At 39.3% G+C, this 100,986-nt stretch overlaps 2 protein-coding genes across 10 annotated transcripts; both read right to left on the reverse strand.

Annotated features, from left to right (window-relative positions):
* Positions 1–3,115: 3,115 nt before the first annotated feature.
* Positions 3,116–14,939, reverse strand: ISCA1 (iron-sulfur cluster assembly 1). The gene is made up of 4 exons (XM_060301104.2): positions 14,744–14,939; positions 7,898–7,951; positions 5,079–5,184; positions 3,116–3,411 (listed from the first exon to the last, which is right to left on the reverse strand). Exons 1-4 carry the CDS (start codon positions 14,822–14,824, stop codon positions 3,263–3,265), a joined length of 390 nt encoding a protein of 129 aa, XP_060157087.1. The 5' UTR covers positions 14,825–14,939; the 3' UTR covers positions 3,116–3,262.
* Positions 7,958–86,725, reverse strand: TUT7 (terminal uridylyl transferase 7). Of its 9 annotated transcripts, XM_070045765.1 has the most exons (30): positions 86,574–86,724; positions 85,915–86,018; positions 84,934–85,484; positions 80,506–80,687; positions 80,022–80,138; positions 79,344–79,521; positions 77,524–77,612; positions 75,711–75,762; positions 74,676–74,745; positions 73,816–73,942; positions 71,388–71,507; positions 57,778–57,930; positions 54,710–54,890; positions 52,191–53,290; positions 51,628–51,778; positions 50,440–50,526; positions 49,729–49,829; positions 47,985–48,042; positions 43,045–43,148; positions 42,292–42,381; positions 41,334–41,447; positions 41,082–41,159; positions 40,281–40,458; positions 36,631–36,678; positions 36,453–36,544; positions 35,001–35,116; positions 33,543–33,868; positions 31,295–31,371; positions 30,866–30,929; positions 19,501–20,527 (listed from the first exon to the last, which is right to left on the reverse strand). In XM_070045765.1, the coding sequence occupies exons 3-30, from the start codon at positions 85,451–85,453 to the stop codon at positions 20,460–20,462; spliced, it is 4,641 nt and encodes a 1,546-aa protein (XP_069901866.1). In that variant the 5' UTR covers positions 85,454–85,484; positions 85,915–86,018; positions 86,574–86,724; the 3' UTR covers positions 19,501–20,459. The 9 variants fall into 9 exon arrangements, with proteins under 9 accessions (XP_069901867.1, XP_069901872.1, XP_069901866.1 ...); XM_070045766.1 differs by lacking the exons at positions 19,501–20,527; positions 85,915–86,018 and adding an exon at positions 7,958–11,262; XM_030832849.3 differs by lacking the exon at positions 85,915–86,018.
* Between the last annotated feature and the right edge of the window lie 14,261 nt (positions 86,726–100,986).

Genomic DNA, 100,986 nt, shown 5'->3' on the forward strand with positions numbered 1-100,986 from the left:
GTAATACATAGTTATTATGAAAAAAACTAGAAAATGCAGGTTGGCAAAAATAAGAAAATTTAAGATACCATAATTCTATTCATTACCTGTTTGTATAACTGTTTGTATGCCTGTGCATATTCTTTCATAGTTTTCCATGCATTTGTGTATATGCATACATCATATAAAATTCATTTCAGTGGATGTACTGTTCAGCTGATTCTTATTATTCCCAGTAGTTATGTTCTACAAAGTAACCACCAACACTGAATTCTAGAATACTGAACCATTGCTCCTAGAGGAAATACAGGGTTGGGTTCCTGGGAGCCTTTGATCACCACATTTTCACCAACGGATCAACACATAATTTAGAAGTTACAAATCAATTTTAACAAGCAGGCAGACTCACAAGTAGGGAATCTTCAAATAATAAGGATTGACTGGATGTATGCCAAAATCAAGCACGCTGTTTTTTTTTGTTTTTTTGCGGTACGCGGACCTCTCACTGTTGTGGCCTCTCCCGTTGCGGAGCACAGGCTCCGGACGCGCAGGCTCAGCGGCCATGGCTCACGGGCCCAGCCGCTCCGCGGCATGTGGGATCTTTCCGGACCGGGGCACGAACCCGTGTTCCCTGCATCGGCAGGCGGACTCTCAACCACTGCGCCACCAGCGAAGCCCTCTTAGATACCTTTTTAGAAGGGCACCTGCAATCTCGGCTCTTATCGTGACGTGCAGTGCAGCCTAACTGCGAGGGGCACAGGGCTGGAGCCAGATGGTGTGGGGTGTCATCCTGACTTGGCCACTTATCACTTTGCCTTAGGTCAACTATTTTGTCCATGCCATATTTCAGTTTCTCATCTACGAAAACGACAGTCATCAGACCTACTTCACTGGGTTGTAGTGAAGACTATTAGAACAGTTCCTGGCATGTAGCAAGTATGGAATAAATGCTATTAGCAACACTTACCCTATTCTTTTCATTGGTGTCTGTCTCATTTGTCAACGCTAAGATCTTTCAGAGACGGTCTCTGGTTATCTGTGAAGCCTAAGGGATGGTGGAGAGCAGGTGCTCACAAATATGCCTGAAGGTAACTACCGCAGGGAGATGAACATAAAGCTCAGACAACAGAGTTGGAAAAAGCATTCCCTACCGTGAATAACAACATGTGAGAAAGTAAGGATGAAATTTGCGTGGGACGCTGTAGAAGCAGCTTGGATGAGGTGAATGACCCTTATAGTGAAAAAGGGAGAAAGGCGATACAGAAGGAGAAAGGGAATGAGGACTCTGGAGCCCAGAGCAATCTGAAATGGTCTGTCAGTGGGTTGCAAGGGGACCCCAACAACTAAAAGAGTGGATGCAACAGAATCAGGTGGGGAAAATCCTGGCAGCAGGGAGACTGGTTAGGAAAATAGAACATTACTTATTAGTAGCAACAATGGCTGCTATTCACAAACCCTGCTCTCTTAAAAGAAAAGGCAATTTTATGATCACAAAGAGGCTACATTTTCTTTTTATTGGCAACTCAATCTACATATATACAGTATTGCACAAATTATAAGTGGGTTGACAGTTATATTAATACAAATTCATGAGCATTTACATAAAGCTACTGCTCTAGGTTTTGGTGCATTTTGTGCCTGGTATTTTAGTAAATATGACAAACATAAAGGAACTCAGCTACTGCAATTCATAAGAATTGGCTTTCAAAAAAAGCAAATATGTCACCTCACAGAACACTTAATACGTCAAACCCAGGAAAATCAATAACTAAATGACAAAAGAAACACTGTTAAAGAAAAGTTGGTGATAAAATGTCAGGTTAAAGGGCGTCCCTGGTGGCACAGTGGTTGAGAGTCCCCCTGCCAATGCAGGGGACACTGGTTTGTGTCCCGGTCCGGGAAGATCCCACATGCCGCGGAGCGGCTGTGCCCGTGAGCCATGGCCGCTGAGCCTGCACGTCCGGAGCCTGTGCTCCGCAACGGGAGAGGCCACAGTAATGAGAGGCCCGCGTACCGCAAAAAAAAAAAAAAAAAAAAGTCAGGTTAAAATATTAGGCTTAAAAATTTTAGCAATTGGACTTAGGACCCAGAGTGTACACACCGTATTGGGAATTATAAGAAAAGATCCCCATGTTCTGCTTCAAAATTACTACTACCTTCCAAAAGAACAGTTCTGGGTGGCTACAATGTCTTCTTCCCTGCTAGTATAAACGACTGTTCCACAGTCCTGGTGAAACAAGATGGTAATTCACATAAATGGGATTTAAAATAAGATTCTTCTCACCCCAAATAAAATAAAACTAAATATACTCTCCAAATTACAGAGAAATCTCATCCAAATGTTCACCAGATGAAGAAGCCAGACCACCCGTTTACCTTCACTGACTGCCTCGGAGCGCAGGGCTGGCGTGTCACCTACAAGATGGGGAGATGTGGGTGGTCCCGGCTGTGCCCCTACCCAGCCTGCAGTGTGAGGGGGGACAAAGCCCTTCAGCTTCCCAGGGTATAGAACTGAGGGGATGGGCTAGATGGCTTTTAAGAGAACTTCTGATTAAAAGGATCTAAGTCCGCTTGAGATCCCATATCCGAGCAGACGCTTAGGGTGGGCAAAAGAACTGGACTTAAAAACAGGTGGGTGAAGTATTTACCTTTTGATCCCATCACTCAGAACTATTCTGCACTACAGTTAAGGAAATCTCTGTCCAATACTTTAATGGCTGGGGATGCTGCAGGGTAAGCAAATGAGGTATCAGACAATGAAGTTTTAGATAAAAATGTAGAAACGCTGTGCCCAGTTTGGGTAGAAAAACAATGCACCACCACACCACACCAGAAGTCAAGACTTCCTGCCTCTGAATTTTAAAATCCATCTTGTTGGGAGAAGTACGTTCAATCCTTTCAAAAGATCTACCAATCTACACCTATTAAGAATATGTTTTCTGAAATCCCCCCCAGGAAGGCAACTTCCATGAAACTAGCTCTAACAGAAAGGATGCAGGAAGGAGAATTTAATTGCAGGGTAAAACTTTTTTTCTTTACAGATCAGAAAAACGACACAAAGAGAGCAACAGATTCTCATTTTCTGTCCCCTATAAAGGACACAAGTATCAATTCTTCTGGAATCTAACACACTGGCTTCATTTTCAAATGCATCACTTTATTTTCCTTGTAAGGCAGCCATATGTTACAAACCTTAAGCATGCGACAGTCCTATGACTTCTGCAATAAGCCATAGAGCTTCCACAGCTCTCCTGGGGCCTACAGCCTGAGCAGTCCTGAGGAGTCAAATATTAAAGCTTTCTCCACAGCCACATGTTCCTTTGATGTTTGGGTTATTGAACACAAACTCACTGGATAATTTGTCTTCAACATAGTCCATTTCTGTTCCTAAAAGTGTTAGCTGTGCTTTCTTCTCGATGAACACTCTGACTCCTGGGGGAGAAGAAAACATGAGTCATATAAAGCCTGCCATCCCATGGAACCTGCTGATTCAAAGCACAACTGAACTTTAAATAGTAACCACTAACAAACGTCAAACAAGAGGCTTTTGAATCTGTCTCATTATTTCCTTTAAGGGATGTAGTGCTCAGTTTTCTGTCCCCTTTCCTACACAATAATCTATGTCAAAAACAATTGTATTAGGCTAGACAGTTGTGTACAGCAAATTCCATGACAATTCTGTGTAAAACTAGAATTTGCCTTTCTTCGCTATACTTCAATTTGCTACATGAAGAAAATGTGTATATTCTCAGTAAGAGTTCTGTAAAGATGGAGTCAATGAAAATCCTGAAATGACATTTGTATACACAACACACTGCCAAGCCTAGAGAAACACAAAGGACTATGATATAATGGGCTAGTTTAATAAGACTAAATCATGAATCAGTACAAGCAGTTCTGTTTTTCTGCTTATGGACCAGAAAACTGACAATAACATAACTCCCTAGTTATCTCTACCTAACTAGTTGGTAGAGGTGGGAACCTTCGTAAATACTAATGGATTAAGAAAGCTTTCTTCCTTATAAAAAACTGCATCATTACTTAAATATGAACTATCTTTATTAGATCTCTTCTTTAAGATGAAAACTTTCAGGTTTAAGATACTTTTACATATTGATTTTAAAAATAATATATTAACAAATGTCTTTATTGATCAGTAACTTAAGTGCAATAAAAAGAATACACATCAAGAACCCATGAAAACTGGCTAATGGCGCACACAAAGCCAGTGCTGCAGAACCCATGCACGCTGAAACTCCCCTGAGGTTGTAGCAGTATTTATTTTGTTTTAAATAGATTTTATCAGATTATTGGGTAGGGGCAGGGACTGGGGGGGAGGGGCAAAATATAATTAAAGCACTGCAATTTTTTTTTTTTTTTTTTGCTGTACGCGGGCCTGTCACTGTTGTGGCCTCTGCCGTTGTGGAGCACAGGCTCTGGATGCACAGGCTCAGTGGCCATGGCTCACGGGCCCAGTCGCTCCGCGGCATGTGGGATCTTCCCGGACCGGGGCACGAACCCGCGTCCCCTGCATCGGCAGGCGGACTCTCAACCACTGTGCCACCAGGGAAGCACAGCACTGAAATTTTTAATAAAAATTGGAAATAGACTCTTCTAAAGGAGGAAATGACATTACTTATTTGACATAGATGCTTCACACCAAAGTGGCTGGTTCATTCTGAAGTTTTATCATCTTAAAATCTTTCTGCACACAATGATAACCTTTCATAACTGAAACAAATAAACAAGTTTATCCAATAATCTATCACTTAGTTACTAAGAGCACAGCCTCTGGAGTGAACTTGATTGGGTTCAAATGTTCATAAGGCCACTTACTGGCTGTGTGACCTTAGGCAAACATATTTAATCTCTCAGTGCCTCAGTTTCTTCATCTGCAAAATGGGGACAATACAGTACCATTCTCATTTAGTTGCTGTGTATAAATTAGTTAATATATGAGAGCCCGTCGAACCATGCCTCCCTTACAGTGAGCACTAAATACACCATTCTTACTATTATCATCATTACTCTCCATGCTACACAAGGCCAAACATTTTAGGGAGAACAAAGTGTCCAGAAAAAGTTTGCATAAAACTCACCATCTTGAACAACTTCTTCATCAGAGTCTCCTTTTGTCTTTGTATATTCCAGAGTGTAGGAAAGGCCATTACAACCCCTGGTTCGGACACCAACTTTCACACCAACCTGAAAAGGCATTGTAAAAATAAACTTAGTTTTAATGTAGTACAGATTAAACATTTATAGTAATAAAAGCCCTATTTGATAATATTTTCTTCAAAAGCTAAAAGATAAATATTAGATTTCTGGCTATAAATAGTTCCTTTAGGAAGTATAAGCAGAATGGGAAACTAGCATTTAAAAAATTTAACTACTGTACAAATATCATTACAACATTGGCAGGGATCCAAAAAGAATAAAAACCAATTATATACGAAGAAAGAAATACAGAGAGAACACTGCACCCTAAAACTACAGTCACCAGTACCCTAAAAATGAGCTTGTGTGTTTTTTCCTATTTTCTTTCAGTCTTTGTCTCATATATAATCTAAACATGGTTTTTTTTTTTTTTTTGGCCGTGCCACGCGGCTTGTGGGATCTTAGTTCCCTAACCAGGGATTGAACCCATGCCCTTGGCCATGAAAGCTCAGAGTCCTAACCACTGGACTGCCAGGGAATTCCCTAAATATAGTTTTTATTAGAGCAGAAATAAAAAATTTATTCTCTGCTTTTTTTCCCACTTAAGACATCATTTTCCCATGCAATTAGCTTTTGTAATTATCATTTGCAACTAATGCCTACATAATATTCCACTACACCTAAAGCATGTTTATTACTTAACCATTACTATTAACCATTTTTTCTGGGAATAACATTTTTAAGGGAAGAGTTTTAATTCCAAAAATGAATAATCACCTTTTTTTAAAAAAAAAAAAAGGAAAAAAATATCTGATGGCAGAGATGACTACATAAGAAAACTGGACTTGCTCAAAAATGTTTTTGCTCCACCTCACCATGTGAGATGTTCCCAGGATATTTCCCTATGGTTAGGTTCACCAAGGTTCATAGGTCATTACCTGGCAATCACATTGCCTCTATGTGACATGGGGCCTTAATTCTGTAAACATTCTCAAGTACCAGAAAGCAAAAGACTGCAGCCAACACAGACGTTAAGAAGTTTAAAAAGTGACCAAACAGCACTTTTAAAATACCAATGTCTACCTCAATGTAGTTTTCTAACAATATCTACCCAATTTCTATCTATTCTTGAGTCCTATCTGCTTTTTCATGTGCGTATACAGCATTATCATAAGAAGTATCATTTTAGCAAGCAGATCCTGATTCCCTGAACAGCAGTAACATGTGCTTGCTCCAGGAAAGCAAACATAAAGTGGGAAGACACCTGATGAAGAGCATGAGTTAGATGTTAAGATATTTGGTGGTTTTGATGAGTTGAAGCATTCAGAGTATTCTCTTCTGTCTTCAAACAAGGAGACAGAACTATAGCTTTATTCACCTTCACAGTGACAGCTTAGAGAATGTGTGAGGGAATTTCACATATTCAGCATGATAAATAATAAAGTGCCTGGCTGAAATTCTGGAGCACACGTCATAAATACTTGTTTAACTTAGTTTTTATCTTTGCAAATAGGAAGACTCAAACAAGCAGGAAGTCCAACTATTAGGAATAGAGAGACACTTTATTAAAGAGTATGTGAAAATAAAGCTTTAGGTACCTGGAGTTTGGAAAAGGGATTGCTTATGCCACAAATGACACCTGAAGAAGTGTTTGCTCAACCCTTTTCATGTCAAAACGAACAAACATCCCTCAACTCTACAAAAGTGAAATTGTGTCAACTGGTCAATTTATACTCTAGTCATTAGTCTACCCAAATTTAGTTGGAATTGAGTTGGAACACTGATATACTTAGATTTAATAATTCTTAGGGGGAAGATGATCGAACTCCTGTTACACTGTAATACAGGTTGTACAATGGAACTTAGAAACTACTCTGTAGTCTAATTATTGAATATTAATAGTCTTGGAAGTCATTTACAGTATCCCTTAGGCAGTGAACAATGTGCTAAGATTAAGATGGTTCGCATACCCCTTGCCCAGCGATTCTACATCTAAGAATACAGCTTATGTAGATGAAATAAGCTATGCCTACAGGTCCAGAACAACGGGCCTGGCACACTACAGATGCTAAATATTTGTTGAATAATGTTTGTGGAAGCACTGAATGAGAACAACCCAAAAGACCTTTAATATGAGAGCGTGGCTAGATAAACTTGTTCAACGGAATACATTAGTATATGCAGCCATAAAGAGAATAAGGATCTTTATGTAAGGATATGGAAAGATCTTCAAGCTATACTATTAGGGGCAAAGCAAAGTGCAACCACAGTGTGTGTGGTATGTTCTCACCTAAGTAGGAAAAGAGACACACACGCAAATGTAACAAGCAAAGTCTAGGCCAGCGGTTCCCCTCAGGGAATTAGTTTTGGTTGTCACAACTCCGGCACAGGCCAGAGATTCTGCTAAACATCCTGCAATCCACTCCCAACAAGGACTATCCAGTCCAAAACATCAACAGTGCTGAGGCTGAGAAACCTTGGTCTAGGTAACAAAATGCACAGATGATCTGTGCAAGGACACGAAGAGGCAGCCTCCTGGAAGGGAGAATGAATAAAGAATGTGGGGCGAGAGAGTGACTTCCTTTTCATATTTTTCATAATACCCTGTTGTGTTACTTGCATTTAAAAATCATGAGCATTTTTTACTTTTTAAATAAAAACCCCTAATTAATGAAAGCACACTGTTTATCACAAGATAAATTCATTGTGAAAATACAACTTCAATTTTTTACTAAATATTTGTCTGATTGGTTTTACTTACGTGTTCAGGCTTATCTTTAAGAAGCTGTTTTATCTTGTTTACTGCTGAAGGTGTCTGAAAAAAGGGAAGGTTATTAAGTTGTTAGTTACAAACTTTGCCTTCTTCAGCCTTATATTTCCTAGTATTTAAGACAACTCAAGTCTATCTTTAGCAAATTCATGTGGTGAATTTATGTTCCATTCTCACCAGAGTACCTTGTGGATTTCATACACAAGCATATGAACTCTACTCAATTAAAAGCATTTTTAAAAATATCCACTAGCAACATCCTCTTCATCCCCTGCCCCCACCCCCTCAGTCAAGGTCAGCTCCCTGTCATAATCTCTGTGGTACTATCTACTCACATCACAAATATAATTTTTCTAGTCAGCATCTATTTCAAATTCCTACTTTATGCCCAGCAACAAGCACATTGCCTGACACACAGAAGGCACTCGACAGTCAATGAATGATATCAAGTACCACATTGGGAAAGCCAATCTTCAGGCATTTTTCCTATTGATCATTATTAACTCTATTGCTCATTCTGTTTACCCCAAATCTATTTCAGATCCATCAAAATGTACACCTAGAGGAAAAAATGTTACCAGCATCAAATAACCCAGTGTGCCTCTCGTGCCAGTCCCACCAAATGTCACAGAGATTGATTAATTGATTGATTTTGGCCGCGCGGCACGTGGGATCTTAGTTCCCCAACCAGGGATCGAACCTGCGCCCCTTGCATTGGAAGCACGAAGTCTTGACCACTGGGCCTCCAGGGAAGTCCCTATCCACAGAGATTATTACATCAGCATCTGAGCATCTAGATGATGCTCAGAACTAAGCTAGTCAATAATAGAAACAAGAACATGGAAGAGTTTTCAGGAGAAATGCTGTTTAACCAAGCCCAGTTGTCCTCAAAAATAAGAAAACGTCTCAATGTACTTCATGCGTAGATCAGCATTACAAACCCCAATTTCCTGAGGAGGCTGTTAGGGAGAAAGCCTGTCCCAGGGCATTCCTGGCCCACTTCCTAGCTGTGTCCCAGCCCATTACTTGGCTTAAACAGGGATAAAAGTCCCTCCTCCTCAGGATTCTTGTGAGTATTAAATGAACGAATTCATGAAAAGCATTTAGAATAGCGCCAGGAACAGAGAGCTCAACATAAGCCAGCTATTATTATAACAATGAGAATATATTATCATGAAGAGATCATGTCCTTCCTACGTTTCGTTTTACTAGCTCCTCTAGCTGGCAATGCTGAGCCGGTCCTCCAGTTTTCTATACAGGCATTTTCCTGGTTTGTGAAATCTCAGAGTGGACATTATGATCTACAACTAGGTAGTAATCGTAGCCAGAACTCAAGCCTGTGCTGGGGGTACAGACCTGATGGATGGCCCGAGTGTGCTCTTTCACCCTGTCTGGTTGGGGCTTGGCCAGATGAAGATGCTGAAGCAGAGTCTGGACAAATTTAGAAAAGTCATGAAACCAATGTAGAAGGTTGAGACTATCATTAAAAAAACAAAAACAAAAACAGGGACTTCCCTGATGGCGCAGTGGTTAAGAATCCACCTGCCAACACAGGGGACATGGGTTCGATCCCTCGTCTGGGAAGATCTCACATGCCACGGAGCAACTAAGCCCAGGTACCACAACTACTGAAGCCCGGGTGCCACAACTAATGAAGCCCGCACACCTAGAGCCTGTGCCCCGCAACGAGAAGCCACCACAATGAGAAGCCCGCGCACCGCAACGAAGAGTAGTCCCCGCTCGCCGCAACCAAAGAAAGTCCGTGCGTAGCAACGAAGACCCAACACAGCCAAAAAACAAAAACAAAAATCACAGAACAGTGCACTGCACTTGATAAACAGTGAAACTTTGATTCAGTTATTAACATACGGTGTGTATGTATTTCTTATTGTGTGTCACTTAAAAAAAAAAAGTTGAATAAATCACTACCAGTGGGTGGTTTATAAAGGCCGTTTCCCACAGTTCTTTCAGAACAGGAACCAAGCAGATCAACGACAGGGAATAGGATGGGGGGGTGGGGGGAAGGAGGAAATTCTGCAGAGAATTATTTTTTAAGATCACAGTATATTAACCTCAAATAGTTAGAGAGATATTAATGGAAAAAATTTTTAAAAAATGCTTAGTTACACTTCTAAATGATTGCCAGTAAAAACTAGCTTTCCTAATTTTCATGGTGATATTTCCCATGTGAGTCCTGAAGAAATTAATCTAATTACTGTCAAATTACAATCAAAAGATTTCCAGTAAATTAAAAAAAAAAAGGCACAGTCGTGGGAAAATACTCACTGGAAGTCCAACCTGATGCGGAGCCTTGGTTTATTGCCAGCAGATGGGAGGTGTAAGCTCAGGGCACACATACCATGCTGCCCCACGTGTTTCTTTTCATCCTGACCAGGGATTGAACCTGGGCCATGGCAGTGAAAGCGCCAAATCCTATCCACTGGACCACCAGGGAACTCCTGAGTCTCATGTGACTTTCTAAATTATCTAATTTGGTTTTTACAAAAGCAATATATTTCCTTCTTTTCTCAACTCTTAGTAGAAAACACTTAAACAGCAAACAAAAGCAATTCATGGAGAGTGGTCCACTTACCACAAAGTGGTTGATGTTCAACATTTCATACAGAAAGGGGCTTAAGAGAAAAATTACCTGCGTGCCTGGGAACCAAAACATGTCTTTACAGGAACCAAAACATGTCTTAATTTCCTAGTGTCAGGCAATAATCCAATATACCCCACTGGGAGGAGTGTTACTGATGATGTATAACCCTGCTGAGAGTCCACTTCAGGGTAAAGATATGGTTATTAGAACTTTCCAAGCAATGGATCTGAATTTCAGAACAAGTCAGAATGACTAAACAGGGGAACGTTTGGGACTTAAGGTCATTCTGGGAAATAGTATAAAAACTTCAGCAAAACAACATGCTGCAAGCCTAGCGGCCCTCCAGTTTCAACATACTCCCCCAAACAACTAAGTTACCCATACCCACCCAAGAAAGTTATGTATAATCAATGAGTCTAATTCACCTGAGATTTGGCCAGTGAAATAAAATTCAAGAAACTCAATGAAATATTATTTCTCTCATATGTATATCACAGAACAAGACATTCTTTCAAGTGAAAGAGTATCTTTGAGTGAGAAATTTTGGCCTTAAAAAAAAAAACGACTTCTAGTCTGTTTTTGTGGCTGAAATTATGGGAGAAGGCACTGCAGATAAACGAATCTTTTGACTACTTCATAGCAACATACTTTTACTTTATCCAATGCCATAGCGTTTCTATTCCTTGTAGCAGAAACTTTCCATCCTCAATACTGCATTTCCTTAGTCATTCCCCCAGGCAATTTTCATTTTTTGCTGTTTAAGGAAACAAGATTAAAACCCGAAGTTAACTCCACGATTATGTATACTAAACATGAGCCAACAACTACAACCTAGTTTCGTTTCATTGTAAATCTGGTATTTTAAGGTTTAAAAGATGGTAGATAAAGGGCAGCCAATGAATAAATTTCAGTATATTTTGTTTGAGTCATTCTTTAACAGCTATGGCATTATGATGCTGTTTCCCTTTTGTCTTTGCCTATTCCTGTACATGCAGGTAATCATAGTACATATTCACAATTTTGTAGCCTACTGCTGAAAGTTTAACATGCTACTCATTTGATACATAGTAACGTACATATATATTCACTGTTTCTTGAGTACTTTCTAGGTGCTTAATGGTTTATATGCATCATCTTTTTATTCTTTCAGTTCTGTGATTTAGGTATTAAAGATTAAATAATTTGCACAGGGCTAGTAAGTCAAAGAATTAAGAGTTATGACTCCCAAACCTTTAAAAAAAAATCATTACTTGCAATGACTACATATCTTGCCAACAGGATTTACTCTTACTTATTTAACTTGGCCTTTCATTCAGGCTACTTCCAATTGTTTCCTGTGTAATGCCCCTTAAATTGCCTCCATATACCAATCTTACAGCTTGGTCACTGTTCCAAAGGACTTCTGGGGCTACTCCTTCAATGAATAAACACCTCCTTGCGCCCCCATGTATTTAACATCATATTGTTTCCAGACCCTTCTCAACCAGGAGCTGCTAGAAATTAAGCCCTAAGCTACCCACTGTATGTAATGAATTAACTTCTCTCTTGTGCATCAAGAATGATGCTGGCTATGTACCATTAATCTTCACATCTTTGGTTGAGCTTTAGGACAGTTGTGGGTATATCCCTAACCCTAATTAGAGCTGCAATGATTCTGCTTTGTACAACAATGGAAATAAAGGCCTCTGCCTGCAGTGTAGTGTTAAATCTTCAAGTTCTTCAGTCATATTTTACTCTGGCTCCTATACATACAATTCATTCGCAATTCCTGGGCCTGCAGGGAAGTAGGGAAGGGGGATGTCATCCTCCTTGGATGAAGGGTACTGACTTTGATGTGGTGGGTTGAAACCTTATTCTATCAAGGACCCACCCCTGGTTGCATAAAAGTGCCTGTGACCAGTCTTTAAAGTCTTTCTCTCCAGCAAACCATCAATCCTCTCCTGGATTAACAACAGTTAACACAGGTAATTTGGCTCTGAAAACATGGAATCATGCTTTTATTTCATCAATACCTTTTCCTAACCTCTCACTGACTAGACTGCACAGGTACAGCACTTCTCAAAGGTTGCAACATGTTGAATTCCTGATGTCAAAATTTATATACTTAGCTAATATTCATCATCTCTTCTTACCCATTTCATTGAACTATCTCATTTCATTTGCTCTCATCTGTCTTCACTCATTAGTCCTTTGATGATTTCACTGCTTTTGCAGTTAAATGAATATGGTGTTAAACGTTTGCAAAAACACTTGAAAATTAAGCACAGATATCCATACATGCATGCCAGTGTGTTAAGACTAGGAACACATGCCAGGATTAAAATAACTGCAAGCCTGCTACCACAGACCTTTGGTGGAAAGAAACAGGGATGTGCGTTGGCACCAGCTAAGATCACAGGGAAAGGGACTAAAGTCCGCTAGACAGTTAAGGAGGATAAATTCAGACAATGGACTCCTGCATGCTAATTGGAAATGTTGATCAAAGGCAACACAGAGCCCTTGTGAACTGAGAACTGACATGACAAAGCAGTGCTGGTAGCAGAATTGGCCTGGTAAGCCGGGACAGGTAATGAAGCATAAAGGAGCAAGCACGGATTGAGAGCAGGTCTGAGAAAGTGGGCTGGGTTATTGTTCCTAGTAATTTCTAGAGGTGCCAAAGGCCTGGCCCATGACTGTGTCCCAAGAGGGTGGGAAACGTAGGTCTTAAATGTCTGATGACTAAGTAGGAATGGAGAGAAAGGGTATGACCCATGCCAAATGGTGGAGAAAGAAAAGGCAAAAAAGTGTCTCCACACTTTCTGACTCTTCCTGGCTCTATCAGTACCAGTGGTAGAATTCTTTTGATTTCTGAATAATTTTTACTGAGATTGAAAGGATACGCAAAGTATGAGTAGTGCTTTCTAGTTCTTATGATTTCAAATCTTGGAGAATTCTAAGATTTGACAGTGTATCTTTCAGACAGGAAAATGGGCTTGATGGTACAGAAAAAAGGAATGTAGAATACAGTATCACATAAAAACAGAATAACCTCCTTATGCACCTAAAACAGTGACTCATTATAAAAATATATTCTTCCACCTGATCATGACTTTCTCCTGTTTTGCTGAAACGAATTTTCCGGCAACAGGCCTTCTCATGGCATTAAATTGAACGGAATCCATGATTCAATTTAATCTGTTTTCCCCAGTCTTCAGGAATTGAATGTTTGCACAAAGGCTTCTTTACCAAGAGTGGGGTGTGTGTGAGAAGAATGCTGAACTGATCATAAGATTTCCTATGAAATTAATCTTTCAAAACTGCAAATAGTGACTGCTTAATGGACAGGGGGTTTTCTTTTGGGGCCAGGTGTTTTGGAGCTACACAGAAGTGACAGTTTTACAATACTGTGAATGTACTAAATGCCACCGAATCGAACGCTTACAAGTGGTTAATTTTATGTGAATTTAAAACACAAAACAAAACTGTGCAGTACGTCGGGGATCCAGCATGCACAGTAAGTTCTGTAAGTATCTGCAGCAAGTTTCCTTTGAGTGTGTTTGACCTTTCACCCAGAGAACGCTGTAAACTCACTCAGGGTGGTAATTTATCCTTCTTTGTCCTTTGTTAGAGCCACCACGGCCTAGGGCCCCTGGAGGCACAGAGTGCGTTTCAAAGCCTCTTCAACCCCAGACACCAGGAAGTAACCCTTTGTGCACTGCAGCCTTGATCTCTGCAAGCGGGTGGGCTTTGTTGTCTCCGCTCTCTCACCGGCGCTCCCGCATCACACCGTGGTCCTGCGGCCGGGCGAGGCTAGGCTCGGCTCTCCCCAAGCGCCACAAGGGTAGGAACCCTGGTTCACTCACCCAGCTGCGCCCGGCACCTGGCACTTCGACCTCTAAGTAACCCGCGACCTCAAGCACTGCCGCAGCAAGACCCTCCGCAACCCCAAGCTCCGGAAAAGCCGCGCCTGACCCCCAAGGGGCCGTGCTCGCGCCGCCCCTCCCCCCTCCGCACGCGGCGGCGCGCCGCCTGCTGGGAAACGTAGTTCCCGGGCGCCCGGCTCCCGAGGAGCAGCCCCGCCCGTGCTTGTTTATCTCCACAGCAGAGGCGAGTTGGGGGTGGGGACGATGCGGCGGCTGCGGAGCGGGTCCGGGGTGCTGCCGCCCGGCCGTGCTGTGCCCTGCCACCGTGCCCCCCCTCGCGGGGGCGAAGGTGAACCAATATAACGGGCCCGGTCGCGCGCCCCAGCCACTCACCAGGGTGAGGGCGGCCCGGGTGGGCTGCAACTTCCTCTTGCTCACAGCCCGGACAGTGGCCCGGACTAACGAAGCCGACATCCTCGCCCTCCCGGCGCCCCGATACCTCGGGCCGGAACTCGGCCACCTCAGCCTCTCTCCATGGACACGGCGGGCGCATTGACGCCACAAGCTCCGGCGCACGGCGCCCTAGGCCCCGCCCCTCGTGGGCCCGCCCACGCCGTCGCCATTGGGCGGGCCGTATGAGTGACGGGCGTGGGGCGGGCCGTATGAGTGACAGGCGGAGAGCGTGGCTTGGCGCCCGGGCCGTGGTCATGTGACGCGGGACACAGGGGTCGAGCGCAAGGTCGTAGCTCTGCGGCAGATCCACGCGCGCTGACTCAAGCCGGAGTGGGGCACATGGAATGAACTCGGACTTGTGGACTCTGGAGGCGCGCCGTTCCACGCCCTGACTTCTGGGCAAGGTGCTGCCCCGCCGCTTAAGAACTCAGAGGAGTCTACCGGCCGTAGGTGCGGTTCACAAGGGCAGAATGGATTCGAGGCCCGGACAGCTACATACGTTTCCGTCTTCCTTTTTGGTCCAGCTTGGCAGTTCTTAAGAGCGTAGAATTACCGCAGATTCTCAATAAACATCCTCCTTCTCTCCCCTGCCTTTCCCCAAGCTGCTTAGGATGTTGGGATGTTGAAATATGGTACTAACACAATGTTTGCTTTAGGTTGGAATCCAGCTTTACTGTAAGATGTGACTGGGCAGCTCGGGGAATACTTTTATAGCAAGTACCAGTCGATAGTTTGATGGAATACCTGTTGCTTGTCAGATCTTGTGGCTGCTCAGGAACTTCTGTCCTTTAATTCGGCAAACATTCCTGAGCCCCAGGCATTGTGCAGCCAGCACTATACCCAAGGCGTACACAGGAAGCCTGGTAAACGGAAGGTCCAAGGAAGAATTGGAGATCCTGGTAGGAGAGAAGTGCAGTAGGGGCAGCAGATGGGAGGAGAACATCAAGAAAGGCGGCATATCGGGCTTCCCTGGTGGCGCAGTGGTTGAGAGTCCGCCTGCCGATGCAGGGAACACGGGTTCGTGCCCCGGTCTGGGAAGATCCCACATGCCGTGGAGCGGCTGGGCCCGTGAGCCATGGCCGCTGAACCTGCGCGTCCGGACCCTGTGCTCCGCAACGGGAGAGGCCACAACAGTGAGAGGCCCGCGTACCAAAAAAAAAAAAAAAAAAAAAAGAAAGGCGGCATTTCTAAATGCTAAAGGGAGAAAGGAAGGAGGAGGTTGTGTGGAGTCTTGCTGGGGAGGATGGATTCTTGCTCAGTGTTTTGACGTGGAAAGAACTAATCAGTGAAGTGTTTTTTATTTTTATTTTAAAATGCTGGGCTGGGCTGGGCGAGGGCTTCCTCTCGCTCCCCGCCACGCGCGGAGTGTGAAGTGTTTATTAGAACCCAGTTTATCTTTCATCCTCTAGAGCCTACAGGATTGGATAGTTCAGAATTAGTTAAGTAATTTTCTCTCTGCTACTTAGACGCGATCGCATTGACAGAGAATAGTTGTTTTCCAAGCCCCGCTGTGCACAGAAGAAACTGTGGGATTAGGCGAGGTAGTGTGGAATCGTCTCTTGGTTTCATCTTTAACTAGGTGGGTGATTTGACTAGGTGGTGATCTGTGACTAGGTGGGTGATCACGTTCCTTCTCATGCCTTGTCTCCTAAAGATATGAAGATTAAATGAAAAGCTCTTGGAAGACTGCACAGCACACAGCAGCACTCCATAAACGGTGCTAATTGGTAATAGATATTCAAAGATGCCATGAATTTTGAAAATACTTCATATGATACAATGTCATTATACATTTGTCCAAAGCCACAGAATGTGCTACACCAAGAATGAATCTTAATGTAAACAGTGGACTCCAGGTGACAATGATGTGCCCATGTAGGTTCATGGATTGTAACAAATGTCCCACTCCGGTACAGGATGTGGACAGTGGTGGAGGTTGGTGTGCTGCAGGGGCCATAAGGGAACTCTCTACTTTCTGCTCAATTTTGCTGTGAACCTAAACCTGCTCTAAAAAATAAAGTTTATTAATAAAAATGTAAAAAAAAGATGCCATGTATTTTTATCAATTATTGAAAAAATGTTATACAGTTGCGTAGCACTGTTCAGGTTTCAGAAGAACCCTTGAGCACATTATCTCATTGGAGCCTCACTACTTTGAGCCACACAGAGGAGCGTTGGCATGGCTATTTTATAAATGATGCTTAAACTCAAGCCCTTTAGTATAGTGCCTTAGACACTATTTAAAAAATCCAGTCCTGAATTTTCTGATTGAGGATCCTGTGTATGACTAATAGCTTTCTTTCCTCTATTTAATACACACTACTCAGTTTTTAACTTGTTGGCTGTTTTGCATGTATGTGCTCAGCCACATAATCTGCTGGTCAGTGGATCAGGCATACCTAATGTTACTTGAAAATGGTGCAGATCCCTGAAAGAAACTGGCATGTTAGAAGAAAGTGTCTTCATGACTATATAAAAAATGTGTGCTCCTTTATCTCAGAGCAGCAGCTGTTGTGTGGTATTGAAGTTAGGCGGGTGTGGAGACTGTTGAAGTGGTCCCAAGCTGTAACCACTTCTAGATTTCCACTAATAGGTTAAAAACTTACAATAGGGAAATGTTCAACACTGCACTTCAGGATTTAATTTCAGGGTTCTAGACATTTAAAAAAGTGTTTTCTTAGTAAGACCGCACTTGATCCTCACTACTGTGCAAGGGCAGGTATGGTTTCCATTTTACAGGCAAGGAAAATGAACTGCTAAAAGGTCAGAGGGATTTGCCACACTCTCAGCTGGAATAATGGCAGAGCCAGAATCTAATTAAGCCTAGAATTCCACTCAGTGGAAAGTGTGCTAAATTCTTGACTGCTGCTGTCCAAACAAGCCTGCTTTCAAAGAAAAAGAAGTACCGAGCACATCTTTGCAATTTTAGGGAGGTTTGTTAAATTCTGTTTGCTTTTCAACATTTTTTTTTTTGCCGTAATACTGAACCCTACTGACTTATCTACCCAGGATTTTTTCCACTAGGGTAATATATATATGTATTTGAATAAACTGAAGTTATCTGAGAACATTTAATAACATCTCTAAGTGTGCACATTCCTGCTACTGTACACACTGAGCAAGAGATTAAAAAGTGTAGATTGGGGGTATAAAAAATGGATTTCATATTTTTGTTCTTGAGAGAAAGAGGAAGGGAGAACCCTGGTGGTGGGGCATTTTTGCAGCTTGTAAGAGACAGACCAGCTGCATCTGCAAGATAGCCACACCCTGGAAACTGGACTCAGCATGGAGCAGATGTTCCTGTCCCCCAGCTGGGGTGCTGAGAAGGGGCTGTGACCAGCATCCAAGTAAAGGGAGTGAAGAGAACCAAGGGCAATACATTATCCAGGTCTGCTGGCAAATACTAGTCACTGTCCCACTGATTCAGTGTGACGAACTGAAAATCAAAAAGCTATCAAATACATTAGGCAGAATCTACTTTAGAAATCAGAATAAAATGTAGGAAACTTTCAACATTCTTCAAAGGATATATGAAAATATGGTTTCTATGAAAAGGAAGATAGTAAGAACAAACTAAAAGAATGAGAGGAAAAGGAAGGTGGTGGGTTAGGTAAGTTCAAGAAAGTTACAAGTGCAATAACAAACCTCATGTTAGAAAGAGCAAACAGGAGGATGACACTAAAAATCAAGCCAGTCACGTGGAGGTTAAACTTGACAAGCTTTCCTAACCGGAAAGAAAAGAGATGATAGGGAGAGGCATTTGAGAATAGACAAAAGTAGTTTTGAGAACTAAAATTATGAATATAGATATTCTCTCAAATTAAAAAAAAAAAACCTTAGGTGGGGAGAGACATTGGATTCACTTTTGTTTCAGACAAATGTCACTGATACAAAAGTTACAGGGAGAAATAAACACAGAAGCATCCAAGCAGAAAAATAAAACCTATAAGGGAACAAAAATCAGGTTGGCCCCAATCTCGTTACTATGCCAGAAGACAACAGAATGCCATCAACAGTCTTTCCAAAGAAAGTGACAAGAATTACGTGTCCAGTCGACTTTTACGTGCGAAGGCAAGAGAAGAAAAGAGGAGCAGCGGAGGAAAGTCAGGTAGAGCAGTTTTAGCCCAGGGTGCTTAATTCACTTGTTAATTCATGAGTTTCTGTTCATTCAAAACTGAGTAAGGAATAATGCCTAATTCTTTCTACCACAACTTCCCTACTCTAAAGTTCATTTTTTTTTCTTTTTTTCGCTGCCCCGCGTGGCTTGCAGTATCTCAGTTCCCTGGCCAGGGACTGAACCTGGGCTACAGCAGTGAAAGCCCCGAATCCTAACCACTAAGCCAAAGGGAACTCCCCTCTAAAGTTAATTTTGATATGGTTCTTTTTTAGCTGGAAAATGTCTCCAAGTAATTTGTTTAAAAGAAGGGCACACAAGGTGTGCTACTTTCTGAGCCCTCTTCTATCTGGGAACGTTTGCCCAGCAAGCACCCCCTGCAGCCCTTCCTATGCATTCACCCCCCATAAATCTGTGCCTCTTACAGGCACACTCTCAGGACTTGGCAGGCGTCGGGTGTCAATAAACACCAGATCGAATGAGCACATGTAAAGGGAACACGGGATAAAGAGGAGCAGATCTGTACTGCCCTTAATCCTTGACCTAGTTTCCTCAGGAAATGTAGGACTCTCAGTGGAAAGTAATATGGATAAAGTTACAGGTTGAAAATGTGATTTTATTTCAAAATGATAAATAAACCGAGGCATAGTGTAGACCATGTACTACTTCTGAAGGGCTTGTGAATTAGAGAAACAGTTCCAGGAGGGCTCCAGTCAGACCAATCAAACTCATGATTGGCAGAGATAGCCTCTTTAATAATCAGGGATTTTAAAAGTCCTCCACCCTAATTTCTGAATATCATAAAAAGTAAAAATTACTTTTGTCATTTTTCCTTTGAAAATGTTTTTAGCAGCAAACAGGACTCTTGTTTTCCTTACTTCATTTTTATGACCATAGTAGTTATATGTCAACTTACTTAAAATTAGAGAGGGAAGAAAACTAAAAGCCCCTCAGTGGCACTGCTCATCCACGGAAGGCTCACATAAATAGGTACTCATGTTCACGTTATCACTTCTTCTACAAATATCAATAAAGTAAGGTTTGTAAATCGTAAATACAGTAGTGGCAGTTCACACATATTTGACACGCTTTCACACAAGGATTCAGTCAACAACAATAAATATAATTTCCCCTCTTCAAAACAAACAAACAAAAAGGATTTATAAGGGAAAAAAAGGATTAATTTACTTGGAGTTCATCAGCACACCAATTTTAGTGTGCTTTGAAAGAATTAAAAAGCATGAAATTGTATTCCTGAATACTGGCCCATAATTACATTTTTTTTTTAAACCTGTCTTCAATACATACATCATGGCTTTCTATTAAAATCCTTAAATCTACAGGGATTTGTAGTAGGTAAGACTATATAAAAATTTTTTTTCCTCATTAACAATTTCATTAAGTTAAAAAAAAAATCGGACATTTCCCTTAAATGTTAAGTTGAAGCCTGATCTATGCTGCTGTGTCCTGTGAAATGAACCTAATTTTCAAAGTGAATAGGAACGCCTGAGTGGCCATTTAGAGTGCGGCATTTTCCTTCCCTCATGATTCCTGCTGGGTCCTCTTCGCTGAGGCTTTTCCCTGAGTCATATATTTACTGGAAAGGCTACCTAGAGGAGGGGAAAAAACAAAACCCAACATAAATGAAACAAGCCTCACTTTATCGTAAACGCCATACAGTTACTTCTTATTGTTAATTATTCACAGAAACTTTTCATACTGGTCACTTGTTTTCAATCAAGTAATTTGGCTAGATATATTGTAAAAAGGTATATATAGAACATTATCTATTAAACATAAGCCTCGTCACATTCTTTCTAAATGCAGACGAGTTGCTAGAGTGACATCATTTTAATACATTTGCATGCTCACTATTTACATATTGGTACAGAAGGCCAGGTGAACTTTTAAAGGCTCTGCTCTGCATCTGCAACCAAACAGAATAGATTGCAAAGAATACTTTGGTCAGAAATATATATCTTGCGTCATTACTCTGACGACACGAAGCTGTGAATGGTGATATTGTAGCCATAAGTCATTGATTTAAAAGAAAAAAAGGAAATTTATTATATTTACAGGTGAAGGACAGAAATAAAGACTGCTAATTAAATGCATACCACAGAACAGTTAATAAGTTCTGTTCTGGAGTCTAAACAAATCGATCAACGAAGCAAGAAAACTGAGAAATTCTTAAGTGATTACTTGTAAGAAAGTAGTATATAACAAAGGTTATACACATTGATTATATACATTTCAAATCAACGGGGGAAAGTATGGATTGTTCAATAACTGGTATTGTGTCAAATAAGTAATTTTGGAAGAAAAGGGTTAGATAAGTTTCCTCCCTCACATCATACTTTTCCTCCCCACCTAATTCCAAATGAATTATAGAATTAAATATAAGAGAGTCAAAGTATAAGAAGTAGTGGCTATTTATACAATCTTGGGGTGGGGAAACAGTTTCCTAAGTACATCACATTATATTTTATTTATGAAAAAGGCTTTCTATGCTTAGTACTAAAGAAGTTACAAATCAATAGAGAAAAGATGAACACCAATAGATAGCTGGTGAAAGAAAAAGCAATATATGAAAGAGAAAAAGACAGCACAAAAAAATATTCAATATCAATGGGTAATCAAAGAAATGCAAACAAGATACCAATTCCTAACCACCAAATTGTTTGAAGGAAAAGCAGAAGGACAGGGAAGTGGGTAGAAATTTTGGTAAAGGAATATTCATACAAACCTTACAATAACTTAAGTATGCAAACAACTCAAATGTCCAGAACTTGTGATATGACTAAGTATATCATGAACAAAATAGGATTATTAGGTATGCAGAGGATAATTAATAACATGAAAAAAGCAGTTTATAAAACCACATGAATAATATTTCCATTAAAACTAAAAATTAAAAAAGGAAAAACCCTACCAATCAGCTATTTGGCGCTTCATTTTCCTTATCTGTAAAATAAGGGCAATAACACCTACCCCCTTGGAGTTATTGTGACGATTAAATTAATTAATACATGTAAAGCAACTGAAACTGGCACATAGAAAGTACTCAATAAATGCTAACTATTATCGTTACACTGATGTAAAAAGCTGGGAAGTTTTTACCTCCAAAACCTAAACAATAGTTATTGCTCTAGAACGGGACAAGTATAAATGGCTTTTATTTTCATTTTGCTTAAACTATACTTTCTAAAATGTCCAAAGCCAAAATATTAAGTATGCAAATATAAACTTATGCCCCCCAAAAGCAAACTTTTCGAAGCAGGACATCTAGATAGTCAACTCACAGTGAAAAATGAGTGCTATGTCAGGAAGATTCAAAGTACTCTGCTTGTGTATAAATACCATATTTATACCACCGAGTGTCTACTGGTCAAAAATACACATCTTTGATATTCTGAACTGCACAAAGTATTGAGGACAGGCTTTTCACTTGAAGGACAAAAATTTAGATCACTGCACCTCATATTCTACACACACTTCGGATGGATTAAAGATCTAAATAGGAAAAATAAGGTTTTAAAGCTAATAGAAAAAAATACAGTTGTATATCTTTATAACCTCAGGCTAGGGAAGAATTTCTGAAAGATAACCCTAAAATCATGAATCACATGTCCATGAAAACTAATCAGGGAAAACCAATCATCTGATTATCTCAAAATTAAAAACTGAAGTGGCAATAGATACAAGGTGAAAGACAAGACATACTGGAGGAAGATATTAAGGAAGTACATAATAATAAATGCTCAGTATTCAGAATGAAGAACGCTTGTAAATTATTAAGGAAATGATAATGCAACAGGAAAACGGGCAAATGATCTGAACAGACCATTTATAGAAGAGGAACTCCAACTGGCCAGTTAACATAGAAAAAGGTGCTTAGCATCACCAGAGTCAAAAAAATACCCATTAGAACAACACCAAAGTATTTCTCACTCATCAGATTTGTAAGAATAAAAACTGCTGATGGGAGTGATAATTGTTTCAACCAATGAGAGGGTATACGACAATATCTAACTAAACTGAAAAGGCACATATGCACATATGAAAATGTGCTATGACCCAACAATTTGACTTCTAGGTACTCAAACCCTATAGAATCTCTAAAACATGCTCAAGAAGACTCACACAAGAATGATCATTACAACACTGTTTATAATAGGAAAAAATCAGAGGTAATCTAAATGTTCAAGTACTAGGTAATGGCTACATAAAATATTCTGTATTTGTATGATGCAATACTGTAAAGAAAGAGGCTAAATCTATATACAACAACATATATAAATTTCAAAGTAATTTCGTTAAATAGATATAAAAAAGCAGGTTGTAGAACATTCTTATTATACAGTGTGATATGTCATTTAAATTTAAATATTCACCAAGGATACGTATATTAAAGGATACATAAGTAAGGGCTTAAAAAGAACTGGTACCTGAAGTCATAATAATGGATCCTCTGGGATGGAGGGGGACATGACAGACAGAATGGGCCTGGGGTAGTCACCATCTTAACCTTTTATTAACAAATGATTGAAAAGAAAATGTGAAAAAATAACGCCAATTCTCTAGTAGATGGGTAGTTGTTATATTATCTGTACCTTTAAAAAAATTTTTCCCCAAAATGTTAAGAAACCATTCTTTTCTAAGAATAGTACTTATAGTTTTATTACTGCATCACTTAAACATGTAGTCCTATCTATCTATCTATATATATATATATATATATACACACACAAAATCTCATCATACCTGAAGAAACTTCATATAAAAAATTCACATGTAAAAAGATAAAACTATGGGACTTCCCTGGCAGTCCAGTGGTTAAGTCTCCACACTTCCAGTGCAGGGGGCACATATTCGATCCCTGGTTGGGAACTAAGAACCCACATACCGCATGGTGCGGCCACAAAAAAAGATAAAACTGCTAGAAATAAAATATGAATTTTTATGTAATCTGGGGGAAGAACATGAAATTCTTAAAATTGTGTAAGCATGACTTGAAACTACCCTAAAGCTGGCTAGATCAAACTACTAAAACAAACAAACAAATGTTATGTATGGCAAAATAAATCATAAATGAGGCTGAAAGAATAATAAACTGGTGGTAGTGGCGAAGCCTACTGTAACTCATTTGACAAAGCATGAATGAATTTCTAAGTAGAAAGAACTAAAGACAAAAATGAATCCTCAACGAAAATACAAAGATATAACATGAAGAAATACAAATGAGAACATGGGAAATGTTAGTGTTTAATGGTAATAGTAGAACTTCAAGCAGACTGGCAAAAAAGGACTACCCTAATGGAGTGAGGGTATGGAAAGTTTGTGAATGACTCTCTGAGATTGTCAACAATCACAACACGGCATTAATTGTATCTCTGTCGAAACATGCATACCTTTAAACCTATTATCCTCCTAAATGGGTATTTATCCTGAGGAAATAACTAGACAAACATGCAAATATACATTATAATGTTTAAACAGTGGTCTTCAACCTTGGGTACTTGTATTCCTGAATAGCTTAACAGGACAAGTGCTTAACGTATTCGTTGGGCAATCAGAGAGCTGACCACAGTGCTTCAATTTCTGAGTTCTTTCTGAGAATGCCTTTGTGGCCCAGGCTTTGGGCTGGTTCTCAGCAATCACACCACTTTTTCTTTCCCCTTTCACAAGACAGAGAGGCATACCTTCTAACCATCCACCTCTTAATGTGGTACATTGCCCCAGGGTGAAAAAAAAACTTTGGGAGGCAGGGAGGCACACAGAATGCTGGTATCTGTGATAAAATGTGAATGCCTCTAATAAAAACCCAAATTTTTAGCTTTCACAAAATTACACTGATAGCTGATGACCATCAAAATAATTTCTGATGATGCGTTATTATGTGATTTTTGGTCAGTTAATTAAAAAGGAATGAAAATAACTGAGTGGCACTGTTGTAATACATCTTCCCTTCCCAGACTCCTAAAGGTATTTCTTATTACTTTTAATTTGCTATCATAAAGACTAATGAGTTTTCTCAATGTTTACCAAGTATAAAAACAAAAAGATTAGGAACAGAAATGATTCACTGTTTCAGTCCTGCAGTAAGTAGTACTGATCCAAAGTTGAATGAATGCATGGGGAAAAAAATCCCATCTAAATAAAGGACAGTCATTTTCAGTAAGTAAACATAAAAAGCAATTTTTAATCAAAATTTGTAACATTTGTTTTGGCTAATTATATTATTCTTATAACTATAAAAATAATTTAGAAGAAATGTTTACACTTTGAGATTTAATAAAAAGCTTAAAAATTCAATTTATATTAAAAAATTCAATCTATATAAACACTTCTGTTGCAGATAAGTATGATAGGCTGGTCAATAAAATGCTTGAAATATATATGATTAAAAGGTACCATCTTAAGATAAAATTCCATGGAAGTGAAACAAAAGAATTCAAGGCGGAAAAAAAAAAGATGTAAAATTTCTGCAATAATATTTACATTTCATTTGATACATTTAAGCTTGATTTAAAAGTTTTGTTTTTAAAATGCCAATATTTACAAAAAACCTCCAGAAATTACATGCTTTGCAATTATGATGAAAAATGGAGATATAAACTTAAACACATACAAGGAGATATATTGGTGGTTCAACATTTTGGGGGAGAGTATGCGAGCAAAAAAGTTTTGAAGACACTGACATAACAAATGTCTGAAAAGAGCTAGCTCATTAATAAGGAATGGTTAAATAAATAATGTATATTCATATACTGGAATATCAAGAAGGGTATGAAAAAGAATGATCTATATTCACTGATACTAAGATCTCCTCATATGGTTTCTAAAAAGTGCTTCTATTATTTTAAATTTACTATCATAAAGAGAACTGTGTTTTTGTTTTTAATAAGTAGGCTTTAACATTCTGGTTAAGGAAAAAAGTATACATCATCATGAAGGAGAAAAGATATCCACCAATCTCTTACAGTATCTCCAATTTTTAAGATTTCAAATCCTGGGATTAAAATGGAATAAACGAAGAGACAGAGGTAGTTTCTTTGGAAAAGTAATTTTCTTTGCAAAAACGGTAGAGGATTAAGAAATAGAAAAATGTTAGTTTTCTGAGATTCTCATACTGAACAGTTTATGACTATGGTTCTCCAATCTCCACATACTCCTGTTTTGTTAAAAATTTCCATTATATATTCGTCCTAGAAGTTAGAGAGAAGTACAGCATGGTTGGAGACTTTGCGTTAACCACAGTAATAAGAGTAGTAATAATTTATTGAGTGATGTGTGCCAGATGCTGTGTTAAGGGCTTTACATATATGAAATTAATCCTTACAATTGCCCTGTGAGATATCAGCCCCAATTTATCGACAAGGAAACTGAGGCACTGAGAGGTTCGATAACTCGACAGAGGTAATGCAGCTAGTAAATGACTGAGCTGGATTTCAGACTCAAGTAAGTCTGATTTTAACACTCGTATTCTTGATTATTCTTCCAAACTTACTGAATATCTAAGGCACTGTGTTGGCTGTGTGTATGTGCAGGAGGGAGGAAACAATGAAGATCAAGGAAATTCATGGAATTTTCTATCTACTACTATCACATTTGAGAGTTAAGAACTATACGTAGCTTAGTGGAAAGGAATGGAGGGAGGTATCAGGAGAGGAAAAGAGAACTTGGTTGAGTGCTTACTACTGAATGGGTGCTTTAATCTTCTCAGCACCCGATGACACAGATGGTGCTACTGCCAATTTTATAAATGTGACATCTGGAGCTCAGAGCAGCTAATTTCTTCTAAGGTCAATATAACTGATGTGTGAGAGCAGGGGCTGTCCACACCAGCAGGCTCTTGTTAGGAAACTACCCGTGCATCACAGATAAATAAGCCTGTGAAAAGGAAGAGCTTTTTGGAAACTTAATACTACTTACAGTTGAGACATATTTCACATCTATAACAACATAGATAACTTGTATAAATTTACCATGGGTAAATTTGACAGTATTAACAGTTGTCAATAAATTAAACTTGAAGTTTAATTTATTGGAAAGGATAAATTTTAACCACCTATGTTTTCTTTTCTGGTATAAAGTAAACCTATTTATTGTAATAAACTTACTACAGGAAAAAAATAAAGTTTTACAGTTATTCAAAAGATTTATAAATATGTAAGTCTTTTACTCAGAAGAAAATTTATTGAAATCCTAACTTACTGTCAATTGGTAATGCCATTTCTAGGCATATGTCTAATATCTGTATTTCTCCCCCACTTAAAAAATTATACAATTATAAAGTTTTACTCTCAAGATGTGTAAAGCCTTTAGCAGAAGCAATGCCGACAGATGCCCTGCGGGAATATCAACCCCATCAGCACCCCCTGTCAACCTCCGCCCTCGCTGCATGCAGCTACTGTTCTAAGTGCTTTTATGAGGGTTTCTCAACAGCCATACTAGTCAAGTGATAGTAGTGCTATTATCCCCTTGTAACAGATGAGGAAACTGAAGGAAGTGGAGGATAAGATCACAAAGCTAGAAATCACACCATGCGATCTGATGGCAAAGCCGATATTCAGAAACACCTTATCCTTGGCAAAACAAATATCTCAACTAAGCAAGGATCAGTATTTTCTTATGTAAAATGTTCTGGAAATGCCTGTTCAAGGCTGAAGCTTGTAAAAACAACGCTCTTTTGCCTTGCTTACATCTGGTAACCTTGTGATCCTCAAACTCTCAGAGGATCTACGGGAAACAATCCCACAAACTGCAGTGGAGTCTGTTTCCCAAACACTTTCATCTGTTGAAGTAGCTTTCAGAGGCAGCCTGTCAATCTCATCCATCTTTCATGGCTGCTGCCATTGTCAATCAAATCCTCTCACGATAGGCCCCATTCTCTTTTCACACAATTTCATTTTGAGTGTTTTCCCGTAGAACTTTTCTTATTTTTAAGTCCATGCATTCCACTGACAGCAATTACAAGACCTTCCCAGGAAAGAGCTGCTCTCGCCTGTTCTTACAGAGTCTCCTATGTCTTTACCTTTCATGGACACCATATTCCCCTATTGGGTAAGGGTGGCAATTCTCTGAAGATTTGTTTCTCTTTGAGTTGTTCTACCTCACTGTGCACACCAACCTCAATACTCAGGCCTTTTAAATTTTGATTGTAAAGAGATTTGATGCCATTTCAAATGTTTTTTCCAATCATTAAAAAAAAAACCCAACTGTAAAATTAGCATATCATAAAAATAAATGCCTACTTCTATGTAGATCATTTTATATACTGGAGATAAATCATCGTGGTACTGACAGAAACGGAAGTACTTAAATAATTTAATAATTCAATTAATTTTTCTCTTGTTAACATTCAAAGTAGAAACAACCAAATACTCTTTGCCTGGAGCTCTCAGCTTTCCCAGGGTGAGATCACTGTGCCCTGGCTTATTTCAGCCTGGTTTGGTGAAAGCTGGGAAGAGTTCTCTCTACGGTGGGACTCTGGAGGCTGCTGAGGCTCTGAGAGCGCTATCTCTCAGAAACCGACACCTGATGGTAGATACAGATTAGCCTCTTCACACTCTGTAAACTAACACAGGCACCTCTCCAATCTAAAAGCAAACATTCTTTGCACATTAGCAATAAGACACAATATGTAAAAGCTGAGCATAAAATATGTGGCTTGTTTTACATTATATATAAAAATGTCAGGTTATATCAATGAAGCTTTAAAATTTCAAAAACTTAACTTTTCTCATCAACTATACAATCAAGTTAAAAAGAGTACACATGCTCTATTTGCTTATAGAATGTTCCTCCTTTAACTCTACTTTATTGAAGATTAGAGAGAAAGAAAGAGAAAGAGAAGGCCTTCACAGCCTCCCATTTCCCCCTCCCTTTTAGCATCTTTCCTTAGGCCTGGGGCCTGGGTGGGGATGGGGCACTAACCCCACCTGGCACTAACCCACAGCTGAAGTTAAGCAGCCTACAGTTCTTCTAGCACTTCTCACCACAACTCTCTACAATCAGGTTTTTCTGCCCTCCACTCCAAAGAAATGGCTCTTTTCAAAGTCACAGTGAGTGACTTCTGTGTTGCCAAATAAAATGCTGAATTCTCAGTCTTCGGTGCACAGACCTATGAGCAGCAATTTGCATGAAGTCAATTCTCCCTCTTTGAGGCACTTTCTCCATTTGGACTCCGGGACCCAACTTGCTGCTTCTCCTTCCCCATGAACCATTTTTCCTGTGTCTCCTTGGTTTATTTTGCCTGAGCCTCTACATGCTTTTTCTCTTTTCTAAGTGATCGCAGTCAGACCCAGGACATAACTACCATCTATTATACATTGAGCATGCTCAAATTTGTATCTGCAGCCTGGATTTTGCTCTAAATGCCAGGCTCCTATATCTACTTGGCTACTCAACATCTCTACCCAATATCTAGCAGGTCTCTTAAAACTTACACGTCTAAAACCGAACTCTATTTCTCCCCATAATCTGTTCTCCCTGACGGTTCCCCGGCACAGGAAATTCAAACTCCATTCTTCTAGCTGCTCAGAGCAAAAATCACAATGTCTGCTCTGATTCTCAAAATCTCATGATTTTCTGTCATGCTTTATCATCTAACCCATCAACAGATCATGTTGGCGCTACCTTTAAAGTCTCCAGAACATTAGCAGTCCTCACTTCCTCCACCCCTTCTACCTACATCTAAGCCGTCCTCCACGCTCCCCTAAACTGTAGCAGGAGCCTCCCTGTTGGTTTGAATTTTCACCCTTGCCTCCTCACGGCATAATGAACCTTTTAAAACAATTCAGATAATACCACTCCTTTGCTCAAAACCTTCCAACAGTTGCCCATCTCATGCAGAGATAAAAATCCCATCCCTACCATTGCTGAAGGAGCTGCATGACCCACACTTGTATACCCTTGACCTCCCCTCCAACCAACCCTCCTCACCCTCATCCCACTTAGTGTCACCCACTCAGGACAAAACTGTTCTCAGCTCTGTTGTGAGAGTCTAACTCCAATTTCCTCTTGGCTTGCCTCTTTCTTTCACTTGATTCTCTGCTTAAATGTTACTCTATCAGAGAGGCCTCCTCCCTCCCAACATTCTCTTTCCCTTTTCCTGCTTTATATTTCTTAGCATCTGTCCCACGTGAAATATTTGTCTCTCTTCTGACAAGAATGCAGAGTAAATGAGAGAAGGGGCTTTGCTGATTCACTGCTGTATCTTCAGTGTTTAGGCCCACACCCTGAACTTAGAGGGGGCGGGTGGGTGGGAGGTGTGGCTTAATAAATATTTGTTGAAGGAATGAATAAATGACGCAGCTGAGAGAGAGAGTGTTCAGGTCAATGATTACTTTCTTTCCTTACTTTGGTGCATGGTAAATAATCTCCATGAGAATACACTGCTGACAAGACAGTGGCAATTTCAAAGCAGAAACAAAAAGTATAGAAGAGGAACAAATAACTAGACTATGGTTCCTACTCAAGGATGGTATAAGAATCACCTAGAACATTTAAAAAATACACAGGCCTAAGCCTAGCCCCTGAAGCATCTGATTTAAGAAATGAAGGTTGGGCTTCCCTGGTGGCGCAGTGGTTGAGAGTCCGCCTGCCGATGCAGGGGACACGGGTTCGTGCCCTGGTCCGGGAGGATCCCACATGCCGCGGAGCGGCTGGGCCCGTGAGCCATGGCTGCTGAGCCTGCGCGTCTGGAGCCTGTACTCCGCAACGGGAGAGGCCATAACAGTGAGAGGCCCACGTACCACAAAAAGGAAAAAAAAAAGAAATGAAGGTGGGGTCAGGGTAGCTGTATTTTTAAAAGTTCCCCAAGTGATTCTGATGTCCAATCCCTGTTAAAACCACTTATTCAAAGGAAGTGCCTCAAAAGGCATGTGGTACACTATGCAGTAAATAAAATAACACACATTTTTTTTTTTTTCAAACCCACATACCTGACTGGGGACTCAAAAATATAGATGTTTTTTGTTTCTTTTGGTCTTCATGTAAAAGCACTGCCTAAAAAACGAAATAGACTGGTTTACAAAGTCGAAAGGAACAGCATCCGAAACAGCCTGAAAACTGTAACTAAATCCAAGGAGAGCTGAAATTAGGCATGTGGGTGGCAGAACTTTGCAAGTTAATCAACAAGCAAGACACATCTGCAGGACCCCTTAAAGCACACCCGGTGAGCTGGTGCACAGCAAGCTCATCACAACCTGTGCCTCGGGCAGAGCAGAGGAGCCACGAGGATGGAGACAGGGAGGGCCTGGGGCAGCCCAGCACCTCCGAGCACCTGGCACAGAGCTGCTAGCACTCAGTAAGTGTTTGCAGGAGAGACAGAGGATGGGAGGGTTTCCTGCTCAGGCCTGAGCTAGGTTTACCTGAACAAATGTGCCAGTTGGTCTCAAAGGGCTAGGTGAAGAAGGGGATCCAAATACACAATCAGATTTAGACAGACCTGAGAAAGAAATCAGCACTTTTTGTTCCTACTTTAAATCCAAAGTAGTAGCCCTGTTTCAAACTTTCATAGAATGATTTTCTGTTGATATGACAGAAACTCTACTCAGTATACTGTGTGGACAAAATAATAACATATTGGAAGAAATGAGAGGGAGCAACATAATTTTTAGACAGAAAGAAGCTGATTATTTTTAATTGCTCTTGGAGGAAATTCACCATACTCTAGCCCCACTCCTCCCCTTTTTATTTTACTTTTATATTATGACTACTTGATTTAATGTGAAAACACTGCAGTCTGAAGAAACCAAGATTCTAGTGCTTTCCGTAGCTTTGATAATACCCCATCCCTGCCCCAGGATATCCCATCTCTCTTTGATTTGCTACTGCCCCCTAGGCAGCCAGAATCACCACTCTAACTACTTTTTTTTTTTTTTTAATTTTGGCCAGATCTTAGTTCCCCGACCACAGACTGGCCCACAGCAGTGAAAGTGCCCCGAGTCCTAACCACTGGACGGCCAGGGAATTCCCTGCTCTATTTTGAGAGATTCACTAGCAGGCAACTTAAAACTTGCTACTAGCTAGAAAGAAGAGATCATCCAAGCTGCGGGAGGACAGGGGCATTCCTTCACCACTCTTGTACCGAAGAGGAACGCAATGCTCCTGCTCTGAGTAAACACAACACCTGAGTTTTCTGAAGGGTAGCCTACAAAAGGAATTTTGGTGAGACTATATTACATCTTATCTATACCGTTTATAGTTTCCTCATCTGTAAACTGGAGATATCAATAATACCACATTTAATGGGGCTGTGGTGAAAATGAGATGAAATTATCCATCATAAGTGCTCAATGAATGTTAGCTATTGCTTTTAATTTCTTTTAAACATTTTACCTCTTATAATTATAAAAGAAGATCATTTTATTCTGGTATACATCCCTTGTTAGGGCAAAAAAGTTTGAATTTGAATTCCTTAGAAGTAGGACAAGCTGAAGCTGTAACTTTCATAAACATTTAAGTCCTATTTTAAAATCAATAATGAAAACAATTTAAAAATATATTTCTTTTCATATAAAGCTCATTTAAAAAAAATAAGGATAGCTGATCTAAAAAGTTTCTACCTTAAGAAAAAGAGATACTATATTGCTGATATCAATGATATCATAGAATGGAAGAGAGGTATTAGTGTTCCAGGAACAACAAGGACTAGAGTGAGTATTTTAAGGAAATTGTCAGTGCTGACATTTTTTATGCTGCACATAAACATCATTTACAATCGAGGACAAGAACAGGGTTACCACTTTAATCAAAAACATTATTTCTCAGGGTTTCATTTCCATGCTAATCAAATTTCATCCACTTTCACAGGTTTGTTCTGAGAAAAGAAAGTGAGAGCATATAAACTGCTTTGTAAACCATAACTTATCCCCCCACACACAAAGAACGCTTACTCTTAACAGTCTGTTAAAAAGATGCCCATAACGGACACTTCACCCATTTAATAGAAAAAGTGGATTAAGATCTGACAACTCAAAGGGGCAAGATCTGTGGATGATTTTCAACTATGGACTGATAGTATCAATATATTTTTCCTCATCATAAGAATAATCATGCTCACTGCAGAAAATTATTAAAATGATGAAATGCAAAGACAATCCGCTGCAGGTAGAGGCACCACTAACTGTGTAACCCTTCTACTTCTAGTCCCCTTTCTAGGCCTGTGCGCACATGTATTTAAACAACAATACAAGCGGCTCCTGCACGAACTGTATGGTGTCCTGAGATCACTCCCCCATGGCCCTGCAGCGCTTCCATTTCAAAAGTGCACACACTGAGTAGCAAAGCTCAAGTGGTAGCTTGTTTTCTGGTCACTTAGGTTACATTTTTTAGGTACTGGGGATTACCAGGTCTTCGATTCACTGATAATCTTATCAGAAAAGTCAACCAAATGACTCTGATAAGCCTCTCAAAAAACCAGCAATAAGTGTTCAAGACATAGAGAGGATCAGAAGTAAAGGCAGGAGAGGTGGGTTCACCTTCTTAAAAACAAAATCTTTTCCAGTAAATAGATCTGTTAAAGAAATAAATATAAATAAAATAGTTAAGAACTCTAAAAAAGAGATTTCCCTTGAGATGTGAGTGCGAACATCAAGGTGTGATGGGTGTGCATACCTGAAGAGCCTTTAAACTGTGGGCATTCCTTTTTAATATGCCCTTCTCTTCCACAAATAAAACAACGTTTTTCTCTTAAGTCTTTGTCGTCTTGTCTCTTCCATTTTTCCACTGGTGGCCTGAGAATTTTCTCTCTCCCCAGGTCAACAGCTGCTCTCACTGGCTTGGCTTTCTGAAGTGTGCACTGCATGGGCTTATCTTCTTTTGTTGATACCTCCCTCTCTGTGTACTTGTTTTGAATTTCTTTGTCTTCTTTGCTTCTTTTCTCTTTGTTCTCGGGGTATCTTTGGTTCAGTGTATCTTCCTGATCTCGCCGTCGCCTCACTCTGTAGAAGATATAATATTAGTAGGAAAAATCTGAACAAAAACCTAAATAAATTCCTAAGACCACTTCAGGTTTAGGAGACAACCAGATATAGGCGGCATCAGAGGGAAAAACAAGAATTTAACAATTTAAGTTCATCTTCTCTATTAAGAAGCAACCTCAGGGCTTAAGGGTGTAGTTTTTTTCATTTTCACAAGTACTCTAGTGCTGCAAAACCAGTTTTTGCAACTAGTGGAACTCCTTAATATAATACCTACTCTGATACTGATGCAATGATACTCAAATTATCCTTGGAGTGATTTCTTAAACCTTTCTGGCCCATGAGCATTCTTTACCAGCACTGGAAACTTGAGACATGAAACTTTAGGTTCACAAGGAAACAATGGTTATAAGGAGATTTATGTTCTTAAACTGTCAAAATTATTTCTTCCTTGACCTACATGATCAGTGACTATTATCTGAATAAAAATAAAGTACTAAATAAGAGCCTTGAATTCCAGATGGTGACTTATTCTAAGTGGCAAGTTTTTAAATGAGAATATTATCGTCCAGTTAAAAATACCACCACCACCCCAAAATAAGAATGTGTCCCAAGCAAGCAACCTAACCTAACCTAACCCGCTCTGCCCTCCTGCAATCATTATCATAAGAAAGCATGGGGCCCAAACTGAGTAGGTCACCATAGCAATTATTAAGTACACCCCAGTTATTGTACACAGAAGTGTAATTGAGATCCTAAAAAAAAAAAAAACCCATTTTACTTTTCATTGACTGAAATGATTCTGAACTCCTCACTGCTGTAAAAGGGAAGAATTTCAGTTTCCTCTTTTGTTCTTATATCCCTGTTGGAGAGTGTGATAACCAAATGATCAAGTGATGATTAGGGCTGTGCCCCAAATTAGGAAAGGTGACGGGGCCTGGAAGACTGTCTCCTGTACACCCTAGTTAATCCTAGTCATCTGCACTTAAAGCCATGTTTTAAATCACTTCATTTTCATGGTAAAAAAAAGCTCAAATTTATCTGAGAACTGCTGGATTTAATACAAGTTTATTTTGTTACAAGAGAACCTCATTTAAAAACTGGTACAGCAAGAAAACAAAAACAAAACCACCCCTTTTGAATATCTGCTTACCTTCTCCTCATAGGACAGTCCTTCATGAAGTGTCCAATTTTCCCACAAATTCGGCAACATCTATCATTTGGGGCCAGCTCGCCTTCAGTTAGCACATCTGGATCAAAAAAGTACTCCTAGCAGAATATAAATACATAAAAATCTGAACTATTAATATGAGATCCAAACACAAAAACTAACCAATATCAATCAGGAATCTCACTGACATACCAACATCGATATATTAATTTTAATAGTTATTATTATATTGCTTAATTCCAAAATCAAAACCATTAAGAGGTCTAATTCAGGATAGGCTTACCTAAATTCATTTTTGTTTATTACTATTCGTCATGCAGGACACTGTTTAACCATAAAGGTAGCTTGTTCCCTTCCACACTTCTGAACAAAAGCATTACACATCCCTGTGAGTCAGCTTCCTAGGACTTGGGAGAAGCTGAGGCCAGGTACAAAGACTTCATTTTCTCATAAAATGAAAAGGCTAAAACCTAAAAAGAAAGAAGCTACGTGCTGTTGCTTTGTTGTGGCTTCTGAAGGAAAATATCAGAGGAAAGGAAAGACAATGGTCTGGACTCTAGCCTCTTTGCCACCAAAATTAAGGTGGGTACCAGCAGAAGTGGCATCACCTGGGAGCTTGCAGGACATACAGTCTTGGGCCCCACTCCAGACCTCCTGAATCAGAACCTACATTTTAACAAAATCCCCAGGTGATTTGTTTGAACAAGTTTCAAAAGCACTGGTGTAGAAGACCACCACAGCAGTATCTAGCAAAAAATAGATGTAGAGATGTAATCAAATGCTGAACATGCTTATACACCCAATAACTTAAGGTTCATTTAAAAAGTCTTTATTAAGAAAATTAATGCAGGAAAAAAACCCCTTTGTTTTTAACATAAAACTCTCTAGTTCCTAACCCCTTCCCATTTTCTCTCACTGACATGAATTTTTATAATGCAGTTTTGTTTTGTTTTTAATGAGTGTGGTTCCATAAAAACCTGATTATTAGGTTATATGAGAACAGACAGATCTTTAGCACAGGCAGCACTGACTCTCTCTTGTCCCATTAAGGGATTTATTACTCTTTGCAAGCAGACTGGAAAAATCTAGACGTCATATGAGGGGGTGGGGGATGTCCTTAGATATGTGCAAACTGGGTTTGCAGAGGCTGGTATGGAGCTGAATGCTTGGTGGAACAGCAGTGCCACCAATGTGTGTTACCGACGAAAAGCAGCAGCAACAAAATTATTAATTTTCCCACCCAAACTCCACTTCCGGCTATCTCTTCCTGTTCTCCTGATAAATGGCTTCAAAACAGGGATGTTTATTAAAAGGTTTTTATCTTGGCTAGACTCACCAAACTTCCAGAGTATTTAGATTACTATTGAAGTAATGTATACAAATTAGGTGCTTAAATGGCTTTTAGAATTGGTTTTTTGTATTTCCAAAACTTACCATTTTTGAGGGGTAGTCCTTTGGAAATCCTTTGACTGGAATACCAAATACTCTTCTCCCATTTATAAATGCTTTCATTATAAAATTTGTCACTAAGGAGAAAAGAGTAAAGGCTCAATTGGAGGGATTAAAAGTAAAAGAGATGGCATTAATATTTATAAACGAAGTAATAACTTACTTTTCCTTGATAATCCAGCTCCAAGATTATGATTCAAATCAAATGGATCTAAGTAAAGAAAATTAATGAAAACATAAAAAGATAATCAAATAGGAAATACCAGTATTCATACATTAAGTGAGGTCTATATAACAAGAAGAAAGTGTTACATACTTTATCATTAATAAAAGTATTAAATGACTGCCTTTTTAATGAGTTTTAAGTCTATAATACAACTAAGTAATATATATATATATATTCCTAAATATAAGGCAAGTTTTCCCACAAAAGTATCCATCAGAAAAGAGGGTATTGCTTTATATTTGAATCCTTAAAGAGTCCTTCATATTATGAGAAGGTGCTTCATTTTGAACAACAAAATACTGTTTGGAGAAGACGTATTAGTCTGATATTACCTAATCATGCTAGTTTTAGAGGCATATAGAAGTCACAAATATATTTAAAACATTTTAGTACTGAATGCTCCTGCTAATTAACAGCCTTTAAAACATCATTTTAGAAAATAATTTATCATGAAGCTCATAAAACATAAGATAAATGAAAACACACACAGACACACACACCTGTCCCAGTAGCATACCAATGGCTATCTGGATCTCCATTTCCAGTAAAAGCTTTATATAAAGACTCCTGGGACTTCCCTGGTGGTGCAGTGGTTAGGAATCTGCCTGCCAATGCAGGGGACACGGGTTCAATCCCTGGTCCGGGAAGATCCCACATGCTGAGGAGCAACTAAGCCCGTGTACCACAACTACTAAGCCTGTGCTCTACAGCCCGAGAGCCACAACTACTGAAGCCCACGTGCCTATAGCCTATTCTCCGCAATAAGAGAAGCCACTGCAATGAAAAGCCCGTACACCTCAACGAAGAGTAGCCCCCGCTCGCCACAATTAAAGCCTGCATGCGCAACGAAGACCCAATGCAGCCAAAAAAAAGACTCCTGTATGATCTTTTTTTTTAATCAAATGGCTTGTGTTAGAATTTTATTTATTCATTTATTTATTTATTTATTGGCTGTGTTGGGTCTTTGTTGCTGTGCGCAGACTTTCTCTAGTTGTGGCGAGCGGAGGCTACTCTTCGTTTCAGTGCACGGACTTCTCTTTGCGGTGGCTTCTCTTTGTTGCGGAGCATGGGCTCTAGGTGTGTGGGCTTCAGTAGCTGTGGCGCATGGGCTTAGTTGTTCCGCGGCATGTGGGATCTTCCCTGACCAGGGCTCAAAACCGTGTCCCCTGCATTGGCAGGTGGATTCTTAACCACTGCGCCACCAGGGAAGTCCCTCCCACATGATCTGAAATGTCTGCATCTCAAATATCTTAGATAGGTATATAAACATGATGTATCTGAAATATTATTTGTTAGATGATCCAAAAAGTGGTAGAAATGATGAAAAAAATGCTGATGTCAAAGATGTATGTGAGATCTGAATAAACTGGTTCATGAAATAAATTCAGGTAAAGCACTATTTCTAAGTCAAAATACTATTTTATATTGGATTTAAAATAAAAATATACAGAATAATTCACAATTTAAACATTATGTATAGATATTTAATTATTTCCAATAAATGTCCAGAAACATATTCAAGAAAGCAAAGGAAAAAATAAACCCAAAACCTTTTTTGGGGATCATCTCATTAAGAAAATGGAGGATGTATATGGTACATACAAAAGGAGTAAAGGGGGCTTCCCTGGTGGCACAGTGGTTGAGAGTCCGCCTGCCGATGCAGGGGATACGGGTTTGTGCCCCGGTCAGGGAGGATCCCACATGCCACGGAGCGGCTGGGCCCGTGAGCCATGGCCGCTGAGCCTGCGCGTCCGGAGCCTGTGCTCCGCAACGGGAGAGGCCACAACAGTGAGAGGCCCGCGTACCGCAAAAAAAAAAGAAAAAAAAAGAGTAACGAAGTAAAAAGAGGCATTCCTTCTGGTTGTCTGTCATGCTTCTAATGTATAATAACTGGGGTATACCATTTGGGATTTAGACCCACTAAGAGTTTACTGGCGTATAGGACCCTTTACTCAGTATAACCCTGTACTAATAACTGCTATGAGAAGGTTACCTTTCTAGTAGGTTTGGTCATGCTTTCTTCTGGTGATTTTTATGTGTGTGCTATGTGGAAGTATTTTTGGTTGTTTGCTTGGTGTAGCAGAGATACTACGATATTAGCTATCATACAGACACTACAAACTACCACCACTGAAATTTCTCAGTTCTAGAATAACTAGTTAAAAGTCTTCCGTCTAATATAGCCTATTACTAATGGCTCGTTTGTAAATAATGTAAAGTTAAAAGCAAAAGATAATGAGGCTTCAAAAAATTAAGAAAAAAATATTAATAATTGGCAGACCATAAGAACCCACTCTGATAGCGGAAAGGTTTAAGACAAAGTTCTATGTTTTTGACATATCAGATACCAAAAAGTTAAAACTGTATCTATAACTCATTGTCATCTGAATTTAATTTTACAAATGTTCACAGTATTTTAATACTTTCAATAAGCAGAAGTAATGATAAAAGCATAACCTAAAGTAATACATTATTTAGGTGATATGATTATATTAAAAATAAATTTAAAAAGACCCAAATCAACAAAATATTTAAGCCATTTCTCAATTCATTTTTAAACATTTAAACTCCATTTTGTCTTTAAAATTAAAAATCCCACAAATTTATCATTTGTGGAATGTGTGGAATTCCACATTTATCATATGTGGAATCTAAAAAATAAAACAAACAAATGAATGTAATGAAACAGAAACAGACTCACAGATATAGAGAACAAACTAGTGGTTACCAGTAGGGAAAGGGAAATGGGGAGGGGCGAGATAGGGGTATGGGATTAAGAGACACAAACTACTATATATCAAATAGATAAGCAACAAGAATATACTGTACAGCACAGGGAATATAGCCAATATTTTATAATAACTTTAAATGGAGAATAATCTATAAAAATATCGAATCACTATTTTATACACAGGAAGCTAATATAATATTGTAAAACAAGTACACAACAATAAAAAAAAACCAGTACTGAGCAACCACTGAAAATAATTTGGTGAATATATAAATATATATATAGTTAATAAAAAATCTACAAAGATAGAAACAAAAATCTCCCAAAGTGGAAATAAACAATCAAATATCAATACAAACACAATGGCCCACGGATCTTAGCATTCAAGGAAGGCTTCAGCACAGGCAAAATAAATGGCAAATTTTATATCTAACTACTTATAGGTAAACTTCTCCATCAATAAACAGCAAATAAGGACCTTGAAAACTGACTTTCGGAGGTACTCTTCAAACCCTCACTTAGGAAGGTTTTAAAAGTCCCACTATTTTGAAGCTGGCTTACCTCTATAGCAACCTTATTCTCCAGTACCTGTTAAACACAGGTAAAGGGCTTGTCATGGTGAACAAAGACTTTTGGATTTGTGAGAGACCCCATGGGAGGGCATCAGCCATTTAAAAATAAATCTTTAAGTTGGAAACAGACAAGTCTGCCTGATGTGGACAGTAACGGGATGGCTGCAAGGCGCACCCCGATCAGTGGCTCATGGCTGCTCTGGGAGAGCTCTGCAAGGATGAAGAACACCCTCACAGTTCAATCTCTATATTCTATTCAGTTTTAAGTTTGATTTTATTTGTACCTTCAATAACAATGTATTTTGATGTCCACTGTTTCTTAAAAGTTGTAAGCAGACTTTTTCTCCTGATGCTAATAACATGTTCTTTAAAATCAAATTCCTCTGTGTAGAAACGAAGAAGTCCCAACCATAGCTGCCCAACAGATTCTGTATTTTTTCCATATTCTGGCCAATAGGTGGGCTAGAAATAGAAGGAACAAGAGATATCATGCTCTATAGTAAAGTGTTAATATCAATAGTCATTTGTATCTTAGGGAGTAAATCTGGGTTTATTTTAATTAACTAGAGTTTAAATACATAAAAATATAATTATATAACTTTTCTTTTATATTTTAAAATATCATTTACATGAGTTTATTAATCTCTACCCTATGACTTGGAGACAGAAAGAGCTCAGGGTTTTAAATGCCAAACCTCAGAATGCATGTTTGTGGAAGAATCTGGAAATAAATTTTAAGAGCCTTGGTGACACCTGGTTATTATATCTCTGTAACTGAGAGTCTTTCCAAATTCTCTGTAGGAAACCATAGAGCAAATATTTGTTCATTTGGAATAAAGTTACTTGACCATTTGGAATTACTGGGCATTAAAGAAATCCTGAATATAGTCCCTAGAAACTCACCTGGCTTAAAAAAAATGTTTTCAACTTCAAAGGAATCATCTGTATGTGCTATTTTTTTTTTACTGTCATAATATAAATAAATATTACAAGTGATAATATAGTTGTTGACCATCTACACTACAGCATAGGATAGGTAACTTTCAGTCAAGGATGTAAAAATTCTTTACTATTAAAATACGTACCAGTTCATCTATTTGATCAAAAAAATAAATATTCCAGCCATCAACAAATATTTCAGGTTTCTTTTCACCTTTGTATATCTGAAATTAATTTTTAAACTATTAGTATGGATTACAAACTTAATGCATTGATACAAAAACTTGTAGGAAAATAGTAAAAATTTTAACTACAGAACCACAGAATTTTAGAGAAGGAAGAGGGCTCAAAGATCACCCAGCTCTACAGATGAGAAATACAATTTCTTTTACTAATACCTCTTGAAGGACAGGAATGACTGGTGGGTTCCTCTGCTGGAGAAAATATAGCACCATAAGCGTGTATGCATATGACGATAAGCTGCCTCTAGAAGCATCGCCAATATCGCACATCTGGGGGGAAGGAAAAGGAGGAACAAAGGAAAGACCACCAATGTCTTCTGCTACACTTGCATCTATTCTATTGTCACTAAGAATAAGGTGCTTCTACAGGGCACTAATATAAAAATTACATTTTCAAATGCTAAAATATGCCAACAAAACCAAATAAGACCAACCAAATAAATAAATAAATAAATAAAAATCAAAGCAAAACAAACCCTAACAAAGATGTGGAACTATCAGCCAGAAGCAATATTAGGTTACCACGTAAAATTTAAGCAACAAAATTTTAGCTTGCTGAGTAGGGCTTCTCAAATAGTTAAAAGAAGCATTTGACATGGCTATGGTTCTTTAAAAATACACACTTATCTTTTCTTTTTCTTTTTTTAATTGAAGTATAGTTGATTTACAATATTATATTAGTTCCAGGTGTACAACATAGTGATACAATATTTTTATAGACTATAGTCCGTTTAAAGTTATAACAAAGTAGGGAATTCCTTGGAGGTCCAGTGGTCAGGACTCTGCACTCTCATTGACGAGGGCCCGGGTTCAATCCCTGGTCAGGGAACTAAAATCCCACAAGACGTGCGGTGAGGCCAAAAAAAGTTTTTGCAAAATAATGGCCATATTCTCTGTGCTGTACAATATATCCTTGTTGCTTATTTACTTTATACATAGTACTTTGTGTCTCTTAATCCCATAATACCCCTATCGCTCCACTTCCTCTTCCCACTGGTAACGACTAGTTTGTTTTCTATATCACTGAGTCTGTTTCTGTTATGGACTTATGTTTTCAACAAGGTTGAAGATGTAATGAAATTTCCTGATAAATCACAAGAGGAAGCATACTCACCTTTGTAAATACTTTCATGGTATAGCACAAATATTTCACTCTGGGATCAATGGCTGAATAAGCAGATAAGAGCCTTGTGTTATGAAGGGCCTGTTAAAAGGGAAATTACACTATAAGTCTACCAGTTAGAAGAAAAAGTTTTAAGACGGAATATTCTGAAAAGGTTTACACTGTAATTCATTTTAGGATGAAGACATTTAGGCTGAAACTAATATTTTTCCCCTGAAGACAAACTTCATTAACTTACTAGATAAGAATTATAAGTGACATCTGATCTCAGGCCTCCTTAGTCTAAACATTCCTAGAAAATATAGGCTATTAAAATAATCAGTTCCATTTAAGTCAATGTAAGATCTGCACCCCCCACTTCCTGCCCATTATTCAAATTAAATGTCCTTAGGGGCCAGAGAGGTCCCATAAAGCCCTGAAATAAACCAGGTATGAGACCAAAGACACACACACACACAAACACACACACACACATACACGCTCCAAAATTAAAACAAAGTTCAAGCCGAACAAAAAGCACTTGCCACTCTGACCTCATTTTAAATGAATACTAATATTAACTCAATTCTATGTTATATCCCCAGCCTCAGAACACTGCCAGGCACTTAGCAAGCACTCATAAATAACTACTGAAAGAATGAACTGGATGAAATGAATGGTTTAATTTTACTGAAAGATTGTGTAAATTAAGAGATACTTGCTCCCCTCCATCTCCATAAAGAAAAAGTCTAAAGAAAATCTTACCAATGTGTTATACAAACTGATGTCCACTTCCAGACCACTTCTCAAATGGAAGAACTTTACAATTGGCACCTTTGCTGTTGTAATAGGCAAGATGTTTCTCAGCCCTAGGTTGGGAAATAAGATAGTGTCATTAAATACAGCAGCAGGGGATATAAGTTGCTCTTATGTTAATGTGAGTCACTAAGACTAGTCAAAGAATTCTCTGTTATTAACAAACATCTGGGAAGACTCTTCTGGCAAAGTTTACATTTGTTAAACACATCAATATCTGAAGTACAAGAATGAACAAGGCAGCCACTGCTCTTCAGGAACTCAATGGATCATGTGCATGTGTATAGGGCTGTCAGTCTGATAAACATCACAAAAGAGGAAACTACTACAGAATCTGGACTATGTGGGCCCTACCTATTCTCTCCATATGACTACACATATAATATGGAGAAAAGCCCATAGGGGTAATCATCAGAATCCTCAAAACAAAAATTACTCATCCTGGAGCTAGAAGCTATGTCAGTAAAAGAAAGGAATCGACTTCAACAGAGAAGTAAATTGCTTGAGCTAGGCTTTGAAAAAGAACAGGCAAAAAAAGAGAAGGCTGACGGGATTTACCAGGCAAGGAAAACTGCACAGGGGAAGGGTAGATGCCTGAAGCAGAACGGCATGTTCAGGGAACTTCCATGGAATCGTTCAGGCTACAGAGTGGACTTGAGGGAAAGAAAGAATGAGTAATAGGAGATGTGGTAAAAACTGGGAGGAGTCCAAATAGGGAACATATACATCCTTAGAGGCAAAGAAATGCCAATGCACTGGTGTAAGTTGGGGAGAATCACTGACCACATCTATTTAAACAAGGTCCCTGGCAATGGATAGACTGGAGGCACCCAGAAGAGAGACTAAGTGACCATTATAAAAACTGACCCAGGGCTTCCCTGGTGGCGCAGTGGTTGAGAGTCCGCCTGCCTATGCAGGGGACACGGGTTCGTGCCCCAGTCCGGGAAGATCCCACATGCCGCGGAGCGGCTGGGCCCGTGAGCCATGGCCGCTGAGCCTGCACGTCCGGAGCCTGTGCTCCGCAACGGGAGAGGCCACAACAGTGAGAGGCCCGCGTACTGCAAAAAAAAAAACAAAAAACAAAAAAACTGACCTGGCAGAGAAGCAGTAAGACATGTGTGAGAGCATCCGTAACTGGATGGGTTGGGGAAGTAGAAGTAGGGGTGATAAGGAAGGAGGGCTGTAACAGTAAGACCATTTCCTGAGCACCTAGATTCCTTTACAAACATTACCTCCTAAGACCATTCACCCTTACCCAAAAGATGAGGAAACAGAGACCCCGAGAAATGAACATGCTTAGGAATGTGCAGTTGGTGAACTGTGGAGCTGGGATTCAAATCTAGGTATGACTGAATCTACTGAACCTAGTCTAGGACAGGCTAATTATCACTTCATTCATTTTGGTGATTCCAAGGAAGCCAATGTCAATAAGCAAGAAAGAGGATTCAGAAGGACGAGCCGGTAGTGGTGGCTGTAGCAGAAGGGAGGCAGTAAAGAGAAAGATGAGCTCAGCCTGAGATGTTGGGGTTTGAGCTCCTTCTGAGAGAGTTAAGTGGTGATGGCTAGAGGGCAGAAACCTAGCGGTCTGGAATATAGAAAAAAAAGTACACAGATGAAAGAAATTTCAGCAAAAAAGGTCTGTGTGGGAGATAGAAGTCTAACACACTGATAGGGAGGAGAGGCAAGGAAGCTCGTACTTACTGAACACTTTGTGTTATGTCAGGCCCTGTAGTTTAATGTATTGCCTTGCTTAATCTTAAATGCTATTTCTGTTGTTCCTGCTTTATAGATGAGAAACTGAGTGCTCATAATGAAGCTGAGTGACTTTTGGGGATCACACAGCCAGAAAGCAGGAACCCAAGATTTAAAACTAGAGAGTCTGATTCTAGAAGCCCCATTAATTACTTTGCTATACTGGCTCTAAATTAGATATCCTTTTTCTCAATCTCCTTCCCATTCTAGAATTTGACCCTGCTAACCACTTCTAAGCCTGTTCTCTAGGATTTATTCATAGCACATCATCCTGGTTCCTATTTTACCATTCCAATAGCTCTTTTTTCAGTGTCCTTCCCTAATTTCTACACTCAAGAATTAAAGCTTGGTCCTCAACTTCTCTCAAATGATCCCATGGAATTCTGTTTTATTCTTGGCTTCTGTCTCTCTTTCTTCCTTCAAGCATTTCAATACAAAACTGTTTCATTTTGTTCTTCAATCCTAACTGACAACTCCATATTTCTAACTGCTTGCTGTACTGTTAACTCTCGGAGATTATAGCTTCATGGCACGCTGGTGTTCTCTGCAAACATTCTCATTTCTCAAATACCCAGACATCAGCCTGAACCCTTATTTCCTACTTGTAGGTTCCAATTCTAGGAAATTTCCCTTTGGAATCTCTCGTATTCTTTTCCTTTTAGGATCACTGGCAACTGGTTAAGGTCCTTCTGCCCTGTCACTTAGATTATATCTTCCCTAAGAGTATATCAGCTCCCTAAAAAGTTTAAGTTTTGCTTTTATGGGGTTTCTCCCCTCTGAAGAAAGTTCAGTGGCTTCCAAATATCTACAGACTTTACCTTATCTCCTAATAGTTCCCACTTGAAATTCCTCTCAAAATGTACCAATCTTCTCACTGTCCTAAAAAATATATTACAGTGATTCTCGCACTCACATCCATGCATCTTAGAAATGACTTCTCTTCCTATCCTCTTCAAAGCATGTTCATCATCATCTGAGATCAGAAAAAGCCCATCTCTTCCATGAACCTCCCCTACCCAACTCTTTTCCCAGAATCTCTCTCTTCAGAAGTTATTTAATACTTGCTGTAGTTTCTACAACTCATTTTAATAAATGAATACTACCACACATTGTTACACAGCCTGTGAGATTATCTTACGTTTGAGATCTGAAAGCTGTCAAAGACCTATACAGACTTATTTTTCTACCATCCCTAAGTGCCCAACACAGTGCTGAGCACATAACAGGTACCCAATAAAATACATGGGGAGACTGCTTTCTTAATCATAGTCCTGTAGCTATTATTCCATTTTTGTTCCATGCAATCTGCATTACATTGTAATCTGTATGTAAAAGTCATTTCTAGTCTAAAAATGACCTATTTTTAACATGGTTCATTCTTAGGAAATACACACAGGTATCTAGGGGAAAGGGACGTGATGTTTGCAGCTTAATCTCATATGGTACAGAAAAAAATCGTGAGCAAGCAAGAGATAGAATGATCAATCAAATGTGGTAAAATGTTAACAACTGGTGGATCTGAATGAAGGATAGACAGAGTTCTTTCTACAATTTTTGCTGCTTTCCTTTAACTTTGAAATTATTTCAAAATCAAAAGTCAAAACCTAGCTCAGTACTAAATAACTAATAGTCACGGAAGCTTAGCAATTTAGTTTCTTTGCATAATCTTCAAAAATAAAAATAAAAAAGCATATGATCTTTAGAGGTAAAATTCCCAAAATGCTTGCTTCAATGACCAAAAAAATCATATCAAAACATATTAAAAAAATACTGATGTGCTAGGTTTTCATTAGGAGTAAATCAAAATTAAGTTTTTTCCCCCCATTACTTAAATAACACAGTATCCTCTTTAAACTCCTGTAAATAAAAAATGCAACAGGGACTTCCCTGGTGGCGCAGTGGTTAAGTATCTGCCTGCCAATGCAGGGTACACGGGTTCAAGCCCTGGTCTGGGAAGATCCCAAATGCCGCGGAGCAGCGAAGCCCATGAGCCACAACTACTGAGCCTGCGTGCCACAACTACTGAAGCCCACGCACCTACAGCCCGTGCTCTGCAATGAGAAGCCACCACAATGAGAAGCACGTGCACCGCAACAAAGAGTAGCCCCCGCGTGCAGCTACGAAGACCCAACGCAGCCAAAAATAAATAAAATATAAATAAATTTATTTAAAAAAAGAATGCAACAAAAAGGGGCATTCCAGGTGCATATTTATGTGTAGGTATGTATGTATGTATGTGTGCATGCCCATGCTGTGAATTTAGGTCTACTCTTTTTTTTTTTTTTTTTTTTTTGCGGTACGCGGGCCTCTCACAGTTGTGGCCTCTCCCGTTGCTGAGCACAGGTTCCGGACGCGCAGGCTCAGCGGCCATGGCTCACAGGCCCAGCCGCTCCGCGGCACGTGGGATCTTCCCAGACCGGGGCACAAACCCGTGTCCCCTGCATCGGCAGATGGACTCTCAACCACTGCGCCACCAGGGAAGCCCTAGGTCTACTCTTGACTAAGATATAAGAAAGCTTTCCATGGATGGTGCACGGATTTTAAGTTCCACAAAGGCAACGACAATATCTTGCTCACTTTCATTTTCAACTCTTAGCACAGAAGTTGGATGAACCACAGTTTAAAAGAAGACTCTCACTGTTAACAGCATCCATAGCTGCCTCTGACAAAGAGAGGCAGGAGAATATGCTAATGGCATTTCAGCTCTGTGCACAATTTACAGAATCTGTACATTTTACAGCTGTAAATACTTGTTCAGGGTCACACACAGCTAAACAGCTGTAAGTACAATCCATCACCCTAGTCCGTGGTGCTTCCCACTATACTTCACATCACTGCGAGCAGCCCCTACACTTTGATTTACACAATGCTGATAAGGCAAAGCGATTCCCAAAATTTCCTGCGTGGTATATACTTTGTCTTGAAATAAAACTGACTGAGGCAAAAACATGCACACACATATTATAACCAATTCCTCAGCTTTTCATACTTAATCACATAAGATTTTTTTAAAGACACCAATACCACAAATGTTATATGAACCACTACACTGTTTCGTTGGCATTCATAAATTCTAAGTATGCAAAACACTAATAAAAAAGACAAAAATATTTTTTAGAAAAAGCTTACAGAGGTACCTGAATGTTTTTTGAGGACTCTTGCCAATTCTTCAATAGTTCTTACACAGTCCAACCCCTGTAAGAAAAATGGCACAAACAAACAAACAAAAAGGCACAAACTACTGAATCAGAAATGGAAGACAGGTTCCTAACCTTGTTATAGTTTCCATTTCCTCCAGAAATAACAAAATTAACTTCAAATTATTCTACATACATTTTTCCCTTTTAGGTGAGCGTTAATCCTCATTCATAGGAATATCCTAAGGATGTGGAAACCCTCATTGGGTTGCTCTTGGAGGCACAAGAAAGGCTGAAATCAGTGTCTCCAGAAAAGTCTCTGAACCAGCGAGGATCTCCATTTTTCCCCGCTATGTAATTATGTCACTCAGAAGTACTCTCTATGTGACAGAATTAATAAGAGGGAGCTTCTGTGGCCCGTCTTATTCATTCTGGGTAGACCTTCATTATACTTTAATTAAGAGCTGATGAAATGCTGTGGAGAGTAATTAAGCTCAGATTATTTCTCCACAGAACTAGTAAAAAATATAATGCACAAAAAGAAAGTCATACAGGAAATATGAATAATATTTCAAATATTTAAAAACATTTGGGCTGAAACATTAAGTCCTTCTGATGGCTATATACTTCCCAGAATATATTTGGAATTTAATTTAAAAATGCCCTCAAGACTAGTTTATTAATCATGTAAAAATTCAATCTTGATGATGTATTGGGTTGGCCAAAAAGTTCGTTTGGGTTTTTCCACATTACAGGAAAACCCGAACGAACTTTTTGGCCACCCGATATAATCAGGTCATTCCATATATTGGACCCAATCTTGCTTAGCCACCTATTCACCATAGTCATGCTAGATAACTTTTGACTATTTTCCCAAGTCAGATACATCCTCAAAGGATAAAAACCTGAAACTCAAAAAAGGCATAAAAAGATCCTGAGCAACAGCAGCAATCACTCCTTTGGATATACAGCATTTGGACTGTTACAAATAAAAAATTCAGTACTTCTCAGACTTTACACCTTTTCAAAAGTATTTTACATTTTATAAATGCCTTCATATCCATGAGGGCTGGCAAACCTTTTCTGCTTTGTGGACCATGTGGCCTGTTGCAAGGACTCAACCGGTGAAGTTACAGAGTGAAAGCAGATGTAGACAATACATAAATGAAGGGGTGTGGCTGTATGCCAATAAAAATTGATATTTACAACACAGGCAGCGAGCCATAGTTCCCTGACTCCTGACATACATGATCCAAGCTGATGAGCACAACCATCTCCTGAGGCAAGAGGATCTCACTTCCATATTAGAGATTATCAACCAAAGACCACATGTTTAAGGACTGATGAACCAAGTCTGTCTTGAATTCAGTTTAGCACTCTCCTATCACTGCACCACATTGCCTGCCTACTAAAAAACTTCTCAGAAAACCTCACGTTGGTATATTTATGTACCTGAGTCAGCCTAGCGGCTACGCCACTGGGACACGGGAGAGGCTGGTTTAGCTTTCTAGAATTCCCAGATGTTGCTTTCAAATCTAGTTTGCACTACAAGTTGCAAGCAGAAGCCTTTCTACTCCTCACATTCACTTCTCAACTTCTAAGGTATCTGACCAGACAGATTGTGCCAAATGGCATACTCCATATGATACACCCTGATAAATCTGGAAAATACCATGCTGTATTGTCAGTCAAGATTGTCAAATCACACTCCACAGCAAATGGAAGTTTTACGTGGTCACTGTACCTCAGCAGTTTCAAGTCCATTAATTGTCATACAGACGTCAAGGTCACTCTGTTTGAACCCAAATCCATTTTTGGAGGAGCCAAACAAGCTCAGTTTAGTTCCTGTTAGGGATATATGAAAAGTCATACCTAATTACCTGAGTACATTTAATCTTCTGATCGAAACAACTCTCTCATGAATCAAAAATACCCAGTTGTTAACTGTCCTATAACAATCTCATTATAATTATGTTCTTTTATTAACTAGTCATTTATTATAAATTATTTTCTCTCAAAATTTACTATAAATAAATAAATACAAGTAATAGAAGACATGCAAGATTATCAAATGCCACTTTCTTCTTAAATGCAAGGACATTTCAAGGAAAATGTGGATCATCTCAGAACATTTAATAATGTAAGCTTACTACTTTATAAATAAATTCACTTTTTACAGGTCTGAATTTTGACTCTAAACCTAATACTAAATGAAGTTCACTTGTGGTATCTGCTAAGCAAAATACTACACTGCGTCTGTCTTTTCTATTGGCAAACTAGGATTGGGAAGACCAAAAGCCACCCTAGGTATATCACAGAACAACTGAAGCCCTGTCCCCCCCATCACTGTAACACTGCTTTCTTAGTCTCAAAATTAATGTTGTTGTAACACATGTACTCATTCTGAAGGAAAGTCACACTATCGTTCTTTACTTAAAGGTAAAAACTTATTTACCTGGAAACTCTTGTCTTATGAAACTTTCTAGGTTTTGCCGAATATGTTCACGTGCCTGATCTTCTAAAATTGTTGGAGAAAAATCCTCTGTTTAAAATAAACAGATACATTCAGAAACAAAGATTGCTCACATTCTCTGAAAACCTATATTTTTAAATAAAATCTAACTGGCTTAAAAAAAAATAAACAAAACTCTAAATTTTGTGTGTCTTCTCAGTAGACAGCATTAAGCAATGTAAAATAAAGACGCCTTTTGAAAGAGTCTATCACCAAGAACTGCTCCTGAGATGTAAAGCAGTCTGAACAAGGGTTCTGCTCCTGGGTTTCAGAGAGACCCAGAGCCCTATGAAGGCAGCCTTCAGGGAACTACACAAACTCCCGCCCCCCGCCCCCCCCCCCACCCCCCGCCAGGGTGAACACAATAGTTTGTGAGCATGTGCATATGTATGTATTTTTTCTAAAGAGAACCAATAGTTTTCTTTCCTCACTTATACTCTCTGAAGAGGTTTAAAAAAGAAATCCCTGATTCAGGATAAGTGTCTTCTGGCACAGACAGACATCTCAAGGTACAGCAATGTGATGGATCTTTCACTCTAAGCAGCTGCCATGCCTCTCCATGTAATGTTTTTCCTTGTAGAGCTTTATACCTCAGTATACCAACACTTCCCCAAACTGGTGTTCCTTAAAGGGCTGTTATAAAGGTTATTAATTAGCATTAATTAAAAAGTACTCTACGCTCAAATTTTGGAAAAGGGTTACATAAGACTAAAGAGTTAAATAAGTTCTTTACCATAGCATTTCTCAGAAGGCTTTATTATGCTAATGTGCCCTAAAAACCTCTACGGGAGGGGGCAGGATATAGAGTTATTCCCTACTTGACCTATGGAATACTCCTTGTGACGAAATACGATTAATGGCAGGCACCTAGAAAAACATTTCAAGGAATACCAGTTAGGAAATGATAGTACTCCAGTCTTAAGACTTAAAAATTCTCCCTCCGTGTCTTTCTTTAACAATTTTTTATTGCATGTCCCAAATGGAACAGGATGCACAGAGCACTGTGGATACAATGGAGAATGGAACAGACTTAGCCCCTATAATGAAGCTAACAGGTTAGTGATTCAGATAACTCTTGAGAAAATGCCAATTTAATATTGTGACAAATCAAAAGAAATGTTAATAACTTACTATAACACTGAATGCAAACTTGATCTAAGATATTTGAAAATTTGGGTGTTAATGGTGGCAAAGGTTCCAGCTGGATTCTTTTGAAGTCTTCGGGACAGTCCTTCTTTAGATGACCCTCGCGTTTGCATAAACTGCATACTACTGTAGGAGACTGCAGGAAGATGGCAAAGCAAATAATAAAAGACTTAAGATAAAACTTTATTTACCAAATAAAGGGGTCTTGAATCTTTTTTCCAAAGTACACATTCTACTTCTCACATTCCAAAGGAATGAAAATATAATGGTGTGGCCACTCCAAAGTATCTGAGATGGGGACACCCTTTTGGTACACGCAGGAGCAAAAGGCAGTTATTTTTACTACCAACAGCATTACTTTTCTCCTCTGCAAATTCCTAAGAGATTAAGGAGGGAAGTGGACCTAGTGGTTGCACTGGAGTGAAAGAGCAACTTGTTAACCACTACCGAGAGGGGAGAGCCCTGTTTTAGTACACAAAAATCGAAAGTACATGCATTAAAACTCTTTCAAGTCTCCTAGTGCCATGTCTAGGAGTGGCACTGATTACCTTGCCTTTGGTGAAGATGAGTTTACTAAATTCATAGAAGAAATCAGACTGATCCGCAGTTGAATTTTCCTCGCATACATTTTCTTCTTTAAGACTGATTTTATTAAGTTCCATTAGTAGATTTCCATCCACCTGGTGTTTTCCACATTCTTTCAAGTCTTCATACTTAGCAGATCCACCTAATTCCTCATCCTCTTCAGACAGGGCATCCTCATCCCCTGATCCAGTGTAGGTGTTGTCTAACTCATCTTCGTTAGCAACATCATCCTCATCTTCCCTTCGGGAAATGGAGAGCCTGGGTTCTTCCTCCTCCTCCTCTTCCTCCTCCTCTTCTTCATCAGAGTGAATGATTCCTGATGTCTGGCCCTGTCTTGAAGGGGTAAAATGGCTTAGAGCATCTCCAAGTTCATCTGTACCTTCAATGCTTTCTTCATCAACATCAGCCTTGTCATCTAAAGTAGCAAATTCGTCACACCCTTTAGCTGTAGGATTTTCGAAGCCTTTTAAATGCAAAGTGCCATGAGTCTCGTCACTTCCTGGGCTGCCACAGATGACAAGCTCTCCACGTTTGCTACTACTTAAAGCTTGATCATCAGCAGTCAAAGGATGCTTGCCCTCCATTCCACATTTTTCTTTCTCATCTTTACTTCCTGTTTCTTGATGATGTACTTTAACATCCTCAGAGTCATCGCAAGTGACCTCTGCCTTGATATAGTCTGAGTTTTCCAGGTGGACACTGATGTGTGTGTTTCCCATTTCCTCTGTTGATGGGCTTTCAAAGCTTTCAGCAGTCTCTTTAAGAGTAAGTGATGGTACCTTGCAGGTGCTCGCAGTTAAAGTGGCAGCACCAGGACCTTGAGCCAAAACTGAGGTTTTGAGTTTATCATCTTTCGCTTGTACATCTGGATCACGTTTTGCTACTTCTTTAGAATGTTTGGAAGTACAGGTATCAGTACTCAGAGGCTTTGGAAGGCTGGATTTTGTAATTTTGTGTGGAAGAGCAAAATATTTATACGTTGTCCTTAAACAATGAAGTATATATTCAAACACAGGTTGATTATTTAGGGTCCTTGCCACATTTCTTTTAACAGAGTAGGGATCTGTAATGAAAAAAAAAATCTGCTACTTCATACACTTCTATTTCATGTTTTAAAAATTAGCCTGCTATAGATAAAGACAACAAGTAAGCAACAGTAAAATTTATCATGTATCATATGCTTTTTAAAAAACTGGGGATGGGGAGTAAGAAGATACAGTTTAAAAACGAAAAGAAATGCTTTCTTAAACATCTGCTCTCTGAAGAGAACCCATTCTGTTCAGAACCAGTACCCCTTCCCTATTCTGTTCTGTGACTGCGGAGGTTAAAAAAAAAAAAAAAAAAAGATGTCATCAGTGTGGCTCTTGTGCCCTCGGGAAGCGAGGTCTTCCCGCCAGGCTCTGCTGAGTGCTCAGCCTCCCCACTCAGCCAGGCCCTGCGGTTTGTAGAGCTTACCTCCACTCTTCTGCCCTGGGAAGCCCCATCACTGAACTGGCTGGACTGAATTCAGGGGCGAGAGGGAGGCACCAGGAGGAGACACCACTTCTCTCAATCTTTTCTCCTCCCCTAGAACTCCAGCAGGTTAGGCAATTGGCCAGAAGAGCTGAGCCAGAGAAACTGCAGGGGAGGGTTTAAAAATGTGAGATCCCCATGACTGCACACAGAATTTATGCAAAATGCAAAAAACCCTCTTATGCAATATAAGGCTTGAAAAAAATCAAGCAAAAATAAGAAAATTCCATTTAGGAGGTTCTTTAAATTATCTGAAGGAGGAGAATTAAGATTTCTAGTGGGGTTTCCACCTCCTGACTTTGTAAAGCTGAGATCTCATACATTTAATGAAATCTACAGGGCACATCAGTATGTCTTTTATACAATGGTTTCAGTTAAATGAACCTTAACTCATTTAAGAGTTTAAGTGTTTTTTTTAAGAGAAAAGGTGTTTTCATGAATAAGTTCTAAATGTTATTGCAAATATTCCAAAAATAACTATCCTTTTTCTCTATGGAGAGGAATCCAATGAAGAATGTTATTTTTCATGAGAAAAGGTATTTTCCTCAACCTTTGTAAAACTAAACAACATCAACAACAATCCATGAAAGGAGTGAATCTAAAAATCCATAAATGAGAACAGCAAAGAGGAAAGTGGGATTTACACATCACTTGGAAAAGACTTTTTAAGCATTTCAAGTTGTTAAAGCAATTTACAAAGAAAATAAGGACACAGCCAGCCATTCTTTTAGTTGCTTAAGTGATTAAGATGTTTTATTGCAGCACTTAAAAAACCCAGGATGAACAATTTGTTCCCTTGGGATGACTCACTGTAACACATGCAAGATTCTAGCTATCTATTTCACTTTTGGGGTCAGGCCTACCTTACATGTAGGAGCTGAAAAAAGACTGAAATAAAAAGCATGCTGTTAGACTGACACCTTAAAAAAAAGGTGGGGTGGGGAAATTAAAGATAAACATTTTGAGGTACCTTCAATGGCAATGCGCTTTTTGGGCCAATCCTTTGATTCACGAGATACCGATTCTTTGACACGGATACTTATCACTAAATCAGCCAAATTAAATTCTAAAGCATAGAATCGAAGCAATTCCACCCAGAGCTGCCCAACCGGTACTGAAGGCTGGTGTTTTAAATCAAATATTAATGATACCTATTAACAGCAAAGAGAAAATATACAGGTTATTTCAGATGTCAGTACAATCTGAAAAATAAGAGATCATTCAAGCATCAAATAAAAAAAATCTGAAAAACCTTAGCAAAGATATGAATTTGACAGTCTATCTAGATAACCACATTCTAGGTTCTATTTCGATTGTGGGAAAACAGCATTCCTTCACTGAATTCCCAGGATTAAAGTATGTTAAAATCTAGTCATTATCATAGGAATAGACAGGCAGTTTTATGTAACCAGGCAGCACTCCTTATTTTGAAGTCTTAAGGGCAGGTGGAGAGAACTGTGCCCTGATTGCTACTACCCTCAGCACTGAGCTCTCCCTGTTCCTGCCTCTGGAGGGTGCCTTTACACAGTTACACACAGAAATGGGCTACAGCTAGAGGCACAGAGCAAAAGGAAAAACACTCCTCTCACTTGCTCTGAGAAGCTACATTAAGTTCATTGAATCTGCCGGTAGCAACTGATTTTAAAGTCAAATAAATAACTCTTGATATCAGAAATTAATACTAAGTTTTCCACTCACAGACTCATGACAAGTTGGGACATACTGTGATGGAATATAGTGGAAAGTACAAAGGACTTAGAAAAGAAAAAAATGGGTCCAAATACAATTTTGCCACTTCACAGATCTTAACTGCTCTGTGACTTAGCTTCTTCTTTCTTGGATTGGCAGTATAGCACAGAGGCTAAGAGAACTGGCTTTGGAGTGGGACATGCTTAGCTTTCAAATCCAGCTCTGCCATTTACTGGCTGTGTCTGATCCTGGTGAAGGTATACAAGCTGTCTAAGCCTCAGTTTCCTCATCTGAACAATGGGGATCACAGTACCCACCTCATAGGGTTGTTGGGAGGACTGAGTGAGAGAGTGTCTGTTAAGAGCTTAGCACAGTGCCTGGCACACATGTTCAAAAAATGGTCGCTACCATTATCTGCAGAGTAGGGATGATACCACCTATAACACAGGATAGTTATGAGGATTAAATCAGAAAACAAGGGAAAGCATCTGGCAGACTGGTTGCTCTCTGTATTTTTTCATTTAGGTATAGTCTTTTTAAATACAAGAAATCCATATACCATTGAAACAATGTCACAACTGTAAGATGCTCTTAAGAGGTAATCTAGTTCAACTCGCATATGCTACAAGAGAAGGAACTGAAGTCCAAAGAGTGACTTGTCAAAGGTCTCAATGCTTGTCAGGAGCAAAATGAGGACAATGTCTCCTGATCCCAGTCCAGTGTTCTTTCACCACACCATGCAATTTCGACACTGTTGAGGTCTCAATTTCAGAAGTGGCAGCATGATTTATCTCTCCAATTAGCATTCAAATGCAAAGATAAAGTATTTAATTGGACTTTCAGCAATAGCTTTTCCTTCTAGGGTATACAAATTTGTTTCCAATCACACTTTACTATATCAAGCTTCAAAACAAGTGGTATGGTATTTTATTAATGCCACATACTTATTCACTAAATCTTAACCACAAAGGTTCTGTGAAATAAGATAAAGTTATTAGGTGGGCTTACAAAGCAAAACTGATTAAAAATGGAAGTTGTCTAGGTCCCACACACTATAGTCGAGGACACAAAGGAAACCCCAGAAATGGAAAGCTTCATTAGATCTCACCTCTTTATCCATATATTCAGCATTACTAAGGATTTTTAAGCATCTCACTGAAATGACTTGATAATATCATAACATGGAACTTAAGAGACCTTTGACATATCTAGACTAGTGGTACTTACACTTTTTGTTGTTGTTGTTGTTATTGTTTCTGCTTTTTTAACGTAGAGAACACTTTCTTTCTCAAATAAAATAAGACTAGCAACTAGCATTTACAAAGTGCTTACCACATGCTCGGCACTGAGTGAAGCATTCTATAAATTAGTGACTATGAGAGGGTACCAATATCATCCCCATTCACAGGTGAGGAAACTGGGGCACAGAAAGATTAAGTCACCTGCCCAAAGACACACAGCTAGGAAGTGGGAGAGCTGCATTTGTGTTTGTAAATTCAAATATTCTGGCTCCACAGCCTGTGCTTTTAGCCACTCCTGGAACCCCAAATAGAAAACTGATACCAGCAGCGTGCTCCGGCGGCAGCAGGGGTAGAGTGCCACCCCCACCCTCTTCCCCTCAACTCTCAAGGATTCCAGAAAACACACCTGGAGAACATATGATTCACCATTATCTCCTCATTTTAGGCACGAGTAAATAAGGACTAAAAGAGTGACATGACCTGTTTGCGAAGAGCTAGGATAAGAATCCAGGTCTCAGAAGTATTTTGTGGGTATTACTGTCATTTTACCCCAAAGGGTTATGGGGAAGCTCATGGAGTCAAGGACCATTTACCAATTTGGGTCAGAATCCTACTGTTATTACTAGTATAATTACATTGTTCAGATTTTTGTTTGAAATTCTAATGGCAATTCTTTCCTTTTGCATAAATTCTCCTGCCCACCCCTAATAGTATGGATACGGACAAGTACACTAGACCACAGACTTATTCACTGTTATTTTAGTAATTTGAGGTTAGTTAACTTTTCATATATCTAAACCTCATAATACTGTCTAAGACCTAAGCTCTTAGAGGACAGATGGGAATTTATCTCTGAATTCTCAGCCTCTTTCACAGCACCTTGCACACAGAAGAAACCACGTAAGTAACTGTGGATTCAATGATTTGAATTTTACCTTTTCTCATTACTTGTCTATTCAAAGGACTGAATAGACTAGGAAACCAAACAGCCACGAAATAGTTAAGATAGTTGAGGAAAGAAGAGAGGAAGAACTGAGTAACTCATAAACTGCACAATTAGCAACAAATTAAAAATAGACAGTGAAACTAGAAACAAGGGAGAACAGACCTGTCCCCTTTTAACGGGCATTTCTTTTGGTGCCTCTTCTTTTGCTGAGTCTGCGTCCCCTGCAGCATTATCAGTGTACTCCCAGGCCACAGAGTCTTTCTGAATTTCTTTAAGGTTGAAATTCCCTAGTTTGTTTAATGAGAATCCTTCAATCTGGGAAAAATTAGACACATACTATTATAAGGCAGAAACGATTTTATATCAGTCAGAGCATATTAATCCTGGAAGAAATGAAAAGTAACATACTTTAGTTCACTGAAAATATAAAAGGTATTTTTTATAAAAGGAGTATCTTTGAGACATCTGTAAATTTAAAGGAAAAATCAAGGTTTTGATTTGCAAAAGAATTGGTGATTTTTGGAAATAATTCTTTAGTAAATACTCTAAGAGAAGGCAACATGGCCTAGGCCTAAGGTCATGGTTCTGGAATAAAACCACCTGGGCCCAAATCTCACTCCCTCATGTACTAGCTGTGAGACCTTCAGTAAGGTCCTCATTTTCTTTAGGTTTCAGGCTCCTGTAAAAAGGGATAACACCAGAATCTCCTTCATGGGATAGTTATGGAATAAAATAATGGACACAAAGCATTCAGATACAGGGTATGGCACATAGTAAGTGTTTAAAAAATATAAAGTGTTTCTTTTGACATTGTTAAGATGCTAAAGAAAAGTCTAGGCTCAAAAGGTCTAAGAAATGTGGTACAAATGTGAACAGGTTTCTTTACTGCAGGTACAAAGGGATGTATCACAGCCTTTTAGACAGGTTAATGTACATAGTGAATTGTGGGGTGGGGTGTGTCTGTGGTAGCCCCAGTTCCCCAATGTATTTCCACATCAAATGGACTACTTCTTTGGTTTAGCAGACAGAGCAATCCTAAAACAGAAGACATCATGTCACTCCCCTGCTCATGACAGTTTCCTTCTTACTCAGGATGAAATTCAGTCTTTTCTAGGGCCTAGGTAATCTGGTCCTTTGCTATTACTCTGACCCATTTTCTCGATCTGTCCTCCTGGCTTGGAGCTGACATCTGCTATTCCCTCTGCTTGGAAGGCTCTTTTCCCTAAATCAGCTAACCCATGCAGTGAGGAACACATTCAGGCTCTGCTCAAATATCTTTGACTCTAAATAACTCCTCCTCTTTCACTCTGTCCTTCCTACCCTGGTTTATTTTTCCTCAGAGAATGACCACCACTTGATATGTACTTATTTCCCTTTCTCACCTTATGTAAGGTGTTTCTCTGGCTGCTTTTGAGTTTTGCTCTTTAGTTTTGGTTTACAGCAGCCTGACTATGATGTGCTAAGCATGCTTCTCTTTGAATTTATCTTACTTGAGGTTTACTTGGCTTATTGAGACTGTAAGTTTGTCTTTTTGTCAAATTTGTGAAACTTTATGTTTTTCTATCCCCTTCTCTTGCTCCTCTCCTTCTGGGGCTCAAACTACCCATAGGTTAGATTTTTCTGAAATTGTTCCACAAGTCCCTGAGGTGTATTTATTTATTTCAAAACTTTTTTTCTTTTTCTTCTTTAGATTAGTTTCTACTTATCTATTTTCATATCTATTGACTCTTTCCTATGTCACCTCCACTCTGCTATGATGCTCATCCAGTAAATTTTTTTAATTTAAAATAATGTATTTTTCACTTCTAAAATTTCCATTTGCTTCTCTTTACACTTCCTAATTCTCTGGCTGATATTCTCTATCTCTTCAAATTATTCCAAGTGTACTTCCTTTGTCTCATGGAGCAGTTATAATAACTGCTTTTAAAGTCTTTGGTATCTTATCTTGGGCTTAGCATCTGTTGATTTCTTTTCCCTGAGAGTGTGCCCCATTTTCTTGGCTCTTTGTATTGTTGAGTATTTTTGGATTGCATTCTGGATATTGTGATACTATAATGTATTGTGAAAATTCTGGATTCTTTATGTTACTCCAATACGTGTAGCTACTTTTGTTTTATAGGTAATTAACTGCTTAGACAAAATGCAGATTGTCACCTCTCTGGTAGACAGCAGCTCCGACCTCAGCTCAGTTTAGTAAGCCTTGGCTCTTAACTGTTTTCAGTCTGCTTCAAATGTATGGTTTATAAGTCTGTAATTTATTTTAAAAATTCTCAGTCATTATTACTTCAACTTTTCTTCTGTTTCTCTTTCTTCTTTTCCAGGTATTCCCATTATACATACATTACAACCCTTAGTAATTGTCCTACAGTTCTTAGCTATTCTGTTCCATTTCTTTTTCATTCTTTTGTTCCTTTTTGCTTTGCAGTTTGAGACGTTTCCATTGAATAAAGCTCACTGATTTTTTCCGCAGCTTTGTCCAGTTTCCTGATGAATCCATCAAAGGCATTCTTCATTTTTGTTAGTTTTGATTTTTAGTATTTCCGTTTGATTCTTTCCTCGAGTTTTCATCTCTCAGCTTATATTATCTATTTGTTTTTGCATGTTGACCATTTTTTCCTTTAGAGCCCTTAGCATATTCTTGTTTTTTAAACTCCTGGTCTGATAATTCCAATGTTTGCTCTGTTTCTTCACACTATGTTATTTGCCTTTTAGTATACCTTATTATTTTTTTGTGGAAAGCTGGGTAAAGTATGGGCCTGGGGTGTGAGGTTTTCTTTTACCTGGCTAGGAGTCAGGCTATGTACTGTTTGTTGTAGCTGTACATGTCAAGGGGCTATAACTTATGCTGGTATCCTTGTTTTTGTCTCCTGTATTGCTTTTGGGTTTCCCAAGAGATTTCTTCTTATATGAGGTCTGTCTGTTGTAATCCCATTATTACACCGGAGGCCTAATGATGCTGTAGTAAGGTGTGAGGGGAGGGGAAGCATTCTATAGTCCTATGTTCAGATCTCAGTCTTTTAGTGAGACTGTGACCTTCACAAAGTGCTTCTCAGTCCTGCGCACCTGAGGTGAGACAGGAAACTACAGAGGGTTGGAGTTGGTATTTTTCCTTTACCCAGGTCAGTTAGGCCCTGATAAAACTCAAGGTGGTCAGGCTCTGGTAAAACAGTTTCCCTTGAGGGCAGGTTTCTGTTTCTAACAGCAGAATGCTCCAGGCAATTTCAAAATGGCTAGCTTTTCCCTCAAAGGGGATTTTTCTTAGATCTTTACCCTGACAACATGGTGGGCATTTTTGCAGATAAAACTCATGAAATCAGCCCCCTAAGACTGGCCTCCTTATTGTTTTTCACTTTCAAGCTTATCCAAACTGAGCCTCCAGAATCAGAGTCCATGTTTTCCTACCCTGGTGGCCGTTCCATGGGCAGGATTCTGGGCTTATGCTCTGACAACTTATATATTTGCCTGTCTCTCCAATTTTGGGGGCAGTGGTTTTCCTCATGACCTCAATTCTCTAATGGATCTAAAAAGAGTTGTTGATTTTCAGCATGTTCAGTCTTTTTCTTTTTGCGAGGATAGAGCATTGACTTCCAATCTCCTTATATGGCACGCTGGACTGGTTCAGAAGTCAGTCAGTGATGTACTGAGTTCCCACACAGAATTAAGGGTTCCACTTCTCTATATCTTCCCTTTCTGGTTTTTCTTCCCCTTATTATCTGGTGGCCTTAGTTCCTCTGGCCAGAAAGAGTACTGGTTTTTCTACCAGGGTTGCCTTCAGGGGTAAAGCCACTGAAAAACAGAAACTCACTCTGTGTTGGTCACTTGCTACAGGTTTTGACTTCTCTCCAAAGTCTGTTTGCATTTGTTCAGTCTCCAGAGCCTTCACGTTGTTGTTTTATGTATTTTGTTGAGAATTTATAGCTGTTATTTCCAGAAGGATCACTTGTTTTAGGAGTTCACACCTACATACCGTAAGTGGAACTTGCCTTTCTATTGAAGGGGGAAAGGACTACATCTGTTCTCCTACCTGTAGAGTTCCAGGAACTCTACATTCCTGATCTCATTTCAAAAATTTGCAGATGAGTCTTTCACCAAGGCTCAGAGATTAAATAACTTGTTCAAGGTCACAAGGATTTAAGTGGCAAATCCTGGGTGAATCTCAGGGCTGCCAAACTTTAACACTACTCTTCTTTCTACTATATTATCTGGCATTCTTAAAGTGTAAATAACTATTTCCTAAGGGTTACGTTTACATAATCTAAAATAAGGAAGATTCCAAATAATATCTACTAGGAGACTAGTAAAATATTGTTGTAGGGGATAAAAGATGCCAAGAACACAGGGTTAAGCCTATTCATCATTCACAACTCACATATCAATATCTAATGATAATAAATGGGAATTTTAATTGGGAGTAAAAGGTCAGAGAGATAATCTCCAACATGGAAGAAATCTGAGTAGGTTGGGAGAGAATGGCTGAAAGATTTTCGAAAACACAGATCTGAGCACAGAGATACAATACTCTAAACTTCTTGACAGAGAATTTAGCCTTACTCATCTGTGTATTACCTTCAGGGCCTAGTACAATGACTAACATACAGAGTGCTTTAAAAATTTTGAAGGAGTTAACAGTTTAGATACTTTCATGCACTGTAATTTTGAGGTTCTCAATAGATTTTCTGCAGAAAGAGTGATATAAAGTATCTGGCATGAACAAGGCACTGAATTTCTTTTCTCTCACTTGCTTCACATTTTTGACTAAAAGATCCTAGCAGAAGCCAGCACACTGATACTTGACTAGTTTAAAAATGCTGAAAGCTACAGATCACTTTGGTTCAGGCAGCAGAGTTTGCCGTAATTGACACACAGAATTCAATCTAGTATTTGGCCACCACATACTTATTTTTGTTATTAAATCTTGAATAGGCGGGAGGGGAAGATGGCGGAAGAGTAAGACGCAGAGATCACCTTCCTCCCCACAGATACACCAGAAATACATCTACACAACCGCTACAGAACACCTACTGAACGCTGGCAGAAGACCTCAGACCTCCCAAAAGGCAAGAAACCCCCCCCACGTAACTGGGTAGGGCAAAAGAAAAAAGAATAAACACAGACAAAAGGATAGGGACGGGACCTGCACCAGTGGGAGAGAGCTGTGAAGGAGGAAAAGTTTCCACACACTAGGAAGCCCCTTTGCGGGCGGAGACTGCGGGTGGTGGAGGGGGACGCTTCGGAGCCGCTGAGGAGAGCGCAGCCACAGGGGTGCGGAGGGCAAAGCGGAGAGATTCCCGCACAGAGGATCAGGGCCGACCGGCACTCACCAGCCAGAGAGGCTTGTCTGCTCACCCGCCGAGGCAGGCGGGGTTGCGAGCGGAGGCTCGGGCTTCGGTCGGAGCGCAGGGAGAGGACTGGGGTTGGCTGCGGGAACACAACCTGAAGGGGTTAGTGCACCACGGCTAGCCGGGAGGGAGTCCGGGAAAAGGTCTGGAGCTGGGAAGAGGCAAGAGACTTTTTCTTCCCTCTGTGTTTCCTGGTGCGCGAGGAGAAGGGATTAAGAGCGCTGCTTAAAGGAGCTCCAAAGACGGGCGCGAGCCGCGGCTAAAAGCGCGAACCCCAGAGACGGGCGCGAGCCGCGGCTAAAAGCGCGGACCCCAGAGACGGGCGGGAGACGCTAAGGCTGCTGCTGCCGCCACCAACGGGCCTGTGTGCGAGCACAGGTCACTATCCACACCCCTCTTCCGGGGAGCCTGTGCAGCCCGCCACTGCCAGGATCCCTGGATCCAGGGACAACTTCCCTGGGAGAATGCACGGCGTACCTCAGGCTGGTGCAATGTCACGCTGAACTCTGCCGCCGCAGGCTCGCCTCGCACTCCGCGCCCCTCCCTCCCCCCGGAACCGAGTGAGCCAGAGCCCCCAAATCAGCGGCTCCTTTAACTCTGTCCTGTCTGAGCGAAGAGCAGACGCCCTCCGGCGACCTACACGCAGAGGCGGGGCCAAATCCAAAGCTGAGCCCCTGGGAGCTGTGAGAAAAAAGAAGAGAAAGGGAAATCTCTCCCAGCAGCCTCAGAAGCAGCGGATTAAAGCTCCACAATCCACTTGATGTACCCTGCATCTGTGGAACACATGAATAGACAACGATTCATCCCAAATTGAGGAGGTGGATTTTGAGAGCAAGATTTATGATTTTTTCCCCTTTTCCTCTTTTTGTGAGTCTGTATGTGTATGCTTCTGTGTGAGATTTTGTCTGTATAGCTTTGCTTCCACCATTTGTCCTAGGGTTCTATCCGTCCGTTTTTTTGTTGTTGTTGTTTAAAAAATTTTTTTAATTTAATAACTTTATTATATTTTACTTTATTTTACTTTATCTTCTTTCTTTGTTCCTTCCTTCCCTCCTTCCTTCCTCCCACCGTCCCTCCCTCCCTCCTTTCTTTCTTTCCTTCTTTCCTTTTCTTCTTTCTTCCTTCCTTCCCTCCTTTCTTTATTTCTCTCTTTCTTTCTTCCTACTTCTATTAATTCTTTCTCTCTACTTTTTCTCCCTTTTATTCTGAGCCGTGTGGATGAAAGGCTCTTGGTGCAGCCAGGAGTCAGTGCTGTGCCTCTGAGGAAGGAGAGCCAACTTCAGGACACTGGTCAACAAGAGACCTCCCAGCTCCACATAATATCAAACAGCAAAAATCTCCCAGAGATCTCCATCTCAACACCAGCACCCAGCTTCACTCAACGACCAGCAAGCTACAGTGCTAACCCAAACAAATAGCAAGACAGGAACACAACCCCACCCATTAGCAGAGAGGCTGCCTAAAATCATAATAAGGCCACAGACACCCCAAAACACACCACCACACGTGAACCTGCCCACTAGAGAGACAAGATCCAGCCTCATCCACCACAACACAGGCACTAGTCCCCTCTACCAGGAAGCCTACACTACACAACCCACTGAACCAACCTTAGCCACTGGGGACAGACATCAAAAACAACGGGAACTACTAACCTGCAGCCTGCAAAAAGGAGACCCCAAACAGTAAGATAAGCAAAATGAGAAGACAGAAAAACACACAGCAGATGAAGGAGCAAGATAAAAACCCACCAGACCTAACAAATGAAGAGGAAATAAGCAGTCTACCTGAAAAAGAATTCAGAATAATGATAGTAAAGATGATCCAAAATCTCGGAAATAGAGTAGACAAAATGCAAGAAACATTTAACAAGGACCTAGAAGAACTAAAGATGAAACAAACAATGATGAACAACACAATAAATGAAATGAAAAATACTCTAGATGGGATCAATAGCAGAATAACTGAGGCAGAAGAACGGATAAGTGACCTGGAAGATAAAATAGTGGAAATAACTACTGCAGAGCAGAATAAAGAAAAAAGAATGAGAACAACTGAGGACAGTCTCAGAGACCTCTGGGACAACATTAAACACACCAACATTCGAATTATAGGGGTTCCAGAAGAAGAAGAGAAAAAGAAAGGGACTGAGAAAATATTTGAAGAGATTATAGTTGAAAACTTCCCTAATATGGGAAAGGAAATAGTTAATCAAGTCCAGGAAGGACAGAGAATCCCATAAAGGATAAATCCAAGGAGAAATACGCCAAGACACATATTAATCAAAATGTCAGAAATTAAATACAAAGAAAGCATATTAAAAGCAGCAAGGGAAAAACAACAAATAACACAAGGGAATCCCCATAAGGTTAACAGCTGCTCTTTCAGCAGAAACTCTGCAAGCCAGAAGGGAGTGGCAGGACATACTGAAAGTGATGAAGGAGAAAAACCTGCAACCAAGATTACTCTACCCAGCAAGGATCTCATTCAGATTTGATGGAGAAATGAAAACCTTTACAGACAAGCAAAAGCTGAGAGAGTTCAACACCACCAAAACAGCTCTACAACAACAGCTAAAGGAACTTCTCTAGGCAAGAAACACAAGAGAAGAAAAAGACCTACAATACTGAACCCAAAACAATTTAGAAAATGGGAATAGGAACATACATATTGATAATTACCTTAAATGTAAATGGACTAAATGCTCCCACCAAAAGACACAGATTGGCTGAATGGATACAAAAACAAGACCCATATATATGCTGGCTACAAGAGACCCACTTCAGACCTAGAGACACATACAGAATGAAAGTAAGGGGATGGAAAAAGATATTCCATGCAAACGGAAACCAAAAGAAAGCTGAAGTAGCAATTCTCATATCAGACAAAATAGACTTTAAAATAAAGACTATTAGAAGAGACAAAGAAGGACACTACATAGTGATCAAGGGATCGATCCAAGAAGAAGATATAACAATTGTAAATATTTATGCACCCAACACAGGAGCACCTCAATACATAAGGCAAATACTAACAGCCATAAAAGGGGAAATCGACAGTAACACATTCATAGTAGGGGACTTTAACACCCCACTTTCACCAATGGACAGATCATCCAAAATGAAAATAAATAAGGAAACACAAGCTTTAAATGATACATTAAACAAGATGGACTTAATTGATATTTATAGGACATTCCATCCAAAAACAACAGAATACACATTTTTCTCAAGTACTCATGGAACATTCTCCAGGATAGATCATATCTTGGGTCACAAATCAAGCCTTGGTAAATTTAAGAAAATTGAAATTGTAACAAGTATCTTTTCCGACCACAACGCCATGAGACTATATATCAATTACAGGAAAAGATCTGTAAAAAATACAAACACATGGAGGCTAAACAATACACTACTTAATAACAAAGTGATCACTGAAGAAATCAAAGAGGAAGTAAAAAAATACCTAGAAACAAATGACAACGGAGACACAACGACCCAAAACCTATGGGATGCAGCAAAAGCAGTTCTAAGAGGGAAGTTTATAGAAATACAAGCCCACCTTAAGAAAGAGGAACCATCTCAAATAAACAACCTAACCTTGCACCTGAAGCAATTAGAGAAAGAAGAACAAAAAAACCCCAAAGTTAGCAGAAGGAAAGAAATCATAAAAGTCAGATCAGAAATAAATGAAAAAGAAATGAAGGAAACAATAGCAAAGATGAATAAAACTAAAAGGTGGTTCTTTGAGAAGAAAAAGTAGATAAACCATTAGCCAGACTCATCAAGAAAAAAAGGGAGAAGACTCAAATCAATAGAATTAGAAATGAAAAAGGAGAAGTAACAACTGACACTGCAGAAATACAAAAGATCATGAGAGATTACTACAAGCAACTCTATGCCAATAAAATGGAAAACCTGGAAGAAATGGACAAATTCTTAGAAATGCACAACCTGCCAAGGCTGAATCAGGAAGAAATAGAAAATATGAACAGACCAATCACAAGCACTGAAATTGAAACTGTGATTAAAAATCTTCCAACAAACAAAAGCCCAGGACCAGATGGCTTCACAGGAGAATTCTATCAAACATTTAGAGAAGAGCTAACACCTATCCTTCTCAAACCATTCCAAAATATAGCAGAAGGAGGAACACTCCCAAATTCATTATACGAGGCCACCATCACCTTGATACCAAAACCAGACAAGGATGTCACAAAGAAAGAAAACTACAGGCCAATATCACTGATGAACATAGATGCAAAAATCCTCAACAAAATACTAGCAAACAGAATCCAACAGCACATTAAAAGGATCATACACCATGATCAAGTGGGGCTTATTCCAGGAATGCAAGGATTCTTCAATATACGCAAATCAATCAATGTGATAAACCATATTAACAAATTGAAGGAGAAAAACCATATGATCATCTCAACAGATGCAGAGAAAGCTTTTGACAAAATTCAACACCCATTTGTGATAAAAACCCTGCAGAAAGTAGGCATAGAGGGAACTTTCCTCAACATAATAAAGGCCATATATGACAAACCCACAACCAACATCATCCTCAAAAAACTGAAAGCATTTCCACTAAGATCAGGAACAAGACAAGATTGCCCACTCTTACCACTCTTGTTCAACATAGTTTTGGAAGTTTTAGCCACAGTAATCAGAGAAGAAAAAAAAAAAATAAAAGGAATCCAAATCGGAAAAGAAGAAGTAAAACTGTCACTGTTTGCAGATGACATGATACTCTACATAGAGAATCCTAAAGATGCTACCAGAAAACTACTAGAGCTAATCAATGAATTTGGTAAAGTTGCAGGATACAAAATTAATGCACAGAAATCTCTTGCATTCCTGTACACTAATGATGAAAAATCTGAAAGTGAAATCAAGAAAACACTCCCATTTACCATTGGAACAAAAAGAATAAAATATCTAGGAATAAACCTACCTAAGGAGACAAAAGACTTGTATGCAGAAAATTATAAGACACTGATGAAAGAAATTAATGATGATATAAATAGATGGAGAGATATACCACGTTCTTGGATTGGAAGAATCAACATTGTGAAAATGACTCTACTACCCAAAGCAATCTACAGATTCAATGCAATCCCTATGAAACTACCACTGGCATTTTTCACAGAACTAGAACAAAAAATTTCACAATTTGTATGGAAACACAAAAGACCCCGAATAGCCAAAGTAATCTTGAGAACTAAAAACGGAGCTGGAGGAATCAGGCTCCCTGACTTCAGACTGTACTACAAAGCTACAGTAATCAAGACAGTATGGTACTGGCACAAAAACAGAAAGATAGATCAATGGAACAGGATAGAAAGCCCAGAGATAAACCCAAGCACATATGGTCACCTTATCTTTGATAAAGGAGGCAGGAATGTACAGTGGAGAAAGGACTGCCTCTTCAATAAGTGGTGCTGGGAAAACTGTACAGGTACGTGTAAAAGTATGAGAGTAGATCACTCCCTAACACCATACACAAAAATAAGCTCAAAATGGATTAAAGCCCTAAATGTAAGGCCAGACACTATCAAACTCTTAGAGGAAAACATAGGCAGAACACTCTATGACATAAATCACAGCAAGATCCTTTTTGATCCACCTCCTAGAGAAATGGAAATAAAAACAAAAATAAACAAATGGGACCTAATGAAACTTAAAAGCTTTTGCACAGCAAAGGAAACCATAAACAAGACCAAAAGACAACCCTCAGAATGGGAGAAAATATTTGCAAATGAAACAACTGACAAAGGATTAATTTCCAAAATTTACAAGCAGCTCATGCAGCTCAATAACAAAAACACAAACAACCCAATCCAAAAATGGGCAGAAGACCTAAACAGACACTTCTCCAAAGAAGATATACAGACTGCCAACAAACACATGAAAGAATGCTCAACATCATTAATCATTAGAGAAATGGAAATCAAAACTACAATGAGATATCATCTCACACCAGTCAGAATGGCCATCATCAAAAAATCTAGAAACAATAAATGCTGGAGAGGGTGTGGAGAAAAGGGAACACTCCTGCATTGCTGGTAGGAATGTGAATTGGTACAGCCACTATGGAGAACAGTATGGAGGTTCCTTAAAAAACTACAAATAGAACTACCATATGACCCAGCAATCCCACTACTGGGCATATACCCTGAGAAAACCATAATTCAAAAAGAGTCATGTACCACAATGTTCATTGCAGCTCTATTTACGATAGCCTGGAGATGGAGACCACCTAAGTGCCCATCATCAGATGAATGTATAAAGAAGATGTGGCACATATATACAATGGAATATTACTCAGCCATAAAAAGAAACGAAATTGAGCTATTTGTAATGAGATGGATAGACCCAGAGTCTGTCATACAGAGTGAAGTAAGTCATAAAGAGAAAGACAAATACCGTATGCTAACACATATATATGGAATTTAAGGGAAAAAAAATGTCATGAAGAACCTAGAGGTAAGACAGGAATAAAGACACAGACCTACTGGAGAACGGACTTGAGGATATGGGGAGGGGGAAGGATGAGCTGTGACAAAGCGAGAGAGAGGCATGGACATATATACACTACCAAACGTAAGGTAGATAGCTAGTGGGAAGCAGCCGCATAGCACAGGGATATCAGCTCGGTGCTTTGTGACTGCCTGGAGGGGTGGAATAGGGAGGGTGGGAGGGAGGGAGACGCAAGAGGGAAGAGATATGGGAACATATGTATATGTATAACTGATTCACTTTGTTATAAAGCAGAAACTAACACATCATTGTAAAGCAATTATACCCCAATAAAGATGTTAAAATAAATAAATAAATAAATAAGACTAGAGAAGAAAAAAAATCTTAAATAAATAAATGGTATAATCAAAAGCAAATTCTGTGTCATCTTAGAGGACTTCCAGTACTACTCCTGAGGAAATAATACACTGGCCACAGGAAAGGGTATTCATGCTTCTCTTAAGCAAATCCTGAGGAGAATCCCAGCAGCAGAATAGAAGCACTTTTTTTTTTTTTTACTGCATCCTCACATCAGTGACAGATGCCTACTTTAGAGATGATGAGGACACAAGAAAAGGCAGATTTCACTAAGACATTAGTGAGCATGGCAATGCATCAACCTCTTCTAAGGCTTTTTGTTTGGCATAGGAGTCCAACTGGTTTGGTTCCATCTTAAACTCCTGTTTCTCTTGGATCAAAGTGAAAAGAAAACTTCAAAGACTTTCACAGAATCCTATTTGGGTCTGATGAAAAGGGTTATTTATCAACTAAGGGTTGATTTTGTTCTCTCACCCTTTTTTCTATCAGGAGAGCAGACTAGCAAGGATACCCTGAATTTTTTCATTTCAGTACCACAAGCACAAAGAGAGCTCCCTTTAGGCAACTGGGTCACAGCACAGCAGACTGCAATCCCTAATGCCAAGACAGAGTTTATATAGGACTTATTCTGCTTTAGTCTTTATTCTCAGGGCCTGGCAGACAAAGGTCCCTGCTTAATTCTCAACTTATTAAGTATAAAAAAATTCCTTAAAATCTTATTTTTTTTATAGACCCATAATTAAGGGCTACTGCTCTAGAACATCTCCTCCTTAAATGACAAGAATCCTGCATATGGTAAGAAGACTAGTTAAAATACTGATGTACCAAAGTAAGCTCTCACCCAGTGACGCTTTTTATAAAGTAAGTGTACACGTAAGATTTTTATCAAGATAAACACCTAGGGATTAACAGTGAGGTTTCCAAGAGAATGAGAATAACCTCATTTTGACTTTGAGGTGGCTTCTTCTTAAATCTTACTATTTGAATACATCAGCTCAACTTTAATTTATCCAGAAAGAAAGAACAGTCACATCACTGAAGTCTAATTCATCTTAAAGATTATAGCAATATATTATTCAAGAGGTGACTGACTGCTAAGTTCTGCATCTTGTGCTATAGGTAGCAATTTCAGCACTTATATTTTCTTTTGTTTCACAGGGAACGGGGCATAAAGAGAATCAAAAGACTAGAAATAGAAAGTAAGTGATAGCGAACCAAAAGCTTCCTACAGTCTGTCTGGAGGTGATATATAAATTCAAGTATCAAATTATAAAACTGTACCCAAAGAAAGTGTGTACCAAATGATAATATATTCACATTCTCTTGTCTGAAAACCTCAAGATCATGTGTTCCATAAGTCAAGAGTTTTTTCAGTTTAGAAAAGTAACAGTGTCACTAAGCAGAGTACAGGGCAGCATCCTGAGTCAAATACATTAATACTTCAGCAGTGAAAGGTATGAATATTCACAATAGTAGGATAAATAAATTCATGTCAGTTCTGGTTAGGTTTTTACACTCTGAAATTATACACAAGGGATTGTGGCCCTGTAATAAAATCAGTATCAGATACATAAGCAAAAAAGTTTTATACCCATGATCCTAGATAAACAGGCAGAAGGGGTTCTTTCCTCTGTTGAAGAAAGAAAATGGCCATCAGGGCAAACACATAAGGTGGCAAACCTCCTTCTTCAGGGCGATCTATACTGCAAAGCTACAAATGAGAGAAAAGACAATAAGCATTCTTTTGTACTTGTCAAAAAGAGGATAAGCATTCTTTTGTACATGTCAAAAAGTACATTCTTTTGTAAACTTCTCATTTATGCAATTTGGTCTAAAACCCGTTACTTCATTTCTGTGTGTCACGTGATTTACCCCTCCAAATAAAACTCCACAGTGACAAAATACTTCCTTGTACTTTTGGAGTAACCACAGATTGTGGTTTTGAGTGACAGTTTCAATTTCAAATTTTTCATTTTAACTAAACTCATTTGTGAAGGGCCCTAAAAATAATATTTGCTGTTTTATTTTTTTGATATCCATGGTAACTCCATTCACTTGGTTCAAAAACTTGTTAATGGAGTCAAAATGATGGTTCAATTCCAACTGTAAGACAATTGGCTTTGCTTTAATGGTCCCCTCACCCTTAGCTACTACCTTGAAAATGCATGCTTTGGTCAGAAAGGTGATTAGGCTAGAATGTAGGCAAACTCATTAGCACTAGCAGAAATAACAACTTAGAAAGCATGGCCTACTTAGTGATGAAGTAGGAGGCTGCTTTCAAAAGACAGCACATTGTGATTATCAATTCACCCAGTTAAGAGTGGGTCATCCTCTGTCCCTGTTGGGTCCTGGACCCAAGCAACAGGAACTACGTATTGTTACTGCCATGTCTTAATCGGTAAAGCTTTGGCTTTTCTCTACACAGAATCTCAATTTTATAATCATGATAAGACCTTACATTTTGGGGAAATGTTAGATGCTCTCATGATTATTTGAGCATTTCAATAGGATACCATATTTAAAACACCGCAGAAATGTAAAGCAATATCAGATAGTGGCTTTCATTTTTTGGGAGTCTCTGGGTATATTATTGGAAATGGTATGAGAAGCTTCATTTCAAACTTTCCTGTGCCTGAGAATCACTTCTGGAAACTAGTTAAAAAGTAAACAGTTGGTGGGTCACATACTATTGATGAGATTCATCTTATGAAGCTGCAGCTTCATTTATAAATGCTTTTAGACATTGTCTTTTCCTCAGCAAAGACCTGGTTTATTTACAGTGTATTTGATTCATATGGTACAAAGGTAGGAATATTGTGATGAGTATATTTTCTTGATCTGCAGAAAATGACTTCTTAACCCACTTGTGGGAGTCCTGCACTCTAAACTGACTTTTCACTGATGGCCATAATTCGCCTTAATCCACACACATGTTTTTATCAGGTTTTCCTGACAACCTACATCAAGAATCTTTAAGCAGTGTAATTTTGTCTCTCTTAATTGAGCAGGACAACGTGAACAAGATCCAGCCCCAAACTGATACTAAGGGATGGGGGGTTTAGCTAGTGAAGCTGATCAAGCACAGACAACCTTATAAATTGATGAAATAAAGTGAACTTGCTTCCAAGGATGTCAGCTGAGAAATCCATAAAAATCTCTGCTACACAATTAACATGGAAAGAATTATGGTGTGAGATAGACTTGTACAAAAAAATATGATTCTGGGAGAGTTGCATTTTTCTGAGGGTAATAGCTGTGCCATTCTACCACTAGAAAGGGGGAAATGGGAGAGGGACTGACAGAATTCTCTTCTGCTGTTATTCAAAATATGTGTTTTTGAATTTGCCTCCAGCTGATGAGAGTAATGTTAGATTTACGACACATCACTGAAATGCCAGCTGGTTGCTTCCACTAACAAATATATGGAAATAGCTTTCGAGGTCTTTTTTAAAGCATCAAAATTTTACTTTTGTTTGGTGAGGGATCAGAAATACAAAGAAAAGAAAAAAAATGTAAACACTTGGGCCATAACTCTGGGATTTGACTTACAAATCTAATTTTTTTTTTTTTTTTTTTTTGCGGTACGCGGGCCTCTCACTGTTGTGGCCTCTCCCGTTGTGGAGCACTGGCTCCGGACGCGCAGGCTCAGCAGCCCTGGCTCACGGGCCCAGCCGCTCCGTGGCATGTGGGACCTTCCCAGACCGGGGCACAAAGCCGTGTCCCCTGCATCTGCAGGCAGACTCTCAACCACTGTGCCACCAGGGAAGCCCCCACAAATCTAATTTTTAATAAGCATCATAAAGCATTTTGATCTTTTGAGCAATATGTCATAGTGAAATAGAAACTGAGTTTTCCTTTCTGTACACATTAAAATTTCTGTTCTAATACTCAGATGCCAACTCCCTTGATGTCTATAAATATGCATCCAAACATTTAAGATTAAATGAACCATGTAAAAATCAAAGCATACTGCTTATGCACACACAGAATGTGCATTCATTTAAAGAACTCAAACCTACCTTTGCCCAGTACCTAAATGCAATCACCAAAGGAACCAGCTTTGATTCTAGTTTTCCAAGGGCAGTTAAATGATTTGTTGTCAGACAAGCATTTTCATTTCCTGCACTCACTTTACAAAGAAGACCACTGGTGGGAGTAGAGGGTGAGAATGGGAAGGAAAAAGAGAAAGTATTATACAGGTATCAGGTGTCTTTTACACCACCAACAACTAATTTACACTGATAATAAATACTTCTAACTCACTAAACCTTTATGGGTCATCTCAATATTGTATTAAAAAAGATAGGGCAGCTGTCTTCTGAGTAAACTTTATTTTTCAAGAACTAAAACTTCATGTTTTCATATATTAAAATTATTTTGGGGGGAAAATGCAAGTAAGGAGAACACTGTAAAATCTTTCGAATGGGGGTATGAAGTGTTTTCCCTAGTTGGAGGAATCTGCCTAATGGCAAATCATTACAGCCTACAAACTACCCATTTACAGTGGTAATGGTAATGCTTCCAGATGGAGAGAGAGCCGGGTGAACTGTTACTCAGCACTGTTTAAAATGCTTCTAAAAAGGATGGCAAATAAAGGTGATTAGAGCAAGTAACTATTTGACAGAGGTGTTTTTTACTGAAATGGGTCAAAATGCTTCCTTCCTATATTTTTTCTTTTTCAGTAATTTTACTCTTTTAAAAATAAACCACTTTTTCCTCTTGTGTTAAACACCAACAGTAGAGGGAGAATGCTAACAGGAAGCTTGTGAAATTAACCACATAGGAGCTAACAATTCTAGAAACTGGACATTAAGATGGAGTAAAGTACAAGTGCTTTTGGCAAGTTGGTACTTAATAAACAGCTTAAAGAAGCAGAGACCTGTGCTTTTCTCTGCACACCACCACTGGCACCCTAGCGTGGAAATCTGCGTCAACATCAATAAAAGAGTCTGGAAAAAGAAAAGAATATCAGATAGGTTAGTTAACTAAGCCTTTGTTTAAAAGCACAACTAGATAAAGTACAAGTACCAGTTGTGAATTATCTGTTTGACCTTTTGAAAGACCATTACAAAATAAGGTTCTCAAGAGATGATCATTAAATAAAAGTGACTTGAAAAGGAAAAAAGTATTATATTCAAGAATCAAGTAATCACATTAATTTAAAATCCTTATTTTGAAAAACTAATGTCTGATTAGAAATGACTACATTATTGAATTAGAACATTTAAATGTTACGTGGGTAACATAATTAGAAATATGAACAGGACATTAAAAAAAAATTGCTGCAAAAGCTACTAAAATACATGGGGTCAAAATACATACTGACTGAAGTAAGAAGAAATGTTTAAATATTTCATTCAATCAAAACAAAAAGGATGGGAAAGACTAATTCAAGGGATGAAACAATTGAATGAGGCCTATGGAAAGCACATAAGCCGTCAAGCCCCAGTTGGACATTACTCTGGACAACTGATAAACCTAACTGGGAACAATGATTTGTTGATTCATTCATCTGGGCTGGGCCACACTATTTATTATTTGTAAAGTATTAATTTAAACCATAGAATTAAAAAGATTATCCTTTAGTTTTTTACCCTCAAGAGTAAATTTTACATATTTTGATTCCTTTTACTCTCAGCCTAGGGCTAATATAATCTTTCTAAATTATGACATTATCACCAAGCTAAAAGCTTTACTTACAAAATAATTATTCTGCATAGTAGGACAACTAACAAGACTCTAATTAACTTGCTAATAATTCGTGGGCATTTGCTTTAGTTTTCTGTTTGGATATTACCCATATAAGTAAATCAAAAAACATGACTTCTTATTTTCAAAGTTTGAGAAATAAGATATTCAAATTATAGACAAAAGAAAAATTTAAGAGCAAAATGTGGAAAGAATTTGGCCTTACCACTGTTCTTTAAACATTCTTGGACAAGTAAGAGAACATCTGGCTGAGACATCTAGGAAATAAATCAGTGAATGTATCAAATAATCTATAAGTACTTTTGCTTCACTGAGATAATACACAGTCGTTTGAAATTACCCAAATTCTTTTCCAAATTAGAAAGCACCTTGCTACCAGAGTAAAGGAATTAATCATTGTGCTGTGTGCACACATCAGTCAGACACAGAGAGATGAGCAAAAAGAGGATGAGTGTGGGCAAAAAGAGACCTACTACGCAGTTAACTCCTGATTCACTAATTCCCGAGGTAGTTAGCCTCTCAGCAAATCTCAAAGTTGTGGCTAGAGGTTGTCAAACTGTTAACAATATTACTTCTCACTCTGTGAGACTACTTCAACAGATTGCTTACCCGGGTCTCCACTTTAGTCTTGCCTTTCTCTATTAATCTTTGCTCCACACAGGAACCAAAACCACTTAAAATCATACATTAGATCTAGTTGTGACCCTCCTTAAAACTCTCAGTCTGGCTTCTTAATGCCCTTAGGTCAAAATGAAATTCTGGCTTCCTGTACGTTGGGCCCCAGACTACTCCTCTATCCTAATCTTAAACTATTCTTTCTCAAGGTGCCTTCACCACAGCCCTTACAATTTTCCCTTTAGCGTGCCTTGAATAGGCCAAACTCACTGTTTGCAAATGATGTGCCCTCAGGCTGAAACACTCTTTTACCCTTTCACTGTCCCCACCCATTTTCATCTTTTAGAGTTCAGTTTAAATGTAATCCCTTCAAAGGGGCCTTCAGGACAACTATATCTACACTCTTTTATTTTCTCTCACAGAACCTTGTTTCCCTGCATAGCTCTCATTATAATTAATTATACATACATAATTACTTATCTCCTTCCCTAGTATGAATTCCAGGAGGGAGGAATGGTATCTGTTTTGTCCTCTAGAACCTAGTATGGTGCTTGACATATACTCAAACTCACTGAATGTTTGCTAAATGAATGAATGACATGAAATCAAAATAACTGCTATGCTGGTAAATTATTAAGCAGAATTTAAGGTTAAAAGAACAGTAAAATCTATTGGTCAGCTGACCAGGTAGCTATAGCAGTCAGGGATGGCAAGGAATGAGAAGTTGTGAAACAGAACATCTGGGGGAGGAGACTAGGAATCATTTTTATTTTTAAGTAGCAACACAAGTAAATGGGCATAAACCATTTGCAAACTGGCCTGCAGGAACCACCAGTAAGTAAATGGATAATCTACCAAAGTGCCTTCCAGTTTTAAAGTTCTGACTTATCAACATCTTTTTGAACCATGTTTAAACCAGAAATCTAGGCTAGGTGTAGTTCTTCAAAAGCGTAATTATTTTTACAAGGTGGGTGTATATAAGGAAACTCAGGAACAAATTAAGCTTGCAGGTCATAAATGTTTATATAGATACACAATTTGAAATCTGAAACTCTTTCCTGCCATTGGAAAGTTGACTTATCAAGATAATTTAATCCTTTCAAGTTAACAGACCTAAATTACCCGATCAGATTCACATGGTTAAAAGACCAGTGTCTGAAGAAAGTATGAAAGATCTGTAGAATAAAAAGAAATGCTCTAAAATTGAAGGCATGCAGAAGAACATAAAAACAGCAATTTTAGGAAAAAAATTATACTTTTAAAAACAATGCAGTTTTAGGAAAAAAACATCACACTTAAACTGTCTTCAAGTATCTAAAATATATCCATATATCGCTCACTTTTGGGAAAAAAATGAATTTCTGTACCACTCTGAAAATTCTAACATTTCACTTTGTACTTACAATGGCTGGAAATTGAATGTCAATGTTTATATCCGAATTTTTGAAACCCAATCTGCTACAGGATGACCCATATAATCTCAGAGAACAATCTAAAACAAAAAAAATTGAATAAATACAAGTCATAAATAAAGTAAAATTTCTCAAAAGTTATTACAAGACACTGCTATTTCAGAAATGTAACCATCAATTAGAATTACACACAAAAGAAAAACAGTGTTCAAGTCTGGCATAAGCAAAGGACAAGAATGGGTGACTCTTTGCTCTTGTCTTCATTTTATTTTATTTAAAAGGGAAGACTGTATTCACTGCAGTTTAGTTTAACAGCCACTCTTTTCATATCAGTTGTAAAACATGTTAAAACTTACTTTACTATTTCATGTTTTGTGCAGAAAATACTATTTGAAATGATTTTTTAAATGTGGAAGTCGAAAAGGGATGCCTAACTTTGTCATACGTTTGTAAACCTGATAGTATGTATATACTGAAGAGTTAACACAAACACTTCACCTTTTTGAAAGCGTACATAGGTATAATTTACTATAAAGATCATGTTTCAGTAAAACAATAATCACAAAAATCAGCATAAAGTTACTTTTCAATATGAATACTCATTGTATTATGAACAAAAAGCTTAATTTAACATAATATAATCCCTTTAGGAAAAGTTTAGAAAATAATTATAGTATCACTGATATAACTTAAAATGTTAGGCAGCAAGAGATTCACAGTTCAGAGGAAGACGTGTGTATGTGTACCACCTGTATTTATTTTACAGCATTTTTCCCAATGTTTTACTATTGTTGTGCCAAAAAATTACCCCTTCTCGCCAGGGGACTTTGTATTTTTTTTTTTTCCAGGTTTGTTAAGTCAAACAACTTCTTTGGGTTTTAACACGTTTTCCATGACAAAGCACATTCAATTTTACAATGAAAATCTATGGCAAAAATCAAAATTACAAATGACTTCTCAGGAGCTTGTCTACAACATAAAGGATGAGACACCTATACAGGGGGATGAGCAGAATCTTGCCCTTTATTTTTTTTAACAGATATATATTAATATGAATCATATACTATATGAATGATCTTTCAGTAGAACAGTTTTATGGGTGGTATGGCGATAAATTCAAATAGTGATTTCAACCCTGGCTGTGGATCAGAATCACTTGTGGAGCTTTCAAAAAAAATAGTTTTCCATGGCTCCACAGACATAACTTGGAAAAATCAATTCAACGCTGCACAAAATCTCTTACAAATTAGTTTTGAAAGCTCATTTTAGATGGTGCAATTCTTTTAAGTGCGGTTAAATAGAACCTTTTATGGACACAGATAACCTGAAAATGACTCCAGGATACTTTTCTTTATTTTAACTCAAAATATTGTGTCAATGTAAATAGGTAGAAAGGTGTGATGATCATTTTGTAATGTATAAAAAATACTGTATCACTATGTTGTACACCTGAAACTAATATATTGTACGTCAATTATACTTCAATTAAAAAAAGAAACTGAACTTAGAGATAGAAAGTAAATAAATAAATAGAAAGGTAAACAGATATACAAGAGTCCCATGGTGCTCTAATAATACAGGGCATGTAAATGGACAGACACAATGAAACTCACAATGAAGACAGGTTAATGACAACATATGTAAAAGTCTTTGTTACCTTAGGGTAAGCCAGGAGAAACAAAAACATACAATAAAATTGAGAGCTTCAGGACATGGCAAATCAATTTCTATTAGGCAAAAATTACTACTGGTAGGAAAAATGAATGGGGTACTTTTAGGTAGCTAAAAAGAAAAACAAATCTAGAAAATACCTGGTAACTTGTGTTGGAACACATTTTCCATGATACGTTTAATTTCTAGTCTCTGTTCCAAGTTCTCATTGTGTAAGCCAAACTCCTGTACCACTCTGTCAATGGCAATACCAATCGCATTTATCTGGGAGGGTGTAGGCGGGGGTAACGTGGTGAGCAACTCTTCCTCCTGCTTCTCCTTTTAATATCAATGTTGAGATTAAAAATGATTCACACAGTTTTTACCTTCTACCATTCACAGAGACAACACCCTGTACAGTATTCTGGAATATTTTTCTTAGCCCTCCTTCTCACTTTAGCTGTTTTAGTCTTCATCTTATCAAACACGCACACACTTCTTTATGCACATAAAATGGTAATAGAGGGAAGACAGGAATAAGGAAAAAGTGTAAAGAAAGAACTTTAGAAATAGCAATGGCAAATTATTTACTTTATTATTACTGACCTAAGGACATATATCTAGGTCCTACCATTGTCTTCATTCATCCTGATACTGTCCTAAGGAAATTCACAAGACTGCCCAGCAAACATATCTGACCAGTATAAAATATTTTGGTCAAAATAAATTCAGCAATATAAGAAGCAAAATTACTAATACCATAATCTTAAGGAAAGTCATAAAGATGACAAGTAATAACTGACAAGTAAACATATTTGTTTGGGTTATAGTAAACTTACCTTAATGTTTTTCTTGTGTCTCTTCTCTTTGATATGCTTATGAGCAAATGCAATGGATTCAATTAAAACATCACAGAGTTTGCAGGTGTACTTTGCTGTAGGGTAGTTTCTCGGTCGCTACAATTTGAATAGATTTATAGAGACATACACATAAGCACATATTTATAGAGACATATAGAGAGAAAGATGTACAGAGACAAAATACAGGTAAACAAAAACTGGCCAGGAGATGATTTCTCATTCACTTTAAAAACTGTTAATATAGTACTATCACTCTTTATCACTATGCTAATAATCATTTTTTAAAAATAATTCTTAAACAAAAAGTAAGTCTATTAAATCAAACAGTATCACTTTTGACTTGTAGTGCTTAAATACCAAAGTAGGATATATAATTCATCAAAGCACATGTTCCCAATTACTAATAGATTAAACCAAAACAAGGATTTTAACTAACAAATTTTAACTAACAAAAGGCTGTTACCCTTTTCAGCCTGTCAATGCAGTCTCTTTTCAATCGCTCCTCAGCCTGCTGTAAGCCCAGTAGCTCCTTAGTTGAAAGCACAGACTCATCAATCACAGGGCCTTCCAAGTCTCCATCCTGTTCATTTTCCTCATTTCTAGTCCTCCGTGGCTTCCTAGGTCTGGACCTCTGCTTCTTGTTTTCTTAAGTTAGTGGGAAAATATTATTGGCAATACTGAATAACACCACTCTGAGTAAAAAGCAGAACTTACATATTTATTAATGAAATCATGTGATATCTGAATGACATCTGAACACAGAGCAAAAGGAAAGGTATACCTCTCCCGTGGATAAAATGCTTAAATACTCTTAAGCTCCTCACATTTGGACACACCAATCCACAGAAACCACCTTTTTGGAAAACTTAAAAGAATTCTACTTCAACCATAAAATTTGATTTTATCATCTCTTCCTGGTATACTGCTGAGCATACTCAAGCAATAGTAAAAATTATCCTTTGAAGTACACCTGTAATTCTAATGTAATTAATATATCATAACATATAATGTACATGTATCTAACGCTTCCTAGTACACCTGGTATTCTAATGAAAACTATCCACATCTGTTTTCATTTTTTATAAGTGAACAGTCTCAACGGAGCAAAGATGGACAGTCTATCTCCAAAGAACTCAGAAATCAACTACATTCTTATCTGGAGTGAAAATCCATCACTAAATTGTAAATTTAGCATTCATATTATTGGGCCCTCCCCCACATTAATATCAAGAAGTCCAAGCCAAAACTGTATTTACCGAGGATAACTATTACCCATTTTATCTTTACTTTCATTTTAGCTTCTTTGAACGGCCTGCACACTGAGCATATTTCAAAGGAAAAAAACAATTAGTAGTTGAAATAAAAGTTTTCTACAAGTACAGACTAATTCATTTGTTTATAAACCCTGCTGTTAGTTCTACAGTCCTTATAACTAATAAATGAATCTATTCCTTTTTTAAACTTATAACTTTTCAACTTCAGTAAAACTGAAGATGCTTGTGGGACTGATCTACAAAAAATTGTTTTTAATAGCTTTGGTAATTTCTATCAAGTTCTGAAAATGAAGCTACTAGTACCACATAAGAGTAAAATGAAATTCATTTCCGCAATTAAAATTGTGATAAGTGGACTGAATAGTTTTTAAATGGCTTACCAAAAATACTCTCTGAAAATATAAACCTACTGAAATGCTCTGCCTGAGGCAACTGCCATGTCAAGTTTTCAGTGGAACTCATTATTTGTATAGCAAGTATGATGAATCAGTCGACTGAAAAGAAATTATGTCAGGAAAGGGACGTATAGGACTTCTAATTTTAAAAACAGCTATCGCCAACAGCTCTAAAGGAAAAGCAGCAAGCACTGTACTCAAACTACCCTAAGATGAATATAATGAAATTCTGCAAATACAGCAGCAATTAAAAAAAATTAAACAAGTATTAGGACAAATACAGTTGTCTTTTTTTTTTTTAAAGCAATCAAAATGGGACAAATAGAATACTAAAAGGTAAGTAGTCAAAAATGGTCTATTGCTTTTTAACACTCCCCCTACGCCCAATTAAATTATCACAGTCTTTGAAGGACAGTACTCCTGGTCCGCATAAACCTTTGAGATAAGCAATTCTTTTAACTCAGAGGTGTGTCTATTCTCATTTAATTTGCTTATCATTACAAACTCTAAATAACTGCATCTGACTTCAGTTTTCAGGGCAAAGTTTCTTAGGCAAACACTCATTATGTGCAACATCATCAGAGAAGTCCATTGTTAGTTCACAAAACAAAAACTGATATGAAACCAAATTCCTTTTTTCATCTCCTCTCTCTTGATCACAAAGGCTTCTTACTATATTTGCTATCATTTTTCTAGAAAGAGTGACTTTAATTTCCCTCCAAAGAGCACAGTTAACTCCTTATTTTATACACAGAAGTGGATGGCTGCACAAATAGTCTGATGATGACAATAACTGCAGCTACCAATACTGAGTATTTTATCATGTGACAGATGCAATGTAAGCACTTTATGTGCACTGCCTCAGATTAATCCCTACAGTGATCCTGTCATGGATGCTAATACTATCCCCATTATACAGATAGGGAACATGCTGGTCCAAGAAAATAAGTAACTTGTCCAGGGACACATGACTAAATCCAATAAACGGATTTAAAACAGAGATTAGAGCATGGATGGAATTCTGAAATTCATCTTTCTATCTAACAGTATAAGAAAAATCTCTTCTTGTAGCAAACCCATTCACATCTAAAATAGACCAGAACTCCCTACCACTTAGTTTGTTAAAAAAAAAAAAAAGGCAGGAACTGACAAGGCAATACAAACTTCTGAACTGAGTTTCATAGGCCTGCATGGTAAAAACAGTTAAAATCTCATTGAAGGGAATCTAGAAAGGCAAAGCTGGGTATTGCTAAAAAAAATTCTCATAATTACTTAGAGGAAGACTACCTGGCTCATCCCAGGCTTTTTGTAGTAATATGAATTCTCTATATACAGTACTCCAAGTTTCTCATATTTCATTTGCATATGGTCCATTACTCCATTCACAAAGGACAAGTGCATTTGAGCAGATATTTTCCAGCTAAGATTATTAATGGCATTGTCCCAAATATATTAAATTGGCAATCTAGGATATATGAGGAATGAAGTAGGGGCAGTCAAGTAGAACTGAAAAATAGAAAGTTAGCATTAAAAAACAAAGCAACTCTAAGATAATTTTCATTATATCTTCTTGCATCATTTAATAAGATGATTAAGATATAAGTTTGATTTAAGGAATATTAAGATATTAAGTTTGATTTAAGGAATCAAACTTAATATCTTCCTTCCTTATTAAGATATAAGTTTGATTTAAGAAAAATTTCAGTCCCTTTAGTGAGATCCTTTTTAGGATCCTCTGAGTACAGTGTAAAGTTTATACTTTAAACTGAATTTCTCACTACAGTAAGCAATGTTATGCCAAAGCTTAATATTTCTTCATGAAGATTTTTCAAGGGATAGAAACTGAACAGTCCTTCATTTGGAAACTGAAAGCACACACATATAATTTCATATATCGCAAACACAGGACTTTTGGATTGACTTCAACAAAAAGATAGTAAAAATGCAGGTCCTATTCAAAATCACTTAAGCTTTGCTTTTAAGACTAGGCAGAATATAGAATAAGAATATAGAATACAGAATAAGAGGTTTTTGGTCTGTAAACAGTCTCTTTTAATATCTATCTGGTTGCAAACTTTTGACCTATAAATCTTTCTTTTGGTAATGCTGCTTAAGATCAACTTTTTCTTTTCTGAAAGACCAACAATTGGTAACTAAATTAGAATGTCCATGTCTCGCCTGGACACAGTAATAAAGAACTACTTAAATATACACAAACTTTTAGAATCGAAACGCCAGAAACTATGAATACGTGTTCAGTTCCCTCTGTCAGATTCCAGGCCGAGTTCATGGCCAGAGCAGCACAGTACTTGATTTCAGTTCCACTTCCTCATCTACCACTCTGCATACACAAGTCTGGATAAATTTAACCTCTCCAGAGACACAGCTATCTGCTTTGTATTGAATAAAATTGTGATTCTACCTTTGATACACCATGACAGAGCACTGCAATTCCTTCAAGTTCTTTTTAGCTTAAAGATTTACGAGGCTGGTTGATTCTTCTGTTCTTCTGTTACATGGACAAAATCTATTCACCTTTTAGAAAAAGGTATAAATAATAACTCTGGGGCAATTATTATCAAGCACATAGGGTGCTTAGAAGGCTTTTGGTTTTACTGAAACTAAAAGGACAAGCTTTTATCTTATCTGAATTTCTGACTTTCTAAACAATGTTTTTCAACCTGTTTACCATGTTCACTTTTGAGAAAAAAAATCTTAAACTATCCTTCTCTAGAGATTGAGATCCACACAAAAGACACATATCCCTCTGTAGCAGGAGATATATGCAGTCTACATCGTGTTTTTACATAGAATAAGTTTTTTTTTAAGCTTTATATTCTGTCATTTATATTACAGACACATTCATTATTCAAGTACAAAATTAAAATACATAATTTAGAAAACACATACATACCCCTCAGAAATTACGATATCTCCCCAGGGGGATATCATCACCCTCTTCTGTAAAAAGTACCAATGGGAAATATAGTTTTACTAAAGTAAAATAAGCCTTGTGGCAAAGTAAACTTTTAAAGGGAAATACATGCAACATATTGAAGTTGCCCAAAAAACATGATTACAATCCTTAAAATAATCACATTAAATAAGCAGAAACTATGAAAAACTGGAACTGCATTGCTGAAAATAATAAAACTCATTTGAATGAAAAATAAAAGACATTGCTGATGTCAGGGTTGTAACTTGACAAGTTGGAAACATTACCAGGGCTTCCTGCTTCCATTTCTGACATAGTTTCGAGGCTTGTCAGGTCTTTATGAAATAGTCGTCTTACAGTTCTGCACCCTCGTCCATCTTGCCACCTATACCCATCTTCACTTTCTTGAAAAGAGTCTCTTCTTGGTCGGTTTGTAACAGGAATTCTAGGTCCAGGTTTGAATTCTCTCCAACTGTCTGAATTACCAGCAAGTTCATCAGATAGCCATCTTTTACTCTGATCTTTGTGGTTGTCATTTATCCAAGCGGGTTGACTGTAAATTGGGTTCTTAAATGCATATGGATTGCTAGAAACAGCATATGGTCCTTTTCTGGGGGTATTCCCATAGTTCCCTGGTGTTCCTTTTTTTTTTGGAAGGCCTTTTTCCATTTTACTGCTATGGCCTTTAGCATAATCATCCATTATTAAATAATCTTGCTGGGGGTGACCCCTTCTGAAATCCTCATCATCTGTAGTCCCTCGCTCTTTAGCACGCCTCACAAAATAAGGTTTTGTGGCATCTCCCATGATCTTTGACTTCAATTTTCTTACTCTTCACCTGGAAGAAGGCATTTTGGAGACCAACTATAACAAGGTATCATACTAAGTTCACAAAGTACCACACATTTATTGCACAGATGCTCAAAAGCTTGTAAGAAACCCTTCTTTTCCTAATTTCCATCACGTTCCAATAATTAGTGCGTTATGCTAGAAGTTAGGAGGCTTAATTCTATAGTATCTTCATAGATAGTAATATAATAGTTAGTAATATCTTCATAGATATTATATAGATATAACAAAAGCTCTTTTCTTCAGAACCCCCCAAAGCCCCCCAAAACCAAATACCTCACCCCAAGCCTATACTTTAGAGAACTCCCCAGTCTTTTAAAAACAAGCTGGCAATTACTTTTAAGTGTTACTACAAAGTAACCGAAACTTTGTAAACGCAGTACATCTCTCAACTCCACTTTTCAGTCCCTTCTACGTACCCCGGCACCTCGGCTCCGCTTGAGACTATTCAGAACGACAGGCTTCGATCTCTTGGGCTACGGAGGGCTCCCGACCAAGGCTCCGCTCCGGTCAGTGGGGCTGGCTTTCTGACCAAGGGACAACTCAAGCTAATCCCCCCAGTCCTCATCCTCCCACCCCAAACAAGTTTGGTTTTGTCACGAACAGCAATTCTCCCTCTTCGATCTCCATGGGACCGCCCCACCCCCGATCTGCCTCGTTTTCCACCCTTTGGGTCGGAGGCGGAGAAACAGGAGGCGTCTCCGCAGTTCTGGCCAAGAAGCCACCGCGGGGACCAGGAAGCAGGAAGTGACCTGCCTCCTCGATAGGGTTCCGGGGTCTCCCCGGCCGGACAGGGGGCTGGGGCCGAGTGCCTCCACCCAGATCCCTTCTTCTCCAGCCCCCGCAGGGTCTGACACAAAGTGAAGACGCGGACTCGAGCCCGACAGCTCAGTCCCCACCGGCTCGGGGGTTCCCTGGACCTCGCAACTGGGGAGAGGAGGCCGGCGGAGGATGCAGCCAACGTATCTCCTGGGCCGGGCCCACCCTCGACTGTGCAGACCGGAGAACCCACCCAAGACCCTCCCCGGACGCGAGTCTGACAGGGACACGGGGGGAAACGGTGCCCGTGAGCACTCACCACCTCCGCCGCGGCCCCCCGCCTCTTCCTGTCCCGGCCGGGCTCCCTCTCCGTGTTTTCCTCCAGCCCCACTTCCGGCGCTCAGCGCTGTCTCATTGTGCGCTATTAGAAGCCGGCCGTGCCCCAGTCCGAGCGCTCCGCCGCGCACGCCGGAAACTCCACCACCCCGCCGCTCCCGTTTCCGCCGCCGCCGCCGCCGCCGCCGCGCGGGCGCATTTTCCGGCAGTCGGGAGTCGGGAGTTGCGTCGGGGTCGGAGTGTAGGCTCTCCGCTCTTGCTCGCTCGGAGCTGTCCTCGCCTGGGCTCCTCTCTCTCCTGGGCTTTAAAAGCACTGGGGAGGTGTGCGGAGGAAGCCTCTGGCTCTCTGCGAGAGAAGCGAAGCCCGCGGTGAGGCGTAGCCGTGTGCCCGGGTCGGGTCGGAGACTCGCTTTGCCCCTGGATGCTCCACTCCAGGGCAAGTTCAGCGTGGGTCTGAGGCCTCGTGGCGCTCGTGCTGTTTTACTGATAATTCGAGTGATTGAACGTCTCAGTGAGGTCTTAATGGCCGACCCTTGCTTTTAAGCCTCCGCTGTTCATCCGGATCACAGTATGGCTCAGAGAAAGAAATGCTGTGCTTTTTTCTTGGATTGTGTACGGATTAAAAACAAAATCTGGTTTCGCAGAAAATGTGTAAATGCAAAGGATGACCAAGGAGGGCATTCATACTCGAATTTTCAAACGGAGACTTTTAATGCAACTAGCAAACAACTGGGTTCCTTTTTTCTCTCTCTCTTTTCCATTGACTTTACCTTCCATGCTATCTGCAGTGTTCTAAATGCTTGGAAAGCCTCGAGCAACTAATAAAATTAAGGAGCTTTGAGAAAATGCAACAGTTTTTGATTTCTCTTTAAGGGTATTTAAATTTAAAGCCATGAGATTCTGTGGGGATAATGGTCTTAAAATGAACACATTAGTACCGGCTGTTGCCAGGCACTGTTATGAGGGCTTTGCAAATAATTACTTATTTAATCCTCACAACAGTCCCACTAGGAGAATAGCATTATCCCCCTTTTAAAGATGGTGGGCGAAGTAGCGTTTATTGTGAAGTAAATGGAACCGCTGGAATCCAAACCCAAATGAGGCAGAGTCTGTTTTTAACCACTGTCTATACTAAAGGTGATTTAAAACAGGTAGGTACAACTTTTGTACAATGCTTTATCTAGATACTTTGGTTCTGAAAATACATGACAATCAAGGCAGTAATCTGACAGGCAGACAATGGCCTTTTATGGAGTCCAAACGGAGTGTGATGATACATTATTACATTTATTATATGGAAGAGCAGCACCACCACACCCAGCCGAGTAACTCTGTATGGAACAACCGGTTTAGGAAATGTCACTCTTGACTGTCTAGAGTTCTACAGGAGCAGTAGAGGACACATCTTTTTAAGAGTTTAAAATATTTTTTATTTGCATTTTCTTCAGTGTGTTTCCCAAAGCCTAACTTCCATTCAAAATGTACTTTTAAGATTCATCTTGAGGATAAATGAGGCTCTCTAAAACAAGATGCAATACTAATCAACAGATATTGACAGGTAAGATACCTCTTTCTGTCCATATTGTACTGTAATGGGAATTTAAATTGGTCATGGAGTTCATAAAATCCAGTTGAAAAGTTTGGTTTGATTCTTTTTTGGATGTCACTGGAGGGAATACTGATTTTCTCAGAATCTTTGCAGTGATTGTGTCATGGTCCAGACATATTTCCAACAATTTGGAGCAGAAATATGGGGGCTGTCTGCCTTAGAGATCATTAACAAATTACAGAGGGCTAACAGGATCCCGTTTCTGCCTGCCGCAAAGTCTCTTAGTTTAAATTGTTTCAGGACCTTATATTTATGACCTAAGAAGTTGTGTAAAGTAAAGGAATTTTATTTCCAGTGCTTGTTTTCAAACCTTAGGAAAATCAGTGAGCTAGTATACGCTATGAACTAAAACCTAGACTGTGCTGTTCCAGAGTTAGCCATTTATTTAGGGTCATTCATCCGTTTCATTTTTTTCAACAGATGTTGAATTTCTGATATGTGCCTGATATATGAGAGAAATAGTCACAGTCCCTGTTTTCAAAGTGTTGAAAAATATGGTAAAGGTAAAAAATGTCCTGAAATTGAAAATTTAAGACTTCACTTAGATGAATGTACTTTTTTTCCTCCTAAATTTGAGCTAATGTTACTCTGGGGCTCTACTTCCCTCTGGGAACTATGGGAAAAAAAATTTAACTTGCCAATTAACATATCTCAAGTCTTTGCTAATTTAAATCATATCTTTGATGGTTTGGTCTCTTGGGTATACACCCTATTGTTCAGATTTCCTTCTCCACTTCCTTTGCATGCTATCTGGAGATGTGATGATCTGGAGTCATATGATTGGAAAGAAGTGTGCCTAGATACACATCCACAGGCTCTTTGAGGGGGTCCTCTTGCTTCTTTGGTCTTTCTAGGCTCAGTTCTTTGCCTTGTTGCTGGATATCTGATGCTGAGGTCTGAGACTCATGGACTCGTGGTTAGTTCTGTCAGCTTAGTCCATCTCCAGTGGTTCGCTGTTGCCAGCTTGGACCCATCCTACTACACGTGATGGCATCATGCATCCCTCTTGGGATCTAGCTGCAACTCCCAGGAGATTTTCATTGTGGGTGGTCCACTACTTCCCCCCAGTTGGCAATCTCCTGGCTACTTTGCTGTCTGTCTTCCTTGGCATCAAAAAGAATCCAGAGGGGCTTCCCTGGTGGCGCAGTGGTTGAGAGACCACCTGACGATGCAGGGAACACGGGTTCGTGCCCCGATCCGGGAAGATCCCACATGCCGCGGAGCGGCTGGGCCCGTGAGCCATGGCCGCTGAGCCTGCGCGTCCGGAGCCTGTGCTCCGCAACGGGAGAGGACACAACAGTGCGAGGCCTGCGTACCGCAAAAAAAAAAAAATAAAAAAAATAAAGAATCCAGAAACATCTGGATTCTTTTCAAGAACACAAGGAATCTCAAGTATACCTGAAAGTGCCAATTTCAGTTCTCTGCTTGACTGTGTCCTGCTGTTATTTTCACACTCCTGAAATCATCCCATGTTTCTCTTCGGTAGTCTACTTCCCCCATGTTCCAGTCTGGGGATGGGCCACATGTTTCAAACTTTTCCCTCAACTAATCTTACTCTCTGAGTGATGGAAAGTTCTGCTCCCCTCCCTGTTGCCACGGAGACTAGCAGCCCCATCTTTCCTTCCTCTCCCTACTTCCAAGTTTCAGCTGCCCCTTTTCCCATGGAAACTGAATACCCAACTCCCAGCTATTTCTTAGGTCCCGTTGCCTGCTTCTCATCTTCACAATTATCAAATGCTGCACTCTAGACTTTTTTAGGTTCCCCACAGCCCTGCCCCCCACGGCTTTCCTGGGGTCGAACTTCCCAAGAGGCCTTTGAGTATCCACTGGATCAGGAACCTGAGAATATCCCTGGGCTCATGTGCTACCCCCTAAAACCTGCAGCCCTTCCATTGCAACTGAAAGCTGAGGGTTACCTGAGGCTTTTAGAAGTCATCTCTAGGCCATCTTCATCTTTACAGACCCAACCCCCAAAAGACACTAGGAAGCTGCTGCCTCTCTGCTTGCCAAGCAGCCCAGCACAGATGAAGTCCTTTCTCCCAGCACTGGACACAGGGCAGTGATGGAGAGAAATCAGGACTGGATTATTCAGAAGAAAAAAAATCCATATCTCCTTCAAAAGGAGATAATAGCTAGTGGTGGGTAGGTCTGTGGCAGTGTTGGTGATACAAAGATGGGAGAGGAAGGAAGGAAACTTCTACTGATTGTGTAACCACTGGGCTGAGCACTCAGTACTTGTGTCTGATTGTCTTCTCGCAGTTCTACAATTTGTGAGTTAGTCAGAAAACCGAGGTTCAAAGAGTAGTCATAGGCTTATGGTAACATGGCTTTACCGGCCTATTCACAACGTGACCACAGCCTTGTAGACTTCAGTGTTTATATTCTTTTTACTCTACCATGCACCAAGCTCCTGTCCCCTGACTGAGCCCTCACACCGTCAGGAGCTGGTGTTCCTTTCTGAATTCTATTTTTGAGACCACTCTCTGCAACTGCGGTTCATTAGTCTCAGGCTATAGATCCAGCTCTGCCTCTACTTTGTTTTGATCTTCAGCAAATTACCTTCCCTCCTGATATTCAGTTTCTAACTGTAAGCCCAAGACAGGGAACGTGATGCCAAACATCCAGTCACTATTCCTGACTGATCCTGAAAAGCTCAGTTATTCTCGTGAGTAATTTATTTTGGGGTGTGCATTTTAATAATTTGTTTATATGTTAATAATTTGTTTTATTGATTATTTTAAATCTAAGTAAAAAATTACATTTTATATATTTTGAGGTTTTATTTTTAGATTTATCTTCTATTTATGATATTAAATTCCTCTTTATAGTTGTGGTATAAAATCTTCTTTTAAAATATATAAATTAGGATAACACAGAGAACTCTACTTAATGCACTGTAGTGTCCTAAATGGAGGGGATATATGTATACGTATGGCTGATTCATTTTGCTGTGCAGTAGAAGCTAACACAACATTGTAAAGCAACTGTACTCCAATAAAAATTAATTAAAAAGATATAAATTAAAACATATCCGGGCTTCCCTGGTGGCGCAGTGGTTGAGAGACCACCTGCCGATGCAGGGGACACGGGTTCGTGCCCCGGTCCAGGAAGATCCCACATGCCGCGGAGTGGCTGGGCCTGTGAGCCATGGCCGCTGAGCCTGCGCGTCCGGAGCCTGTGCTCCACAACAGGAGAGGCCACAACAGTGAGAGGCCCGCGTACTGCAAAAAAACCCCATATCCATTTAAAGAAAACTAGTAATAATTATTGAGAGATGTCAAAAATCATGAAGACGATATACATATGATTGAACTTCGGGAAGCACTGGACCCAAGGGAGAGAAGAGATAATGCCCAGAATTAAACACTGAGGCTGTCCAGCATTTAGACATTAAGAAAAATAAGAGAAGCTGATAAGACCAAAAAAGGAGGAGCTTCAGTGATAAGAGGGAATTTTTTTTAAACATCTTTATTGGAGTATAATTGCTTTACAGTGTTGTGTTAGTTTCATTGTGAATCAGCTATATGTATACACATATATTCCCATATCGCCTCCCTCTTGCGCCTCCCTCCCACCCTCCCTATCCCACCCCTCTAGGTGGTCAAAAAGCACCGAGCTGATCTCCCTGTGCAATGCACTAGCTTCCCACTATCTGTTTTACATTTAGTAGTGTATATATGTCAGTGCCACTCTCTCACTTTGTCTCAGTTTACCCTTCCCTGTCCCTGTGTCCTCAAGTCCATTCTTTATGTCTGCATCTTTATTCCTGTCCTGCCCATAGGTTTATCAGAACCATTTTTTTTAGATTCCATGTGTATGTGTTAGCATACGGTATTTGTTTTTCTCTTTCTGACTTACTTCACTCTGTATGACAGACTCTAGGTCCATCCACCTCACTACAAATAACTCAATTTCATTTCGTTGTATGGCTGAGTAATATTCCATTGTATATATGTGCCACATCTTCTTTATCCATTCATCTGTCAGTGGCCACTTAGGTTGCTTCCATGTCCTGGCTATTGTAAATAGAGCTGCAATGAACATTGTGGTACATGACTCTTTGAATTATGGTTTTCTCAGGGTATATGCCCAGTATTGGGATTGCTGGGTCATATGGTAGTTCTATTTGTAGTTTTTTAAGGAACCTCCATACTGTTCTCCATAGTGGCTGTACGAATTTACATTCCCACCAATAGTGCAAGAGGGTTCCCTTTTCTCCACACCCTCTCCAGCATTTGTTGTTTGTAGATTTTTTGATGGTGGCCATTCTGACCAGTGTGAGGTGACCTCATTGCAGTTTTGATTTGCATTTCTGATAAAAGAGAATTTCAGAGAGTGTAATATATAAAACTTTTCTCTGAGCTGCTCTGGCCTGATGGATGCCAAATGTACCAAAAATGCTATGTCAAGACATCCAGGGGTTCCATTGGGAGGGGAGGATCCCCAACCAGCCTAGGTCAAGGCATTTAACTAATGACATTGGGTGGGGTTAACACAGTGACTCAAATTTCCAGAAGCAGTCTCAGCTAAGTATCATCTATTGCTTTGAAACGATTCTCTCCTGAGCCAAACAGGTAGAAATTGAGAAGGGAGAAAGGTAGTGAAGAGGATGGGAAAGTAGTATTTAGAAGTCAAAGGTGGTGGAAGTGGGGGAAAGCTTCGCAATGCAGAGAGAGAAAATGAAGCCTAAATTAGGGCTGTACCAACCATATGTAAGGAGAAAATATAGGTTGAAGAGTAGTCTTCATTACAGAAAATGGAGTAGACTTTGATTAAATAAAAATAGTAAATAAAAATTACCAATGGCTCTAATCTTGAATGGTTCTAGTATTCTTGAACTGTTGTACTTTATCCCCTGGGCATGGAACAGACCACAGTGCTTCTCTGAGTGGGGCTGCCAGATAAAATGCTTGGGACATACTTATACTAAAAAAGAAATTGCTCGTTTATCTGAAGTTCAGATTTAACTGGGTGTCCTGTATTAACTAGTTAATTTTGTTGTTGCTAACTTTGGCTGTCTCCAATATCTTCCGGAGGCTTTCTGCTGGAGCTTGAACTCTTGGCAAGGATTCACCCAACTAAAGAATACTTACTGGTTCTCAGGTTATCTAAGTATCTCTAACTATGCTGTCTTCTTGCAGTGACCATATAAAAAGCTCCCTTTCTCCCCCAACCATATTGTATTTTGAAAAATAGAAAACCTATAGAAAATTTGCAAGAAATGTACAATGGATATCTATATACCATTTACATAATTCAACAATTTTAACATTTTGTCACATTTTCTTCCTTTCCCTCCTCCCTCTTTTCCTCCCTTTGTGCATATGTGTGTTGTTTAGCTGAACCATTTGATAGTTAGTTGCAGATATCTAGACACCTAGGCCCCCAAACTCTCAGCATGTATCTTTTAAAAATGAGGATATTTTCCTCTGTAACCACAGTGCAATTATCGCACTCAGGACATTTAATATTGACATAATACTACTTTCTAATATGCAGTCCATATTTAAGTTTCTGCAATTGTCCCAGTAATGTCCTTTAACATTTTTTTTTTTTTTGGTATTCTAGATTTGAGCAAGGATCATGCATTGTATTGTATTTATTTTCATGTCTCTGTTCTTTAATGTAGCACAGGTTGACAGTCTTTTTTTTATTATTCATAATATTGACATTTTTGAAGAGTCCAAGTGCATTCTTTTGCAGATGTCTGATTGTTTCCTCATGGTTAGACTTAGGGTAAACATTTTTGGCAGGAATACTAATAGGTGATATATCACACATCTGAGTGTGTCACAACAGAGAATATATGATGTGAATATGTCCTTTTAATGATGATCAGTTGGATTATTTGATTAAGGTGTTATCTACTGTATTTCTCCATTATAAAGATTCATTTTTTCCCTTTGTAGTTAATAAGTGACTTGTGATGGGATATTTTGGACTGTGTGAAGATCCTGTTTCCCCATATTTCTCCCAATGGTTTTAGTATCCGTTGATGATTCTCTCCTGAAATCAAATATTAATACGGTAGTTGTGAAATAGTGACCTTTTATTTCTATCATCTCTTTTATGTTTATTAGTTAGCATTCTTCTATAAAGGAAGGCTTTCCTTTCTCCTCCTAATTGCTTTAAAATTAAAAAAAAATCAGTGTAGACTCATGGATTCTATTTTATTCAGTGTGTTATAATCCCTTCCTGTCATTATTCACTTTGATGCTCATATTGTCCCAAATTTGGCAAGTGGCAGCCCCTTAAATGGGTTCTTATATCTCTTTGACATATCTTCCTCAGTATTGAGTACTTCCTTAATTTCTGGCACTAGAAAATGCTCCAGGCTTACCTTGAAATTATGCATTTTCCCAAAGGGTTTGGGGAATGGTGTTTAGAAAACAAGCCCTGGGTGCCATGTGTGCTCATTGCTCTGGGGTGAAATTGCTTTTAGGTCCTCTCAATGGACAGTACTAGAAACATTTCTTAAAATCCATGAGTTCATAATGATACTCTAATTGATATCCCATCCAGTAGTATAGAATTCTACCTCCATTCCATATTTGTCTCTTTGTTTTCCCACAGTGAACTCCCTGCTTCCTCAAAACATCAATATATTTACTCATTTGCTCATTTCTATAACATACACAAAACAGTTTCAGAATTACTTCACCAGCATTATCCAAAACAAGCTTACCAAGTAATGTTTGAGATTTTTTTTGTCCTTGGAATATATCCCACTGAAAGTGTATAGTCAGAATAATTTGTTATTATGTTCAGATATTTTTTGGATTAATTCTTTTTTCTTTGTAATTGTATTATTAACGTGGTTATAATCAAGGTAATTCATTTTTTTCACTTTCAGGGCCTCCTACCCACCCATTCTTGTTGATTTAATTTATTTTTTTAATATGTGAAATGCTTAACATGGTTCAAAATATGAAACTATATAGAAGTTATATTCAGACAGGTCCTGTCCCCTTTCCATCTCTTCAATTTCCCCCAACCCCCATAGATAAGCAAATTTATTTGTTTCTTATTTATCTTTTTTTTCTTTTTTGTAAATATAAATGATACATGCAGCACTATTTACAATAGGCAAACATGGAAGCAACCTAAATGTCCACCGACAGATGAATGGATAAAGAATATGTGGTACATTGGGACTTCCCTGGTGGTGCAGTAGTTAAGAATCTGCCTGCCAACGCAGGGGACACAGGTTCGAGCACTGGTCTGGGAAGATCCCATGTGCCACGGAGCAACTAAGCCCATGCACCACAACTACTGAGCCCACGTGCCACAACTACTGAAGCCCGCACGCCTAGAGCCCGTGCTCCTCAACAAGAGAAGCCACTGCAGTGAGAAGCCCATGCACTACAACAAAGAGTAGCCCCCACTCGCTGCAACTAGAGAAAGCCCACATGCAGCAACAAAGACCCAATGCAGCCAAAAAAAAAAATATGTGGTATATATATATATAAAATGGAATATTACTCAGCCGAAGAAAAGAATGAAATAATGCCATTTACAGTAATGTGGATGGACCTAGAGATCATCATACTAATGAATCAGAAATAGACTCACAGGGACTTCCCTCGTGGCACAGTGGTTAAGAATCCGCCTGCCAGTGCAGGGGACATGAGTTCGAACCCTGGTCCAGGAAGATCCCACATGCCACAGAGCAACTAAGCCCGTGCACCACAACTACTGAAGCCCGTGTGCCTAGAGCCCATGCTCTGCAAGAAGAGAAGCCATTGCAACAAGAAGCCCGTGCACCTCAACGAAGAGTAGCCCCCCCTCACTGCAACTGTAGAAAGCCCGTGCACGGCAACGAAGACCCAATGCAGCCAAAGATAAATAAATAAATTTATTAAAAAAAGAAATAGACTCACAGACATGGAAAACAAACTTACGGTTACCAAAGGGGAAACGGGGGAGGGATAAATCAAGAGTTTGGGATTAACATATACACACTACTATATATAAAATAAATAACCAACAAGGACCTACTATATAGCATTGGGAACTATACTCAATATTTTGTAATAACCTATAAGGGAAAAACTTTTCAAAGAATTTTGGTGGTTTTATGTACACAAGTAGTTTTGTAATGTATTAGAGGGCAATGACCTTAAAGATAAAGCATTATTTTGTAACAATATTGCAAAACAGTTTGATATGTGAGGTTAAAAAAAAAAGTTATCTGATTTGAATAAGTCGTGTATTTGCCTTTGCAATTTGGAGAAAGGTTAATAATAATCTCTTTATTTGGTGTTACAAAAGGCTCTCACTTTAACCTGTGAGGTACGTTGGGCAAGGGTTATTACCCTATTTTATAGATGAGGAAAGTTGAGACAGAGAGGTTTGGGGAATAGCCCAAAGCCTGTGACTAATAAGTGCCAGAGTCAGAATTAAAACTCAGGCTGGGGGCTTCCCTGGTGGCGCAGTGGTTGAGAGTCCGCCTGCTGATGCAGGGGACATGGGTTCGTGCCCCGGTCCGGGAAGATCCCACATGCCGCGGAGCGGCTGGGCCCGTGAGCCATGGCTGCTAGGCCTGCGCGTCCGGAGCCTGTGCTCCACAACGGGAGAGGCCACAACGGGAGAGGCCCGCATAACGCAAAAAAAAAAAACCAAAAAAAACCCCTCAGGCTGTTTGATTCCTAATGCAGTATTCTATAAGTAATGGAAGACTAAATACTGAATTATGAATTTACATACTGGGCATTTGTGTTTTGATGGTGGTTCAGAATTGAGAGTTTTTTTGTATGTTGATGGAAAATTCATTTAAAAATACTAATTATTTAAATGAAATCACTAGGTTAACAAAGTTAATTAAATGTTTACTTTTCTGATTTTGGGCATGCTATTACACAAGCTGTCATTGATTGGTAGTCAGTAGAGATGCCGAGGAAAGTGGAAATAAAGTGTAAACAGGGGTCTCATTTGCCATTTTCAGACTTTCTTGAGGTTCCTGTCAACTTCCCTATGATGACTTCCTCCTGCCCTTAAGATAAAGACTGACACCATCACATGGTCCACAGTCTCCGAGGAGCCTGTACCTTCCCTGCCTTCCAGCGTCATGCTGCTGATTCTCCCCGGGGTCTCTTTTCCCTAGCCACACTTTGCCTTCTCTCAGTCTTCAAACCTGCCACCCCAGGGCCTGTACACATATTCTTCTTCCTGGGCTGCTTTCCGCCCCTTTCTTCACCCAGTTAACATCTCATCACGCAATGCTCAGATCAGTAAGATCAATAAGATCACTTATTCAGGGAAGCTTCTATGATCTCTCTGGCTGGGCCAATCTCTCTGTTATATTCTCTCATAGTATCATGTGCTCCTCCTATATAGCACTCCTCACGATCATAATTTTACCAATGTTTGTGCAATTTTTTTTAAAAGCTTGTTCTGAGGATTCTTTTTTAAAAATATTTATTCATTTGTGGCTGTGTCGGGTCTTAGTTGCAGCATGCAGGATCTTTGTTGTGGCGCGTGGGCTTCTCTCTAGCTGTGGCACGTGGGTGGCGCACAGGCTTCTCTCTGGTTGTGGCATGCGGGCTCCAGAGCACGTGGGTTCTGTAGTTGCGGCATGCAGAATCTCTAGTTGTGGTGCATGGGCGCAGTAGTTGCAGTGCATGGGCTTAGTAGTGTGGCGTGCGGACTTAGTTGCCCTGTGGCATGTGGCATGTTACTTCCCTGACTAGGGATTGAACCTGCATCCCCTGCATTGGAAGGTGGATCCTTAACCATTGGACCACCAAGGAAGTCCCTTGTGCAATTACTTGATCAATGTCTGCCTCTCCCACTAGTGTGCAAACACCAGGAGAGCAAGAACTCTGGTTTTGTCACTATGGTGTTCCACAGCCTAGTGCGGTGCCTGGCACACAATAGGAGTTCAACCAATAATGATGCATGAGTGATGGTGTGCATGGTTGCAGGTATGCATGAACCTAGGCAGTTCCCTCAGCTTGGCATGCCACTTTCATACATTCTCATTTTCTCTAGGTCTTTTTGACCTTTCCATACCTGCTCATGACATTTTGAGCCTTTAGTAGGTACCTGTATGTTTAATCACATTGCCTCTCTAGCTCCTGATTCTGCATGTGTATTCTGTTTTGTAACCTCTGAACTCAGTAAGTTTTCATGGGTTTAGTGGTATTCGTGAGAATTTGAGGAGCTGTCTCCTCCATTGCTACCCAGCCTCCCATCATTTCACTGACTCTTCTTTCTTCTCTCTCTCTTCCAATTTTCTCTTCTCTCCTGACTCTTCTTCCTCTTCCACTTCAGGAGTGTCACAGGCATCTTAGCCCATGCAGGATAATTTTGAAGAAGCCATGGTACCAGCCAACATCTGTGACCCCGTAGGTATTCCCCTTCTCTGAGTGGACTGACCCAGGCCTTTTCCCAACAAAGACAGACCTCGTGGAAGATGAGGTCTAGTACTAGCTACTATAAGTAATAACAAAATAATACATCATTATGTTACATTACAATGGTATCATTTCTGGTCAAGTTTGAAGACTGTCCAGTGCTCTAGGCCATGGCATTGGGGGAGAGATTGGTGAAAGGGAGGATGAGAGGAAAGGAGGGTAATGAATAACTTTCTCACACTTCCTAAGGTGTGTTCTTCCTAATGCTGTCCTATCTCAGGTCCTTCCTACAATTACTTCCAGCCACCATCTGTCTCCCCATTTCTTCCATCAGATAGAAAAGATCACATTCTCAAGTGTTCTTCTGAGGACATTTGGGCAAAATCAGATTGAGGACAGACCATTCTAGTATCTGGAATTACCAGGTAGCGCCCGTGGCCAATTCAGGGAGTCCGTATCGTAATGTGCCATCTTCCTCTTGCAATCACTTGAGCCTGTCAGAGTTTTCAAAGTGGGTATTTCTGGCATCCTCAGTTCTTCTTTCAGGTTTTGTTGCATTTCCTTACCCAGAGCTATTTTGTACAAGCATTTCTCGTGATGTTGTCACTTTAGGGTCTGAGGTTTTGGTGCCTACCCTGGAGAACAGGTGTTCGTAAGTGTGAGCCTTTATCTAGATAAATCAATGACAAACGGCCATCCCACTCCACCCCAACAGTTCTGGAGCCCTTTTTGTGTGCCAGGAGCTGCACTGTGGCAGTTACCTGCATTATCTCCTTATATTCGTACAGCTGCCCTTCAAGACAGACCTGACCATTATCCTCATCATGTAAGTGTGGAAACTGGGACTTAGAGGGGGTAGTAAGCTTGTCCTAAGACACCCAGCTATGAATAGCAGAGCCAGGATTTGAACCTCTGACTCACACCAAAACCCCTGAGCCTGAATGTCAAGCTATTTACCATGGCTGGGGGAGGAAGGTGTGAGGAATGAAAACCAGTGTTTTGTTAGGTCAACAGATTTGTTTACACTCTCTGTATAAACAGTGAAATTTCCCCATAGGAGTCACATCAGAAGAGGCAGTAACACCTAAAAAACACATTGGTGAACTTGACTCTGCCTTCACTGCTGTTAGTTCTTGTTTTCACTCATCAATGTCTTACTTTTCTCTTGCCATCATCTTTTTGTTATTCATTAATCAAAAAGCCTTAACAAGCTCTCTTTTGGAATAACTCTTTTTATAGTTTTCTAGAAAAAAATCTGCTTCCCTTTTCACTTTTTCCTAGGATCTCTTTCCACAAAAGGCCGTATCCCTGAATTTGTATCATTCCAGGCATTAGAGAATCAAGGTCAGAAACCTGTGTAGGTTTTTAAGATTATTTACTTCCTTCTCCTCCCCAAACACACACAGACACACACATGTTGCTTTGCATACTCATTATTAAAAATACAGACTTAAAAACTCTCAGAGGCAGATGGTCAATTAATTAAGATGACTTCAAAATATGTTGAGTTTGTGTGTGTGTGTCGGGGGTTGGGAGCTCAGTTGCGGTCTCTAGATATAGATCTAGCACACGGTGAACCAGCTCTGGGGCCCACTTACAGACCACAGAGGTTCATGCAGCGGGAGGGCTAACGACATCCTCCCTTCTAGAAAAATGGAGTGACTCAGAATACAGATGTTTCACCTACCCTTGCATTTGCAATTAGGAGCTGGCTCGGCAGTTCCCAGGGAGTCTTTGAATCATCTGTTCTTGTATTTTCTCATGCCGCTGTTCTTTTTAGAACAATCTAGGACGTGTCAGCTGAAAAGAAAATTACTTGCAAAGAGAGAATGGCTTTTTATGTGGGGGTGGGGACAGAGAGTTCTCTTTCTCCCTCTCTACATGGGAACGTGGTGGAGAGAATGAGCTAATAATTGTCAGAGAAATAGATGAGTTCTCACAAACCCAAATACCTGGAGAACTTCATGGAATGAAGGCAGTTTAAAGTAACTTTTAACTTTACTCCTGGTGTGTATAAAATGACAAAGACATGATCATTTCACTTTAATAAATAAATACTAACACAAAGGAGATGAACCAGAGAAACCTGAATTTTCGGGCAGCCTCATGAAGTAAAAATAAACTGAGTACCTATTTTGAAATCTTTTTTTTTTTTTTTTTTTGGCGGTATGTGGACCTCTCACTGTTGTGGCCTCTCCCGTTGTGGAGCACAGGCTCCGGACGCGCAGGCTCAGTGGCCATGGCTCATGGGCCCAGCTGCTCCGTGGCATGTGGGATCTTCCCAGACCGGGGCACGAACCCGTGTCCCCTGCATCGGCAGGCGGACTCTCAACCACTGTGCCACCAGGGAAGCCCCTGAAATCATTTTTGATGCAGTGTGCCCCAGAGCTGTGTCACTGCTGGTATTTTTTTTTTTTCCATCTACATAAGAG

Source organism: Globicephala melas, chromosome 6 (assembly GCF_963455315.2).
Source record: "Globicephala melas chromosome 6, mGloMel1.2, whole genome shotgun sequence".
Lineage (NCBI taxonomy): Eukaryota > Metazoa > Chordata > Mammalia > Artiodactyla > Delphinidae > Globicephala > Globicephala melas.

Excerpts from the sequence above, each read along its gene's own strand:
- ISCA1 (XM_060301104.2), bottom strand. The coding sequence starts at position 14,824 with ATGTCGGCTTCGTTAGTCCGGGCCACTGTCCGGGCTGTGAGCAAGAGG. Across the intron at positions 7,952-14,743 it reads CCCGGGCCGCCCTCACCCTG|ACACCTTCAGCAGTAAACAA; the intron begins GTGAGTGGCTGG and ends CCCTTTTTTCAG. Across the intron at positions 5,185-7,897 it reads TTAAAGATAAGCCTGAACAC|GTTGGTGTGAAAGTTGGTGT; the intron begins GTAAGTAAAACC and ends ATGCCTTTTCAG.
- TUT7 (XM_030832849.3), bottom strand. The coding sequence starts at position 85,453 with ATGGGAGATGCCACAAAACCTTATTTTGTGAGGCGTGCTAAAGAGCGA. Across the intron at positions 71,508-73,815 it reads CATTTAGGTACTGGGCAAAG|CTTTGCAGTATAGATCGCCC; the intron begins GTAGGTTTGAGT and ends TCTCATTTGTAG. Across the intron at positions 48,043-49,728 it reads ATGGACTTGAAACTGCTGAG|GGGTTGGACTGTGTAAGAAC; the intron begins GTACAGTGACCA and ends TTTTTCTTACAG.